Source organism: Vombatus ursinus, unplaced genomic scaffold (genome assembly GCF_900497805.2).
Source record: "Vombatus ursinus unplaced genomic scaffold, bare-nosed wombat genome assembly UNPS02012602.1, whole genome shotgun sequence".
NCBI lineage: Eukaryota > Metazoa > Chordata > Mammalia > Diprotodontia > Vombatidae > Vombatus > Vombatus ursinus.
The window spans coordinates 2355181-2499359 of NW_020952380.1; the positions used below are offsets into that span (position 1 = coordinate 2355181).

General features: G+C 38.8%; 1 protein-coding gene across 1 annotated transcript; it reads right to left on the bottom strand.

Annotated features, from left to right (window-relative positions):
- Window positions 1-77234: 77234 nt before the first annotated feature.
- Window positions 77235-110219, bottom strand: IYD (iodotyrosine deiodinase). Its single transcript, XM_027858002.1, has 5 exons — window positions 109890-110219; window positions 87569-87760; window positions 84029-84188; window positions 80639-80795; window positions 77235-78050 (listed from the first exon to the last, which is right to left on the bottom strand). The coding sequence occupies exons 1-5, from the start codon at window positions 110062-110064 to the stop codon at window positions 77868-77870; spliced, it is 867 nt and encodes a 288-aa protein (XP_027713803.1). The 5' UTR covers window positions 110065-110219; the 3' UTR covers window positions 77235-77867.
- Window positions 110220-144179: the final 33960 nt, after the last annotated feature.

The window sequence follows — 144179 nt, forward strand, 5'->3', positions numbered from 1 at the left end:
TTTGAGCTTCTTTAGCCAAGGAATTGATGTAAAAGGTAGAGGCATCTCAGCTGCCTAGGAAACATGGCTAGATGTGATGGTTAAGATTAGGAGACTGGGCTCTCTCCCTGATTGTGCTTCCTTTCTTCCTTCCTTTCTTCCTTCTTTCCTTGCTTTCTTCCCTTCCTTCCTTCCTTCCTTTCTTTTTTGCTGACTTTTAATCTAGTCCCACCATGTTTTTGTGAGGATGACTTACCTCCATTTCCTTGAAATATTTACACGATAAGGAGAGAGAGGAGTAGTAGTGGGAGGGGGGAGGGGGAGAGCTGATGATAATTCCTGAGCAGGATCATATATTTAGAGCTGAAAGCTCTGTGTATTTTGTTTCTACACTTCACAAAGAAATGATTTGCCAGGGTCACACAGTGAAGTGTCTAAAGGTGGGATATGAACTCAATTCTTTCTAATTTCACATGAAGTGACCTGTCCCCTAAACTGTACTACCTCCATGCTGCCTTTGCAATCTCTTGAGCCAATTTGCAATATTTTGAGTGTTGACGTTAGTAAAAAAAAAAAAATCAGATGCAAATGCCAAAAATTTGAGGGAACCCAGCAACTACAGGAAATCCCATTGCTAAATCACAAGTTTCAGCAGTGGGTGTACCTTCCTGGGGTCAAAGCAGTATAGAGGAACCTTTCCGGACTTCTGTTGCCATTTGCTCCTGGTCCAGGCAATATGCAGCATGGGCAGAATTTCCCTTCCTGACATTTTCACTATTACTGAGTCACAAAAACTTAAAAGTCAAGGATAGAGGGGACCTCAGTGGCCACTGTATCCATTCTGTCCCTGAAGAGAAAGTCCTACAGCATACCTAACATCCACCTTCCGCTTGACAACATCTGGCAAATGGAAGCAAGGCCCTAAATGAAACAGGCCCTTCCCTCAAAGAACTTAATTATATTAAGAGGACAACATGTATCTATAGAAGTATGTTATAAACACACAAAATAAGTATAACATGTTGGGAGGGTAGGAGATGTTCTAATAGCTAGGGGCATCAGGAAAGAGTTCAACATCATGTTTTGTGACAATAGTTTTTTAAACATTCCCTCAACTTGTTTGAGTGTCATGGGAAAATCTAGCTGCAATTCGATGCTAGAAGACAGGTTGATTAATATATTCCAAATAGCTCACCTATCATCTGATGAGTGTATGTCAGGTATGCCTGGGGCTGAGGAGATGACCTTCAAATACTTACTTAATATGGGCCTATCCTGACACTTGAGTGTCAGGGTAAATTTGTCAGATTGAGCTGCTCTAAAGAATCCTGATTTCTTATGCGTGAACTGATGAACCCAAGACTGTGATGCTGGTGAGTAAGATGGGAAGGAAGCCAACCTTTTCCTACTTCAGAATACCTGCCAATCAGTCTTTTCCACTGTATCGTTGTTATTGTTGTTTGGATGTGTCAGACTCTTTGTGACCCCACTTGGGGTTTTCTTAGCAATGATACTGGTTTGCCCTTTCTTTCCCTAGTTCATTTTATAGATGAGGAAACTGAGGCAAACAAGGTGAAGTGACTTGTCCAAGGTCACACAGCTAGTAAGTGTCTGAGGCCAGATTTGAACTCAGGAAGATGAGTCTTCCTGACTCCAGGCCCAACACTCTATCCACTGTGCCACCTAGCTGTCTTGACTGCGTTATCAGTGTCAAAATTACCATCCTGTCCTCCTTCTTCCTTTCTTTCCTAAGTCTTTCCTCTGGAAGCTCTTTTCAAGTTGCCTCAAATCATACACATTCAGAAATAGTTCAATAAACTAAGAAAACGACATTATCTTCGCTTCTCATGTAGCAAAGCTTGGGTATCATTTCACTAAGGGATCATCAATTAGACCAAAGGGAAGAATATTAAATAAGGCTGCAGAAGTCCCTATTATTACTCTTGTACTAGCTAAGTTTGTGTCCTGGGATAAGTCTTCCAACCTTTTCTCCTCCCCTACTCTCAATGTATTATCACAATTAAGGAGCTGGGGCAGTTGAACCACTGAAGCAAGCAAGAGTCTTAAGAAGACAATGCCTTCACTTAACTCCAATTGCCTAAAAAAAAAAAAAAGAAGAAGAAGAAGGCAGTGCCTTGTCTTCAACTGTAAGACTGCCTGTAAGCATCATACCAAGAGAGATAAAGTCCAGGATTCTGGGCTGGTGTGATTAAATTAGGAATAATTATATTAGGAGGTAAATCCAGCAATCTATGTTTGAACTCTTTGATATAGAGCAGAGCAGATACAGTTTAGTAGTTCTGATTACATGTAATCAGGGGTGTGCTGATCAATGTTTAACAAATGGCTTTCTAGGGGGAAAATGTGTCTGAAAGACTGGTGTCTAAGTTTAATTTTCATTCTTTAATTAAAACATTAACATTTTCACCAACACTTTCTTAAGCCTAGACAATGACAAAACAATCTATCAAGCCATAATTTAGAGCATTTGCTGGTTTCCGAGGTGTAAATACTCAAGCTGAAAATTTAACAATTGGCTCTCAGGCAGTCCCAGCTGACTTCAACACATTACTCTTTACGGCATTCAGATGTTTTTGTTCCCTGTGTTATGTGCATATCCCTGGGGAAATCTTAGTGGACTGGGTTGTACTGTAAGCTGCCTGAGGTCTTTAGATACAGAGAACACCAAAGAGTTAAATGACGATGGCTATGTCAAAAGGTCAGTGGTAGCTCCATCTTTAAGCACACCTTGAACACACCCATTCTCTTGGTCCTACCTGTGTCAACTATTGTTGACCCTATGTTTTATTTCTCTATCATCATGTCTTATTTCCCCCTGTATTATATATAGTCAACTCAGTAATTGGCCCTTAGTTCACAAGGATTTTATAGAAATGACTTGTAGCATCTCTTCTTTGCTGTATACGAATCACCTCCTCGGTAAATGGAGGTGGTAGATGGCTTGTCCTACCCACTGGTATTTTTCTGTCTAGTTAATAAGCACTGTGAGAATTGGCCACAAGGTCACAATATCTCAAGAGTTAGAATGGGCAACAGAGTGGTCCATTTTGTACCAGGACAAAAATTCTGGACAAATGATTATCCAAATCTACCCAGTTCTCCTTGTTCTTCCATATGGGGCTAAGCAGAAATAGTTTCACATCTCTTCCTTTTATTAACACCTTGAAATACATATGCACATATGTGTACATACATACATATGTGTATACATGTATTTATGTGTGTATATAAATGCATGTGTATGATATCATGTCTTACCGAAATCTTTGCTTGTTCAGGCTAAACATCCTCAATTCCTTTGATAGCACCTCATAAAAAATTTTAATTTCCTTACCATTCCCAGAAGAGGGAACTCTTTTGGACAAACTCTGGCTTGTTAATGCCTTTCCTAAAATATGATATTTCACATTAAAGCCCTCGAAAGGGACACCCAACAGCCTGGCAATGCAGACCAAGGTCATTTGCCCTGCGAATGGAGAATAGGGAAGATGCCAAAACAATGATCTAATACTTATCATGGGGCAAGGCAAAGTACCTGGTACTTAATAAGTGTTTGTGGAATTGAAATCAAAAATGCTACTGGCCATGATTTCTAAACTTTGCCAACGTCCAGCATAAAAGCCAGTGTTCAGCCACCCAGTGAAGAAATAATTCACATGCCTTAACAAAAAGAAAAAAAAGTCTAGCAAGGCAGAATAGGTCTTGTATTACCCCAGCCCCAGCCAGGAGACAAGACTGCTGTTTGAGCTCATTAGTACTCTGATGACAGGTATATTGGCAGCTTTATGGCAAACAATGACAAATGCATTTCCATGACCAAACAGCCTTCATTCATAATTGACAAAGTCTTCTTAAAGTAATAAGGTGGTGAAATTTTCCTCCAGACAACTAACTCTGTGCTAGCAAGAGATTTTTTTTCCCCCAGAGCTGCCTCCCTCCTCATCATTCCACCTCCCCCACTAGCTTTAAGTTCCAAAGATAGAGAAATTGCTTTCCTGCTGCCCATATTACTATCCTTGGTTGTTTAAAGATGATGCCCCCGAGAACACAGTGGTTGCTCTCTCTGTGTGTGGCTGTGTCTGGAGAGACCAGAGAGTGATGAATTTTCTTTTCAGCTCTATGAACAACATGAAAATGATCCTGTGACTTGTGACAGGAGCACCTGCTTAAAAGCCTATTGCCATCGGCCTCTTAGGCTCCGAGCCAGCCCGAAGCCTGGAAAAAAAAAATGATGGCGGGTGCCTTGTTGCTCTGTTCAAGGGCCTGGTCTGTTGCTGCTGTTGTCAAAATGCAGAGCAAGTCCTGATGCTTGCTAGGATATAAATGGAGGAAAATGATGACATGCTAAATAACCAGATGCCTTAATTAGCCAGACATGTTTTCTGCCCAATACTATTAGGAGAAAAAAGGCAAAGAACAAAGGGCAAAAAAGAATGTTGGAGATTTAATAAAAATAGAAATTTTCAGCCTATGTCCTGGATACCTTGGCCTACATTTGTGGTAATATAATCCCCCTCAACTTCTCTATAGTATATAACCCTGTTGGCCACTCCTTCCTTGAAATGCATCCCTTTTCTGGGGTTTTCTGACATCACATTCTCTCTTTCTTCCTTCTACTTCTCTATTTTTCATTATGTTTCTGTCTTATTCCTCTTCATCTTCCTCTCCCCTCAGAAACAGGTGTTCACAAAGGGCTTGTCCTGTGATTTCTTCTCTTTCCTATATTTTTTCCTTGCGCAATATTGCTCGCTCCCGTGGTTTCAAATAGCACTCACTTCTGTGCTGGTGGTTCCTACACCAATATCAGTCATCCTGCCTTTTTCCTTCACTCCAGATTCACATTTCTAACTGACGAGTAAATATCAGAACTCTGATGTCTAATGAGAAACTAGAGCTCAACATGTCCCAAATCAAATGCATCATCTTCTCCCAGATCCCACTGCTGCTTCTGATTTCCCTCTTTCTGTTATTTGATCACACAGACTTGAAATCCTAGAGTCACACTTAACTGCTTTGCACCCTGTTCCCCTTCTCTCTCTCTCTCTCTCTCTCTCACACACACACACACGCACACACACACATCACTGTTTCTAATAAGTTGCAAAGTTCTACTGATTTAATCTGTGGTATACAATGCCTTTCCAATCAGCCACCTTTTTCCTATTCTGATTATCCTAGCAGATAGGTGGTATAGTGAATAAAGTAGCTGGTCTTAGAATCAGGAATCCTGCCTTAGATGTTTAGATGTATGACCCTGGACAAGTCGTTTAAGCATGCTCTGCCTCAGCGTCCCTTACATGTAAAAAGGTATCAAAGGTCCTTTCCAGTTCTAAATCTATGATCTAATCCAGGTCTCTATCATCCTGCATTTTGACTTTTGTAATAACATCCTAATTGGTCTCTTGATTCCAAACTGTTTCTCTTCCAGTCTACCCTATTTATTGCTGACAAAGTTGTCTTCCTAAAACACAGCTGAGTTCCAATCATGGCTCATCCCCTCTTCAGATGTATGACTTTGGGCAAGTTGTTTGACCTCTCTGGATGTTACTTTTCTCATCTGTAAACTGGGGTGTGCAGATTAGATCATCCCCGAGGAATCTAATCATTCTGAAGTCCTGATCAGCTCCTGATGATGTCATTCCAGGCTTAAAAACCATAAATAGTCCCATTCCTCCCTTTCCCCAGTCCCCATGGCTCTCCCCCTAAAAAAGATAAGATGTTGGCCCAGATAAAATTAAGACTTTGGCACAGAAGTCAAGACTTTCCATTCTTTTGCCTGAATCCATCTTTGTGGTCTTATTTCTCATTATTCTTTTTCGAGAAATCTGCACATCAAAAAAAGTTGACTTTACTTTCCCTGTTAGGTTTTCCTGATTCCAAACCTTTGCTTAGGTTGCTTCCTTTGCCTAGAATGCCCTTCCTACTTACTGAGATCCTTCCTGTTCTTTTAGGCCCAGTTCAGCTCTAACCTCTTCTATGAAATCTTTACTGATCCCTCTAGCCAAAAGCATTTTATTTCTCATTTGCATTCCCAGAGCACTTTTCTTATGGATCCCTTAATAATACCTATTGGTAGGTATGTATAACCAAGGCAGGAATTTATTAAAAAGAATCTAAGGATCCAACAGAAATCTCCACTAGCTTCCTCTAATCCTGCCATTCATGCCCCAGTTCTATCTGCATGGTAGCCACTATTATTAATGGTGTCTGGGTGAATCCTTATTGCTCATCTCTTAAGCAGCCCCTTTTAAAAATGTCAATGGCTAAAGTCCATAAAATTGTTTGAGGGCATTGACTCTGATAGTAATTTAACAGGAATAAAAATGAATTGCGTAAACCCAAATCACACAGTTGAGTGGTACCAGGAGAAAAGTTGGTCAAAAGGATAGTCTTAGGCTGAACACATCTACTGACTACCTTGCTGGGAGCAGTTGTCATAGCGTGTGAGACTATGCAGATCAAAAGAACTTCAACTCTACTTAGCAAAAGAGAGGCTTATTAGGGCTTGTGCTCCCAAGAGATGGTAGCCTGGAACAGCAGATGGTCCAGAGACTAAATAGATAAGGGCTAGCAGAAGGAAGCAAATAACAGCTCAGTGAACATCAGTGAACCCTATAGTGAGAGGCCACTGTATATACCCAGCCAAGACAATGTGACATTCAATGGAGAGTAGAGATAAGATGTCTAACAGCCAACAGTGAGATGACCTCCAAGCTCTGCAGTAGCAAAGGGTCAGTTGCTGTAGCCATATGTGTGCCCTAGTCATACATGTCTCTTCATGTGACACCTCCATGCATGTGTTCAGGCCAAAGTGTTCTCTATAATGCATACCCCTCCTTGCATATCTCTTGGATAAGTGTTTTCTGTGCATGCATATTTCCTCTATTTGTGATAGGGTAACCTGTAGAAGGACACATCCTTCTCAATTTTGCCATTCTTTTCCTGTAACTTAATTTACTAACCTGTTTTTATCAAATGTCTTTCTATGAGCTAAGGTCATTATTTTGTTGACTTAGTAAAAATAAATACATAGATGGAGGCTTATGAGAAAAGATTTTTAGTGAGTGATGGCCTCCAAAGTGCTTTTGTCAGATAGCTTTGTAGGCATCCATATGTGAGAGGAGGCCCAAATACTACAAAAGAATAACTAGTCCTTAAAATGTTCTGTCCTTTATAGATAAAACTCACTTTAAGAAAATCTTAATAATAATTATAATACTTAATAATAGTCACTTTATATCAATTTACAAAACATTGGCTGAGGTAACAACTTACCTTTTAGTCTAACAGAGACATTCAATTGTGAGCAATGAGCCAGATTCGTAAGAACTTACTCTAAACTATGCCTTCCAAAAGGTTGAAGTCTTTGTGGCTGCTTATTCACTAAAACCCTGATAAGAGGATAACACATTTTTCCCCTGGAAAAAGAGCTAGCATCTTGTCCACCTGGGACAATTTCATCCTAATCAGTTAACCATTCTATGTAGGCATGTGGATGTATGTGAACGGTGACACACCACAGAATGATAATAGTAACTTTAGGTTATATTGTGGGGGCTGTGATACCTGAGACACAATAAACACATGAGCAAGAAGTAAACTGCAATTATTATTCCAAGCAGATTACTGCTTTAGTGATAAAACCTAGTTTCTAAAAACTTTAATATCAGTTCAATGGCAGGTGCCAGGCAAGAGCTACTTCTGTGCTTAATTATCTAGCTAGAACTGGTGGCATTTCCCCCGATATCCCTAAACACCAACTCCTTTGTATTCAAGTATCAAACCAGGCACCACTTGGGGTCTGGAAGCAGTTTCCCCATAAGAGACACCATTGCATAGTTAAGGATTGGGGTCATCTTCTGAAGCACCTGGCATTGGCCCCTGTAGGAGGCCCACATGATGTACAAAAATGTCATTGTTTGTCTAGTCCCTGGAGTTCTTCCTTGAATATGCTTTTGTGCGTGAATAAAGGTGGGTATTGTTTGGACCTTTCCTTTACCAAAAAAAAAAAATAATGAATATGTTTTGGGGGTTTGAATCGTCAAGGAACCTAGAAAAAAATCCCATGAAGACTTGTCTCTCTCTGAAATTATCTTTGCAAAATTCCTTTTCACATACCAGGTATGTTGGATCTGACATTTCCTTTCCTTAGCTGATACTTAATATTAGTCCCATGCTTCCTAGCATGCAGGAGATTTGATCTGGCTATTACAGATGTAATAAGAATTAATTCTTTCTTTAGCTAATTGCTAATCTGTTGTAAACTGAAGCAAGGGAAGATAAACACGGACAGGGAGTACATCAAAGTGCTCATAAGGGCACTATGAAAGCATTTCTAGCAAACAGAGGCAGGGTGATGAGGTGGATTGGGGTGGTGGACCTGGAATCAGGAATTACTGGGTTTGATTTCCCTCTCCCGGTACTCACTCACTAGCTGTGTGATCCTAGGCAAGTCACTCAGAGCCTCTTCTTCCGTAAAATGGGGATAATAACTCCTACCTATGAGGATTATTGTGAAGAGCAAATGAGATAATATGTAAACCATTTTGCAAAATCTTAAAGTGTTATATGAATATCAACTATTATTAATAAATGGATTGGGGGGAACTAGATGGCATAGTGGATAGAGTGCTTGGCCTGGAGTGGGGGAGACCCAAGTTCAAATCTTGGTCTCAGATACTAGTTGTGTGACCCTGGGCAAGTCCCTTAATCCTGTTTGCCTCTGTTTCCTCTTCTGTGAAATTAGCTGGAAAAGGAAATGCCAAACCATTCTGTTACCTTTGCCAAGAAAACAGAGTCAGATATGACTGAAAATGACTGAACAACAACACATTAAATGGATATTAGCCTTTTGGTTATTGAAGTCCCATTTGGCTCAGTATGGTTGATTTATGGATAGATGTAAACTCAATAATCTGTGGGCAGACTACCAGTTTACTCCTTGATTCCTTTTCCTGAGGCCAATAGTAATCTAGTCAAGTTAGGAGGGGGACTTGTGAACTTCTGAGAGCACCCATATGAATGTGTGTGTGTTTACATATATATAAGTTTTGCCCGATTCATAAGCAGCTGACTAAATCACATAATTTGCAGGACATCAGGAAAATTTTCCTGGATCCAAAATGTTTCCCTTTCCTACTTACATTTGGTGCTTCAAGTGTCCATTAAGGTCACTCCCTTGGGTAAAGGAATTATGCCCAGGGAGATCCTATTTTTTCTCACTTAACAGTATTTTAGTTTTTTCCCTACATGTAAAGATAGTTTTCAACATTTAATTTTAGAAGATTTTTGAGTTCCAAATTTTTTTCTTCCTCCCTTCCCTCCCCCCTCTCCAAGATGTTATACAATTTGATATAGGCTATACATGTACAATAATATTAAACATATTTCCACATTAGTCATGTTGTGAAGGAAGAATCAGAACAAAAGGGAAAAGTCATGAGAAAGAAAAAACAACAGAAAAAAGAAAATAATATGCTTCAATCTGCATTCATACTCCATAGTTCGTTCTCTGGATGTGGATAGCATTTTCTATCATGGGTCTTTTGGAATTGTCTTAGATCGTTGCATTGCTGAGAAGAGCTAAGTCTATCAAAGCTGGTCATCACACAATGTTGTTGTTACTGTGTAAATGTTAGGAGGACCCTATTAAGAGGCAGATGTGCTATGGGGCAATGAATGCACATCTATGCACTAGATGGTCCAGTGAGGAGAGCAATGACCCTGAAGTCACGATGACCTGAATTCAAATTCAGCCTCAGATACTTTCTAGTTGTGTGACCCTGAGCAAGTCATTTAACCCTGATTGTCACCCTGCCCCCCCCAAGGCAGATATATTATACATGGCAATACACTAACCCTTGAGTACCCATTAGCACATTATCAAGTATTGGTTTCTTAAAATTAGTTAGCTAGCACCTAGAAGAAAGTAGGGAATAGGGGATGGGAAAGATGAGCCTTTGTATTGGGTGACGAGATCAAGAAAAATATAAAACAAGAAAGAATGGTGAGGGGTAGGGCAGGCCCAGATGAGGGTGCCACAGTGGAGGACCCTAAGTAGCCTGAAACAAACAGTCAGCTTTGCAATTTTTCTTAGGTCTGGCCCTATATGTTAAATAGTAGGGAGAAGTAATAAGAAAGATGATTGAACTGACTCCTTTCCAAAGTCGAATAGAAATTATTTTTAAAATTAGCCCCTTAGTGACAGCCATATAACTTTCTAACTCCCTTAGCATTAAAAAGCAAGAATTGATTCAAGGATCATGATGTATTTTAAAGGCTTTATATATTATTTTTTTAAAATATAATTAAATTTTTTTCAAGTATGTAATTATAATGGATGGCCCAATAACCCTCACCCTCTGGGGTAATACAAAGTTCAACCTGGAGGACTGCTCATATATCACTTTTATTTATTTATTTATTTATTTATTTTGATTTTTAGGCAATTGGGGTTAAGTGACTTGCCCAGGGTCACACAGCTAGTAAGTGTCAAGTGTTTGGTCTGAGGTTGGATTTGAACTCAGGTCCTCCTGACTTCAGAGCCAGTGCTCTATCCACTGCGCCACCTAGCTGCCCCTCATATATCACTTTTAAAGGCTCAGTCCCCTACCCAGGACTTCTCCTGGAAAACTCAGAATAGAACTTGTGTCTAGATCTCCAGAAATGTAGGGGAAAGGGTCCCCCAAGTCTTATGCAAGCACTAATACCAGATAGAAGTTTGTTTCTTCCACAGAATGAATGCAAAAAAAAACAAAAAGAAACCACACAATACTGAAAAGGGGGCCATAAACCATGAAGCCAACATTCCATTCCTTTTCAACGAGGCCCACTTGCCACTCAGAGACCCGTACAGTGATTGAGAGTCATAGTACTACCCAGGCATTGAGACTCCTCAGGAAGGAAAATGTACTTGTGCCCAATAGGCACATGTGAATTTCACCCAATAAATTTTGCCCAATAAATAACATTAAGCATATTTTAATGACATATTGTCTCCATCTTATGTTTCCTCATCTACACGTGGAATCATAGAATTAAATAATATAGCATGTTAGTGGTTACAGTGATCTTAGAAAACACATAGTCCAATCTCTTAATTATAGATAAGGAAAATGAGTGTCATAATGGGGAAATGACCTACCCAAGGTTGATGCTTCATTGAAACTGATCATATGAAAATGAATACATCTCAATTTACAATAACATTAAGGTTGGTTTGTTTTTTTTGAGGTGGGGTGGGTACCTTCCTGTGGCTTAAATAGAATGGATTTCTATGAAATGTTAGATCTATTTTTGGAAGGAGAAAGAGTTGGCTGTTAGATTATGAGGCTGAGAAATGTACCTTAAGCTTTTTCCACATTTTAATCAATATTTAGAACTCATCTTTAAAGAGAATAATGGAATAACTACCCCTCGTGTGTGTTAAATAATCAGTTAGGTTTCAATGATAATCATTTCCAAAACAAGAGCAAAAAACCATTTGACTTACTGAAGACTTATTTTCGATATTTTAAAAGCCATTTCATGATAAATGTTAGGGTATGGTATATAAAGTCTAACTGGTATAACTGATCCATCAAGATCCTTGATTAATCAATTGCCATCCTTAGGAGAACCACAATTGAATCCTGAAAAAAAGATAAACCTCAGTTTTCACATCTGTAAGATGGTTGGAGTAATTTCTGCTTGCTGCTCCCCATCCACAGGAATTTTGTGAGAACTGGTTAAACAAAAGCTGCTGTTCTAGAAATTCATTCCTCCTTAGGAATAAAGGAGATTATCAGCCAGCTCCTTCCTCCTCTTACATAAATACCAGAAAGGGTGTCATTGGCTCCTCAAAGATTGGGAGATGTAAGAAATGATTTACTTGTTCCATAAAAGAATCCCAGAAGGATTTCACTGCCTATTACTTGGCCATTTACTTTGTCAAAAATCTGACCAGATTCAGATGCCAAACAAATACTAGACTTTGTATTTTAAGTATGATTCATTTGGTGGTTAACCTTTCACTTGTCTAAGAAATTAGCATATGTGGAAATAGAGGAGGGAAAATCCCTGTACAAATACACAATGATATTTAACCTGGAGAAAACAGCATTCCAAAACATAAAAGAGAAGATGAAAATGAAATTGAAAGCATGTAATATGTGTGTGTTTATGTTTGTGTGTGTGTGTGTGTGTGTGTTCAAAATGAGTGCATTGGACTAGATGGCCCTTCCATTCCTTTCCAGTACTATTATCTGTGATTCTACCATCTTAAATGTCTTCTTTTCATGGCTTGTTCCTTTTATACCTCTTTCACTTTCTAGTGACGGACGAACTTAGCTTTCTTCTAAAGGCACCGCACCTCTTGTTACCTCCTCCAAGACTAACTGTTCCTTTTCTCACATGCCCTGCCTGATGCACAGAGCCAGGAGGAGGAGTTGGCATAATCCTTACTCTTCATTACCATTTTCAGACCTTCCCTCTGCTAAGGCATTCATTCAGCAAGTAACTCTCTTCCTTTAAAATTCACTCCATTCTGCCCCAAAGTTTCCTTGATGGACTTAGAGACAGATTTTAATTGGCTCCTCAAAGATCAGCTTCTTCACTAGTAGCTCTGAAAAAGCAAAACTTGCCAGCCTTAGCAGTCAAAAGTTATGATACAGTTTAAGACAGGAAGTAGCTTTTGGAAGTATGACCCTTCCCTTCTATGCCCTGTCATCCATGACACTTCACATCAGTGCTACTTGTCCAGTAGGAGACACTTCACCCAGTGGGGAGCAGTGTGAGGATGGGACAGAGAAGAGAAGGGACATCAGGACTCCACAGTACCAGAGGCCTGAGTTCCATGGCCACATGTGTCCACTGTATAAGAGTTTGCGCCCATTCTTCCCAGGATGATGGACCCTTTGCTTTTCTCCCCCTATATGCTTCACTTGGTGAGCCCATCAGCTACCATGAATTTAACTATCACCTCTATGCTGATGATTCTCAAATCTACCTCTCTGCTGATACACACACATACACATACATACACTCTCTGGATACACACATACATACATATAATATATATATATATATATATATATGCATATCTATGTATTATATATATTTGTTCGTTTCTTGTATCCCGTATTAGATTGTGAGTTCTTCAAGAGCAGGGTCTCTCTTTTGCCTTTTTTTGTGTCTCCAGCATTTAGCACAGTGCCTGGTATATTGTAAGTGTTAAAAAAATGTTTGTTAACTCAATTGATTGGCAGGCGGTCTCTGGTAGAATATCCTAGGGATCTGTGTTTGGTCCTGTGCTATTTAATATTTTTATCAATGACTTGGATAAAGGCGTAGATGGCGTGCCTATCACATTTTGAGGTGACAGTAAAATGGGAGAATTATCTGATACATTGAATTATGGAGTCAGGATCCAAAAGGATTTTGATAGGTTTGAGTATTAGGCTGAGTTTAATAAGATGAAGTACAATATAGGGGTAAATGTAAAGTCTTACACTTGAGAAAAGAAATCAATTTAGTAACTACACAATGGGGAAGCATGGTTACATAGCAACTGTTCTGAAAAAGATCTGGTGCTTGTAGTAAACTGCAAGTTCAATATAAGCCATCAGACTGGGGTAGCAGCCCCCCAAAAGTTGATGTAGTCAGGCCGCATTGAAAGGCCTAGCTTCCATGAATAAGGAGGTGACCATCCAATTGTATTCTGCTGTCAGACCTCATTTGAATACTATGTTCCTCCTGGGCAGTGAAGTTTAAGGAAGAAGGCAACGATCTGTAGCATGAACAGCAGATGTAAACCATCTTGGCAGATGGACTAAACCAGGTTGAGGGTAACTAACTGACAGGCCTCAAACCCACTGAGGAGTTAGGGGAGTGTCTACTCCAAGCATGTGAAGACTTCCCCAGGTGGAATGAGCAGCCAAGAACAATTTGTTCCAATGGGCCATGAAGTCAGCTGAAGCAGGCACTGTGCAGCATCTCGAGTTTGGTTAGACATTGAAGGCACAAAGGTCATCCTCTGCATCCCAGGCCATCACTAGTCATCTTGACTTTTGTCTTGCCTTTTGACTTCAGTGACTCTGGAAGAGAGAGGGAGGTGGATGACTTTGTGCAACTGTGCCTCACTTAAATCCAGTTCATACACAGTCAAGATATCACCCTGTTATGTCATTGGTTCTCATCAAAAATGAAGAACGAACAATAGCAAAAACAACGTTAAACTGGAGAGTGTCTAGAGGAAAGGGAGACACCTTCTCAGTCATAGCAGGCAGGGCAAAGGAGGGTGTACGTCAGTTGGGCGTAGGTAAATCAGGGACTTGTATCCATTGTCTGTTCCTAGCCTCTCCCCATCAGGTTCTGACCTGTCATCACCTTTCTATTAGTCACAGGTCATGTGAAGTGAGGCAGACACTTTGACATCCTCTCTAGGGACTATCAACAGAGCATGACTCATGAGCACTCCACATTTCTCATTGTCATCCTACAAAGGAGTCTAGAATATTCAGCGAGAGTTTTTGTTGATGGAAAAAGATTTTCATCTTCAGTAGTCTCAGACTACTTGTTAACTACTCTGTTAGTTTCCATTGTGGTTTTTGTTGTTGGTTTTTTTTTTTGTTTTTTTTTGTTTTTTTACCACACCTCTGAAATTTGGATCTGCTTGGGGCTTTTTAAAGTCTATTTCTATAAGGAAAGGTGATGTAGATGAACAAAGGGCCCCAGTACAGAACAGTGGCAGACAGGAACGGCAAATGGCTATCTTTTCTGGCCAGAATGCACTTATTTATTGGACAAGTTTATCTTCCAGCAATGACCTTCCCTTGTTCACATACCTTTTTTTTTAGGGAAAAGCAGAATATATGTAATGCCTGTTCATCTTTAAATCCAAAAGAGGAATTTAAATCTACAAGACTTATTCTTGGATGGAAACTATCAGTGACCTGGTATTTTCAACTTAACCTACTGAGCAGCTACCAGGGGTAGGGAGCCTGTGACCCTGAGGACACATACGGCCTTCTAGGACCTTGGGTGCGGCCTTTTGACTGAGTCAAGGTTTTACAGAACAAATCCTTTTATTATGGCGATTTGTTCTGTGAAGTTTGGATTCAGTCAAAGGGCCAAAGTGGAGAACCTAGAGGGCCACATATGGCCTTGAGGCCACAGGTTCCTCGCCCCGATAGACCAACTATTCAGTTATGGGAAGCGAATGGGCTAAGACTTTCACAGGCTTTGGTCATGTGCTTAGTTCAGGGAGTAAGGTGCAATCCAATGGTGGGAAAAGAGCCAAAGGAGAGACATTTTAGTAGTCTTGCTTCTCCACAGTCACGGATACTCATTGCTTAATTTATTGTCATAGTACTCACTATGTGCCAGGCACTGTGCTAAGCTCTGGAGATACAAAGAAAGGCAAAAGATAGTCCCAGCCCTCAAAGAGCTCTTAATCCACAGGGAGAGATGTCCTTTAAAATATCTCACTATTCTGGTCAGCGCCATTATCCCACATAGAAGATGCATACCTGGTGACTATTTTAATGCCTTAGAATGTTAGAGTTGAGACCTTAGAGATTATCTAGTAGCTCAATACCATCATTTTAGAGCTAAGGAAACAGCATCAGAAAAGTTAAGTGACTAGTCCAAGGTCACACAGCTAATTAGGGAGAGAGCTGGAACCAGCATCAAAGCCTTCTGATTCCTAAACTGGTTATTTCCACTACAAAGTCTCACTAGTCTATATTCTCCTCTGAATGTCTCTGCATTCATTTGATGGAAATTTGGGGCTCTAAGATGTTTCAGTAGTATGTGAACTCCTGATATGAAAACACTTCTAACCCCTACACGTTAACAAGTCATCTGTAATTTAATCTTTGAGAGATGCCTAGGGGGCCCTGAGAGGCTAAGTTACTTGTCTATGATCATACAGTCAGTGTGTGTCAGGGGTATGACTGGAATACAGGTCTTCCTAAATTCACGACCAATCTCTACTTCATACTGTCTCTGCTGACTAAATTAGTCTTTTTTTTTAAACATTTTTATTTAAAGTTTTGAGTTTCAAATTCTATCCCTCCCTTCCTCCCTCCCCCCACTCTGAGATGGCAAGCAGATTTAGGATTTACATGTGCAATTATGTAAAACATTTCCATATTAATCATTTTGTATAAGAAGACTTGAATAGAAGAAAAAAATGAAAGAAAAAGTGAAAAATAGCACGCTTCAGTCTATATTCAAACCCCATCAGTTGTTTCTCTGGAGGCAGATAGTAAACTTCATCATTAGTTCTTTGGGATTATCTTGGATCATTGTATTGCTGGGAATAGACAAGTCATTCACAGTTCTTCATCAAACAATATCACAGTGTACAACATTCTCCTGGTTCCGTTCACTTCACTTTGCATCAGTTCATGTAAGTCTTTCCAGGTTTTTCTGAAATCATCTTGCCTGTCATTTCTTACAGTACAATAATATTCCATCACTATCATATACCATAGCCTGTTTAATTATTCCCTGATTGATGGGCATCCCTTCAATTTCCATTTCTTGTCACCACAAAAAGATCTGCTATAAATATTTTGGTCCAAATAGATCCTTTCCCCACTTTTTTGGATGTCTTTAAATTTGTCCTTTCTAAATGCAGCAAGTCAATTTGCTTCACTTTTTCTGCTTACTTACACTTAAGTTTAGACAAATATCTATTAATAGTCTCTTGAGTTTAAAAGCCATTAGTATTTGCCAATACACTCATTTCCAAGCTCAAAAAGGAGATAACATATGGGTTGAATTTGAGAGGGTATTTATCATTTTTTCATTAACCTATCAGTATTTAAAAAAAAACACAACCTGGAGATTTTATTTCATCTACTGATTGTATGTGAAGATAATCTACACATTTTGTGTCCTTCAGAGGTAGAAAATTGGGAAGATTCACTGTATTACATGCCTGTTAAACTATTGAGTTAAATATTTACTGAAATTGTTTCTATCAACAGAATCAGAAGCCAGGGAGATATCCAGGTTTATGAAAAGGTTTTTGTGTTAGGGCTGTGCTTAAGCCAGCTCATACTGGTTAGAGAGAGCTGGTTGTTAAATTTTCAGGGTATGCATACACACTTTGGAAATTGGCAAAAGCTGCAAATCAGAACTTGATTTATTGTTTTGTTGGTTGTCTAGATTTCAGAAAGTGATGGAGAAAATGTTAAATAATGCAGATTGAATTTAAAAGTATGTCCTGTATGCATTTTTGGGGGAGAACCCTGTATAATATTTACTGGCATACCCCTCCTTATGTGTAAACCTGGCCATAATGACACCTGGACAATTTAGAGAAGAATGAAACTAGAATCCCTCTCTTAGTGCTCCCATGCTATGTTGTTTCTTTGGAAACTACTTCCTTAGAGAAGGCTAAAAGCCAAGATTTTTTGTTTTGGCTTGTTTCTTTATTTGAGTTATTGATCTTCACCCACACTAATCATGCACCCAAGCATTTTTCAGAAATGAAATAAACATTCACCTGGGAAGGGATAAGCACCTCAGTGGAAGAAGGAGTTGGGGGTGGGGATAGAATATGTATTCATAGAGCTGGAAAGGACCTCTTATAAATCGCCTTGTCCAACCTCCTCTGAAACTGAGGCCCAGGGAGAAGTGATTTGGCCAAGGGTGCATCGTTAGTTTCAGAGTCAAGAACAGAAAGTAGGCCTCAAAGATCAGTGCCCTTTCCTTTTCCTGTTCCTTTTCCATTGCCCACAACAAAAGTATCATTTCCTGGAATAAAAATCTTCCAGAAGGGACCCAACGGGATGTTTCCCTTCTTTCTATCTTTTTCATCTCTTTATTAAACCTTATCTATTTCCCAGGATTCAGATGGTGAGCTTTTCTCTTCTTTCCCAGAAGGGAAAAGAAGAGGAAAAAAAGGAAAGGGAAAAGAAAGGAAAGGAGGAAAATAAGGTGAAATAAGGTGAGGTCAGGTAAGGTAATATCTGTGTTATAGGGCATTGTTGTAGGATAATCACATCAGAATTGTAGACTAGCTTATCTCTTCTCAGCAGATATCTAAAGTTTCTGAGCAGTCCTGGAAACCAGAAAGATTGTGAATTTGTTATTGCTCAAGCCTACCCCCCTCAGTGGGTTCAGAATCAAGCACGACTGGCTGCAAATGTAGCAGCCACAGTGGCCAAAACAGTTGCAGCTGCATTTTCCCTGGTCATTGTTATCAATGGAAACTCTTCCTGCGAGGTCTCCTACAAGGTCACCTTCTGCACAGATGACTGCTAATCTATGTGCCAGACGCTGTGCTAAGTATTTTACAAATATCTTATTTGGTCCTCACGAGAACTTTGGGAGGTAGGTGTTTTTATTATCTCTATTTACTGTTGAAGAAACTGAGTCAGACAGAGATTAAGAAATTTGCTTAGGGTTACACAGCTACTAAGTGTCTGAAGCCATATTTGAACTCACAACTTCCTGACTCCAGGCTAAGTGCTCTATCCTAGTTGTCCCTGCATTGTATGAATTAATTATTCTGTTATCTACAAAGCCAGATCATCTTGAAAGCGCTTAGTACATGGTGGATTCACTATTAATATCCATCACTAACTTCAAGTATTAGGGAACTGATCCCTAAAATATATACAGGTTTAGAGCTGGGAGGCCTCAGTAACCATCGAGTTAGATTCCCCTCATTTTACAGGTAAAGAGACTGAAGCCAAGAGGCATGAAGCAATTTTTCCAAGGTCACATGAGCAGTTAGGTGAGAGGGAGATACAGAAAAATAATATTGTATTTCTACCCCTTTTTCATTTTTATTGAACATTATTCGAGTTAGAGACATGGCTAGGGTGAGGTGATATGGATTTTCACCCAGGATACCAAAAATTTAGAGGGGGCAAAAAATTAAATAATGATTTTTTAAAATTACAAAGATTTGTAATTTTTAATATATTTATTCCTTCAGCAAAATAGACACACTTATGTTTAATCCCTATTTAGCAAGGATAATTAAATAGCTTAACTAGGAAAACTCCAGATGTTTGGTTCCTCCCAGGCGTCTAAACAAATCCTCCTCCCTAGCAGAAGCCTTACAGTATCCTGAGTTCTATCCTTAGGTCTCTCCCTACTCAGCTGGTTTTCCAGAAGCTCCACTCACATTCAACTGAAGTTTTCTTAGCTATTTGTTTTATTCCTTTCACATTATGAATTACAAAGTTAGTTTAAGGGTGTGTTTTCTGTTGATTGTCCTAGGAGTCAAGTTGCTAGATAAAGGTCCAATAAGCTATAATTTTTTTTAATTATTATTTTTCTAATTAACAGAAATCTATTTCATCTCCCTCCCACTGTCTACCCCATTAAAAAAAAAGAAAAGAAAAACAGATGCCTTGTAACAAATATGCATAATGAAAAGCTGTAAGGGGATGCCCATCAAACCATGAAGTTTTAATTAGTACAATTCAATTAAGTGATTACCTCACTGAACTATCTTCTTGTGGCTCAAAGAACAAATGCAACTTCTTTTTAAAATGGTTATGTATATTACATTATATAATTAAGAATGGAAGAAAAAGAAAACTGTTACAAACATGCGGTCAAGCAAAACAAGTTTCTTCATTGCCCATATCCAAAAAAATATATCGCATTCTGCACTCTTAGTTCTTCAGATTTCTACCAGAAGGTGGGGAGCAGTTTCTTCTGGAATCATTGTTGGTCATTACATTTCACAGAGTTCCTACTTCTTTCAAAGTTGCTTGTCTTTACCCTATTGTTGTCTTCATATAAGTTCTCCTGGTTCTGTTCATTTCACTCTGCATCAGTTCATACAAGTCTTCCAGGTTTCTCTGAAGCTACCCCCTTCATTTCTTACAACACAATAAATCCCTCTTTGTTTGTATAGAAGTCTATTTGGGCACCCTGATTATGTGAGATAAATTTCCCTAACCTTCTTTTCCTTTTCTCCTCTCCTGCCCCACCTTTTCTCTTCTTTTACCATTCTTCTCTTAAGATCATGAAGTCATAACCAAACCTTATCTAATTAGACTCTATGATCCCTAATGAATTCTTAGAGTGGACACATACATAATCATTTCATATTAAAATATAAGCAACATATCTTTGTTTAGTCTTTTATAATTCTTCATTCATGTTTATCTTTTTACATTTCTCTTAACTCCTGTGTTTGAGTGAGTTGGGATATTACAAGGTATCCTTTCAGTGGGAGTTCCTTTCGCCAATAAAATTACAGGTCCAAATCTCCTCTCTCTCCCCTAACTCCATCCCAGCCCCCATCATCTACCTCACTGGATTGTTGTGAGTATCAAATGATATTGACTTACTTGTTGATATATTTCTATAGGAAAACATTATAATAATGTGAACTATTATGTTTCTCTATGCATAAACAAGGAGATGGACATAATGAGCCGTTTCCAGCACTGTTTCTATGAGCCTTTGGCTAATTCTTTGGTAATTGCTAAACTTGGAATCTAGGTAGCTGTGTTGGTAGACCATCAGACTTTTAATCAGAAGGTCCAGCATTCAAGCCCCTGTTCAGACACACATTTTTAAAGAACCACATCTAATTTTTTTTTTAAAAAAAGTATACCTTTACAAAGAAGGATTTATAAGTAACTAGAGATTATGGGAACACTAACTCACATTTCTATAGCATTTTAATGTTTACAAAGTATCCACCCTCCCAACAAGCCTGTGAGATAATATTATTAGCCCATTTTACAGATCAGAAAACCAAGGCTCAGAGAGGTTTTTGAGTGACTTGTCTAACATATACACACCTTTTCAAGTTTAAAGAAAAAGATTTGTGGTACATTTTGAAGTTACTCTGTTTCTACTGCTTCAATTCTCATTATGTGAATTATTTGATGGAAATGAATTAGATGCTTATGTGACTCAGGTCATTAGAACATCTCAATGAACCGGAAGAGGAAATTGACTAAATAGTGATTGAACCAGGTACTGTCATTCCTTTCTCCCTTCAATTTCCTGTCCCTCATCCCCCACATACACAAACCCTCTTTCCCAATCCCTGAAGAATTCACTGGAACCCTTAGAAGCTGCATCGGTTACTGTGCCCTTTCCAAATTAGATTGAAGTCCATTTTTGTTTTCGCTTTCCTTTCAGTGTGGAAGGGAAGGGTCAAGGTAATTAATCTGATGTCTGCATTTTTCTGCCTCCTCTCCCCTCCCCCTCCCATCCTCATCTCCCCATTAATTAAGAAAACCAAAGGAGAAAGCACAAGCTATTTGTCTCTGACCCCACATTCCAGGTCTATTCCCCATCACCGGGCATTTTGATTAGAAATGAAATTTTGTGAAGTTACAAGTTACAAGTTACTTTTTTGGTGGGAAACCAAAAGCTCTGCCATGCCTTTTGCCTGCTTATAGTGAGTATTTTAAAAAAGATAAAACCCACTAAATAAAGCAAATACAAATAGAGTAGAGAGCTGACAAGATATATATGTGGCACAGTCTAGGGGTCTAGTAAGAGGGTGATCTTGCTCATGTGGTCAACATTTTCAAAGCCATGTCAGCCAGTGGTCATGGCTGTTCTCAAGGTTAATGCCCCCTGTCTGGGAAAAGGAAGACAAATGCTGCCTTGCATGGACCATATCGGAGCTGGAAGGATGTGGGTTTGTCTCCATAAATATTTAAGTAACAGTTTTTGCGTGTGCTTACTATATTTCTTATTTAAGAACCATTCTGGAAACTTAATTGCAAACAAAATAGCACCGAGAAAGCATAAGATGTGACAGCCAAAACTATTTGTTTCTTTTAATGCACCAAATTCAATTCTCCTTGGCTATGCTTGAGGTTAAAAAGATTTTTCTAAAGTGCTTAGTCCCTCTTTCCCTCACATTTCCTGTCTTTTTTTTTCTGTACTTATGGCTCCTTTCCTGGAATAACATTTAAATGATTAATCAGCAAATAAGGACAAGATTTGGTCAAATACCATTAGTATTCTGCTCTCATTGTCCCCATTCTCCCCTTCCACTCCCAAAGACTGGTCCATGAAGAATATAATAGAAGTGTTATTATTGTATTATTTTTACAATGCTGATCCTTGGATTTGTAAAGTGAGTCATTGGTTATATTAATCACAAGGTTTAAGTGAAAAACCATTGGACTGAGTTTGCACAGGTTATCTGTCCCTTGTATCTGCAATATACTCCCTTTCACTTCCCTTTCTTAGTATTCCTAGCTCCCTTCAAGATCCGTTTTAAGTAAGATCTCATTTAAGATGACTTCCCTAAATCCAGAAGTTGTTAATGCCCAGTGTGCCCCCTTCCAAATTCCTTAGTATTTATTCTGTCCATATATTGTATTTACTTCTCTGTTTACATGTTATTCTCTCCAGTGGAATGTACAGCCAAACACAGAGGCTGTTTCCTCTTTTTTTTTTTTGGTATTTGTACATACCCAGTGCCTCCTATAATGTTTGGTAGATAGTAATCAGTTCAATTAAACGGAATTTTAGAGAGAAGTTGTGTGATGTAGTAGATAGAGGGCAGGCCTTGGAAAAAGAAAGACCTGGGTTCAAACCCTGTCTGTGACTGATAATGGTTGTGTGATCACTGAGAACAAGATGCTTAATATCTCAATCCCTCCAGACAACTATCGGCAACAGTAAGATGAATTACTGATAGATGAAGTTTCCACTGTGGGAATTTCTTATGCCAACAAAATCACAAGTCTGAACATACGTACATACATATATACATACATACATGAGAAGGGTAGCATTTTAGGGCTGGGAAGGGACTTTAGATATCTTATCTTCTAATCCTCCCAACCCACCTTTTAATAAATGAGAATACTGAGACCCAGGGAAATGAAGTTAGTAGCCCAAGTTTTATAAGTAGAGCCCAGATTCAAATTCAAGTCTTTTCTCTCTAAACGTAGTGCTCTTTCCACTAAACCCAGATGTCTTTTTGCAGTATTGTGCCTTAGGCACATGACATTGAAAGTGACCCAAGGAAAAACAGAATACCTGACTTAGACTTGGATTTTTGGAAGTTCACATCTGAATGAAGAGCAGAGTTAGATCCATATACCATGCCTACAAAGAAATGGGTACAGAGATACTCCTTCTTTCCCAATCCCTATAAATCCTTATAAATAAAACAAACAATTGATGTACTGATACACACTGCAGAAATTAGAGTAGACATTTTGCCTTTAAAAAAACAAACAAACCTCTGCCTCCCACATTAAAATAAATTGAATGGCACTAACTCTCGACTGTGTGTAACAACGCCCAGGTTCAAGTCTCACTCTCTGACTCCTACTAGCTGCTTGACCCTGAGCTAAACCTCTTTAACCTTGTCAATTCAACTTTAAAATGGGGATAGTATTTTCAATGGTTCCCTCAAAAGCCTGTTTTGAAGAAAGTGCTTTTGTAAAACACAAAGCATCAGAGAAATGTAAGCTGTTATTATTGATAGCAATTTTTTGAAGTCTTCTCATGCTGAGACAACATAAAAGGGTAAATGGAAGAGCCATTAAGAAGACAAAGAAAATACCTTGATTCAGAATAAGCAGATTCCTCCAACCTTCAGGAGAAAGTTATCATAGTAATGATTTTCAGTCACACCAGTGGCCCTGGTTGCTGTCTAATTCAAAAATAGGCAATTTCTCCTCTTTCTTCCCGACCTCTTCTATACTTCCAGGGATGGGGAACCTGCGGTCTCGAGGCCACATGTGGCCCTCTAGGTCCTCAAGTGCGGCCCTTTGATGGAATCCAAACTTCACAGAATATTCACATTCAAATATTAAAATTAAGAATATTAATCAAATTTTAATATAAATATAATTTAAAATAATATAAATAAAATATTAATCAAAATTAAAATTAAGAATATTAAAAATATTCTGTGAAGTTTGGAGTCTGTCAAAGGGCCACACTTGAGGACCTAGAGGGCCACATGTGGCCTTGAGGCCGCAGGTTCCCCATTCCTATTAGGCACTGATATAGCTTTATGTTGCCTCCAGGGTCCAAATACTCTACCCTACAAAATAACTCCATCCTCTCCTCTGACCTCAATGGGGAAAACTTCAACTATGTTTTAAGAGAAAAGAGTAATCTATCCCAAAGGGAAATAAATGACTCATAGGCACAAGCCCCAATACCTAAACAATTTCTAGTCTTTAGAAGATTAGATGGAAATGTTCTTTGTTTCTATTTGCATTTTAAAGTCATTGTAACACTATGTTATAGGGAGTAAACTCATATTTTCCTCTGTGTGTGTGTGTGTGTGTGCATGTGTGTATCCATGAAAAAGTAAGATTCTATAGGGCAGCGAATGTTTTGCTCTTGTCTCTGTGTCTACAGTGCCAGACAAATAGTAGGCACTTGATAATGTTATTAATGATTGATTTGTCTAGAACTGAAACTTTGTGGGGGAACATACCTAAATACCAAACCCTAACCCATGTTGTAGAGTGAATTGATTGCAGATCCCCTGGCTGCAGGAAGCATGAAACTAATTTACCTTGTTCATATTGATATTCTATTGTGTTTATCCAATCTCATAATTTTCAGCTCAGGCAAATCAGCCCGTACTATTTCTTTATCATCTTCTATTCTTACCAGTATTTCTTCTCCCCAGGCCCTCTTCAATACAGTTCACTCGTCACCCAGCCCCAAACCAAAATGCTTTCCACCTTCTTACATCGACAGATACACCATTGGCCACTTCTTTCAACTGTCTATTCAATGACTCACAGGGCCAGGAAGAGTGTTCATATATGTTCCCCATTGTTGCTTTCAAACCATCCCACTATGAGAGCCAGAGAAACGTGTCAGCTTGCAGGGCAGGTCCCACAGAGAAGACTACCCCAGGTTCAATGTACTCTAGGCTCATACAACCTAAAAACACAGCTCCCAAGCACTCATTAATGCATTTACCTTTAACAGTCATCCAAAGGACACAATTAGGTCAAAGCAAAGGCATTCCATGAAATAATATGCTAAGAAAAGAATTTTTAAAATATTTCCCAAAAAAACCTGGAAAATAGATCTTATATGGTAGAGTAGAAACAAAAACATAGCTGTGTTACTTTCTTTGTGGGTCACAACTAAATTCTAGGGAAAAAAGTAATGGTTATAGCTACATCACAGATTTTATTGTTTCTCCTGATCTTCAGACCAATATCTCCAGTTGACTAAAGGGCAACTTGACCTGGTCTTCTTTTTGAGATCTTATGCTCAACACATCCAAAACAAAGAGTACTAACTTTTCCCCCAAAATTTTCTCTAAATCCTGATTTATAACCCACAACACTAGTCTCCCATGTCTGCCACCTTGGAATTATCTTTAAAAAATACTTTAATTTGACCCTTCCAATTCTTCAAGCTATCATCTTCTATCTTTCTCTGCCAATGTCCTAGAAAGAAGAGTCTATATTTGCTGCCTCCGTATCTTCATACTTCTTTCACTACCCAATCCCTTGTGATCTGGCTAATGATCTCAACCTCCTATTAAAATTGCTTTCTTAAATGTCACCAATGAGGGGCAGCTAGGTGGGGCAGTGGATAGAGCACCGGCCCTGAAGTCAGGAGTACATGAGTTCAAATCCCGCCTCAGACCAAACACTTGACACTTACTAGATGTGTGACCCTGGGCAAGTCACTTAACCCCAAGTGCCTCACCCCCCCCCCCCCCAAAAATGTCACCAATGGATTCTTAATGGCTAAATCCTATGGCATTTTCTAGTGTTCATCCTTCTTGACCTTTCTGCATCATTCAACAGTGTTGAACATTTATTTCTATTACTTATAGGTAAGCACACATGGGTCTCTATACTAGAAGAGACTGGAAGGCTAGAGCTTTGAACCTTTTATGGAGTTCTGATCCTTTTTCTGTGCCATGGACTCTACTTTGGTAGTTTGGTAAAGTCTATGGACTCCTTATTAGATAATATTTATAAAGTATTAAGTAAAATGCCTATCTTATAGTAGGTGACACATAAATATTCAATATTATTGTTATTCTCAGAATAATTTAAAATGCATAAAATGAAATATGTACGATTACAACAGAAACCAATCATATTGAATGCAGTTATTGAAATAAGCAGTTCAGAACCAAGCACACATCTCTGAGGCATTCTACTGGAGACCTTTCAAGTCAACACCAAACCATTAATGATTGCTCCTGGATCTGGCCAGTCAATTCTCAATCCATCCAAACATGATATTGCCTTTCATACATTTCTCCATAAAAATATCATGAAAGGTTTTCTAATATCTACTAAAACTAAGCCAATTACACCTATATCATCTTAGTCTCTTTTGCTGGTTCATCATCTTACTTTTGTCCAATAACATTGGGCACATTCCAAGCCCCTCTCTTTTCTCTATTTTCTTTTCTCTTTTAATTCTCTTCTTTGGTAATCTCAAATGCTTAGAATGGATCATTTATTAACTCTACATATATGACTCTGGATCTATATATCTAGTGCATATATACTTTGGACTCTAGTGCAGCATTTCTTGCTACTTACTGGACCTCTCCACTTGGATGATCTATTGACAATCCAAACTTAATATGTATAAAACATAAGTTATCTTCCCCCTTAGACCTCTGGCATTTCTTCCTACTTCCCTATTTATGCTAATAGAACCTCCCTACTCAGTGCACTAAGGCTTGAAATTTGTCATGTTTGATTCTTCCCTTTCCTACCCTTCCCACATTTAATTAGTTTCTACCCCTACAATAGCTTTCACATTTGTCTCCCTCTCTATTCATTAGGGGCATCTAGGTGGTAGAATAGAAAGAGTACCAAACCTGGCTTCAGGAAAACCCATCTCTCTAAATTCAAATCTGGTCTCAAACACTTACTAGCTATGTGACCCTGGGCAGTTCACTTAACCCCATTTGCCTAAGTTTCTTCATTTTTAAAATAAGCTGGAGAAGGAAATGGCAATTATTCCAGTACCTCTGCCAAGAAAACCCAAAAAAGGGGTGAGAAAGAGTTGAACACAATTGAAACAACTGAACAGCAACAAAAATTCTACAACTCCATTCATTAAAACAGCCGATTTCATAGCCGTAAATTACAAGTAGTCAAAGCCGGAGGAGCTGTGTGAAGACTAACTAATATATACAGTTGGTAGAAATGTGAATTCAACTATTCTGAAAAGTAATTTGGAATTACATCAGAAATTGTTTTTACTCTTTGATCCAATGATCTCATTACTGAATTTATACCCCAAGGAAGTTAACGACAGACATACTTGCTAAGGTATTCATAGCAACACTAGTTGTAATAGCAAAACACTTGAGGTCTTCTTTAATTATGAGCCTAGGGACTGGGGAAGTGGTGGTGACTGAACAAACTGTGGCATATGACAAAGGTGAAGAATTTAGAGAAACCAAGGAAGACTTATATGAACTGATTCAGAGACAAGAAACCAAATATCAACATACACAATGACTAAAACAATGTAAATGAAGACAACACTAAAAGAAAATAGAATTCATGTCAAATACTATAGTCAATGTTGGTGCCAGATGGTTGAGGTTAAAACAACTTTACTTTCTTTAAAAAAATCATCGATTATGAAAATAGAAATTCACATGTGTTTTTGATTATGTTCACTCTATTAAATGGTCATGCTTAACTCTTCTTTAATAGGTTCTGTACAAAGTATGTTTATTTGGAAGTGGTCAATATATCAAAATTGACCAATATGTCAATTAATCAATAAATATTTATGAAGCACCAACTAAATGCCAGGCACTGTTTGTCAAAGCTGAATGAGACCCTAAAAGTCATCTAGTTCAGCCCCTTCATTTATAGCTATGAAAACAGAGGTCCAGAAAGATTTCATAACTTGTTAAACATGCTAGAGACAGAGACTTGGATTCAAATCTTATCTGCCATTTATTACCTGTGTGACCATGAGCAAGTCACCTAACCTCTCTGGGTCTCAGTTCCTCATTTATAAAATGAATAAAGGGGGTGGAGCCAAGATGGTACAGTAAAAGCAGCGACTTGATTGAGCTCTCCCCCAAATCCCTCCAAATACCATAAAAAAATAAAATGAATAAGGGGGACTAACTGTCCCTTAAGGTCTTTTTCAGCTCTAGATCTATGATTTAATGACCCTGTGATCTTATGATCCCACCATTATACAGATAGTAAGGAGAAGAGATGGGATTCAAACCAAGGTCTTCTGATCCTCTCTGGTCCCTCCTCTGGTTCCAGTGTACATCACGTCTACATTACCTAAAATGTGAGGTTCCCCCAAAGTGTAAAATAATACTAGTGACTTCTAGTACTGCTGAGAGATGTTATATATTGTACTGGGATTTTCCCCATCTTAAAGTATTTTTTTTTCTTTTAATAGTCAAAGATTCAAATGGGTATGTGATCTCATCAGTTTGAATATTCACTACAATGATGCGGATTATAACCCATCTATATTACTCCATCCTATGAGACTCTTATCCACGCTCTCCCATAAACTTTCCAATGGGAGAACCACCCGATATGCTGGAAGCTTTCCTCACTTTCTTCTGGCATCATAAGGATGCCAATAGAATACTTAGCCTGCCATCCATCATCCTTGTCATATGACTGACCCGTCTTTTTTCACTGTCATGAATTTCCCTGATAACATTTTTGGCTCCTGTTCTTTGAGGTTGGGTATTTATTATATGTTGCAGCCTGCTCATACCTACCGTGCATCTCTCCACTGCCCTCTGTGTGAGGCTCTTTCAATTCTTTAGTGACTATGGTCCTTTCAGTGTCCTATGTGCTTCAATCATATGATGATACTGTGCAAAAGTATAGACACAAGTTTGTAAAAAAGTGGCCCCTGATACAACTAAATAATAAAATAAAATAAAATAAAATAAAAGGAGTTTATGGCAGCAGATTAGTCAAATAGCTCTTGAACTGAATACGAGGGGAAATAATCATGTTTATATTTTAGCTTTAGTCACTAAATGATTGGGATGACTAAGCTAAAACACATCTGTACTTACACAATCTATAAAGCACCAATTAGCAACACATCTCAAAGTTCCCTGATAAAACACAAACCTCCTAGTTATTTCAGTGTTCTAGCAAAGCTATCTCCCAAGTGTGGTTCCTGGACTCATCCCTTCCCTTCTATGCTAGGAAGTTAAGCTAACATCTGGCACAACTCTGCCATCTAGTGGTACTGTAGCAATAATAAATTACAGTGCTGGACCACGCTTTGAATTTTCCTGCTGGAATTAAGAACAAGTGGGTGGCACTCAATGCAGCTGTTTTCTGCATTACAGGAAGTAACATGGGAGTGAAAGGCCAAGGATAAATCAAATCCACATCATACAAAAGCCCAATTTCAAATCACTAATTTCAAAAACATCATCAAGTATTTATTAATACCTGCTGTGCATCAGGCACTATGCTAAGCACTGGGGATAAAAAGAAAGGCGAACCAGAACAATATAAATGAGCAACAACAGTCCTTGTTCTCAGGATGCTCATAGTCTAAAGTGGGAGACAACCCAACCATCTACAAACAAGATATAGACAGGATAAAATGGAGATTTATCAACAGAGGGAAGGCTCTAAGGTAAAGGAGGATCAGGAAAGTCTAAAAGCTTTTATTAAATATATATTTGTGTATCATGGCCATGTACAAAGACCACTATCTAAAATGGTCCTTGGCCTCTAGATGTATGTCATCTGGCACAGCAGTTACAGTTTATGTCCTAGCAGAACAATTGGAATCATCCCTACCCAGCAATAAAGCTGACTGATCTGAGTCTGTTTCTGCCTCCCCTTTCTTTTCACTCTTGTCCTTTTCTAAGGGGGCACCTAGAAGGAAGGAGGCTACAGGAGAAGAAGCTGGGAAGCCTAGATAACACTGGATAACCAGCCTCTGATTCTGGGAGTGCATCACATTTTAAGCACAAATTGAAATGGTCATTCATTCAGTCAACAGGCATTTATTAAGTGCTTACTAAGTTCCAAGAACTATGCTGAGGGCTAGAAATACAAAGAAAGTCTAAAACAATTTCTGTCTTCCAGGAATTCTAGTGTGGGAAATAACATGGAAAAAAATGTTTATAAAAGATAGACAGTATAAATGGAAAGCAATCTTAGAAGGAATTGGAGAGAAACAAGAAAAGGCTTCCTGCTGAAGTAATATTAGAGGTGGATCGTGAAGAGTGAAAGAAACAAGGAGGCAAAGGAGAGAAGGGAGAATATTCCAGGCATAAGACAGAGTGTTATGTGTGAGGAAGAGCATGATGACCAGTGCTGATGGATCATAGAGAAATTCCGATTGCAGCCTGGCATTTGAGAGGTCCTTGGTACCTTCCACTTCAAGACTGTAACAAATAGCCTAGTCAACCCAACTCCTGGTCTTATCCTCATTCGCTCGGCAGCTCTGTATTCCAAAGCGTTGTGTAGATGGATCTACAACCTTGCATGGCCTGGCTAAGGTTTCTAGTAGCCATTATCATTTCCCCCTCACACTTCTTATAGCTGGGTAGGTGGTGAACTTTTGTTTCATTTTGTCATTTGAGACTTTGTCTCTTTATCTTGCCCAGGCTGGAAAGACACTGGCTACTCATAATCCCAATCCCAAAGGTGATAGGCATGGGAGCTTTGACCTATTCTGTTTCTGATTAGGGCTAGTTTGCCCCTCCTTGGGCAGTCTGGCCCCAATCCCAAAGGCCCACCATGTTAGTGTCAGATTTAGTGTGGACATTCAATCAGCTTTAACCCAACTGTAGCTTAGAATTCCTGAGTTTTACCGATCCACCAGTCTTGGCCTCCCCAACAGGGACTACAGGACTGCAATACAACCATGTCCAGTCATGGTATCCTTTTTGGACGAATCTCTTCTACCAGTAGAGCTTTATGTCAATCGCAAACAATAGGCAAGCCAAAAAGCAACATTTTTAAAAAATAGTCTTTCGGGAGGGAATAATCATAGTTTTAACTGAAGAGTGGCTTGAAAATAAGACTAAACAATCCATTGCTGACATACTGAATGCACACACACTTGTAAACAAGATTGTTCCTAGAGTCTAGAAATTTAGGTTGGTGGAAAGGAACAAGATCAACCTGAGCCCTAGCTTGGGGGCCCCTCTGAACTGCCAGAGCAGAAGGGAGGGAGCAAGGCTCTCCCTGAGGCCACAGGAGGTTTGAAAGGAATGATTATTTTGAAGTTACAATGTTGCTGTCAGGTTAGAGGTCTAAGACATTTGAGTAGCCTGTCAGTGAAAAACAGCACTGAATTTGGGGGTGGGGTAGGGGAAGATCTAAGTTCAAGTTCCAGATTTGACATTTACTTATCATATGCCTCTGGGTTAATTACATAGCTTCTCTGAGGCTTGCTTTCCTCAATTTTAAAATGGGGAGAATAATACTTTATTGGTCCACATACATTCTATGTCTTTTCCTTAAACTTGGACTATGTAATACTTTACAGCAGCCTATGAGCTATGTTATTGTTCATTGTAAACATAAACATTTGCACATGCATATACACTCAGTCAATAAGCATTTATTAAGCATTTCCTATGTGCCAGGCACTTAGCTAGGGACTGAGAATACAAAGAAAGGTCCCAAACAGAAAGAAAAACAAAAACTACACCACAGTCCCTGCTCTCAGGGAGTTCACAGTATAACGCATGGATATAGATATATGCATATATTTCTTTTTAAAGAATCAAATTTTCAGGGTACAATTTATACTTGGGTATAGCCCATAGTGAACCAATATGGGCTACATTTGAGCCTCTTGTAACATAATATTTCCAGTATTCCAATATGTTTAACACTCAAATGGAAGTTGACCTTGGCTGGGATACAGGGATTTAAGACCATGTAGATGAAGATTATAACAAATGTGGAGGAGACATCCATATTTACTTTGACCAAAAAAGTTCCCTTTTGTCTTCTGTAATAATGGCAGAATGGAAGAAAATGGGTCAAAGGGTGCTGATCACAAAGTTTTTGGAACATTTATAAACTTTAAAGCAGTTATTAGTACTCTAAGTGTGAACTCTTTGTTAAACATCCAGTAACAGGATAAACTCCCAGAAGAACTGAATCATGTCAATCCTGACATTCTTCCTATACATGAAACCAGAAGTCAGGAGAAAATAGCAGCTAGATGGAAGGATGGTTCATTGATTCTCTTTGTAGAGATAAATAAAAGAGGTGGAAGAGTTGGTTTCATTGTGTGTACAATGCCAATAAGAAACATCATTAAATGTCATCTCATTTTGCATTGCTTATGATACAAATTTGCAAAAAGATCATCATGGAAGTAATTGCCACTCATGCAGCAATATCTTTTGCAGAGGATAAAGTCATAAAGAAATTCTAACAAAATCTCAGTAAGATCCTTCACATTAGACTGAGGTGCACTTTGCTGTCCAGTGGCTTCAATCAGTACAAAGATGGTATTGGGTAAAGAGGGCAAGAAATGTATTGGAAAATATAGACTCGGAATAAGGAATGAGAGCCGCCCCCAAAGCATACTCTCATGCCTACATATCTTGAGTGCTTTTTTTTCAGAAAATATAACAAAACTAGAAAGTGCTGAACATGGCAAGAAATGAATGACATCACAAAAAATAAAATTGACTCAACTGATGTGGAAATTATTCTTGAATCAGCTGTCTGTGTAGAGGCAGTGAATTCACTTGTTAGTGTAAAGGTAAAAACTAAAACAAAGCTAGAAGAAAGATTAGAAATGAGAAAAACATATGGCATGAAGTTAAAACAATTCCATCTTGACCTACTTAAACAAGTTATGATTTATAATGGAAAAAATGAGATATAGATGAAAGACAAGGCATATATATTGACTACAATAATTTTGTTTCGAAGTGTCAACTGCCTAAAAGACCTAAAAGGTGCCTTAGGCCATAAACACTTGGATTATTTGCCAAGTGAGGAGATATAACAGCCAACAATTACAACAACCATTATAACAATGGTTATAATCTAGATTGTAAAGTGTTAAAGAGAAGGATGGTGGAAGATTACAAGTGGTATCACCTCATAATAGAGAAATGGGAAGATAAAACCAGTTTAAATAAAGATTACCAAGAGACTCAACTAAGCAGAGTCATTCTGAGAGCATTTATGGATGAAATTGAAGGAAGGAGTAAGGAATAAGCATATATTAAATGCCAGACTATGCGCCAGACACTGTGTTAACATCTTGACAAATATTATCTCATTTAGATAATAAGGAGGACAACAGAAGAGACATAGAGAAAAATGTGCAAAGACTTTTGTAACCCTTTTCATCATCAAGGACAGGGGAGCCTCTGCACTTGGACTCTAACATCCCAGTACTAGATAGGCTTATAGAAGAGACAGAAAAGTTACTAAATAGAATAAAGATGGGAAAAGATCAGTTGGATTAGCTGTAAAGGAGACAACAAAGTTCTCAGGTCATAGAGGGATTAATTTACAGTATATATAAAGAAGATGCAAATACCTCCAATAACATAGACATTATTAGCTCTCAAGCCTATGGCCTGAGAAGTCCATTTCATTTTAGTCATTTTACCCCTTCCTAAATACTTTAAGTGACAATGAAATCACTACTTCACAAGTCAGCTTGTTTCAGTGTCAAAGAAGTCCGGTTGTAAGGGTTTCCTTATATTGAAAAGAAATCTGCTTCAATGTAATTTCTATTCACTAGTCCTCTGTACTCTAGACCTACATCAAATACATCTAGTCCCTGTTCCACACGACCAGACAATCCTTCGAATGCTTCAAGAGAGTTATTATGTTGGCCTACAACCTCTCTTCACCAGGACAAATAACTGTTGGCTCCTCGAACTAGTTCTTGTGCCTTCTAGTTTTAAACTATCCTTTACCATGGTCCTTTGGGCACTCTCATAATTATCAATATCCCTTTTAAAATGTAGCTCCCAGAAATGAACTTAAGAATGCAAGCGTGCTTGACCAGCTTGCATATTCCTTTAAAGAAGCATGTTTGACATTTCTTCATAGTTAATTCAGTGCCTAACCCAGGATGCATTGCCCCAATTATTTGATTGGTTGATCGCTGTCTGTTCTTTAAAAGGACCAAAATGATGTCACTATGTTGAAGTCAAGACTCAGTGTGTTCAACTTGAATAATCTAGACCAATACGAACTCAGAAGACTCTACCACTCAGGCACTAACAGTTGATATCAAAATTTGGAGTGGAGATGTCTCTAGGCACCTAATAAATATGAATGAATGAATGATCAGGGCAGATCACAGTGAGATTATTGTTTCACTTGTTTGGAAAGCTATTCTTTTAGTAATGCAAACTAAGCCAAGGGTATGCTGGTAAATGTTTAACAATAAATTTGGGGGGGATGTATGTACTACTTCTAAATGAATCTGAGTTACTAAAATTTCTCTGTCATTTTCTTAAATCTAGATCAGTAGTGTCAAACTAAAATACAAACAGATCCCTGTGGTTATCATATTGACTTAGAAAACCACAACTTAACATTACCTATGTTGTATTGTATTTTACTTTGTTTAACATTTTCCAATTACATTTCAATCTGGTTCAGGCCAGTGAATATCCAGTTTGACACCTCTGGCCTAGATAATCGATAAGATAATAATCTAGTCTTGATTTATAGCATTTGTTAGTTTCCAAGGTGTAAATGCTCATGCTGAAAATTTAACAATCTGCTCTCATGAGCTGGTTCAAGCTGGCTCCAGCACATCTCTGATCTAAGTTTATACTAGCTTTTTAACAACCACATCATGCTTTTGATTGATATTTAGCTTGCCATTAACTAAACCCCACAAATCTTCTCTACGTGACCTGATACGGGTCAATCAATGTCTCTCTCAACATGCATCTCTGCTGCTTATTTTTAAAAATGTGTGAATAAGATAATAAGGTACATGAAGTGTTTCCCTAACACTGAAGTTCTATAGAAATATTAATTATTATTATTTTCATAGAATTTTACCTAAGAGGTAAAGGTGAAGAGGCAACGTATTCCATTCATGGGGACAGCCAAGTGCAAAGATGAGACAGAGATGGAATGTCATGTTTACGAAACTTCATTATAGTTGGATCATAGAATGTGAGGTGGGTAGTGTAGTATATGGAGCCTGGAAAGTTAGAAAGGGCAAGATTATGTAGAGCTTTAAACACCAAACGGAGGACTTCATATTTGGTTGTGGAGGTAATAGGAAGTCACTTGAGTTCGCTGCATAAAGTTAGAAGAATCACTTTGGCAGCTGAGTGGAGAATGGATTTGGAGTGGGGAGAGACTTAAGGCAGGGAAACCAGTTCAAAATATTGCAACAGACTAGGCAAGAGGGGTAAGGGCCTGAAATAGGATTGTAGCTGTATGAGTGGAGGTAAGAGGACATATCAAAGACATTGTGAAGGTAATAACGGGAAGATTTGGCAATGGACTTGATATGTTGGGTGAGAGGATGAGGTGTCAAAGATGACATGAAACTTATGAGTTTCAGAGACTGAGAGGATGGTAGAGACCTTGATAATGAAGTTGAGAAGAGGGAAAGGTTTTGGGAAATATGATGAGTTCTATTTTGGACATGTTGGGTTTGAGATGTCTAAGGGACTAGTTGTAAGAAACAGTAGGAGATGCATGACTAGCTCAGCAGAGAGACTAGAGCTAAAAATATAAATCTGGGAATCATCCTAATAAAAATGGTAATTGAACCCATGGGAGTTAACGAAATCACCAAGTGAGATAGCATAAAGTGAAAGAAGAAGTTTCACCTCTGAAACTTTTTGGCGTTCTCTTTTTCCTCCTGAATTAATGTTACTTTGTTACTTTCTAGGAAGTTTTGATTATATATATATGTATGTATGTATGTGTGTGTATACATAATACATATTATACATATGTATATACTATATATATATATATATATATATCAGTGTAACAAATGTTTTGTATCAAGTAGATAAACATGTAATTGACCTACATTTAGAGGGGTTGTTGGTGTTCTCATTTCGTAATCCATACAGGATCAAGCTTGTATCAGAGAGGAAGCCAGTAAGATACCTTGCTAGTCATTTATGCCACTGCAAAACCATAGTAAATTATGTGAGCTAACGATTATGGGTTTTATTCACATGGAGCAATTTCCAATTTTATATAGAGGTAAGAGTTTCAAACACCTCATTTCTCACCTGGCTGCACTCTTTTGGATTTCTTTGGAATTCACCATTTTCTTTCTCCTCTCCACACCTTTTTCAGCTTTCTTTTCTGTGTTGTCTCTTCCGCCCCCTCATTAGATTGTAAGCTCCTTGAGGGCAGAAACTGTCTTTTTCTTTTTTTGTATCCATAGCACTTAGCTCAATGCCTGACACATCATAGGTGCTTAATGTTTAGGGCAGCTAGGTGGTAAAGTAGATAGAGCACTGGGCTTAGAATCTGGGAGATTCATCCTCATGAGTGCAAATCTGGCCTCAGGCAGTGACTAGCTATGTGACCCTGGGACAATCACTTAACCCTGTTTGCCTCAGTTTCCTCATCTTTAAAATGAGCTGGAGAAGGAAATGGCAAACCAATCCTGTGTCTTTGCCAAGAAAACCCAAATTCAGTCACAAAGAGTAATACACAACTGAAACAACTCAACAACAAATACATGTTTATTGACTGGAACATTTTCCTTGATGTCATTACTTGGTCCTTCATCACATTGACTAGGAGTAAGATTTCTCTTTTTCATATGATCCAACTTGCATTTTTATTATGTTGAATGTCTTGCAACCATATAATTGGCCAGAAATTTTCCGCTTCCTTCTTCTTCAGGGATTCTCCCTCACCTCTGGTTTTTTTTTTTTTTTTGCTTCTCAAGCATCTGCAATAAAGTGTTTGATTGATGTTGAACTGTTTTTTTTCCTTTGAGCTGCTTTAATTCTTTCTATCATCTCAACCTTTTGACTTTTATTTTCAAATCTAATTAAAGGAATCTAAAATTTCTGATATGCTTTTGTTTTCTGAATTCCTTTCCCCATTTCTTTTTTCATTGCCTTTAACGGGGCAATATGGCATTCAAGTTTTTTACTGAGCAAATCAGATAATTTTTTTTGTTCTCTTCCAACACCTTTCCAGAGATATTTAATAGTTCTCTCAAGTCAATTCTATCATGGTGGTGTTTGATGCCCATCTTTAGGATTATTCATTCATAGTTCTATTTTATATTTCTCATTATGGCAATGATTACTGTATATACTGAAATGTCTTTAAACTTTCTGTCAAATGTTATGGGAAAAGTGCTCTGGCATAATTGGTCCACTGCCTGGATTCATGTCATCAAGCTCCAAAAAATCACTTGAGACTTTGGTGCTGGTTTTCTCTTCTATTTGGTCATGAATTAAAATTTTTGGAGGACAGCAAGTGAAGACTTTCAATAATCTCAGGGTCCTCAACTTTTACCTCTTCAGACTTAGTAGCTCCTTGATTTAATCTAGTTCAACTAATCTATACTTAGGAATGTGAGGTGTGTGTGATTGCTCAAAACTGATCAGCAATATGTTGTATGACTTGGAGTGGAGAATATCATTGATTAAAAAGCAGAGTGAACAACAAAAGGACAGATTTGTATTGTATGGTACTGTATTCAAGGAGTGGGATAAAAGGATCATCCACAAAATTTATGATTAGAAAAAGAGTAAGGCTAGTCATATAGTGGGAGTAGAAGATGTTCAGTGGTCAATCTGTGGCTACAATGATGGAGAAAAAGGGAGGGGAAGAGAGGAAATATTCAAATAACACCTACTATGTGTCATTGATGTTGTCCAGTCATTTCAGTCATGTCCGACTCTGACCTATTTGGGATTTTCTTGGCAAAGATACCTGAGTGGTTTGCCATTTCCTTCTCCAATTCATTTTACAGTTGAGGAAACTGAGGCAAACAGGGTGAAGTGACTTGCCCAAGGTCACACAGCTAGTAAGTGTCTGAGGCCAGATTTGAACAGAGTAAACCTGGCACTCTATCTACCCAGCCACCTAGCTGCCCACTATGTGTTAAGCACTCTCCTGACCTGTGATCTTCTAGGTGTAGGAAGCTCCACAGAGAGGAAACTGTCTCCATCAAGACAAATCAGCAATTGTTCTGCAACTTACAGTCTTGCAGGAGGCTTTCTTCATGTCCCACCTTCTACAGGAAACCTTTTTCAATCCTTTGTAATGCTAAAGCCTTCTCCTATTGATCTTTTCCAATTTGTCCTGTATATAGCTTGTTTGTACACAGTTGTTTGCATGTTGTCTCCCCCAGCTTCTTGAGAATAAGATCTACCCTTTACCTTCCTTTGTATACTCAGACTTGCTGGGCCCATGGTAGGCACTTAATAAATGCTTATTGACTGACTAACATCAACAGTGTGTGTCAGAGGCAGCTCTCCAAACCAGGTTATCTGAAGCCTGTCTTTTGTCCACCATGCTGCTTCTTACTGAAATTTAATCCTGCTATATTCTGCCCATTTTCCCAGTCTGTGCAGGTATTTCACCATCTTACTTCTCCTATCCTAAGAATTAGTTACACCCTTCAACATGGTATCATCCATGAATTTAATCAGCACAATGCCTGTTTCTCTCTTTTCTCCCAGTTCATTACTACTGATCTGGCCTCACTTTCCTCCCTTCATAATCTTGGCCCTACAGACACCAAGTTCAACTATTTACTGTCATCCACCCTTGAATTCTCTGCCCTCTTCTTGTCATGCTGCCATTTACACTCTGCCAGTCTTTTATCATGGGTCACTACCACTTTCCATCTGCTTTGTTCTTACTCTTGTGCTGCTAGATGTAACTGAAAGAATTAGTCTTGTCTATAATACATGCCTAATAAATATTGACTGACTCAAATTGCTGCTGATTTATTTCTTGGGCCCATTCTTATGTCCTGTCTAGGAATTCTTTATCCCCTCTAATGAGCTAGAATATGTAAGATTCTTTAGATCTTTTCTCATCTTCTATCAGGGAGGCCAATTTGGAATTTTTAGATCCTAGTTGATGAATGCTTATGGTAGGAAAGCTAATATAACCCTATATATGACTGGAAGTTGCCTTAACTTATATGCCCTGAAAATTCCCATTGCTAAATGCTCTAACTAGGCCTGTTTGCTGCTACCAGGCATCAATTAACTTAAGACACCTACTTCCAGTTCCTGGAATAGGACACTATCTCCCATTTCAGTACCTTTACATTGCCTGCCCCTTGTGCTTGGTTGCCCTACTCCCCTCACCTCCATCTCTTAGTTTTTTCTGGCTTCCTTATGAGCCAGCTTAAATACTACCTTCTGCAGGAGGCCTTTCCTGGTTACCCCAGTTATTACTGCATTTCCCACCAGATTACCTTCATATGCTCTGTACATATCTTGTATGTATCTAAATATTTACACATTGCTCTCCCCTTTGGAATATATACTCTTTGAGAAAAAGGACTATGGACTGTTTTGTTTTGGTTGTTTATTTTTGCCTTTATTTGTATTCCCAGGGCTTAGCATAGTACTTGGAACATAGTCTTCCAGTAAAAAAAAAATCACATTGACTATTGTTGTTGCCTAACTTCCAGGACAAAACTCTTATAACTAGTCCTTTAATACGTTTCCATGTTATCTGGAATTAATTTTGCTGGGTAATAATAATAATGATAATAATAAGCATTTAGATACTGCATTAAGGTATATAAAGCACTTTGCAAATAATAATTGCATTTTATCCTTACAACAAGTGTAGGAGATCAGTGTACTTATTAGTCACATTTTACAGATGAGGAAACTGAGGCAGAAAGCAGTTAAGTGACTTGACCAGAGTCACCTATCTAGTAAGGGTCTTTAGGCTAGATTTTAACTATAGCCTTCTTGACTTCAGCACTCTATTCACTGTGCCAACTAGCTAGGTAGGAGCAATTAGTAATGCTTTGCTAATGTATTAAATGAAAATATTAATCAGAGAGACTATTATGAGAATATATGAAAGTCATTCCACATTTTCTGCTCCTTTTCATCTCCTCTGTGGCTTTCTGTCAAAACTATCTTTTTTTTCTTTCTAGTCTTTGTGAGATGATTTCCACCCCTTGTCAAGAGCCTGCCATTCTGTTATCATAAGTCATAGTGCAGGAAATAAAATCAAATTCTTCAACACCATTTATGTAGCCAGCTGTTAACGTCCCATGTCCTCCCTTCTCTTCCAAAGTCATGACCTTCAGCTTGAAGGACTGATGAAAACACCATCTGTACTTCCAAGTTTTTTCAATAACCTTCCTGGGACTTCAAAGTTGCTAGAGGAGGATTCCAAGTTTCTTTTAGTTATATATTCCAGTCTTATGTGAATTAGTAGAAGTGCACTGAAGTTTCAAAGCAGAATAACAATCTTTGACTAAGCAAAAATTAAATAGACTAGGAGGTATGTAATTAACACTACAAATTCAATATAAGGCAGCTGAAAGTGAATGAAAAATCATATGTCATGGTGGTTTGAAATAGCCTCAAAAATATAAATAAGGAACTGGGTGTCTGATCTGATTTCAATAAGGTTATCAACTCAGTTTACAAACCAAGGGGAAAAATAACGTAGAACCATTTTGGCTCTGGTGACACCAACATGGCTCCGTATTGGACAATGGGCCTTTATTCAAGAAGACAAACAAGACTGCAGGTGGATGAATGGGTCACATTTTTTTTTTTGTTTATTTGTTCATTCATTCATTCTTTTATTTGGAGGCAATTGGGGTTAAGTGACTTGCCCAAGGTAACACAGCTAGTAAGTGTCTGGGGCCAGATTTGAACTCAGGTCCTCTGGACTTCAGGTCCAGTGCTATATCCACTGCACTACCCAGCTGCCCCCACTTTTTTTTTTCCATTTTTGTTAAAGTCTTCTTTTAGCTTTCTGCAAACTTTTGTATTGATATCTTTTGTCTTTACCCATACTAATTTCTGAAAAGGTCACCTCCTCCTCTACCTGGTGAGCTTTCCCTCACATCCAAGATTAAAAAAGAAAAAATCAGTTCAGCAAAGTTAATGAACACTTTGACAGCATTTAACATCATATGTAACACTCCACACCCATGAATCCCAATGAAGGGAAGAAGGTTTGTTTTCTTATGTCTTCTTTGGAGCTAATTTGGTTTTCATAATAATACAACGTAGAGTCAGGAAGACTCATCTTCCTGAGGTCAAATCTGGCCTCAGACACTTACTAGCTGAGAGACCCTGGGCAAGTCACTTAACCCTATTTACCTCAGTTCCTGATCTGTAAAATGATCTAGAGAAGGAAATAGCAAGCCACTCCAATATCTCTGCCAAGAAAACCCTAAATGGGGTCACAAAAAGTCAGACATGACTGAAAACAACAAAATCACAACCCATGACCAAACAACAAAATTAAAATTTGTTTAATCATTACTCAATTGAAAGGCACTTACTTTATTTCTGAACTGCTCACATTTAGAACATTTATCTTTCATCATTGGGGGATGAAGTAGTCCACATCTGTGAATTTTCCAGATAACTAAAACATACTATTTCAAGTGCTAACATTTTTAAAAATCTATAATAAAAATTTTCTAAAATAAAATTCAACTCAATAAATATTTAATCAAATATCTTCTATATACAAGATATCTGAGACTGTAACACAAGTTTGTATGAGGCACTTAAGAAGAATACTTCTCTGCCTTTTTAGAAGAAGATTCAACATAGGTGATGAGTTGGAAGGAAGTCAAGATGCCATTTGGTTCAACTACCTCATTTGACAGATAAAGAAAGCGAGGTCCAGAAAGGTCAACTTTCCCAGACAGAGCCAAGATTCCAATTCTCAAATCTTCAAACCCAGCATTCTTTCCACTGAACCATGATGATAATCTACTATTTCTTTGGTGAATTATTCATTATTGCATTGTGCTCTATTAAAGTTAAGCAAAAAAATGTAATAGGATGAGTGCTAGCATAGGGTTCAAATTCTGGATTTGCTTCCTGCGTGACATTGGGCAAAATACCTCACCTCTCACAACTTCCATTTTCTTATCTGTAAAATGACAAGGTAGGACAAGACCAGTAAAGCTTCCTTTGAGCTCTGAAATTTTATGATCCTAAGGTGATTAGGGAGAATTCAATAGGATGTTTCAAGATGAAACCTTCAAGATAAACTATATCTCAATAGGGTCACTCACCAAAGATCCAGAGTCTGGTATTTAACTTTGTAGGGTCAGAAAACCAATTTTTCAGCCCATCTAGGGAGGTCAAATTATTGGGGAAGGAGATGACTTATGCTAAACCAGGGGTTCATAACCTGAGGTCTGTGATTATGAGGTCTTTTTTAATATTTTGATAACTATATTTGGATGGAATTTGTTTCTCTTATAATCCTACATACTTTATTTTATGCACTTAAAAACATTCTGAGAAGGGATTCATAGGCTTCCCCTGACTGCCACTGGTGTCCATGACACAAAAACGTAAAGAAAATTCATTAAACAAACTCTTGAGGTACTATCTGATAAATCATAATGCAATAACTAATTGACAATTTATCTAGTCGAAGGCCCAGGACCAATTATTTTCACAGGGCTCTTCCTCCAGATGTTAGAAAAAAATCAAACCGGAAAACCAAATGCAAAATCAGAAGATTGCCGGGTTAGCAGAGACTTGGAGGAAAGGGAAATGGAACTAGAGAGAGTACACTCAAGTGAATTTAGATGGATGAATTCCTCCACATTAGGGATAGTTCTGTTTATAGGCCAGGAAGCAGTGTTCTAGAAACAAAAGATTGTCTCTAACCCGCTGTACCAGAGATCCTGATACTCAAATGGATCTGGGATACAATTAATCAATCAATATTTATTAATCCCCTATTAGCACCTATGACATCTAGGTAGCACAGTGGATGCTCTTCTTTTCACAAAATAATTGTCAGGCCTGTTTGACTGTAGAAATATTACCCTGATTCTAGGGCTAATTCTCTCCAATTGCCTACCCAGAAGAGAAAGATGTCATGTGCTTACCTCTTCATTAATGGACATGAACAGTGGGCTCGTTCCCTATCTTATCCCCAGACACAGCATCATGTTTTATGTGAAGCTACTCAAACATGACTAGAAGCTCAGCCTTAACTAAGCTAGGTGGTTCAGCGGATAGAGCACTGGGCCTGGAGTCAAGAAGACTCCTCTTCCCGAGTTCAAATCTGGCCTCAGACACGTACTAACTGTATGACCCTGGGTAAGTCACTTAACCCTGTTTGCCTCAGTTTCCTCATCTGTAAAATGAGCTAGAGAAGGAAATGGAAAACCAGTATCTTTGCCAACCAAACCTCAAATGGGATCACAAAGAATCTGATACAACTGAAAGGACCTAACAACAAAATCTCTTACCACATGCCAAGCCTTGTACTAAGCACTGAGGATACAAAAGAAGGCAAAAGACACACCTTGCCCTTGAGGAGCTTACAATCTAATGGAATTAATGATAGCATCAATTTGGAAATTCCCTCCAACGATGCTGAATTTCTTTTTTTTTTTTTACTTTATTTTTCTTTACTTTTTTGGTATGTTTTCTTTGACAACATGACTAATATGGAAATGTTTTGCATAGCTACACATGTATAACCTATATCAAATTGCTTGCCTTCTCAATGATGGGGGGGAAGGCAGAGAATTTGGAGCTCAAAGTTTTTTAAATGAATATTAAAATTGTTTTTACATAAAACTGGGGAAGATAAAATACTGAAGAAATTTCTAAAAAGAATTAAGGAAAAAAGAGAAGCAAAATTTTAAAAAACTAAAAAAAATTAGCTTTGAGCTCCTTGGGGAAAGGGGGCCATCGTCATCTGAGACTGGTACTCTAATAATCACAGCAAGAGATATAGAGAAATAAAATTATAGTTATAATGGCTAAGAAGGGGATAATCTTAATACTATCATTAAAAATAATATAATGGTACTGTTGAAAGAAGACCAGGTTAGAAGTCAGAAGATCCAAATTCTTAGTCCAGACTCCCTATGCTTAGGTAACTATGGGCAATATCCCTAGATTTGTTTAAGATGAAAGAATCATGTATTTAGGGCTGGATATGACCCTAGAGATCATTTAGTTTAGCCCCCATCATTTTACAGATTATGAAACTGAGAACTAGAAAAGTTAAGTGACTTGCCCAAGGCCACAAAAGCAGCAAGTAGAAGAGTTGAAATTTGATCCCAGGTCTTATTACAATAAATATAGCGCTCTTTCTACTGAAACCAAACTGGAAAAGAACAGAAATCACTCCTTTTTACAAATGAGTAAACTGAGGCCTCTGGATATTAAATGACTTGCCCAAGGTCTTTCACACATAATAACTAGCATTGATATAGTGTTTTGAATTGATGCTGAATTTCAACCTCTTCCTGCCTAACCATTCTATTAGACTCTTGTCTGTGCCCACCATCAATTTCTTCACTTTCAATAAAGCCACTGTTTTGTTGTTGTTCTTTTCTTTTTTTTTTCTCTATACTTGTAATTGCATTGGTATAGGGAACTTTGAATGAGGAATCTCATTCTACTAATGCAGCTCTACAACCATGTGTACCTTGTCATCTTAGAAAGGAGTTTGGGGCACTGAGGCATTAAGTGATCTACCCAGAATCACACAGCCAGTAAGTGTCAGAGGTGGAACATGAACCTAGGTCTTCCTGGCTCAGAGGTCAGCCCTCTCTACTTCCACACCTTGCCTCTCAGGTGTCTGTTAGTAGTTGTTTTGCTATTGATGGGTTTGCAATGACCCTTCAATATGCCTACCCTGCTTATGACTGCCATCATTCACTTTCCAGATGCTTCTCCAGACTAAAGGATTCAATCTCTGGCCAAAGAGCAGATTTTTCCCTCTGTGGAATAAGAATTGTCCAATAACTGTCCATAACTAATTGCCTATAAGCAAATAATAATAGTTGATTTTTTCAGTCATGTATATTTACAAAAATGACTCTTTGTTATATTATTTTATATTCAATTATTCTAAAATTATTTATTGGACAGTTAGGTGGCACAGCCCTAGAGTCAGGAAGAGTTCATGAGTTCAAATACAGCCTCAGGCAGTGACTAGCTGTGTGACTGGGAAAGTTACTTAACCCTCTTTGCTTCAGTTCTTCATCTGTAAAATAAGCTGGAGAAGAAAATGGCAAACCACTCCAGTATCTTTGCCAATAAAACCCCAAATAGGGTCATGAAGAGTCAGAATAACTAAATCAAAACAACAAGAGTATTTATTAGATACCTATTATCACTAGGCACTGTGCTAGATACTAGTGACACAAAGACAAAAATAAAAGTTGCCCCTTCGCTCAAGGAACTCACATTTTCTGGGGTGGGGGGGGAGGGAGGAGAACAACATGGATGCAAATAAGTATACAAAATGTATTTAACGTAAATACAAATTAAATGCAAATGGGGCATGTGTGTTGCCCACATATTTATGTTTGTGTCCACCCGTGATGTCTATATGAAGTTCATAGGGAGGTTTTGATAGTTATTTCTGGATCTTGTCCACACTTCTTCAAGAGAGAATTTGATTCCAGCTTTAAGAAAAGTAGAAGTGACCATGAGGTTGGCCCACTTTGCTCTCCACAAGGAGGAAGGTGCCAGATTAGAATATCTATCTGTTCCCCTAAATATTGCTAATCTAATGAAATGATTTTTTTTTCCTCCTTAGGTCTGAGCTGCTTTCCTGGCTAATATCCCTTAAAGAGGAAAGGATGCGGCTGGTTTATAACTGAAGACTTCAACCCTTCCCACCAAATGCTAATTACACACACACACACACACACACACACACACACACACACACACCCCACAAATAGTTAATATTATGTAAACCCATTTATCTAAGTAGATAGAAAATAGGAGAAGTTATACGAAGAATATTTCAGAAAATAAAATAAATGAGCTCTCCCACTAGGAGTGAGATATCTCAGTTTAACCAAGAGGGTCCTTGATCTTAGCCATAGGGAAATTCTCCCAAAGGTTCTAGAGAGGCTGTTCTCTGGCTATTTAGGGTAGTAGCCATTGCTGAATCAAGTTAGAAATCAGGGACATGTTGAGGAACAAATTTTCCCCTATATGTCCACTTTCCAAAGTCTCTTCTCTAGCTGCTTGTAGTCTCTCCCCAAGCATCTGACTCCTCTCTCTCAAAACAGGAAGGAAGAAAGAATATGTCCTCTCTGAAGATCTAATGGCACCTCCAAACCTCAGGCAGACCTGCATTATTGAATCACCCCTCTCTCCAATAAAGAAAGTCTTATACAAATATTCCAGGCTTGAGGCCTGGGTTACACAAAAAACACAGGCCAGGTGGGGGTGGGGAGTGGGAGAAAACAACCAGGGACAGGGGCAAGAAATGTCTCATGTAAGTGATAGCACTCGAAATAAATGGAGTTAGAAGCTAATAGGCAAATGAGAAGAAAGAGTGGGCTTAATCAACACCTGAACTGAATTGAAGTGAATTGATTTCATTCTAGGCATAGGGGACAGATGGCCTATGCCAAGGCACAGAGAGAGAAGATAGAATATTATGTATGGGAAAAAGATAAGTAGGCCAGGGGGTCTAAAATGTAGACTGTGAAATAATACAAATTCAAAAAAAAATCCACAATATGTAAAATGCACTATATATAAATTTGCTGCCAAAAATGTACTTTTCGATAAACTTTGCTTTAAAAATGGTCAGGCTGATAAGTAACTAGACTATATTACAGCTTATTTTTTCCCCAAGATCTGTCAAAGAAGTCCTAATGGTAAAGGAAAAATATGACATTTAAAATCACTTTTTTTCTTCTACATAGGACCTGGAATCATTTTCATATCTCATAATGATTTATCCCTTTGAAACAGAGCTATTTCTCTACATGGCTATATTGCTTTTATAGCTGTTACTATAAAAGCTAGTGCCCACCCCATCTTTTAAAAGCTGAGCCTGCAGCAAAATGTAGGGGCTCAGCAGGTATTCCAGCATCTCCTAGAAAAACATTTTAAGATCCATCTTGTTTTCAAAAGGTCTGACATATAGAATGAGTGCAGCTTCACACCCATCTCTTAGGACAGTTTTCTACAATCAACCATTGAATCCATGGACATTTCTTAAGTATTTACTCTATTCCATCTATCTGTTCACGAGTTATCTAGGAGCCTCTATCACACCTCCATGTCATGGTAAATTGAAGTAAGAGAAAGCCTAATGTAATTAAATTGAACCCAACAAGCATTTATTAAATGCCTATTATGTGTCAGGCTCTGGGAATTTGAGTCAGGACCTATGCAAGGCACTAGGGGTTTAAAGACAAAAATAATAATGTCCCTGCCATCAGGGAATTTACATTCTACTAGGTGAAGGATGTGAAATAAGAGAAGAAAACAAATATTTATTAAGCACCACTATAGGCCACACACTGTGCAAAGTGCTTTGCAAATATTTTATTTGATTCCCCACAACAAGGTAAGGCATTATTATTATCCCTATTTTATAGATGAGAAAACTGAGGCAGACACGGACTGGTCCAAGGTCACAGAGCTAGTGTCTGAGATTTGAACTTGTCTTTCTGACTCCAAGCCCAGTGCTCTATCTACTGCAATTTCCAAATCCTTTACAAATATAATCTCTTGTGATTCTTGCAGTAATCCTAGGAAGTAGGTGCTGTTATTATCCCCTTTTATAAATGAGGAAATTGGGGCATATAATGACTGGTTCAGGGTCACATAGCTAGTAAGTGTCTGAGGCCAGATTTGAACTTGACTTCCTGACTCCAGGTCCAGTGCTCTATCCACTGCGCCACCTAGCTGCCAACAGACAAACAAATGTAATACATATATATGTATATATATAATTTATTTATAACAATTTAATATATTACATATAACTTAATATATTATATATAATTTAATATAGTATAATAAATTATATTATATTAAATTTTATATCACACACATTACATTTATATATAATTATTAAATTATATATTATTTATATTATATGCTACACACACACACACATTTGTCTGTAAACAAATGATAAAGTCCTTGCTTTCAAGTACATTCTACAAGATTGAGGAACTAGGGAAGGGAACAACCATTTATTAAGTATCTACTTTGTCTCAGGCACTTATATGTGTGTACATACATATATAACATACATGTGTGTATTTATCTAGATATAGATATAAATAAACTGGCATACACATATATATATATGCATACATACGTACATACATACAAGAAACATAATTTCCAAAATCCACAGTTTAGGGAAGAGACCCTAACAACTGGGGACTCAAGAAAGGCTCCTTACTAAAGTAGCATCATTGGAAGAGCTAGAGATTCCAAGAGGAAGAAAAGGGAAAGCATATTAGACATGGGGTACAGCCTCTGTAAGAGCATGGAGGCTAGAGATAGAATATTATACACAGGTGAAAGGAAGAAGTCCACATTGGCTAGAATGTACAGTGAACGAAAGGGAACAAAGCAACCTGGAAAGAGAAGTAGGAGCCAGATTTTCCCATGGCAACAACACCAGCTTTGCTGTAGTCCCCAGCAAAGTGTGATATTCAATCTGTTTCTAAGCTCTCTGAAGAAAATAGTTCGAATGACTGCCATCTGGTGATGGTTTCCATTGTGAGACTCTACGTAAAGCATAGTATTTTGCAGGATTTACTCAGAGGAATCTTTTCATCAGGTTTTGTTTTAGTGACTGTCCACTATAAATGTTCAATGAGTGACCTGAGCCCACATACTAATGATTCAAAATAATGGCAGACACCCACTAGAGAAATAATAAAAAAAAAATTTTAAGCATCTACTAAATAAGCCTTTAATTTTCCAGTTTTAACGAATTAAAGCTACCATCTCTTTGCTTTGATTGTCATGTACAGAGTTAACTTTAATTCTTATTTGCAGTACTTTAATTGAACTTTCTGTTTTCTTTTCGGCTCCATGTCTCTCATTACCCCTCCCTTGCTCCCCACATGCTCAAAGGCTTCCCTTTAGAGGTCAGTGCCAGGATTTATTTTAGCTCTGCCTAAGATTGAGTTTCTGCCTCTAAGCTAGGAAACTCTATAAGTCTTTCCTTCTCTCTGGAAAAAAATATTTCATGGGTGCTAATTGGCAGAAGTTAAGTCATTTCATTCCCTTAGATCATAATTATATGAATTGCAGAAGGGTTCGTTTAATTACTTTTAAACACTTAACTGAAATACAGTATGCCTCTAGTTTCTAGGGTCACAAACCTGCACTTCAGTGTCAGTGATCACAAAGTATCTTCTGGTTATTGCCGGCATTTGTAAACTGCTCTGCTGCTAGGATGGCAGTCACTGATGGAGCAAGGATTATATATGCTTTCAAGTGTTACCTGAATCAAGGAGGCAGCACAGGTGCGCAGTGGCGGAGTAGAGGTGGGAGGTGGAGTGGGGAGAGCGGCAGCTATTGTCAATTGCCCAAACGAGGAGTCTGGTCCGCTTTCCACTCTGGGGCTATCAGCAAGGTAATAATTGCCAGCAGCCGAATTTCTATCTGATGTTTCTAAATTGGCCCTTATATTGTAACTGAAAGTCTGATGGTCTTCAGACAGTGAGTTTTAGCAGAGAGGGCTAGATTTAGAATCAGGAGACATGAGTTGAAGTTCTAGCTTGATCAAGAACAAGAGCATGTTACAGCTCATTCTGGAAGCCTCCATTTTCTCACATGTAGATTGGGGATTGTAATACTTGTCCTATTATCTTACTATTGTTGTGAGAAAAAATGTCTTATGAGTCTGAAAGCACTATATAAATGTGTTCCCTGATGATGTGTTATTTCAGTTCATAAACATTCACTCAACTCACATTCTGGAAGGTTGGATCCCCAGAAAAACTACAGGCTACATTTCCCCTCAGGGTGCTAGGGATAACCTAGGGCAGGGGAGGGCAACCTGTAGCTTCCTTTTGTTCTGTGAAGTTTGGATTCAGTCAAAGGGCTGCACTTGAAGACCTAGAGGGTCACAGGTAGCCTTGAGGCTGCAGGTTCCCCACCCTTGATCTAGGGATGGTACTACTGCTCATAAGCCCCCAGCTGACATATTCCCCCAATATAATCAATCACTTATTTAGCCAATTATTGCTAATTACCTTTTTACAAAGGGACATTTTCTGAGAGGATACAGTAAAGACCAAAACACAGCTACATCCCAAGGGAGGAACACGCTATTCTTTACCATCCTGGTCCTTGAGAAGAGCAAACTAAAATGTAGAGTGGTCTCACTAATAGCCTCACAAAATAGTCTCACTACCAAGTTCACTTCAGGGTGTGGCATAGCAAACGAATGCTCCCTTGCTTTCAGGACCCAGAACCTTAGAAGCTAGGCCAACTCATTTCTGGGTGGTGTAAAGCAGGTAACTCCTCAAGGCTGGCTCCTCACTGGATACAGCTACTGCTGCTATCAGCTCCCATTGCTACAGGGACTTTGGATGACTCTTCTGCCCTTATGAAGCTCTCGAGGCTATACCCTGGTTCATTATGACTCCAACACTCATCAACTTGAGATCCAGAAAGAATGAAACACAATAGATGGGAAAAAGATGGTGGTATGCATACAACAATAAGAAGCTATTGCTTCGAGTAACTCTACCTCCTATGTGGAGGTCAATAGGATTTCTTCTTCTTCCTCCTCACTTGCAGTTATCAAGAAAAAGACTCCCTCTGTTCACACCTTTTGCATGCAATTTAGTTCTAGCTCAGTAGCCAATTAAAAAACTTTTCACCACACAGTAAGCAGACAGGGGTTCTTAGGCTGGGGTCTGTAAATTTTTTAAAAATTATAATTGTATTTCAATATAATAGTTTTCTTTATAATTCTATGCATTTAAAAACATTATTATGAGAAGGGGTCCATAGGCTTCATAAGACTACCTAAGGGAGTGATAACACAAAACAATGTTAAGAATTATTGAATTAGAGAGTACCTTGCATACTTTAAAGCAGAGAGGAAAAGGGTTCTTCTATCACGTACCTCTGGAAGCAGGTTCACCAAACTTTTTTACATGCTGGGCCCCCAGTGGCCATACCTCCCATTCAGTAGTTCAGTTGTTTTTCGGTCATGTCTGACTCTTCATGGCCCCATTTGAGGTTTTCTTGACAAAGAAACTGGGTGGTTTGCCATTTCTTTGTCCAGCTCATTTTACAGATAAGGAAACTGAGGCAAACAGGGTGAAGTGACTTGCCCAGCGACACACAGCTAGTAAGTGTCTGATACCAGGTTTGAACTCAGGAAGAGGAGTCTTACTAACCCCAGCCCCAGAACTCTACCCACTGCGCCACCCAGCTGCCCAGACTTCCCATTACATTATGGTTATTTTTGAAGAGAGAGCAAGAAAGCCAGTTGAAACCTCTCCTTGGCAAAACAATGTCTCTCTTGGGAGACAAGCAGAATTATGCTGGTATTCTTGGGTAGTTTTCTCTGTGCCTTTATGTTCTCCTATCATGTACTATTCACCAACGACATAAAACATTACTTTGTGTTAATTCTCCGGTTGATACCACCCATTTTGAACCATTAATATTCTATTTACATACAAGATGTACATCCAATACACCAACATAAAGACAAACTAACAGCAAGTATCAAAATAACCTGGAGAAACAGGAGGCAAAACATGGACCAAACCACCGCCATCACTTTGACCTCTACTTCATAAGCTGGTGGAAGCAGCAGCTGGGACCGTGTGCTCAAGAGCTGGAGGACCATCAGTACACTGCTTCCCTAGCCCCAAACCATTGACCTGCTTCTATCCCAGCCCCCACTGTCCAGGAGAGCAACTCCCAACTCCCTAGTTGGGAGAGACCCAACTATGCTTCCGTATGTGCTATAACCATCACATGATCAGCAGCCACAGCTACTGAAGACCCAGGAAAAGACAAAAAAAGTTTTCTTCACTGAAGTCCTTAGCTGTTGTTGTTGTTCGTCCTTAGTTCTTGAAGAAGACCAGAAGTCCTTGGCTTGGCACTGTCAAATGGTTCGACATCAGGAACAGACACCATTTTATCAATGAAAATGACATTTAAGAGCATTGCTAAGGACCACTGGTTATTTCCACCTGACTCACAGCTGAAACCTCCTCCTGTAAATGTTGTCTCCTCCATTTGAATGAGAACCCTTCTGGAAGGGACCTTGTGGATTATTTTGCCTGATACTCATATTTTTACAGATGAAAATGAAGCCCAGCGATATTAAGTAAGTTCCCCCAAGGTCACACAAATAGTGTCAGAATCCAATTTTGTACTCAGACCCTCAAACTCCAAGCCCATGCTATTTCCACTATACTATGCAGCCTCCCCTTCATTAACAGTTTGTGGCATATAGTAAGTGCCTAATAAATGCTTTTCCATTCACTTCTTCAAAGACTCAAATCAGAAATTGAACATTTACATTGGACAGTCAGTAAAGAAAAACATGACTGAAACAGATTCCTCTGGGGATTATCCTAGTAAAGACCATATTTTGCAAGAAACACCACAAAGAGATTGCTGGATAGCAGCTCCTGAATCATTCCCTGTATTGTACAGAAACAGATTGAATATCAGAGTTTGTGCGTGCATTTAGGGAAGTCTTGGGCATTGGGCTGTGAGGCAAGTTGGGGGAGTTCTTGGGCACAAGAAGTCCTGAAGGGCAATGCGGATGACCCTGTTGTTACAAGGTCAGGGTCACCTGCATCTCTGACCATACTTTGAGTTGGTTCCTTTTCTCTTCGCAGTACCTGGCAGAGGCCTGCCTGGAAGAGTGTTGCAGTTAGAGATCACAGGACCCTCATAACCAGCAGTTCTGGGAAATACACTCTTCCTAGGGCTATAATTTGAGAGGTGAAGGGGAAAAAATGCCCATTATAGAATGTGGGAGGATGGAAGAATCAATATTGAGAAACCTGTTTTGACCGGTTAGCCTGACAAACAAATGACTAGATAATCAGATTCTAAAAGCGTCATTCATTTCAGGAGGGCTGGGGACAGCTGCTAGGGGGCTAATTGCTGACTAGTCTTAACTTCACTCTCCCCTGGATTTGCCAAATGTAGAATCCGGTCATTTTTATGTTTGTGTATGCCTGAGTGACCATGTTGTAAACCAGACCTTCATTGACCTAATTCTGCAGGTGCAGCATATCAACCTTGATCAATGCTGGGCATGGCAGCTGGGCTTTGAGTGACTCGTAAGCGCTTCTGTAGCCTTTGAAATCCCATGTGGAGACAAAGGGAGGGCTTATTTTTATCCTTCCCATTTCCTGCTGCTAGTTTAATTTTGTCCCAACAGGATGACATTTGGGAGGCTGCCAAAGCTGCAGTAGACAGCTCTTGACTGCTGTGGGTGGAAACCCTGTGTTTGATTAAATGCTGAAAAATAATTATATTTGATCTGCACATCCAAATATTTACATGGGAGTAGGCTGAGGACTAGGACTGATGAAACAGCCCTCCCAGCTTTGTTTTGCCTTGTTGAGGGGTGGATGGGTGTGTCCATCCTACAAAGGAGTGTTTTCAGTTACCCAAGGGACGGGATCATATGGAATCCAGTTGTTTGCAGTGTAAGGACATTGAGGTCCTGGGGGCAGAATCAATCTGATTTACTTCAGTTCTCTTCAATTCAGTTCAGTTGGATTTACCTAATTTTACATAGGATCATAGGCACTTAGTAAGTGCCAAATAAATACTTTTCCCTTTCTTCTTTGGTTCAGATCAGGAAGTAAAATTTTACACTGGACACAATTTAAAAAAAAACACACCAAAAAACCATTTATTAAATGCATAGTATGTGCTAAGTACTGTGAATACAAAGAAAAGCAAAAGACAGTCCCTACTCTCAAGGAGTTCACGTGTAATGGATATTCAGTAAAGGAAAAAAGGAGATAATCCTATGGCCAGTGAACCATCCATTTTTAACTTGAGCTATCATACTAAAGGTTCATTAAGTGCCTACATGTATTAAGTGCTTAATTCATACCAGGTACTGTGTTAGGCACTAGATATAGAAAGATAAAAAAATGAAACTATTCTTAGACTCAAAGAATATATGTTCTATTGAGTGGCTAGAACCCCTACCCAAATAAGATAAGAAATAAAGTTGGAAGGCAAGTGAGAAGCAGACTATAGAGAATCTTAAATGCATGGCTAAGGACTTTATTTTATCCTTTAGGCAATGGGGAGATCACTGATCTGGAGCCATAAGTGACTGTCTAGGTTATCTGAATTGTCCTCCTGTTTGGATAGACAAAGAAACTGACACAGTAGTATACTGATAAATGTCCAACAAAAGGCCATCTGAAAAAAAAAGTATGCACAATACAATTTTAAGTTTATTCTAAATTACTAAAATTTTCTCCATCACTTTCTTAATTCTAGAAATTTCAAAAGAAATGGTAAGTTAGTCCTAATTTGTAGCATTTGCAGATTTCTGAGGGATGAATGCTCACACAGAAAATTTAGCAATCAGTTCAAGACCCCTGAAATTCAAACCCGTGTAAGCTAAATGAGTTGTACAAGATTACATAGTTAATTGTGAAAGGAAGTAATATGGTCAGATCTTTGCATTAGGACGCTTATTTTGGGAGTTGTGTGAAGGGTGGACTACAGAGTGAAGAGACTGAAAGCAGAGACATTAATCAGAAAGTTCTCAGCATTACTGATCATTTCCAACTGGGTTATATGATGGTCACCACACAGAGGGACAGGGTTCCTATGTGCCTTCTTCCCTCACCTAGAAAGAAATATAAATTATACGACGCTTTTTGTAAAATCCCATTCCTAAAAAAAAAGTATTTTGACAAATAACTAATTTGTTTAGGCCGAGACAATAGATTTCCTCTCATTTTTTTAGGTAAACACGGCTTCCTATATAACCACTCAAACCCCCAACTCAACATTCTGCACTCTGCATCATGGTAGCATCAAAGGAAGTTGTGTTAGGAAACCTCTTGTCCTACCACCCGAGGTAGCACCTGTGCTGAGCCTTAAAGTAAAACAAAGATTCTGAAAGCTAGAGATGAGAGAGTGAGTGCATGCCAGCCATAGGTCAGAGATGGAATGGCTAGTCTGGGGAATATTAGAAGTCCAGTTTGAGTGGAACATGAGGTTCATAAAGGTAATGAGTAGGAAATAAGGTTGGAAGGCAAGTGAGAGGCAAATAACTAATTTGACAAATAACTAATACTCAATAAGCATGTGGCAAAACCAAAAACAAAATCCAAGCAGCAAAAGTCTTATATTTGGAGTCAGAAGAACTGTGTTTCCTGACTGTGTCTTTTATTGCCTATGTAACCTTGGACAAATCTCTTAACTTCACTGGGCCTCAGTTTCTTACTATACTTTTTTTTTATTTTACTTAATATAAAATGAAGGGGTTTATCAGATGACTTCTATGGTCCCTTCCAGTTCTAAATCTATGACCCTGTGATCCAGCAATGACAAAAGCCACCCCCTGCCCCCAATCATTTATGAATTGAGAATAATTCTCAGTCCAGCGGAGGCTGGAATAATTAGTATGCGACTGGATTTTTAGTCATGCAGTAGCTTATGCTAATATTTTTATTCTGAAGATGATGTTGTCTGGAAAGGTAAACAGGAGATCTAAGTCACTCTGATGGGCCGGTTATAACAGATGTGAGAGGGCTCAAAAAGAGAAAGGATTATGAGGAAGCCCTCAGAGAAACCCCGGACAGAAAATATGAATAATGATTAAACAAAAGAGAGGATCCTCTCTTGGCCTTTTGTTCCTAGTTCTGTGCAAGAAAAGAATTCCAATCAGAAATTTTGTAGACAGAGTCTAGGAGAATACTGAGTTGGGGGTTTGAGTGGTTATGTAGGAAACCATCTTCACCTAAAAAATAAGGGGGAAATCTATTGCCTGGGCCTAAAAAAAATCTGATTTTATTAATAATAATACTAACAAATATATACATTTAGACATATACATATATATGTGTGTATAGTATTTTAACATTTGCAAAACAATTTGCATCTATTATCTCATTTGAGCTTTACCACAAAGTTGTGAGGTAGGTACCATCATTATCTCTTTTTTGCAAATGAAGAAAGACAGAGGAGGGGAAGTGACTTTCCCTTAGCTCATACAGCTAAAAAGTAGCAATGGTAGGATTTGAGATTTTTAGTAGTAGAAGTCTGTTCACTACACCAATGAGAGTAATTCCATATCTACAGCAGAACACAAGCAGAAGATCACATATGAAATTGTAAATGTGTATTCTATGCCTCTTGCTTTTATTTTAAAAAGTATATAATAAATTCAATCCATTGCTTTCAAAATTGTCCTGTTTGTGCTTCCTTTTGAATGTCTATATGTGTATTTATATGCATGCATGTATATGTATGTATGTGTGTCTATGTATGCACACACATACAAATTCTGTGCACTTTAAAAAATGATTCAATGGTCCTCCTTCCTGTTGTGCATTACCATTACTATCTTTTCTTCACAACTAAAAAAAGGGGATGGGGGAATATCCTATAACAAATAGTTACACAAAACCAGCCTGTGCAGTGGCCCTGTCCAAAATCTATAGCCCTCTGCACTTGAATCTATCACCTGTCTGGAGGTAGGGTGGGTAACATGCTTCATCATAGGTCTTTTTGGAGATTGTGGTGGGTCATTGCTTTCATCAGACGTCTTAAGTCTTCCAAAGTGGGTTTTCCTTTATATTGTTGTTGTCTTTGGGTAAACTATTTTCCTGGCTCTACACACTTCATGTTGTATCAGTTCCTACTGCTTTGCTTGTTGTTCAGTCGTTTCAGTTGTATCTGACTCTTCGTGACTCCTTTTTGGAGTTTTCTTGGCAGAGATACTGGAGTGGTTTGCCATTTCTTTCTCTAGCTCATTTTACAGATGAGGAAACTGAGGCAAATAGGATTAAGTGACTTGCCTAGGGTTACACACCTAGTAAGTGTCTGAGGCTGGATTTGAGCTCAGGTCTTCCTGACTCCAGACTCAGTGCTCTAGCCTCTGTGCCACCTAGCTGTCCCTCCTACCACCTAGGATTCTTTGAAATTGTTCCTCTGAGATTGCGTGTAACCCAATGATATTCCATTGCTTTCATAGACTTGTTCATCCATTTCCCAATTGATGGCACTTTTTTAGTTTCCGGTAGTTTTCTTCTCCTTCTTTAACCCTTGTTTCCCTTTTCTTAGGATAACCTTTTAGAAAATTAGATGATTCAAGGCTTTTTTTCCCACTCTCTGAAGAAATTGGATCCCTGGGCATGGCTGTAGCATGGGGTGGTAGTTGAATGAGTGAAATGAGCCCAGGTGTTCCATGTTGTGGTCCAGTTAATCCAATTGGTTAGGCAACTCAAATATTAGTGAACCCAATTGTCCTGGAAATAAGATTGTTTGTTGTGAGTCAGTATGAAGAAGAGTGAATGGATACAAGACAGAAGGAGCTGGTATAAAATGTGGTGGCTTGGGAGGCTCTTAAGTAAGTGGCTTCCACCTGGACTAAGAGAGCGTGGAAAGAGTAAATACTGGGGCTGGGTCTTTGAGCCCTCAAAGTATATATAGCTTTCAAACCATGCACTTTCTCAACTAGTCATATCAGCATTTGGGGAACAATTAAGAGAGAGTCCTAGCAAATATAGATTTCTTCTTGGCACAGGTCTGAGCTCCAGGAGTCTTCAAATAGGAGAAGAGTGTGCCACTGGACACAAAATTTGGACATGAGTCTTTGTGTGTAGAAGTGTGTGTGCATGTGGGTGTATGTGTGTGTCCATATCATTCCAGTGCAGAATGATGGTGTGTTGGCAGACTGTAAGGAGCTTCGGTTTCAATAGTTCACACTGCATAGACCTTTACTGACTACAAACCCCAGGAGGGAGGCAGAATTATAAGTAGGATGGGGCAACTGGGACTTCTCCCCTGGGTACCAAAATTTAAAGGGTATTGACAATACTCACATGCCTTCAACGGCATAGACACAATTAAGTCTAACACCAAGTAATTCATTCAAATGGAAAACTGTCAAATGGTGTGCATTTCCTCTCTTCTGCTGATGCACCCTAGGGGAATTCTACACTATCTACCCCAATGGGGTAGCTTCTTCTCATCTTGGGGTCTGAGTCTTCCTCCACCCTCTCAAATGAATTTGTCTTAAAAGCTGATTTGAGGGCACTCTAAGATGCTTGTTTCAGTCATGTTTTGTAAAGTTTGTTTTAGGTGTAAAAAAAAAAGTTATGGCTCTGAAGACAAGTATTGTTTCCATCTTCATTTTGTAAATGAGGTTCAAAGATGTTAGTGACTTGTTCAAGATCACAGAGCAAATGACAAAGCCAGGTCTAGGATCTTGAACTTCTGATTTTACATCCAATAGGCTTTCTCTCATGCCGCACTGTCCCTCACCTCTCTTGCTCCTTAGTGACAGTTCTGGCCAATGTAGTACCTCCTTATGAAACAGAAAAAGCACATTGCATTTGCCTGATATTCTCTTAAACTAAATTGTATTGATTTTTTAATTAATATTTCCCAATGTATTGCTTCTCTCTCCTCTCCTAGAAAACCAACGCTGTAACAAAAAAGTGGTTCAGTAAAACTAGCCAATATATAAAAAAGTCTGACATTAAATACAGTCTTCTACACCCATAGTCTCCCATCTCTGCAAAGGAGTGGGGAGAAATCTGTCTATTGTTTTTAAGAGCAAAGGTTGAACTTGACTTTAATAAAGCTCCCTTGTACCTTTTCCAACCAAAACACATATAAAAATATTTTATATGCTTGGCTTAGTCAATTCAGTTCTTGGCCAGAATGACAATTATAAAATTGAAGTGCCGGAGGAGATCTACAAGGGTCATTCAGTGTCATTCTGCTCCCAGCACTTACCCTCTTTTAATTATATGTGTCTAACTGCAGCTGGCCACCATGGATTCTTATCTAGCTATTATATCAGGTCTTGGAGCATCTCATTTTATGTTGGGTTTTGCAGTGATGATGCAAAAAAAAAAAAAAAGATATTTCAGTGAGGTCTTCCAGACATCAGCTCAAAGACTCAGATATTTTAAACTAGAAGGGACTTCCATTTGATAGTTGAGGAAACTGAGGCCCACAGAGATTGTGACATGGTCCAGCTCACATCAATATTAAGTAAAAGAGACAAGATCTGAACCCAGGTCCTACTCTGATTCCAAAGCCAGAACATCTTCCATTGTAAGAACCTGCCTCCAGGGCCCATTGTCTAGCATCTGTCTTTAGAAGCAGAGCCATTGACAGTATGGTGTTCATGCATTCTGGTTGGGAGACCTCTTCTGGTTATATCATTCATAGTTATGTCTCCTATTCAGAGGTGGAGTTAGTTCTTATCCCATTTTCTTCTTCTTCTTTTTTCTTTCTTTCTTTCTTTCTTTCTTTCTTTCTTTCTTTCTTTCTTTCTTCTTTCTTTTTTTTTTTTTGCTTTTTGGTGAGGCAATTGGGGTTGAGTGACTTGCCCATGGTCACACAGCTATTAAGTGTCAAGTGTCTGAGGTCAGATTTGAACTCAAGTCCTCCTGACTCCAAGGCCGGAGCTCTATCCACTGTGTCACCTAGCTGCTCTTATCCCATTTTCTCCACACAATGAACTCTGTAGCCCTTAGAGAACTGGGAGATTAAGAGCTGCTTAGCTCCTTAAGGGAGGTCCTCAGCTCATATCCTTGCCCTTGGATGGCCTTCCAGGCTGGGCATTTTTCCAGGCTCTGAATTAATGAACCTCCCCAGCTTCTCTTAGCCTTCCCTTTGGTGGTCTTTCTCTTTTCCTTTCCTCTTCTTCCCCTCTCTGCATCCCTCACTTCAACCCTACTTTATAAAATATATATTCACTAATTCCTGTTAAATCTTCACTGTTTCACTCAATTGTTTTTTCATCCTATTTATGGGCCCTGCTCTTTTCTGTCTCTCCTGGTCTAGTTCACATTCTAATCTGGATCCAGGAAAGTTTGGGATGGAAACCAAATGCAAATCAGTACAAAAGAGCAGCCAGAATAAACATGACCTGGAAGGAGTCACATTTTTAAATCTGTGAATATATTTGAGGGGTCCCCATCTCAGCTCCAAGTGAATTCTGGGGTCTGCCATCGGAGACACAATAGGAGGAAAAATGATCCTTGTTCTCTTCCTTTGAAGTTAAAAACTGAATGTTGGCTGAGGCCTCCCTCCCCCATCTTGAGTCTCTGCTTTGTCAGCACTGCCTTTGCCAGGCCAGAAGGCTTTTCCTTCCATTCTACCCTCCTTCCCCCTGCCTTCATCCCTCCTGGTCCCTTCTGTCCCTACCCCCAACATCCTGTAGCAATACCCTCAGCATTCCAACACCTGGCCCACCAGAACCACTTCAACAAGTTCTCAGGGGTCTTGGGAAGGTATTAGCTTCCATTTCACTTTAGCAATAGATATAAAAACTGCCCAAGGGGAACCCAGGCCATCATGAGAAAGCCCACTTTGATAGCCAAGATGAATTGATATTGAAGTTTTCTATCAGAAGGATAAGACTTTCCAAACCACTTAGTCTCATCCTTGCGACCCATTCCTGGGCAGTTCATACAGTTCAGTGATGAAAACAATGTTTTTCTAACAGTAACAGCTCATACTTTTATAGCACATCATATAATAACAATAATGATAGCTGATCCATATAGTGTTTTAAAGTTGGGTTGTTTTTTTTTTGGCTAGGCAGTAGGGTTAAGTGACTTGCCTAGGGTCACACAGCTAGTAAGTGTTATGTGTCTGAGGCTGGATTTGAACTCAGGTTCTTCTGAATCCAGAGCCAGTGCTCTATCCACTACACCACCTAGCTACCCCCTTGCTTTAAAATTTTTACACACTTCATACAGATTAGTCCTTGTAATCCTCATAACAACCCCAGGAGGTAGGTGCTATTCTTTTCCCAATTGTAGAGATGAATATTTTCTTCACAGCAATTCCCTTGAGATAAATAGTAAAAGTATCATTATCTCAATCAATCAACCAACATTTATTAAGCATCTACTTTGTGTCAGGCTGTATGCTAAGTGCTAGGGATACAAAAAAAGGCAAAAGTCCCTCACCTCAAGGAGCTCACCTTCTAATGCAGAACTATTAAGGAAGAGAACTCTAGGAATATCTGCCCCAGCCAGGGGGAATAAGAACCAAGATTTAAGATGAGTTTTTTTTTAATCATAAATACGACAAGAGTTAAACTAAAGCCAGAGGATACAATAGAAGATAAAGTAATTCAAAGAACTATTCAAAGAGCTGAGGTGTTGAGGAACCCCCAGCATTGAGAGGTGAGTGGTGTGCTCAAGGTCAAGTGACTGGCAAGTGTTGAAGCTAAGAGTAGATCTCAAGTCTTTTAAGACCATATCCAGATCTTTTTCTTCTACAATATGTTGTCTCAAAATGCAAATGAAATCAATTCTGAGATTCTACCTCATAAAATCGGAGTGTTAAAGATGACAAAAAAAGCAAATAAATGTGGAGGGGCTATGGGAAAATAGGCATATTGATGCACTACTGGGGGACCTGTGAATGAGTAAAATCATTCTAGAAAGCATTTTGGTATTAAACACAAAAAGTTACTACATGACCTTTGATCCATTACAGAGAGGTGTTCTTTTCGTGGTGCAGAATTTTACACACACACACACACACATACATATGTATATATACACATGTGTATATATACATATATAATTTTGATAAATACACACATATGTATATATAACCATTGAGAAAATTTGTTTTGCTTGGCTATACATATTTATTACAAGAAATTTTTTTTCAACACTTCAATATAGTAGAGGGTGAGAAGGAAAGAATATGTGAGTTCAGTCATTTTTCAGTCATGTTCAACTCTTCATGACCCCATTTTGGGTTTTCTTGGCAAGACACTGGAGTGGTTTGCCTGAAGAGGGTTATAACTGTACTCTGAAAGGGAGAAGTTTATTAACAACAACTCTATCCACTGAGTGCAGGGTGAATGTAGTAGTAGGTGGCCCTGAAAATAGGCCTTCCTTTGAAGACTGTAGTTGAGGTCTAGGAGGAGTCTAAAAGATGTAGCTAAAACTGTTATTGAAAGGGTTCTCCAAATCCACATGCATGGCAAACGTTGTCCTACAACAGATAATAAATGTTGACAAAAGAGCTGTAAGCCCTCCTATTAAGGGAGAAGCTTACTAGACATAACACCATGAATGGATGGTGGACAGAGTATTAAATCACCCCAAAGACAACTGGATAGATGAAAACCAACTAAAGCCAAGCATAATTCCTGAAAGGGACCAACAAAGCAACTGAGGTCTGATTCCATCAGGAAGCACCTGAGATATGACAGCTGGTAGAGAGCAGATCCAGAAGACAGCAGCGCTAAGGTATCGTCAGAAGACACTGAAGGCTCTATAACATTAGAGGTATAAGTCAATCCTCATGTGTGCACCCTGGTCACATATATTCCTTTTGTAGGTACCCTTCATGTGGGCACCCTAACCAAACATATTTCCCATGCATATATGCTTATTGTGTGGTCCTTATGCAGAATTACTCTTCCCAATGTGTGTGTGTGTATGGATATATATGTGTGTGTGTGTGTGTGTGTGTGTGTGTGTATGTGTGTATTTGTAGAAGAGTGAACTCAAAGTTTATGGGTGAAATGTTCTGTTATTTTTTTATTATGCTAGATAGAGCATTTATTAAGTGCTTATTTTAAGCTAGATATGATGTTAAAGGCTAGACACACAAATACAAACAAGCAAGACAGTCTCTGCTCTCAAGAGGCTTATATTCTAATTGGAGAAGACATAAAGGGGAGCTAGAAAGGGGAAAGATGGAAACAGTAGCCACAAAGGGGCAAGGTGATTTGCAAGAAGAAGAAGAAAAATGCAGAGAATTGAGCTGTAGGTGAGGTGAAGCATGGCTGGAGCCATACCTGAAATAGTTGTTAGGTTAAAGGAGTTACCAGTCAGAAGAACAGGACCTCAAAACAGAGATTTCTCCAGGGTGGGAAGGTAATTGGCAAAAGAAGAGGAGGAGAAACCTGGAGAGATGAGTTGTAAATACCACTTCACTAATATCTTTACTTTAAACTGGATATCCTTTGACTTAAAAGTAAAATTACATACATTACTTGGGGTGTGTGAGTTATCATTTGGAGGATATTCTGTCCCACAAAGTACCTTGATCCTGGAGTATTTTCAGGGAAAGTCAATGTTGGGGTGGGGGTACTATATGTAATTTTATTACTTTACACTCCTCCCACTGATGCAGATTATAACCTCTCTAATTAGATGGTCTTTAAGAGTTGCCTTAGCTGAAAAATAATAATTATTATAACAACAATAGCTAGAGTTCATTACAGCACTTTAAGGTTTGCAAAGGGCTTTACAAATATTATCTCATTTGCTTTTCACAAAAATTCTTGGGGTAGGTGCTATATTATCCCCGTTTTACAGATGAGAAAACTGAAGCAAATGGAAATTAAGTTATTTGTCCTGGATCACAAAGCTAGTATGAGTCGGAGACCAGTTATAAACTCAAGTCTTCTTGACTGTAGGCCCATCGCTCTGTCTGCTGCTCCATGTAGCTGTCTTTATCAGCCTGCAGTCAAAGTTTAGAAGACTGAACCTAAGACAGAAGACATACCGTTGGATATTGGCCTGGACTTTTCCAGCTTAGTAGGTTCTTCCAGAGCTTGTGCTACACTGGGTTAGTCTTTGGGAACCCTGAGTCAGCTCCACACTACAACGAGGTATTGGAAGATGACATAAGTGTAAGTACAGATTGATAATGTTATTACTTAATAGTTAAGTTGGAAGGAGGGGTAATATAGTGACAGGATTATAACTTTAGAGCTAAAAGGGATCATATAATCCAACCCTCTCATTTTACGGATAGAGAAACAGGCACCCAGAGAGGTTAAGTGACTCTCATGAAAGGATATTGAAATCTTCAACTATTAGACCCTTCCTGAAGTACTGAAGAGTTCAAGAGAAGATGTAATGATCCTTACTACATAGAGAAAGATCCTTTCATGTAATTAGTGCATGATGGTAATTGTGCTATTTGTTATTTGTTGATTGAGAAAACATATAATGACAAAGTGACAATGCTTGCCATGCATGTGGATTTGGAGAACCCTTTCAATAATTCCACAGCCCCCTGAAGGTCCATGGTCCACAGGCTGGGAGCCACTATTCTGATAGTAAGCGTTGACAAGTTATAGTTTCAAAATGGATCCTAACTCATGAGTTCCAATTTCTAGTTATTGAGGTAGTCTTATGCTTAAAATATAGTTCAAATTCTTAAGCAAAGTCTATCTTCTGCAATCTTTTAGTTGTTTTTTGTAGTCCCTCCTCCCCTTAACATATTCCTTTCCATTTTCTCTTTCCCCTCCAGGGTCTCAATTATTTTGTTCCACTCAAGCTTGCTTTTTTGAGCAATACCCACTGCCTTGGATATTTCCAAATACTTCCTCCTTTCCTACCCCAAACTTGCCAGTCTGGGATCTCATTCTCCCAAAGCCCCATTAAGTGATTGGATAGCAAATCCGATAAACAAATTTGAGCTAACAAGTTAATGGCTTTTTGCATCATTGGTCCTCTGGAGACATACATGGCTGATCAGATCACTGTGTTGACTGGAATTCTTTTGTTTTTCAAAATCCTTCATTTCTACAATATTGTTATTATTGTATAAATTGTTCAGATTCAACTCACTTCATTGTGTATTTTGGTTTGTTTGACTCTGCATATTCATTACAAGGGTTTCCTTTTTCTTTTTCCTTTTTTTTCCAGTGGGGGGATAGGAGATGAAAAGGAGAGAAAATAAATACTTGTTGAATGAAAAAAATAATTTAAAAAGAGTTAATAGCTAATAAGGGTTTAACGTGTTACCATTGCCAGTTTGCAATTGCATTTTAACTGAGACCTCCCATTATATTCTGGGTTTCCTCATGACAATGCCTTAACTCTAAAGAGACAAGAAGAAACATTTTTGGTAAGGGGAAGGTGCCTTTAGTGATTCTCAGATCTCCATACAGATGTAGCATGAGTTGCTCCATTTTTTAAAGAAAGTTATATTTTTAATTTCTCTAGTTATCTGTGTGAATTCAGAGTATCCCATTACTAGCTCCATTATAGTCCCATGAGTGAGGTAGAGGAGAGCTGAGGAAGCAACAATTACAGATTGGTGTAATTGAAAGAACATTGGATTTGGAGTTAGAGGACCCAGGTCCAAGTACTAGTTTTGCTACTTACTATCTGTGCAACCTCTTTAGGCATCAATAACTTCATCTATAAAATAAAGGAATTGGACTAGCTCAAGAGTTCTTAACTTGGGATCCATAGAATTCTGGATGGGAAAAGAAATTACGACGTTTATTTTAACTAATGTGCAACTGAAATTTAGCCATTTCTTCAATTAGGGATTATTTTTAGCATTCTTCTGAAAAGGGATCCATAGACCTCACTAGATTGCCAAGAGTCCATGACCCTAAAGATTAAGAACTCCTGGACTAGAAGATCTCTAAATTCCTTTCAGTTCCTACCATGGGAACTCAAATGTGCGGGTCTCACCAGAGACTATCTAATCTAACTTGTACCATACTTGAAGAGTGCAACATCACCGACAAATGGTAATCAAGCCTTTGTTTGAAGACCCCAGGTCAAAGGGAAACCACGATCATCCAAGGCACCCCCTTCCGTCTGGGGATAGCTCTGCTGGGAAGTTTCCTTTTCCAATAAACCTGAGTTTGCCACTTAGTAACTTTCACCCATTGCTCCTAAGGTGGCTCTCTAGGCCCAAGAAGAACCTCTTGCTTCCCTCTTCCACATAACAACTTTTAAAATACTTGAATACTGCTATCATGCATCTCCCACTCCAAGTCTGCTCTTCTCCAGGTTAAACAGGCAAAGCTTCTTTAATGAACCCAAACTTCTCCTGGAAAAAAAAAGCCCACTTGTTTAATACTAATATTCTACCAGTATTGTTGAGGAGCTTTATCGTGGAACATTATGATCTCTGAGTAATTAAAAATATAAATCCCCCAAAGGGCAGTGTTAAGGCACATGGGCATGAGGAGATAAGACATATTACCAACAAGGAGTTATTCAGCTGAATCAGAGAAAATGATGTCATAAAAAAACAGATGAACAACGAAGTAAAAGGCTGGTTGCAAGGGATAACAGAAATATAATTGATAGACAGCCTGGTATCTACTCAAGTTCAAGTGAATTCAAGGATGGATGGACCCTTTATGCTGAACTTATGGGAAGATATGTTTCTCACAGGATGGATAGGAATAGACGATTTATGATGGCATATAACTAAGTTCACAGATCCATTGGCATATCCCAGTATCTTGTTTCATATATTCAATGTATTTTTAAAAATTAGTTATTTAATATGGATTTTTTAAAATTAAATTTTATTTTTTCAATTATCTTTTCTTTCCTTCCTCTCACTTGGGAAAAAGAAAAATATGTCACAAATATATGTCTTATTGTGTGCCCTGAATCCAGCACCTTTCTGTCAAGTGGTAAGTAGTAGGCTTTATTTGTTCCTCTGATATCATGGTCAGTCATTGTATTGATCAGAGTTCTTAAGTCTTTCAAAGTTATAACTTTTTTTGTAAATCTCCAAAGATTTGTTGTTTTTGTGGTACAGTCACTCTTTCCACTGAGACAGTTCACAAACCCATTAACAACTGGTCTTCAGGAATAGCTGTGGCCAGAAAAATCCATGAGGTGCTAAGCCAACCATTGTGAGCCTCTCAGAAACTAGTCAGGCTGGTCCTTAGATGTACTACAAAGTCAATCCCTGGCCCATAATTGAAGCCATTTCAGTTTGTTGGCCCTGTCAGGGCTTGTATTAGGCAGGCATAGCATTTAAAAATCCAATATCACCCCTGGGTCATGATAAGGCATTGGAAGATGACCTCATTGAGACCATTAATTGTTATCACATTTTAAATGTAATTGTTTAAGAGGTTATTATTGAAGCAGTAGTTCCAAGCCCAGGCACAAAGGATTTGGGAAGAGAGGAATGGAGTTTATAAGGGGTCTCCAAATCCTTATAAATGCTAACCATTGTTATGTATTCAAAACATTTTCTTAATTAATGGATACTACAAAAATAACTACTATCAAAGGAGTGGGTCTACAAAATGTTTTTCTATTTAAAAATAGGTTCTAGTGTTTTAAAAGGTTGGGAACCACTGATTTGGAGCATTCTATTGGTGAGTCCTATTGCAAAGTTAATAACCATTCCCTGACTTAAGAACTTATCAGTTTTAATTAAAGTAGAGGTAGGCCTACATATTAATTTTCCATATTATTAGGCAACACCATAATGAAGTCACATCAGATGAATCAGTACTTCTCAAACTGTGGTCCAGAGACCTTGGGAGTCTGTGAAACCCATGTAGGGAGTCTACAAGGCCAAAACTATTTTTTTATTTGATATGAGCTGAAAATGGGTTGAATTCAAAAGATGCTATCTAGCCAAAGTGAGTCTCTGGCTACTATTTGAAATAGCAATATATATATATATATATAAATATATATAAATATATATATATAAAATTATATATAAAAATATATAATAATATATATAATTATATATATATAATATAAACTAAGATGATTTAATTTCTAATATGGTTAATTTCAATACATATAACCCACATAAACAAAATCTCATTGGGAATTCTCAATAATTTTTAAGAATATAAAAGGAGTACTAGTATCAAAAAGTCTGAGAACCATTGAGATGGATAATAACCTAATCAGCATTGGGATGACCTATGATTCCATTGGCAGAGAGGGTGTGGACGCTGTCCATGTTATAACTTCCTGGAGCCACAGTGGGAGTTGGGTGACAGGTGGACACCAAAGATGGATGAGCAACCTTGAGAAGGTCTTAGCAAGCCCTTACACCAGAGGAATCCTCCCTGACACTGAGGAGTTAAATGACTCTCCTAAAGTCACATAGCCAGTATTTGTGAAAAGCAAGATTTGAATCCTGATCTCCTGGCTTCATGGTTGACTCTCAAGAGTCAGCTGTGTGGTACAGTGGAAAGAACTTTTCCTTTGCAATAAAAGAACCAGGGTTCAAATCTGGCCTCTGATGTTTACTGACTATTGGTTATTTCTCATAACTAAAAGACAAAAGGCCAAGGTGCCCTGCTGCATCTGGGGCCATCTCTAGCCGTCCTGATCTGTATCTCAACACTGGACCCAAATGGCTCCAGAAGAGAGAGTGGGGCTGGTAACTTTGCACAGCCTTCCCTCACTTAAATCCAATTCATTTGCAGGTCATGGCATCACTTTCCTGATGTCATAGTCCTCTTCCAGAATGAAGGACAAACAAAACAATGACAATTAAAAGAAGAAAACTTCCTGAGAAAGATAGTTAGAACCCCATCCAAGTTTACTAAACTTTCATTGGAATGAAATGGGAGAAAATTTATTAAATGCCAGTCATTGGGAAAACAAATTTTTGACAAGATTTTTAAAAGTAGATTTATTTAAGTAGACTAATTTTTAATTAAGTAGACTCATTTTCTTTGCCAAATTCAGTGCAAATTATGCACCCCTAACTAATTTTTCCTTTTCTTCCTGTCATCTGCACACTTCAATTGAGTCCCAGCATTTCAACACAAATTGTTTCCAGTGCTTTTAATTAATTATTCCCTTCAGTTATGAAACTACTCAATTGTTTCCCTTGTTTTCAGGGCACTGAAACTGCATGAGGATATATCTTCAAGGCCCCAGACTATCTCTAACCTCAAAGGCATCAGATTAACAGCTGTGTTTTTTAAATACTCCAGTAAGACATGAAAGTAAGTTAATTGGAGCTCGAGTCTGCAGAGAAGAGCAAAAGACTTCCCTTTAGTTTACCTGGCATAGGTGCTGCCTGGGGACTGCCAGGGTCTGCCCAGATCATGCATTAGCTACAGCAGTAAGTCTGACACATGCCTAAGGGGGCAAGAACTATCGGGAATTTACCAAGTTACACGAAAGGACTGTCCTTTGAGCCTCGGGAATAATTTTGTTTATATTTATTGTCAGAGCTCCCCCTGCCTCGTTTATGTAGAAATACACAGCCGGCTCTGTCAGTAAGGGGCTCTCTGTTCATGTGCCTTCTGAAGACTTCATAGGATGTTATGAGATCATAGTTCTCGAGCTGGAAGGCACCTTGGAAAACATCTAGTCTAATTCTCTAATTTTACAGATGAGGTCACTGATGCCAGGAGAGATTAATTGACTTTTTTCAATTATATACCAGTAGCAAACCACAATTTGATTTCAGATCCATTGACTCCAAGCTCTATACTCTTTCCAAAGGACAATACTGGCTCGCATAAGAACTGAAAGGAACCTAGGAAATAACCAGTCTATCTCTCCTAATTAATCGTTCCCCTTCAGTGATGAAGAGGTCTATGATAATTTGGGTCATAGATGTAGAGCTGGAATCAATTAATCAATCAATCAACAAACAGTTCTTAAAATGCCTGCTACATGCCAGGCACTGTGCCAAGTACTGGGAATACAAAAAGAGGCAAAAGAGTCCCTGCCCTCATGGAGCTTACAATCTAATGGTGGAGACAAGATTTAAACAAATATGTACAAAGCCAAACGATTTTCAGGATAAATTGGAAATAACAGAGGGAAGGCACTGAAATTGAGAAGTTGGGGAAGGCTTCGAGTAGAAGGTGGGATTTTAGTTGGAACTTAAAGGACGGCAAGGAGGTCAGTGGTTGATGGGGGGGAAGGAGAGTGTTCTAGGCATGGGTGAGAGCCAGAGAAAATGCCCTGGAAGGGATTTTAGAGACCATCTAGTCTAATTTCTTTAATTCATAGATGAGGAAACTGAGACTCGGAAAGAGAAAGTGACTTGCCCATCATCCCTAAACTAAGTAGTGTTCAAACTGAGGTTGGAAAAGAGGGTTCCTCACTCCTAACCCAATACTCAGTTCTCCGTGCATGCTGCTTCCAAACTATAAACAGGCCTATTTCATAACCTTGGATGCTTCCGAGCTCAATTCAAGCCTGTCTAAACCCAATGAATTTGGTCATTGGCCCCTTCAGCTCCCAGGCACCAGTACTAAACTTAAGTGAAATGTTGCCAGTCAACATTATTCCATCACTGGAAGTGAGCAGAACCAGAGAATATTGTATACAGTACAGCAATATTGTTTTAAGAATGACTTTGAGAGACAAAGTCATTTTGATTATTATAAATACACAAATTAAAGATAAGGGACATAAAGAGCGATGCTATCTGTATCCAGAGAAAGAACTGATAAATAGAAGTTCGTATAGGATAATTTTACATATACATAACTATTTGTGTCTAATGGTTGCCATTTCTAGGGCAGGGCAGGGGGAGGGAAGAAAAAAAGAAAAAAAGACACTTACATGAAAACTTTGTTGTAAATTTGGAGGAAATAGCAAGTTGTACATGGTAGATTTGCAGTTTCATGTGCAATCATCTTTTTTATTGTACTGCTATGGAAACGCTTGTTTTGTTCCCTGATTTGAAAATAAAATAAATTTTAAAAAGACATTACTCCATCACTGGAAGAAACATTTTTTTGTCCATGTAATGAGGGACTAACCAAGACCAGCCCTTGTGAGCATGCATTCTTGGCTTATGCAGTCCACATGTGGAAGAGGCTGGGGAGCTTGCTTCAATAAAGGCTTGATGAGATGGAACAGATGAGCTGTGTTACATGATTCAACCTATGCATAGACATTCCGTAATGATGAAGAGATGGGCTTTTGGTTGAGTGCTGAGCTGAAAACAGGTTGAATTCAAAAGATGCTATCTAGCCAAAGTGAGTCTCTGGCTACGATTTGAGTGATAGAGATAAGCAATAAACCTCTGGAGGGGGAAAGACTTCAGGCCTTCACACCTGGAGACAACAGGTAGATCATAAATGTGGGTTTCTGTTCTCAGTCTCTTTAAATTGGTTCTTTCTAGTTTATAAGCAAAGAAATACTGGAGATGGATAAACCTTATGAGCTTCAAAAAGTAAGAATAATAAATGTCAGAAGTATGGGATTTATGGCCAAATACAATGGTTTAGAACAACATTGTGAGCAACTTGTTTGACCCATCATAGATGTGGGATTCAGGGTATTTCATGACAGCAATTCATCTATTGTCTAATGACTTTAAACCAAATTTTGAAGTGGGCAAATGCTATAAAAACACCTTTAAGTGTGAGCCTACTGTCCCCAAGGACTGAGTTGTTATAGGGGAGAGAGTGCCCTAAGTGATGGAAGGAAACATTTGTACATAACTTCATAGCAAATATACTTTTGTATAGTTTATGTCACTGTTAAATTAGGATGCTACTAACTGGTAACTGACATTGAGGATAACACACCAGAATGGAGGGGCTCAAACCAATAGCATTAGGGAGTCACCCAAACCCTTCAGGATCAACCTAAAACCCTGCAGTGTAAATAGCAATTGTTTTCTGTTCTGGCCAGAAACTCTGAGGGCCTTCCCCTCCCAGACTGATATCTTTGTGATGGTAAATTGAACCATCTGTTGTCTCAGTCCCTACCCAGTCCTTAGTCATTGAATGAGTGTGGTCTCAGGCAAACTGAGAACTGGGAAAGACCTTAATTTAGAAAGGCCAGGGTCAACCACGCATCTTGGGCCATCTCCCCAGTCATCTTGATCTTTGTTTTGCCACTGGACATCAATGACTCTGGAGAAGAGAATGAGGCCGATGACTTTGCAGCAGCTCTGCCCCAATCATATACAATTCACGTACAAGTCAAGACATCACCCTGTTGATGTCATTGGTTCTCTCTGAGAAGGAAGAAACAGTAACAACAGCAGCAGCAATCCCTCTGAGATTATCTCCAATTTATCCTGGGTGTGTATGTGCATAATTGTCTGAATGTCATTTCCCCATTAGAATGTAATCTCCTTAAGGAGTGGTTGTCTTTCTTGGTAGCCCTAGCATTTAGCACAGTGCCTAGCACACAGTAGGTACTCAATAAATACTAGTTGACTTGATGAGGAATGCATGATCCTCACTTTTCCCCAAATGAATTTGGGTGCCTACTTCTAGAGGGGATTGATGATGAGACTAGCTGAAGCCTTTCTGGAGATGATGAGATTAACATTTGCCCTCTGCCCTGGGCAAATGGCTTGACAATGGAATCAAAACTCTGAGCTACCTCCCCTTTCCTGCATCCCTGATTACCTCATCTCCCTGCCCACAGGGCACCTTTCCTTAGTCTCCCTTAGCAGTCCTTTAAGGATCTACCTCCCTTAAGCTTCTGCCTCCATTAAGGGGCTGATGGGGCATGTTACCCCAAATAAATGCCTTTACTTGATTTGGAAACAGCCTGAATGAATTCTTTTGAGAGCAATGCGACACACACACTCTTTCCATAACCTACTGACTGCTACTTACTACCTGTGTAACCTTTGAGAAGTCATTCCCTTACCTCTCTTGTCCTCAAATTCCTCAGCTGTGGAGCTGGGCAGGACCTCAGAGGTTATCTAGTCAAACCTCCTCATTTAACAAATGAGAAAACCTATGCCAAGGAAGGAGGTTACTTGACTTGCCCAGAGGCAGGAAACATATTTAAATGCAAGATCTCTGACTTAAGAGACAACACTTGTTTCTACTGTACCTCACTGGCACTTTAGGACCAGATGATCTCCAAGGTCCTGGTTAACTGAGTGGTGCAATGGATAAAGTGTAGGGCATAGAATTAGGAAGACCTCAGTTCAAATCTGGATTTACACACTAGCTGTTGGAACCTGGGCAAGTCACTTAACCTCCGTCTGCTTCACTTTCCTCAGTTGTAAAATGAGGATAATAATAGCACCTGCCTCTCATGGTTGCTCTCATGGATCAAATGAGATAATATTTTTAAAAGTCCTGTGCTTGATACACAGTAGACACTTAATAAGTGATTGTTCCCTCCCTCTCCCCGCTGTCGAACTCTACGTCTATGATCCCAGACACCTCCACCCCCCATGCTAGCCAATGACAACACTTTTGAAGCGGGGAACAAGCCGGGACACTGTCCCAAACTGTGGCCCACAAAAGTGGCCCTGGAATAAGGGCACCCAGAAGGCAAGGTGGGAAGGGGGAGTGCTGGATATTTCACTGTATCTTGTTTGTGTGTACCCATGTCAGATCTAGAGGTTCCTATAAGCTGCTATAGAAGTCCCAGAAACACCATAAGCAGCCAGATCCCTCCACTCACCAGTTCTATTCCAAACCTTTTAACTTAGCAAATGACTCACTTTGAGAACATGGAAAGCGATGGAGAAGCAGGAAGGATTTTTTCATGTTTTCCTACCATTTACATGATGTTCCAACTAGTAAAATATCTTATGCCAAAAATCTAAAAGCCAATTTTTTGGAATTCAAGGCACATTTTCTATTCCATTTTATTCAAGAGGTAGTATAGAACAGTGGAAAGATCATAAGAGATTGAATCACATGGTATTTACTGTGTGATTTTTGAGCCAATCACTCAACCACCCCAGGTCTCAGTTTTGGTTTTTTTGGCTTTCTTTTCTTTGTACAATAAGGGGACCGGGTTCCAAGATCTCCAAGAACTTTTTAGCTCTAAATTCTATGATAATTCAACTTAAGAATTATTGAGTACCTAATTATATTTAAGTGTTTTATATGGATGGTGGTTAGGTTCCTATTAACATGATTAAAGCAAGATAGAACCTCATCTTGTGTATTTTTGTAATAAAAGACTGTAAGTACAGTACTGTTAATATCAACTGATCTGCGAGCTGCCTGAGGTGTATATTCCCTCCAAGGATGCAAATCACATCCCACCCACACCTTCTTACCATGTGCACTCCTTGTATCTTCCTATATATATTCCTTAACGTGTCCAGAATGTTAGAGGAGCTGGAGGCCTTCTAGACCTATTACCATTTCTTGGGTACCCACATAGCACTTGGACTATCTGTCATCCCTAGCTCTCAGTACATGCCAGGTCAATCTCCTTTTTCCAATCATACATTTCCTAGGTGACATCTTTATGCTACTTCTTGTACACAAATCATCACTGGGAATATGATCCAACCTTCTTAGGGCCACCATAACTCTTCCTATTGTCCTTTGGGTGACCCGCAATTTTGATTCATTGGAGATAGTGATGTTTCATGATTTGCAGCCAAGAGAATACGGGTGTTAAAAATGTGGGGTTTTATTTCATGAAGCAGCTTGGGATCCATGAAAGCACCATGCAATTTCTCAAATGCAATCCAACCTTCTCTCTTCTTTTTATTCATGTATGGATCAAGCTCCTTGCTCACTTTCAGTTCTTGTATAGAGTATGCATGGGGCAGCTAGGTGGTGCAGTAGACAGAGTGTCAGACCTGGAGTCAGGAAGATTCATCTTCCTGAGTTCAAATGTGGCCTCAAACACTTACTAGCTGTGTGACCCTGGGCAGGTCACTTAACCCTGTTTGCCTCAGTTTCCTCATCTGTAAAATGAGCTGGAGAAGGAAATGGCAAACCACCCCAGTATCTTTGTCTTGATAACCCCAAATGGGGTCACAAAGAGTCAGACATGATTGAAAAACTACTGAACAACATAAAGTATGCATACTGATGGATAACTTGATGGGTTGTCCATTTACCTTGAAATAGTCTTCACCGTAAGTATTCTTCATTGCCTTGGATTTTACCTGTGAGAATTGTTAAGCTAAAATTTTCTGAGTTGTCATAGAATTCATTAATGAGGCTTGAGGCACTGTAGAATTTTACCTGCAAACAGTCACATCCTGAGGCCTTCCTCACTTATGGAGAATACCTCCTATATTTGGACTTCAAACTGGACCTTCTCCATGATAGTGGTAAGTATTTTTGTGGAAAACTGGATTTGGGGTCCATGTTTTATGCTTCACCCATTAGAATATAAGCGTTTTGGGGGCAGAGACTATTTCTCTTTTGTATCTCTAGCACCAAACAAAGTACCTGGCATGTGATAGGCCCTCAATAAAGGCTTATTGATTATTGACAGTCTGATAATCATCCAACAAAATTATTTCTATTGTTGTCTCTACTAAGGAATCTCATATGATTGTAACACAAGCATGAGACATTTTGTTGAAGAACTTTTAAACTTGCCTTTTACTCTGTCATATCAAATACTTTTTTATAATCTGCAAGTAAATAAACACAGAAGATGGCAGCTAGGAGGTTTGCAAAGCCCTAGATACATCTTCACATTTGATCCTCCCAACCACCCTGTGAGGTAAATACTACAGATATTATCCTCATTTTACAGATGAGGAAACTAAGGTTCAGAGAGATATGAACATCTCATATTCTTGCTATGGAGAACTGATTTACTTTGATTTTCTTATTCAGAGTTCAATTGTCCCTATATATTAGGATCTGCCCAGTTTTTTCCCATTCTACCATAATGTATAAGTCATAGAGACTATGTAATAACACCATTCATTTCCTTCAAGATTCCTAAGATCCTCTGTTTCTGCAAGGGCAATTTTCTGAGACCATCCTCAAAAAGGACAGTCGTTGCTTAAATGGATTTTGTGCACTTCTCCTTCTGTACATCCCACATCCCACTCATGCTGTGAGATCACTTGGCTCTTATACTGAATTTCTTCCTCAGACAATCCTCCCACTCTTCAGTCTCTAGAAAGCCTCCAAAGCCAAACTTCTCAGCATCCATTCTAGAGGTGGAGGGTTGGGTGTGTCTTTAATTCTCCCTGCCAACACTCTCCTTCTTCTTCCCTAAACTTCTACATGGAAGGCTTGGACTGTCAGGGTGTTCAGACATCGCCTGCAATTCTCTTACCAGTGATTTGAACAGGCTAGAATTAGTCCCAATCAGAAACAAGACTTTGGAGATGTTTGAGGGTCTATGTTAAGGCTAGTCTATCTTGTCATACCTCTTCCCTGAGGCTGCCTTATTGATCCTGTGCCTGCTAATGAAATCTCTACATCCAGGAATCACTGAATTCTGACATCCTGGGGCTTCCCCTATGAAAGGTAGACCCTTTGTTTCAGCCATTATGGGCAGGAAGTGGAATGGGAGCCAGCCATCATGGGCAACTAATATCACACATGGAAGGCATTTTTCTATTGTAAATCTGTACTGGATGGGTCTCCTTAGGAAAGGGATCATAAGCTACAAAGAATCTAAAGCTAGGAGAGACCTCGGAATTCATATAGACCAACCTCTTGAAACTGAAGCCCAGAAAGGTTAAGCAACTAGCCCAAGGTCACAGAAGAAGTGTTAGAAGAGAGATGTCCTCTGACTCCACGGTCAGTATTTGCTGTATTGCACCACACAGATTCCCAAGAACATGGGCAAATACTCATGCCTAAGACAACAGATTTAGAGGTAGGAAGGACCTTAGAGGTCATCTAGCTCAACCTCTTTATTTTACAAATAAGGAAACTGAGGCCCAAGAAAGTTAAGTGACTTGCCCAAGGACATATAGGGAGTGTCAGAAGTGAGATTTCAACCAAGGTTCTCTGACTTCATGGTCAGCGTTTGCTTGATAGTACCATACGGATTGGGCAGCTTGGTAGCACGGTGGATAGAGTGGCTGGCCTGGAGGCAGGAAGATGAGTCTTCCTGAGTTCAAAGATGGCCTCAGACACTTATAGCTGTGTGACCCTGGGCAAGTCATTTAACCCTGATTGCCTCAGTGTCCTCATCTGTCAAATGAACTGGAAAGGGAAATTGCAAACCGCTCCAGCATCATTGCCAAGAAAACCCCAAATGGGGTCACAAAAACTCAGACACAATCCAACAACAACAATAACAACAAAAGTTCTTTTCCAGCTCTAAATTCTATGATCTCATTCTATCTATTAAAATACAACCTCCTTGGGAGCAAAGACTGTGTATTATTATCTTTATAACACTCTAAGCACCTGGAACTATTTTTTGCATGTAGTAGACAATTAAGAAATCTTAATGAACTGAATTAGACGTCATACAAGTCCAGTGTCCGGACAGGTGTCACAGTGAATAGAGCACTGGACCTGGAGTCAGGAAGACTTGAGATCCCATCTGGCCTTGGACACTAGTAGCTGTATGACCCTGGGCAAATCATTTAATCCCTGTTTGCCTCCATTTCTTCATGTATAAAACAGGAATAATAATAACATGTACTTTCCTCGTTGTTGTGAGGATCAAATGAGAAAATAGTTGTAAATCACTTAGCACAGTGCCTGGCACATACTAAATGCTATATAAATGTTAGCCGTTAGCTATTATTACTTGTTAAATAGATATTTCTACCTCACTGAATACCTGTGTCCTATTTTTATGTGCAGTCATCAAGAAAAGAATGGATGAAAAATGCTACCAACTCCATAGAGCACATTAAAAACTGTGTATCCCAGAGGTACCATTTCCTAATAGCAAAGCTCTGAATGGCATGTGGCAAGAATAGAAAAGAAAAGAAAAACCTCCACGTAAATAAAAGCTATGGGAATTTGAGGGGAAAGGCTGCGTGACTAGTCTGAATTTATTTCAGTTTGAAAGCTAAATTTCCTAGAAACTCATTGAATTATCTGGTATTTCTTTGCTTTCTCTCTAGCCAACAAAACTGCTGGTGATTTCATAAAATAAACAGGGAAATTTAAGGCAGACTTGAATTCCATTCTGAAGCAGGGATGGGAAATGTGACAGCCAACGGCTGTTTAAATGGAATGTTGTCTGTTCACCTCATCAGACTGTCCATTGCCTTAGGAGTCATCAGATCCAAAATGCTGGGGAGGTTAGGACCATTTATTATCCCTTGGGGCTATCACCCCTGAGAAACGGAGTGCTATGGGGCCTCTCAGCATCTGCAGTGAGTGACTGCTGAGCTTAGGGGAAAGGGAGGAAAGAAAGAGCAGGAAAGACAGGGAGGCAACGGAGAAGCTCCCAGTCTACACAACCACCATGATCTCCTCCAGGGTTTTTCGCTTTAAGTCGGGAACTGTGGCATCCTTCCTGGGATACCCAACAGGGAGGAGCATCAGCAACTTTTCGTTGGCAGGGCGGTCCAGCAGTGTCCTCAGGCGAGGCCCACAGTTGAGAGGGGTAGTTGTGACAGTCACAAGGCCTGTGTTCTAAAAGAAGAGAAGCCATATGCTCAAGTCAGCAGGGAAAGTCTCTCTTCTGGGGTCCTCTCAAATCTTGACTTTGGGGGGCAGCTAGGTGGCCAGTGGATAGAGCACTGGCCCTGGATTCAGGGAACCTGAGTTCAAATCTGTCCTCAGATACATAATACTTACTAGCCGTGTGACCCTGGGCAAGTCGCTTAACCCCCATTGCCCAAAAACAACAACAACAAAAAATCTTGACTTCAGATCTTCAAGTCTTGGATTTTTGAATCTAGTGTTTATCATTCCCCAGAAGTTACATGGCAAAAAAAAAAAAAAAAAAAAAAAAGAACAAAAGTTGCCAGCTGTAGATAATTAGCCCCTTCTCTATCCCCAGATCCCAGCTACACGCTTCCTACACATGACAGGCTCAAAAATGTAGAACTTTAGAGATGGAAGGACCTTGGAAGCCAATGAGTCTAATACCTCATTTTATGGACGGGGAAACTGAGGTACAAAGAGGTTAAATGACTTACCCCTAGGATTACACGGTTAATAACTATCTGAGGTGGTATTTGAACCCAGCTGTTCCCAATTTATATTTTGTAGGAATGGAAAAGCTAGTTTTATTTGATATTTTTGCCTAAGAAAAAGAAAGGTATAATTTTCCAAGGTTGGATGTTTGGGAAGTCCAACTCAGGCGAAAGAAATGATGACAATGCCATATGGCTAAAATCATATGTTTGTCTAAAATTATCTGCTCTCAACTATATATCCAACAGGATCAAATAGACCTCATGGCCACCTGAAAATGCTTAAGTCCAATGACAGATGGAGTCACTGAGATGCTATTATCCCATGCGGCTCCAAAGCCTATAGGCAGTAAATACACAGTTTGTCCAGGTGGGGGCTGTATGGAACCATTTTTTCTTTCTTCCCTTCCTCATAAACCCTGGTTGTCATGTGTAGAAAAGGGTGAGAGTAGGACCATTCATAACGTGGCTTGTTGAAAGCTAGAGGGCAGCAAATTCAACAGCAAAATAAAATGGGGAGAGGAAGAACGTGTCTGTGGTTGCTGGGTTCTTCATTGGTCTGTGCAAGGACTGGTGACTAAAGGTCTACCTGTAGACCGAGAAAGCAGAATAATTCTTATATTGCTCTATTAGAGTCAGGCGTGGGGTGCAAAGCTATGTTAGAACACATGGAAATGGCTAATTTGGAACTTTTTTAAAAAGAATAAAATATACAAGTTTCTCTTGTATTATCATGGTATAGTAGGAAGGGTCCTAGATTAGAGTTTGAATCCCAGCTCTGAGATTCATTACCTGGATGACATTAAGTAAGGCACTTAATTCTCTGGGCCTCAGTTTCCTCATTTTTAAAATGAAGGATTGGATTAGATGACTTCCATCCAAGGTCCATTACAGCTTGAAATGTTATGAAGGAAAATTTTATGAACATATTTTTATTTCTAAATCATCTACATTTTGCAACATATGTCCTCCCTGCCCTCCCAGAGAGCCAATTTAAGCTTATAACAAAGAATAAAAAAGAGGGTTTGAAAAGCAGTTCAGCAAAACTAACTAACATGTCAACCAAGTTTGGCATTAATGCAATGTCAATGCAATAGTCCTCCTCCTCAAAGAATAGAGGAAGGTTCATTCTTATGTGTCTTCTTTGAGGCCAGCCAGTTTGAAAGCTTTGATGATGATATTAGAGGAAATACTGGGGAAGGATGAAGAGGGAAATGGTAGATGGGCTCGTTGGGTTGGCTGGTATAACAAAGTACCACAGTGAGAAAATCCCAGCTAGATTTCTGATCCATTCTGCTCCAAGAATTACCAAGTTCTACTGTGCATATGATTTAAAAAACATCCTTCTAATTGAAATGTAACTCAAACTAATCTCTCCAGCTATGATCTCTTACAGAACCCCTTTACTGTGATCTCTCAAAAACATCCATCCAATCATTTAGTCTGATCCAATGGCAATAATGAATCCAGGTACGAGGGGAAGGAAGAACTTCAATTAAAACTCCAACATTCTTCAGGCGTGTCTATCAGAGAGGTTGAAGGATTTGTTTGGGTCCCCCCTGATGCTAGTGTTCCTCCTTCCTGAGATGACCACCAATTTACCCTGAATATACTTTGTATGTACACAGTCATTTGAATGTCATTTCCCCATCAAAATGTCCTCCCTGAGGACTGGAACTGTGTATTATCTTTCTTTGCATCCTCAGCTCAGGACAGCATTCAATACATAGTAAATACCTAATAAATGTTTATTGACTGACACAAAATGCTATAATTTCTCTGATCCAGTAACTAATCTGGAAATGACTTACTACCAAAAATTCCCAGCTATGTTTTTGAGTCATAACAATCACCAAAGCAATTTTTCTGAATATATTTTCTACTTGAGCTACCTTGCTTAGAAATGCAGAGACAGGTTTTTTTTTTTTTTTAATGAATAAAACACTTGCAAATCTCTATAGAGTTTGAAGTTCAGTAGGAATTTTTAAGTAAAGCCTTCAATTGTATCCTCAGAAGACCTCTTCGTTTCCACCACCAAATACCGTATCTCCCCTTTATTGGCCTACTGGGTTAGTAACATACCTGCAAGGCAGCAAGGAGAATGCCACATGCAATGGAAACACTGATCTCATTGTAGTAATGAGTCTTTTTCCTGCCACTCGAAGTTATGCCATAGATTTTTTTGAAAATGAGAATCAGAAAAGGGGCTGTGTCCAGGTATTCTTTGATCCAGTTGGTTCTAAAAGAAAAAAAAAGTGGTTTTTCTTTTATTCTTTTATTGCCCTCAAAAGATCAGATAATTAAAATTTTAGAAATAAATTTACTAGGGGCAGCTAGGTGGTGCAGCAGATAGAGCTCCGGCCTTGGAGTCAGGAGGACCTGAGTTCAAATCTGGCCTCAGACACTTGACACTTACTAGCTGTGTGACCCTGGGCAAGTCACTTAACCCCATTGCCTAGCCAAAAAAAGCAAAAGAAAGAAAGAAATTTACCTTTTGTTTTGTCTGTTCAGGTATGAAAGGATAAAAGAAATAAAGGCCCTAGATTATTGTTTTTCTATTTCTCATATTATAATAATATAAATACTCTATTTCTTAGATACCCCCTTCTTTGGTTACTACCACCACTCTTTATGTTCTTTTACCTCTGCCCAATGTTAATAATATAGCAGATTGTTCAAAGGAAAATTGTCCAGTGTAATCTTAGTGCTTTTGAGGATTTTCTATTACAGAATATTATACAGTCTCTGCCTATCAAAACCTTAACCATCCTTCACAATCTAGCCCCCAAATCACCTCCTCCATAGAGCCTTAACTGATAATCTCAGCCAGAAACATTCCTTCCTAATCCCATTCTGCTAAGTCAGTATCAAAAGCAAGCAAGAGGCAAGCAAGCCTTATTTAGTTAGTTTGGCTAGTTTGGTTAGCCATTTTTCAGTGATGTCTGATTCTTTGTGACCCCATTTGGGGTATTTTCTTAGCAAAGTGCTTTGCCATTTCCTTCCTCATTTTACAGATGAGGAAACTGAGGCAAACAGGGTTAAGTGACTTGCCCAGGGTCACACAGCTAGGAAGTGTCTGAGGCCAAATTTGAACTCAGGAATTGAGTCTTCCTGACTTCAAGCCTGGCACTCTACCCATTTTGCCACCTAACTGCCCACTGTGCTAAATGCTTTACAAATAGTATCTTTTGATCCTTACAAAAACCCTGAAAAGTAGGTGCTGTTATTATACCCATTTTATAGTTAAGGAAACCCAGGCCAAAGAGGTTAAGTAACTTGGCCAAGATCATACAGTTACTAAGTTTCTGAAGCTAGATTTTGTAGGTGCTGTTATTATACCCATTTATTATATTATCATGGACCATTATTATACTCATGTACCCATTATGTACCCATTATTATCCTGACTCCAGGTCCAATAGTCTATCCATTGTACCACCTAGCTGCCGAGGTACAATTTTGTGTTCCTTGCATGGTTATTTTCTAGACCAAGAAGGCAGTGGTGAGAGATAATGTTCTAGAAATGGAGAAGAGTCCAGTTGAATGCTCAGAGGTAAGAGAATTAGGAGAGCAGCTAGCAGCCTAGATTGGCTAGAAGGTAGAGTACATGAAAGGGAGAAATGGAAGGAAATAAGGCTAGAAAAGAGCATGGATGTGGGATCTCTGCCTTTAGGAAGTTTGTGGGCGTCAACAACTTAGGTTAAAAACCAGACTACTGCATTCAACTCTGTAACTCAAAAGGTATAAAACATGGGAGAAAATATGAGGTTTTCTCTTCTGTGCCTATGCTAAACTTGGCCAGGATGTCAGATCTCTTCACTGGGACTGGAAAAAAAAAATATTACACTTGATTTTCAGCATGTTTTTCACAAATAGTCCAATAATGATGCACACTATTAGCACACTCACCAACTCATTTCAGAATCTCATAACACAGTACAGTTTTGTAAGCCTTATGTTTTTAGAGAGTATTTTGATGTCTTTAGAGAATAAAGCAAAAGTAGACCCAACTGAGTCAACATGGGCCTCTGACCTCTGCAGTACTCTGAGAGCTGAGGGAGGAAAGGCCGGAAGTACTTTGTTTCTAAGCATGGAGAAAGTGAGAAGGTCCCAGTACTTCAAATATTTGTTTCTTGTTCTTATTTCTACTTTCCATTTGGGGAGAAGTAGTTCATTTAAGTCTGTGGTAAGGAATGTATATGGACTCATTAGTGGAGGAAACGTACTTGTAAATGGGTAAGAATCATAGTAACTTCTGGTATGAGGTCAATGTTTAAGGATCTCTGTACGGAAGAACAAAGCAATTAATTCCCCTGCCAGACACTGTTAAGTGCTTCACATACTTCTGCTCAAGATCCAAAGAAAAGAGAAGTTTAATTGCCCTGAATCATATCACTGGTTCAAAGGTAGAAAGGAAAATTCCCTAATTCCCTCCCTGAATTACAGGAAGGGAGCACACACTAATTACCACCAATGAAAAGGAAAAGTGAATTAGAATAAATGAACCAAAGAATTCTGAGGGGGACCTAAAGGGAGTGACTGAAAAATGATAATACTTTATGCATTGAAATTAATTTAAATGTAAACATTACTAAATAAGTTTAATTCTTTATATTGATATTTAATGTTCAATTTTCCCCAAACTTTTAATTTTATCACCTTTATTTTCTATATGTCTCTCCTTTCTCCCCCATCCAATGAATTATCTTTTGTTACAGTAAAAGAAGAAAGGTAGAAAAGAAGGAAGGAAGGAGGAGAGGAACAGAGGTAAGAAGTGAGGAAGAGAGGAGAGGAAGGGAGGGAATAAGGAAGGGAGGTAAGGAGGTGAAGGATGAATGGAAGGAAGGAAGGAAGAAAGGAAAGGAGGGGGAAGAAGGGAGGGAACAAGATTGGAGAGGGAGGGAGGAGGGAAGGAAGAAAGGAAAGAAGGGAGGAAGGAAGAAAGGAAAGGGGGGAGGGAAAAGGGAAAGGAAGTGAAGAGAGAGCGAAAGAGAGAGAGAAAGAAGGAGAAAAGAAAGGCAATTTAGCAACACTAACCAACACACCAGCCAAGTGTACAGTATATACGATGTTCCATATCCATGGACACCAAGCACTACAAAAAAGGGAAGGAGTAGCATTTTCTCACTTTACCTTCTGTAACAGTCAATGTTAAGCTGGGTCTATGTTAAATTCTCAGTAATGCACTTGAAAGACAGACAGAGAGAAATAAAGACAGAGACAGACAGAGACATAGAGACAGAGATACACAGAAATGGACAGAAAGACCAAGGCAGAGAGACAGAGACCAATAGGAATAGAGAGACAGAGAGTTCCCTGACCTGATGCTCACAATTCTTTCCCAAATCAGACTCAAACAATTTTTATAAAGTAAACTCACTTTTGTAAACTCACTCAGCATCCTCAGGAATCCTATGGTTACCATCGTCTTAAGTTTTAAAAACCTAATATTGATTCTACTGGATTTCTTACCTTAGTTTCTTTAGGTCATTAACCCATCTGTCTCCCATTCTTTTCTTGTAATTTATTTCCTCTTCATCCTCAATGATCACTCGAATCTTGTGTTTCACTTCTTCATCTTGCACAACCACAAAGGACCAAGGCTCTGTGTGTGCCCCACTTGGTGCTGTTCCTTTGAACCAGTAAATTAAAATAAATTAATTAAAACCAGAAGAGGAATGTGAAGGGAGATTAGAGAGGAATTTTGTTGTTCAGTCACACTGTCATGTCCAACTCTTCATGACTCCATTTGGGGTTTTATTGGCAAGACACTAGAGTGGTTTGCCATTTCCTTCTCCAACTCATTTTATAGATAAGGAAACTGAGGCAAACTTGCCCAAGGTCACACAGCCAGCAAGTGTCTGAGGCCAGATTTGAACTCAGGAAGATGAGTCTTCCTCACTTCAGGCCCAGCACTCTACCCATTTCATCACCTAGCTGCCCCAAATACACTTTCCTGACTAGGAATTGAACCTGGGCAGAGGGAGTGAAAGTGCTAGATCCTAACCATTAGATCACCAGAGAGGAAAGAAGGTAATAAAATCATGTTCTGAAAACCCAAACCAAGCACTATGACCTGAAATACAAAGTGGCAGGACAAATTTATGCCTTTGCCTGCTTCTTCAGTCCATTTTACTCAGCACCATTTTCTTTAATTTAACTTCATGTTTAAAGTTTTATTGATGCTTTTTAAAATTGGATGCTTTATTTTTTTTTTATTGATGCTTTTGCATCATGGTCATTTTTAGATATCTTGCTTCTCACTTCCACACCCACGTGAACTTTCCATTGGAACAAAGAAAGCACATTAAGCAAAACCCAACCATCTGACAGCATATATTAACATTCCATACACCAGTTTCTCATCTTTCAAATAAATGGAGAAAGATGTAAACCCTCATCTCTTCTCTGAAGCTGATTTATCATTTTAATTACCTGAGTTTGTCTTCTTATGGAGGTTCTTTTCACTTAACATTATTGAAGTCATTGTGTATATTGTTTTCCTGGTTCTGCTTACTTCACTCTGTATCAGTTCATAAAAGGCTTCCCATGTGTTCTGAATGTCTAAAATCAGTCTCATTTTAAGTACCTCTACAATAACCAGTTGGAAACAATACCACTGCTTCTAGAGATTGCAATGATTCACCACCACCTTTCTAATTATTTAGGGCAAGGCTGCCTGATTTGCTGATATTATCACAGCTCCAAAAGTCCCTTCATTTTGACAACCAATAAAAAAAATAATAAAGTTATGAAGTTCACCAGAGAGGTATAAATTCAATTCAAAGGCAGAGTCAAAAAAAAGTGTCCCTCTAAGACATTGAAGCACATGAAAATCAAGCCAATAGCTCAGTAAATTTTTATAGATTTCCTCCTATGTGCAAAGCACTGGGCTATGTGCTGTATGGTATAGGACCCTTTCCTTTAGGGAAATTATAATCTAGTTAGGGAGATGACATCAACACAGGAAAGACTAAATAACTGTTACTGCTTTGTGCTGGTGCATGAGATGCAGTAGGTTGGTTGTCTACGGTGCCTTAGTATCCAGCATTGATGGGCTTCAATAGGTCACTGGCTCATGACCTTAACCAGCTTGGGAGTTCCACAGTTACTCTGAAGACTTAAGGTCAGGCCAGAAGACTGCAGGAGTGTCCCCATCTCCTCCTATTCCAAGAGTTAATAAGTATTTGCTGAATGAGTAAATACTGAAGAACGGGTAGGGACTCCTGTTAAGAACCTGTCTCATAGATGTTCAGACAGGAGATAGGTAATTTTACTCTTGGTAAGAGTGCTTAGCTTGGGCAAGAGTTTTACGTTGGAAATGCATATTAGTACAAACACCATGAATTTCAGGTCATCCCAGCTTTGAATTCCCTTTGTTTCTAAAGCTCTTCACTTTTCTTTTTTTTCCCAAATATAGAAAGAAAACTATTTTTCTTTTCATTTCTTTTCATTTCATTTCAGCCCAATTTCCCTCAAATTTGAAAGACAATTGCATCTGTAACAAAGAGAAACTCAACATGTGTGATTTCAAAGAGATATGTTTCATATTATGGAGAAAAATGCACTTGGAGTCAAAAAATTAAGGTTTCGGCTTCTGGATCTGCTGCTTCCTGTGCAGCTGTAGACAAGTCTCCGGGCCTCAGTTTCCTTAGCTATAAATTGGGCATAACAATACTGACACTACCTACCTCAGAACAACACCATGAAAATCAATGAGATAATGTAACAGAAAGAATTTTGAAAGTATAAAAACCTCTGTGGATATGTTTTATAACTTTTAGATTGAAAGACCATCAAGGGCAGGGATTATATTATTTCATCTTTAGCCTTGCACATAGTAAGTACTTAATACTCCTTTTTGAATTTAATTTAATTCAAACCAAGCATTTGGCTGGCAGGCCCAGCAGCCTGCAGTACAGCTAGGGTAAGGCAACTGTGTGCCCTCAGTAAGGTTTGAAAATTACACCAGATATCTATGACCATTCAGAAAACTCTTTGAGCCACTACATAATTTTTTTTTTTTTGGCTAGGCAATTAGGGTTAAGTGACTTGCCCATAGTCATACAGCTAGTAAGTGTTGTATGTCTGAGGTCAGATTTGAACTCAGGTCCTCCTGATTCCAGGGCTGGGGTTCTATCCACTGTGTCACCTAGCTGCCCCTACTATACAATTATATTGAAGGACTCTGACTCCAGGCAAAATAAAAACCTATGTGAAAGATCCGTCCATTTTAAACTGAAACTAAATTTATTCTTTCTCGTTTGTTTTTTCTTAGAGAGACAATGAATCCAGATATGTACTACATTAATCTCTCTTTAATCTTTAAATGAGAGATTATATAGTACATATAATTATATATTATATAATACTTATTATATTTTATATATATATAATATATATTATATATATTATATCTATATAGTTCATATAGGAACAAAACACCATCAGATGAAAAAATAAAAGAAGGACTATTAGTAATCTTCCTCTTTCTGTAATTCAAATCATTTTCTTCTTTGGACAGACTTTCACACTAAAAATTAGTTTTCTGATTTTTTAAAAAATTATTATTTGTTCATTCATATAGGCATGCTAACTAATCAGTGTTTGTAACAGAGAATCATGGCATATAGCTGGATAACATTAATTCCAGGAGGAGAAAAGAGGAAAAAATGACTCCCTGTGTGTCTGGGTCTTTTGGCATTTTTCTTTTTTAACAAGCACTTGTTGGCTAGGATACTTTGGATTTATCAGAAGTCTATGAGTTGTTGCTCCATCTGTGTTCAAGCCACATGAAAGATGTGTGTCACTTCTTCAGAGATAGTCAAGTGGTTGACAATAGAAAGCACAGAATTCCAGAAACGGTGCTTCAATGGCAGAAAAGGATCTATGCAGCCTTAAAGACAGAGTGTTATGCTTCACAAGCCAAGCTTGAAAATCATCAGTTCTTCAATAAGTCGCATCAGTCATGCAGCTGACAGCCTCAAGAGACCCAGCTGCATAGTCTCATACCTGCTGTTTTGATGACATTGTCAATAACCTGCCTTGGGACAGGCTCATCACTAATGAACCTGACAGACCGCCTCTGATTGAGAAGCTCATAAAATTCCTGGGACCTCCTAATCATTTCATGCTCAGGAAAGCGTGGGCTGGAGAATGGGACATGTTCAAGGTTTTCTTCTGATTCATGGAACTCATCCACATCTGCAAATAAAGGTAGTGACAACAGTAATGAGAATTACAATTATATCATGTCTTACAGCTTATGGAGCTGGTCCACATATAGGATCTTATTTTATCTTCACAAAGGTAGAAAGGCAAGCACTGTTTTTCCCGTATCATAGCTGAAAAAACTGAAGCTGGGAAAAGTTAAATGACTCATCCTAGGTCATATAGCTAGTATTGGCCTAGGTGATATTACCTGAATTTGGCATTCCATTTCCTGATTCTGGTTTTTATTTTTGTTTTGTTTTGTTTTTTTTTGCATGAACTCATGTCTAGAATGTATTCTCTCAGTTCTTTTTCTTAAAGGCTTCCTTCAAGGCTCAACTCAAATGTCACCTCCTACAGGAAGCCTTCACTGAAGCTCCCTAGTTGCTAGTGCCTTTTTCCTCAAATTATGCGGTGTAAAGGATATTGGATTTTGTGCCGGTCGCGCCGTGCACTCTCCTTCTAACAGGAGCAGGCTGCCAAGGTCATACTTACCAGTCTTCGGAGCCCACCCAGATAAACACAGAGACAAGCCGATCAGGAGGTGCAAGCACTCGAACTTTATTCAGAGACCATCACAGCAAGGCCAAGCAGGAAAGCAAGAGCAGGAGCAAGAGAGCGAGCTCCGATCCCTATCGCCCCTTATATACCTTCCTAGCCCCTCCTCCTCAGCCTGCCTACCAGTGAATGATTGTAGGATCAGATACTGGAAGGGGATGTCTGGGGTTAGCACTGCACCAAGGGAGAGGACGTGACAAAGGAAGCTAGGCTCGGATACCAGAAGGAGGCGTCTGGGGTTAGCGCTGCACAAAGGGAGAGTACATGACACAGGAAGCTAGGCCTGGATACAGGAAGGAGACGTCTGGGGTTAGCGCTGCACAAAAGGAGAGTATGTGACACAGGAAGCTAGGCCCGGATACCGGAAGGAGACGTCTGGGGTTAGCGCTGCACCTAGGGAGAGGACTAGACAAAGGGAGCTCGTTCTCTGCCGTCCCACTCCCACGTGGCACAGCCCCCTGCCTCAGGAGCACATGCTCCGGCTACTTCCCCGTATCCTGTTCCTACCCCAGTTCACCACAACTCCACATGGCACAGCCCCCTGCCTCGGGAGCATAAGCTCCAGTTACTTCCTAATATCTTGTCCCTGCCCCATCTTGCCTCAACCCCCACGTGGCAGGTAGCCAACCTCAGACAATCCCTCACAGGATTTGATGTCAAAGGACCGGCTATCATGACCACCCTGAGTCTTCTCTTAGCAAAGCTAAAGTTTGGAGTTCTTTCAACCAATCATATAATATGGACTCAAGCCTCTTCACCATCCTAGTGGTCTTCCCCTTCCTCCCCACTTCTTCCTTTCTGTCTCTCTGACTCTCTGTCTCTATCTCTCTCTGTCTCTCTCTCTCTGTCTCTCTCTCTCTTATTATCTTTCATTTTGAACTATTTTTATTACTCTTGCTGTCCCCCACACCTGGAATGGACTCCCTCCTCATCTCTGCCTGCTGGCTTCCTTCAAGTCTCAGCTAAAAGCCCACCCTCTACAGAAAGCCTTTTCCAACCCCTCTTTAATTCTGATGCCTTCCCTCTGTTGTCTATTTCCAATTTATCCTGTCTATAGTTTGTTTGTACATAACTGTCTGCATGTTGTCTCTTCCATTAGACTGTAGGCTTCTTGAGGGCAGGTACTGTCTTCTGTCCTTTTTAATATCCTCAGTACTTAGCACAGTGCTTGGCACATAGAAGGTAGTTAAATAATATTTATTAACTGAGTTATTGACTTAAACTGTGGTGTTCACAACTGAACACAACACTCCAGATATAGTCTTACCAGAGGAGAGTACAGAGAAACTAGTGCCTTATCATACCTAGAAGTTATGACTTCTAGGAATAATAATATAGCCCACTAACATTATTTCTGTCTTCACCATTCCTCTTCTAGCTTATCTCTGAGAAGGTGAGACTTGGACCCCAAGTGTAAGACTCCATTTATCTCTATTGAAATTCCTCTTCCTGGATTTAGCTCAATGTCATAGTCTGCTGACGATTGCTTAGTTCCTGACTCTGTCTAATTTAGAGCCAGTGTGTTAACCATCCCTCCCAGTTTTGTGTCATTTGCAAATTTGATAAACATGCCATCTGTGCCTTATGCCAACCTTTTGCCACTAAGCCCTTCTTGTATGCCAAAGGAATAGCTGATTTTAACTGTAAAGTAATGAAAGAGAATCTACAAAATCTTCCTTCCTGCAAAACCAAGGGGATCAAAGTAGAAATTCAAATCTGTAGTACTAGACAAAAAAACTTCTGAAAGAGTTGATAAGACCCTTAGTTTTGGTAAAACAAGCAAACAAAAGAAAGCAAAAATCCAAACAAAATCAGTCATATCATAACATGTCCATGAGGCAATTAACTGACTTCTGTGATGAAATGGAAGCCAAGCCTGTCAAATACTGGCAGGCTGGCAATTGTAAGTATTTTTTAAAATATAATAAAGCTTCTAATAAGCAAAGTCCAAATGGAATGGGACTTTAATCCTTTAGAGATGGGTGACTACCTTGTTTTCCTAGCTCTCCCAACTTTGATTGCAAAATCAATTAAAAAAACAGTCCTGTTTCTTCCTAATAAGTAATCCATATAGTGATAAGCATAATAATTTGAAAGAGTTGTGGATAAAATGAGATTGAATTAGTTGGACTCACATGGACACCTAAAGATTTCAGGAAAGAGATTTACTATTTGGAAAAAAAAAGAGGCAAATTACTTGTTTCAGGCATTACATATTAACCAGTTATCATGCAGCAGGGAAAAAATAAGGAAAAAAAAATCTTAAATTAGCTCTTATTTTGGAGGGACATTGTATGATAGCTACAGACTCTCCATTTTAAAGATTCCTCTATGGGAATATAGCTTTCCCTTTCTTAAGCTTCAACTCTCTAACTAAGGAACCTGAAATGTTATTGGGGCAGCAGACTCTGCTAACTTATGTGAAAAAGAAAGCACTTATTTTACATTTGGATGCCAATGGAACCCTTGGCATGGACCCTTCACATTCAATTTCAAGATAGATTACTAAATTACAAGGGTATATAGGTGTGATAGGGGAATGCTAATGAGAACCTATTCCCTTTCCAGCTACTAATTTTGAGCCAGCCTTGGGTCAACAATAGACTTGTAAACAGAAAACCCCTGACCCTTGTCAGCTATGTAAACAGATTTTCAGTATCTAGAGAAAGCAACACTAGAGACCTTCCTTATTTTTTTAGGGTTGAAGGACTGTCTGAAAATCAAATGTATGTAACAAGAGATACATTAACAAACCCACCAAATACTTTCTTAAGTGAGTTTTGACATATACATGTCTATAAATGACACTAACCTGTAGAATAGTTGTACAGTGTAAGGAAGTCATACACCTAACTAAAACAGGTAGACACATGTGACTTCCACATTATATATGTCTGTTATAAAGGAAAACTTAAGGACTTGGTGTTGGATCCTGGTTTTGTAGCTCAAAGGAATGTTAGAGGCCATTGTCTGGAAGCAGTCTGAGTGATGTTTGAGACTCTAAAGCATAGTACAAGGAAGCATAGAACACAAGACAGAATCTGCAGAAAGTGAAGCAAATCAATGTGATTGAGGGGAAATATTAAAAAATAAGAAGGGCCAGTAAGGGAAGATGGACACAGGTCAGGTCCACTGGGATCCCTGGTGGAATCAAGCACCCAAACTGGTCAAATCCAGTGGGTTTTTTTACAGTGTTCTTGTGTGGGTCAGGTAGGACCAGGCATTGAGGAGAGGGAGCACAGAGCCTGCACCTAGTGGGCAGGTCAAGGTTAGTGCCCTGGTACTCATTCATGAAAGGGAGTAAGGGAAGGAGATAATTGAGGAATTAGTAGCTAGCTTTTTTCTCCAGTATATTTTTATTTATTTCATTAAATATTTCTCAATTCAATGTAAAAAGACTTTTTAATATTCTTTTTTAAATTTTGAGTTCCAACTTCTCTCCCTCCCATCCATCTCCCCTCCTTGAGAAGGCAAGCAATTTAATTTCAATTATACACGTGAAATCACGCAAAACATATTTCTGTATTAGCCGTATTGCAAAAGAAAGCACAGATGAAGGAAAGAAAGAAAGAGAGAAAGAAATGGAAAGAAAGAAAGAGAGAAAGGAAGGAAGGAAGAGAAGGGAAGGGAAGGAAAGAAAGAAAGTTTAAAAAAAGGAGGCTTTGAACTGCATTCAAATTCCATAGTTCTTTTTCTGGAGGTGGATAGCATTTTTCATCATAAGTCCTTCAGATTTGTCATGGATCATGTTGTATTGCTAAGTCATTCATCATACAATATTGTTGTGACTGTGTACGATGTTCTCCTGGTTCTGCTCACTTTACTTTATATCAATTCATATAATTCTTCCCAGGTTTTTTGGGGAGGGGAAAATCATCCTGCTCAACATGTCTTATAGCATAAAAGTGTTCCGTCACAATCATATACCATAACTTGTTCAGCCATTCCCCGCCCCCCCATGGACATTCCTTCAATTTCCATCACAAAAAGAGTTGCTATAAATATTTTTGTACATATAGATCCTTTTCCTTTATCTTTGATCTCTTTGGGATACACAGACCTAGTAGTGGTTAGTAGCTAGTTGATATTCAAACTTTCAGCCCAAGGGTTTTTTTGGCTATTATTATAAGACTTACTTTAATAGTGTAACTTGAGGGATTTAAACTTTGTCTAATAGGGTGCAGAGGCTACTGAATTACTTATAGTCATCTAGTCATAGAACCATAAAGATGGACCTGGAAGTAATTTTAGAGGCTACCTAAGCCAACCCCTTCATTTTACAGATAAGGAAACTGAGTCCCAAAGAGGTTAAGTAATTTGCCCAAGGTTATACAAGTAGTAAAGAAGAGGCTAAATGGTTCAGTGGATAAAGTGCTGGACCTGGAGTCAAGAAGACCTGAGTTCAAATCCACCCTCAGACATGTACTAGTTGTGTGACCTTGGGCAAGTCACTTAAATTCTGTTTGCCTTAATCTGGAGGAGGAAATGGCGAACCACTCCAGTATCTTTGCCAAGAAAACTCCACAGACATTATGGTCCAAGAGTCACAAAGAGTCAAACACAACTGAACAACAACATACAAGCAGCAAGCAGAAGTCAGAATTTGAACCCAGGTCCTCTGACTCAAACCTAACACTGTCCCATACCTTTTCTTGCATGACTAGGACAAGGTAGTGCCAAAAGCTTGCAGTATTAGGAGTCACACATTACTAAGATATTCCCAAAGGGGAGAGTAAAGACAGAGAGTGGATTTATAGACGTTTTTGACTGACAAATTTGAGCCTTCCTCTGAAGTGATAGCTCACCTCTATATGGTGTTTTAGAGCTCATAAACTTGACATCAACCTGAGTTCATTTCCTTGACAAGAGGCAGGCTGGTATAGCGGCTACAGTGCTGGGCTACAAGTCAAGAGACCTAGATTCAAATCACAATGGGACGCTTATGAGCCGTGATTAAAGGCAAGTGGCTTAATCAGTCAAGAAGCATCGATGCTTCTGCTATGTGCCAGTCAATGTACTAAGCACTAGAGATACAAAGAAAGTCAAAAGACAAAACAAAACGAAAAACATGGTCCCTCACCTCAAAGAGCTCACATTCTCATAGTGAAGACAACACGCTAACGACGATGCACGTACAAGATATATGCTATGTAAATATAAGATAATCTCAGAGGTAGGCCTCAGTGGGGGAACCTGGAAAGGCCACCAGCAGAAAGTGGGATTTTAGGTGAGGTACGGTTGAAGAGGAAGAGCATTTCGGGAGGCAAAGGGGAAAGCAACCACTCCCAGAGCCCGTTTCCTTATTGTAAAGCAAGGATCAATAATGCTTGTATGACTGCCTTGGAGGTTTGCTGTGACAAAATCACTTTGCAAGCCTTAAAATTCAATGTAAATGTAAAACATTATCCCTGTTTTACAGATGAGGGAACAAGACTCACAGGGGTTAAGCTACTTGCCAACAGTCACACGGCTAGGTAAGTTTCCAAGGAAGGAAGTGAATCCTGGTCTCTGGTTTCAAGACCAATCCTCTTTCTATTTACTGCTCCTTGCTGCAACAACACTTTGGGTAGGGGCTGCCCACTTAAAGGCTGCCTACCCAGCACATTGCCTGGGGACTCATCATTGCTGCCTGGAGAATGGTGTTCAGGTTTAAAATAGCAATGCAACCGGGGCAAAGAAGGCAACTCCCAGGCAAAAACTGCAGGGCAGGGGGGAACCAAGACAAAAGGTGTCCCACTATTGGGCTCCTGAGAGCAACAAAGCTCAGCTCTATTCCGGGAGGAAAGCTCAGGAATTTCATTGTTTCCCAGTCTTCAGATCCCATTGGTTATGCCAATATGCCACTGGGATGGGGGGTCAGAGGTGGGAGAAATCATTAAGGTAGCAAAGACTATTCGATCCAAAGTCATTGTGCATAACCGTGCCTCTTTTTCCGTGTGATACCAGTCCTGTAGGTGTAAGCATGACAGTTTGCTTTTAATATAAAGAGCAAAGCTCCTTTCATCAAGGTTTTAATTCTAAGGAATCCTAACTTCTCTGTTTCCAGGGGTGATTGGTGTTCAACCACACCTACTCAAATGTTTCTCCTTCAGTAATTCAAGCATCCATGATTCCATTGATTTGGAATGTCCCATCCTGATCATTAGTCAGAATTAAGCTATTCTGGTTACGGTATTTTTCTCATTTTTTGGCATTTTCCCATTCCCCAGTTCTACTTTAAAGGTCTTATTGTGCTCTTGGAGTAATAAAGTACTTCTCCCCACTCCCATCTCCTTTATGGCAGCAACCTTTGACTAAGACAGAGGGACAATCTTCTTCCCTTCAAAGCTAGCAGCACAGATCTGGAACCAGAAAAGACTTCAGAAACCAACTAATACAGTTTCCTTCAATTTACAGATGAGAAAGCTGAGGTCAAGGGAAATTAAGTGACTTTCCCAAAATCACACATACAGCAAGCACCAAAGGCAGGATCTGAACCTGGATTCTCTGGCAATAAAGAGATTTCTATTTCAACTGCACCAAAAAAAGCCTATTTGTTGTTGTTCAGTCATTTTAGTCATGTCCATTTGGGGTTTTCTTTCCTTCCTTCTCCAGCTCATTTTACAGATGAGGAAAAACTGAGGCAATAGCACTTGGTATTCTCTAGCATTCTCCTGCCTAGATCAGATGAATTCAGTCATATTCAGGGTGAACAAAACCCAGCCCCTTCTAGTGCCCATGCACATATATACAAATGTACATATATACACATATACACATGTATAAACACACCACTCATATAGCATAATACTCACTAATCACACACAATGCATGCATGATACATACAGCAATACACTTGAAGTTCATACTCATTTCTTTGCCTCATTCTGCAGTCAAGTCCTAAGATAAGTTGCTGACTCCCTTTTCTCCCTCCTCATTTTTCTTTATTCCCTGTGCCTCCTGCACCAAGGCTCAAAAAGTACTTTATTTCACATTGTTGGATTGCACCTTGAGCTCGTCCCCCCTCCCATATTTGCACAGACATTGAGAACTTTTTTGACTCAGCCACAGCCTCTTAGTAAGCCTACAAGAGAAACAGCTCAGATCCTTGACCCTTTGCCTCAGAGGCTACTTTTCTGATTGCCTGAGACCTTGATTTCATTATTCTGAAGCCTCAGTTCTTCCCTCCCCTTCCCCCCCACCCCGGGCTGATCTGTCAAAGCCAGACTCCTCAACCTGGTATTCAAAAACTGCTACATTCTAGGTTCAGCCCAGATTTTCTGTCTTTATCTTGCCTGACATTCCTTCATATACTCTTTTATATCAAAGTGATTTATGAAGCTATCATATCCAACCCAAGCTTTCAATGCATCAATTCAACAAACATTAAGTACCTACTTTTTATAAGGGGCTATGCCTAGTTGCAGGGTTACAACTCTAAAACTGAATCTTCCTTCACTCAAGGAGGTTACATTCTATGGGGAGATACAACACAAACACAGAAAAGTAAACTGAGGCAACTTCAAGAAGGAGGAAGCACTCACTGGTGGGAAGCAGGAAAGACATCACATAGAAGATGGCACCTTGCCTCCTTTAGTGCAGAGTGTCAAAGCTATCTCTCTTAGTACCTAATAGATCGCAGTGCCTATAGTAAGCATTGAATAGCTATTGGCTGAATACTTTGCAGCCAAACTAAATTATTCACTCATTTTGGAATATGCCCTCTGCTTCGTCCTCCATATCTTTGTTCACATATTTCACTATACCTGGAATGTCCTCTTCTGCCATGTCTGCCTGTTGAAATTCTATCTAGACTTTGAGGTAATATGCACCACCAACTTCAACAGCTTCTCCTGAAGAAACTATAGATAGCATTATTGCATCTTAAAGAGCCAGTGAAATCTTGGAGTTTAAGTATACTCATCCTTCTTTGAGGAGTCTGTGAGGAAACTAAGTTTAATTGTTGTATAGGAGAAACTGTCAACTACAATTGCTGAAGAGAGGACAGAGAAAAAAGAAAAAAGTAATTTCCTAAGAGAGCTAGGTTTGAATCTTATCTTGCAAAGCAACATGAAACAAATTCTTGAGGAAAGATTTTAATTAGTATCCTGAGAAAACTAATTGGCGAAACTGTGCTTCCAGAATGGAGAAGTCAACAGTTACAGTAAAATTTAAAGATGATTTAGGCTATACTCTTAATCATCCCATCTGGCTTATTGTAAATATCTTCCTTTTATTATTGATTGCACTGTCAATAGATAGTATACCTATAGCTTTGATATTTATTTACACCTAGAAGATTAGAGAGGTTTACAGAGAGATAGAGAGATGAACAAAAGCTTATGGGAAAAGAGGCTTTACCAGTTTCTTAAATAAGTAGTATTTAATATACTGGGCTGGGAACCTAGTGCTAATTGAAAGAGAGATGTTGACATTTTAGTAACTTATAAGGAAATAGTAAAACACATTCCTTGAATGCCTTGAATCTGGGATAAGACTGAAGGAAAATGAGTTAGTAGCAGGTAGAAAAAGAGGAGATCACCTCTTTCCCTGCCCCCTACCATGCACACAAAAACAGAGGCTACACACGAGGATGATTGGCTTCAAAATGTTCTTTAGCTGAAAGATCTTGGGACTTGTGTCTAGGTGACCTAAGTTCAAATCACGGCCATGGCACTTTTTTCCTGTGTAATAATGGTAATTGCTTATTATTTCCTCATCTCTGAAATAGAGATAATAACACTTACACTGCTGCCCCACAGGTTTTGTATGAGAAAAACGCTTTGTAAGCTTAAAGCACCATAAAGACATGAATTATAATTAACTTCTCTGAGCCTCAATTTACTCATAACATCTCAGGAGCTCAGTTTTCTCATCTGGATAAGATAAAGTCTCTATCCGTTTTAAGTTCCAAGATCCTCTGATTATCCCCTTCCCTCAATCCTCATCTTTTTCTGGACTGGTGCCAACCATCAAGAGTGATGCTTATATGTGGCATCTTGAATCACACAGCAATTTCTATGGGGCCAACAGAGTCTCAAAGTCACCACATAACTGAGGATCTGGCTTAATAACTCATTCATTTTCCAGTGACACCCTACAATGCTATGCCTCAAATTCTTGTCAGGGCCTGTTTCCAGCTCTCCCTAGGGTGTCCTCTCCTTGTCACACTAATTATGCCATTTTAAGCAAATGAAAACAGAGGGGAAGAAGACAATCCTGTTTGAGGAAGGAACCCTTCCATCCTCTTTCAGCACACTCTTTCTTGGCCATGTTGTCCCTAGCTTTCTCAAGCCATCTTCTGGTCTGAGAAAACCAAAGGACTTAACACTAATTTAATTCATAAACTGTGCGAAAAGATTAACTAAATAAAAACATAAGATCATAGAAAGAGAGGTATGTAGGACCTTAGAAACTATCTAGAACTACCCCCCTCATTTTATAGATGAGGAATCTTAGTACCAAGATCACATAGGTAGTAAGGGCCCTCTGCTGTGGCACCCTACCCATGCCTTTGATACCTAGGTAGGATTCCATATTTTATGCTTCATAAAGTTTGGACTAAATGATCCCCAATGTCTCTTTAAAGTCTTCAATTCTATTGTGACTCCGCTGAACTTCTTACCTTCTTTATTAATTTACTTTTCCATTGTCCTGTACCTAGGGAACCAGCTAGCTAATCTGATAAAACTCATTGGGCTATTCGATCCATAGATCAAATGGATGCCAATAGCTTAAATGTTACTCCTACTAGGTATCATAGGTGACATTTAACAAGAGCTCTCATTGGCATAGGTTGTATAACTGTCCATGGAACGGTGACTTCAAGGATGTGGTTACTTCCTTTAATGGTATAGACCACAACCTCTCCATGCCTTTCATCCCTTCCATGCCTTTCTGTAAATACTTCACAAGGGATCCATCCAACATCCTGGAAGCCTTACTCTAGACCTCTTGAAATGTCATAGATACCAGTGGGATACTCAGTCTATCCAATGGTTATCCCTCATTCTCACCACAAGACTGACCCACTTCCGTTTTCATTTGATCGTCTCTCTGACGACATCCTTTACACCATTTCTCCTGCACAATTTCTCATTGGCAATGAGTTTCAGAATACATTCACTCAGAGTGCACTTCTCCATTGACCTTTGAGTGACCTGCAATTTTAATTCTTTGGAGATTGCAGTATTCTATCACTCATAACCATACATCACCACTGGAAGAATATTGATGTTAGAAAAATGATCCTTTGTTTCAAGAAGATTGAGATCATTAAAAGCCTGGCACAGTTTCCAAAAAGTAAGTCAACCCTGTCCAACTCTGAGCCCAGTTCATTGTCCATTCACAGTATTTATCCAACATACATGTACTGATGAACTATTTCTTTTTTTTTTTTAAGGCAATTGGGGTTGAGTGACTTGCCCAGGGTCACACAGCTAGTAAGTGGTCTGAGGCCAGATTTGAACTCAGGTCCTCCTAACTTCAGGGCCAGTGTTCTATCCACTGCACCACCTAGCTGCCCTGAAATTCTAGGTTTGTTTTTTTTTTGTTGTTGTTGTTGTTTTTGCTTTTTTTTTTTTGGTGAGGCAATCAGGTTAAGTGACTTGCCCAGGGTCACACAGCTAGTGTCAAGTGTCTGAGGTTAGATTTGAACTCAGGTCCTCCTGACTCCAAGGCTGGAGCTCTATCCACTGAGCCACCTAGCTGTCCCTGATGGACTATTTCTATGGGTTGACCACCCAACTATATATTATAGTCTGGGCAATAGGCATTCTTCATTCTCTTTATTTTTTCCTGAATGTATAGTTAGAGCAACCTCTTTGGAGTGATTTTGGATCTCAACTAGGAGGCTCTGCAATGTTCCGTGGCTTATTGCAATCAGCACAGTGCCATAAAGAGGAGAATCTAGGGGACATCAAATCTTGAGAATCCATCATCCATAGGAAATTCCTTCTTCCATTTGGACTTGGAGCTGAACATCTTTGGTGATAATAAGTAATATCTTTGGCAAAATTATCTCTCACTGTTTTATGGCTTGTTATATATTAATAATCAGAGTCATCTAACAAAATTATTCCTGTTGCTACAACTTTCAAGGAATTATATGGTTTTCATATACAGGAAACACTGGATGAGATTAAGGAAATGCTTTGCTATAATGGGTCAAATTTTTTTATCCTAGTCAACAAATTAGCACAGTGGGATTTTGTATTCACAAAAACACAAATACAATCAGTCATGTAACTATAAATGTATTATCTGCTGCAGAGTATCATTTGAAAAAGTCTATCTGTTCCCTTCTTCAAAACTTCACCATCAAATATTCCCAAATATTCCATTAATACATATTTAGATTGTCTTCAAAAAGATTTTGTAGTGATAGGAAAATAGTTACATGGAATCTCAATTAGTCAACAAGTATTTATTAAGCATTTTGCTATATGCCAGGTATTGTGCAGGGTTCTGGTGACACAAGGAAAAGCAAAACTGTTCCTGCCCTCAAGGAGTTTACATTCTATAGGGCAATAGGCAATATATAAATATAAAAAGAATTTTATGCAAAATAAACACAAAGTAATTTGGAGACCAAGGCACTAGCAACTAAGGGAATCAGGAAAGACTCATTTAGGGGGTGACATTTGACCTGAGCTTTGAAAAATCTTAAGGAGTCTAAGAGATGATGGAGTATATCCAAGCATGGGAGACAGCTTGCACAAGGGCACAGGGGTGAGAGATTATGAAATGGTATGCATGAAGAGCTGCAAAAAAGTCCAGTTTTGTTGGATTCAAGAGTATGTGAAGGAGAATAACACATTTTAAGGCTGGAAATCAGGCTATAAAGGACTTTAAATGCCAAAGAGAGGAGATGGTATTTGACCTGTGGTCAATAGGGAGCCACTGGAGTTTACCGAGCAGAGAGATTACCTGTTCAGACATTTACTTCAGGTATATCACTTTGGCACCTTGTTTGGAGGATGGTTTAGAGAAGGGATGCTGGAACTAGATTATGAAGGCCTTTAAATGGGAAACTGAAGAACTTGTATTTGATCCTAGAAGCAAATGGAAATTCACTGGAACTTTTGGGACAAGGTGTAAAATTGTTAGGCCTGTGCTTTAAGAATATCAGTTTGGCAGCTATATGGAAGATGGATTGGAGGGGAGCATCAGGGACACCAATTAGAATTCTATTACAATAGTCCAGGTGAGAGTTAATGAGAACATTAAATAGGGATAATGACTATGTGACTGGAGAGAAGGTCCAAGGAACGTTGGGGAGGTAGAATCAATAAGACCTGGCAACTGATTGGATATATGGGCTGAGAGAAAGTGAAGAGTTAAAAATCCCTCTGAGGACAAGAATCTGCATTAACAGACTGAAAGTGGTTCCTTCTGCAGGAATAGGGAATTTTGGAGGAAAAGTGAGTTTTGAGGGAAAAGATAATGAGTTCTGTTTGAGGCATGTTATATTTGAGATGCCTATGAGACATCATAGAAAATGTCCAATAGGCAATTGGAGATAGATAACTGGAGCTCAAGAGACAGACTACGGCTAAATATACAGATCTGGGAGTCCTCCAAATAGAGATGACAACAGAACCCACCAGAGCTATATCTAGAGATAGCACAGAGAGAGAATAAAAAGGGGCCCAGGACTGGGCTTTGGAATAAACTCACCTCTAGAATGCAGGAATGAAAGCAAAGAAACCAGTAGGAGAGAGGTGACAGAGAGCATTCCAGGTATGGAGCATAGCCATGGTACAGACTCAGGAGATGGAGTGTTGGTAGGTATTGCCTGGATCATAAAGCACATGGAGGGAAGTAAAGTGTAAGAAAACTGGAAAGATAGGAATGGGACATATTATGAAGGATTTTAAAGACCAAAAAGATCATCTTATATTTGATCCTGGAGGTGATAGGGAGCTGGTGGAATTTGAGTGGTGGGTGGGGTGACATGTTTAGATCTTGCTTTAGGAAGTTAATTTTGGCAGCTGAGTAGAGGATATAGTGGAATGGAGAAACACTAGAGGGAAGGAGACCATCCAGAAGAAAGGCTACTGTAATAGTCCAGACAAGAGGCAATGAGAGCCTGAATCAAAGTGATGACTGTGTAAGTGGAAAGAAAGGGATCATATGAGAAATGTTGTAAAAATCCAAAGGATTCTGGGAAAAAAGAACCCCCACTATATCACACCCAACAGATCCAAAGTTTGTTCAATATGTCCAATAAAAGGAATCCTAAGGCAGTCCATTCCACTTTGAGAGAGCTTTGCTAGGCAAGTTTCCCTGATGTCAAGCCTAAATTGTCTTTGAAAATTCCACCCATTGCTTCTGGTTCTACCCACTAGGGCCACATAGAACAAATCAAGTACCACTGACAGTCCTTCAAATATTTGAACATAGCTTTCATGTCCTCCCATGAGGCTTCTCTCCTCTAGGCTAAAACATCCTCAGTTCTTTCCACCTATGCCCATATAGCAAGGACTCATGGATCTTCATAATCCTGTTTGCCTGTGGAAAAATCTCTATTTTGTCAATGTTCTTCCTTAATTCTGGCACTCAGAACCAGGAATGACCAGAGTTGGAGTCTGTGAAAATATCCTATCTTTTATCCATTTTCTATTATTCAAGACTATTGTTAAAATAGGTCAAGTAGGAGTTGGCTCATTTGTTTTCCATATTTTTTTTAAAATTTTCTTTCTTCCACTTTGCTCTTGATTTTGACCTTTCTTCAAGCTAATCACCACTCTGACTTTTCACAGATGGCTGAATTGGAAATAGTTCCCACATCAGTAAACAATCATTCCTGTTGACTAATTTCACTTTTATAAAGGCATTTAATACTCACCATATCAGCACCTCTGTCTGACTTTCTTCTTGAGGAAGATATGTGTGATGTATAATCACGAATCTTATACATATTCTGTAAGCCTTTGGTATCTCCTGTTTCTTACTTCTAAACTGTGTTTCTTAACATATTTTTAACATCCTCTGCTATGCTCATTTTGATATTGAAGGGGCTAAGTATTAAAGTGCATCTTAATTCTATTTGGAGGCCTGTTAAGTTCATTGCAGAATTTCTACATCCCTGCCCCATCTTCTGCAACAGATGTTGGTGCAGAAGCTGCAGTTATTTCATGGTAGTCTTTTTGCAGATGTTCTTCATAAGCATTGAACATGCAATGGCCAAGAGTCCTAATAATGTGATATTTCTTATCCCCTTTGAATGCACTGGAAAACCAACACTCACAACTCCTTTATTTGCTTCTCCAAAGAGAACCTGTGAGCCATATTTCCATTTAGCTGCAATATCCTTCTGTTTTCACTTAAGAATGTCAAGATAGATATAATTCAGTTTCTCCAATAGTGTGCCAACTTGTTGATCACTGGTCAAGGATCTCCCACTTCAAGTACCAACATGTAAGGTAATATTTATAGATGTCCTGAAACTGTGTGAATCTTTAGTACCCTTGCTCTCTGTTTTAACCACCCTGCCAGAATCACTGTGGGAATAGGAGCACATACAAGACTTAAGGCCATTTTGTGCTTTTCTTTGTTTCACTGGTTGCCATAGGCAAAGAATTGATCATCAAGTCTCTAACATCCTGATTCTGAGTATCTTTGTACTTACTGTTTTGCGTTGTTATTTAGCTTTAGCCAGTATGATCATATTCTAAGACTTTCCATCATGGTAGAGCCTGCCAAACACTATGCTTACCTGCCGCAAGCTTAGAGAACACAGGATCACCTCCATACCACGATGAAACATAATGATGCATCAAAGTGGAACTTTGTTGAGGATATGTATATCCATGTGTGTATCTATCTATGCATCTATCTACCTATATACATTGATACAGGAATATATATATATATATATTTCTCCCAGACTTATGATCTCACTGGTACAGGCAGTTCTCAATGAGGAACTTCCTGCATCAATGCAGATTGGCACCTTCTTTGAAACTTTTAATCTTAGAAAATTTCCCAGAACACTGAAAGATTAAGTGAGTTGCTCAGGATCATATCACCCAGATATGTCAGAGTTGGGAGCTGAATCCAGTAAATTGCTTTCTATACACTATGTCATATTTTTCCTTATATATGTGTATATATGAATATGTGTATATATGTATATATTCTGATAGATATACTATTATATCAAATAAGACCAAAAAAGGCATTTATTAAGCACCTATGACGCGCCAGGCACTGTGCTAAGCACTGGGGATACAAAGAAAGGCAAAAAACAAACCCTACTCTTAAGGAGCTCACAGTCTAATGGGGAAGACAAGCAGACTACCACCTGCCAACAAGCTATATACAGAACACATTAGAGATAACCTTAGAGGGAAGGCCCTAGCACTAAGAGGGATCAGGAGCATTTTCTTGTAGAAGATGGGATTTTAGCTGGAACTTGAGGGAAACCAGAAGGTAGAGATGAGAAGAGAGACAAATCCAGGCATGTGGAATAGCCAGTGAAAACACACAATATGGAGATGGGGTATTATATTTAAAGAACAACAAGGAGGCTGATATTGCTGTATCAATGAGTACATAGAAGAGAGGAATATGTAAGTACCCTGGAGAGGTAGGAAGGGGCCATGTTGGGCTTTAAAGGGGCTTTAAAAGTCAAAGAGAGGATTTTATACATGATCCTTAAGCTGAAAGGGAGTTGAATGGCAGAGGAGCAAGGGAAGGGGTGATACAGACAGCTTGTGCTTCAGGAAAATCACTTTGGCGGCTGAGTGGAAGATTGACTGGATTGAGATTTGAGGTGGAGAGAGCCACTGAAAGGTTATGCAATAGTCCAGGTGAGAGGTGATTAGGGTCTGACCCAGGATAGCGGCAGTATCAGAGAAGAGAAGGGGACATATTGAAGAGATGTTGCAAAGGTAAAATCAAAAAGACTTGGCAACTGAATGTATATGGAGTATGACAAAGAGTCAGGAGTTGAAGATGGCACCTAGATTATGAGCCTGGGTGACTGGGAAGATGGTAGTGCTCTCCATAGTAACAGGGACGTTTGGAAGAGGGGAAGGTTTGGGAGAAAAGGTAATGAGTTTTCTAGACCAATGATAAAAAATATTTTATACAACAGGAAAGAAGGTCCTTAAAGCTGCCTCCTTTACCCTAAATCATTCCACAGAGATATGCCTCACCCATCTCAGTCTATTTATTCTAAGTCAGTCTTCATCGTGATACAATCAGCATTGGTACAGGGTAGAAAATCACCTAATACTGACATATCCTGTAAATGTAAAGTTGCATATGAACTAGGAATCTTTAGGCTATCCAATATTGCCTACATTTCTAGGGCACAAAGGTACCAGAGAATATCCAGGAGATCTGTAGTAGCACTGCTCTCAAAGCTTGTTCTAACCACCTTCTCTTAAATAAAGTTTAGTTATATAGGAATCAGTGGCTATCTGATCATTTGTGGCCCTGAGGACTAGAGCTTTCCACTTCACTACATCCTTCTAATTACAAGCATTGGGAAGCTATAAATGAGAGGCAGTGTGGCTCAGTGGAAAGATCAATGAACTAAGATTACAAAGACATTGATTTCAAGTCCTGGTTTTCCCACTTATCACATACATGACCCTGGGCAAATCACTTAAATCTCAAAAAGCCTGAAATTCTTTATCTGTAAAATATGAATAATAATATTTGTTCTTGAGTGCTGACGATCAAAGTGGTGAGGAGATAATGTGTATGAAAGTGCTTAGCAAAAATTATACCCACAGAAGTCAGCTATAGTAAATGGTTAAATGCTAACTTTCCCACCAACTATTTTGTAACTCGATAAAAGTAATTTTGAAATTAACTATGATTATTTGGTTGTCTTTTAAAATTTTCTGGTTCCTAACTCACAGTTCTCAGCTGCCAAACAGTCTCATGTAAATAAAATGAACTAGAGACTTCAGTGGACTTGGAAACCTAATGATCACTTCAGTCAAGACTGGAGGAGTTGAGGTGGTGGGGCTGGGAGGCAAAGTTCATTCATTCCCATGGAAACAATGAGAACTCTGTGAGGGGGATTGTGAAACTTCTGACGTTCAAAACAAACATGCCTTTGGCTGTTGAGACTATTCAGTTTAGACTGCCAGGTGATGAGAGAGGTGGGGCCTATGGAGGGTGGGAGAAAGAGAGACAGGGTTGTGGGGGAGAGAGAGAGAGAGACAGAGACAGAGACAGAGAGACAGAGACAAAGACAAGAGGAGACAGACACTGACAAAATTAGAGAAAGAGATAGAAAGAGACCATAGAGAGAGTCAGAGAGAGGAGGCAAAAATGTTCTGTAAAAATGGTTGAAAGTGTAAAGAGCCAGGAAAAAGACAAGGGTCCAGGAGAAAACTAATCGACACTGAAGGAAGCATAAATTACCTCATGGATGAATTTTTCCCTACCTTAGTTTCATTCTTAATCCCCAAAGTAAATCTCTCTACCTGCCTGGCCCTCCCTCCTTACTATTTCCTCAGCCATCCCACAGAAACAAGTGTTTGTAAATCCAATGAGCTTTTCTTTTCTTTTATTACCCTTAACCACTTTTCAGTTTTTGATACCATTGATCAGTTTTTTAAAGTTTCAATAGAGGAAGCTTCTTCTGTCCACTAAAATTGAATGGGGAACTGCAAACCCACTGAGTCCATAGTGTGATGCTTCAGTCAAAGAAACATGTAATTTTGGGCTCCATTAAGAGAATCATAATGTCTAGGGTTGGAGAACTGGTGGTCCTGCTGTCCTATGCCCTAGCCAGACTGAATCTGAAGTACTGGGCTGAGCCCTTGGTGCCAAATCTTAGGAAGGATCTTCATAGGCTGGAAAGTATTCAAAGGAGGGTGACTGGTGTGCTGAAGGGCCTTGAGTTCACGTGGTATAAGATACAAGATACATTTTTTAGGAGGAGAGAGACATCATTGAGGAGGTAGTATTTAAACTGCACTGGGAAAGAAGCTAGGTATTCCAAGAGGCAGTGGTGAGCAGGGAATGAATCCTAGGCACAAAGGAGAGCCTGTGCAAAGGTACGAAGACAGAAGAATATAATGGGTAAGGAAGAGCAAGAACACAAGCTTATCTGCACCATAGAGTGCAGAAATCAGGCTGGAAAAGTAGATGTGTAGCTAGACTGGAAAGGATAATTAAGGAAGAGAACAGAACAGGGAACTAGTCCCATTTGACTGCAACATGCTGTAATATACATAGTGCTCTTGGGAGCCATAATGTGTAAAGTCATAAATGCAAGGCTAAAAAGTTTATATTTTGTTCTCAAGGCAATAGGGAGCCATCGAAGGTTTTCACAAAGACAAATGACATGGTCAGATCTGCTCCCTCTTTAGGCTTCATTACATACAGGCTCTGCCTTTGCACTGGTTTGTGTACTCCCATCCTTCCTCAGTTTAGTAGACTGTCATTGAGAGTTGCTGTGATCAAAAAGTCATCATACTATAACCAACCTGGTGATGAACTTAGCTAGACTAATGTTTTTGGAAAAAAGACTTGGAGTCTTTCATTGAACTTGTATTCAAAGTCTTTCCTGCCTGATAGGACACACCAAACTCCTTCACACCTCTAAGAGGCCTCCAGGTAGGAGTTAAGTTGGGCAGCTACATCAAGAGTAGATTGGGGAGAGAAGAGGCTGAAGGCAAAGAGAATGAAAGACTATGATAAATAGGCAAGAGGTGACAAAGGCTTAAACTAAGATGGAGACGTAGTGGGAAGGAGGGGTGAGGGACATGGAGAAATCATGGAGTTAGGAACGTATGGATGGTAAGGGTGGAAGCGAGAGGTAAGAGTCAAAGATGACTGAGATTCTGAGTCCGAGTAATCTGGACCTTCAATAGAAACTGGAGAGTTTGGCAGAGGCACAGTGTTGTTGGACAAAATGAGTTCAGTTTTATATATGCTGAGTTTGAGATGCTAATAGGATATCAGCATGCAAATAACTAATGACCGTTTTTAAATGTGGGACTGAAATTCAGGGAAAGAAAAGAGGAAGAGCATAGCTAGGTGGTTTCAGTGGATAGAGTGCCCGGCCTGGAGTCAAGAATATTCATCTCCTTGAATTCAAATTTGGCTTCTGACACTTACTAGCTATGTGACCCTAGACAAGTCACTTAACCCTGTTTGCCTCAGTTTTCTCATCTGTAAAATGAGCTGGAAAAAGAAATGGCAAACCAGTCTGGTATCTTTGCCAAGAAAACTCCAAATGGGGTCACAAAGAGTTGGACACAACTGAAACGACTGAACAACAACAAAATAGGAAGATACATAGATTTGGGAGTTGTATACAAAAGACCATTGAAACCATGGACATGGTCCAGATTGCCAGGGGAGAGAACATAGAGATAGGAGAAAAGAGAGCTAAGGACAGGGACTTTTGAGAGAATTCACTCATTTTCCTCTTCTGGTCCCTCAACTTGGGTAGTTTTCTTTTTAAGCTTTATCTTTAATCCTTTACTTTTTTTTTTTTTTTACTCTCCTCTCATGGTTTCAACTTCATCTCCAAGGAGATGACTCTCAACTCATCATCTCTAGTCCTATTCTCTCATCTGTTCTCTGATCCAAAATTTCAACTACCTTCAAGGCATATATACTTATATATCTCATTCTTCCAGTTACCCTGGTTCACAAGACAGGAGTCATCTTATACTCTTGATTCTCACTTATGCCTCTACAATCTTATTGATTCTTCCTCTCATCCCCCTCCTCTCCATTTATACAGACACCACCCTAGTTCAGGCCCTGATTATCTTTCTCTAATGCATCTTAATTGTACAACCTACAGCTAGTCTCTTCTCTCTCCAACCCATTCCCTACAAATTGGCATTACTAAAATTCAGATCATATCATGTCACTCTCCTCTTCCAGTGTTTTCCTATTGCCTCCTGGATAAAATACAAACTCTTTTGTTTGGCATTTGAATGCCAAATTTTTCCAATCTGGCTTCTCAGGCCATTACTCATCCTCACTTATTTTGGTTGTTCAATCTTTTTTTAGTCGTGTCTGTTTCTTCATGACTCCATTTGGAGTTTTCTTGGCAAAGATACTGCAATGTTTTGCCATTTCCTTCTCCAGCTCATTTTACAGATGAGGAAACTGAGGCAAACAAGGTTAAGTGACTTGCCCAGGGTCACACAGGTAATAAGTGTCTGAAGCCAGATTTGAACTCAGGAAGAGGAGTTTTCCTGACTCCAGGTCCCACACTCTATCCACTGCGCCACCCAGTTGCTCTACTCATGGACTTTACCTTCTAGTTAAATTGGTCTCTTTGCTGCTCCATGTATACAATATCCCATCACCTTCCTCCATACCTTATTACTGTTTCTCTTCATACCTCTCACTCTTGAAAGACCTACTTCCCTTCAAGGCTCAGTTCAAGTCTCACTTCCTTCAAGAAATTGTTTCGGATCCCCCCTCTCCAGCCTTAACACTCTCCACTTCCCAAAATTGCTTTATAGTGATTCTGTAATATGCCCTTTAAACTCATTTGCAGCCATGTTGCATCCATCTAGGAGAATTTAAGCTCCTTGAGTTAAAAGACTGCCTCATGCTTGTATTTGCATCCCTTGTACAGTGACGGACACATGGTAGGTGCTTAATAAAGACTTGTAAATTGACTGTTTACCACTCCAAACTCAACAAGTTTGAACTTATCATACTTTCTCCTGAATTATATCTCCTTCCCAACTATAGGGCCTACTGGGGAGGAGAAGTAGAGCCAGCAGGAATAGGGATATCTGTTTATAGGAAGAACAAACCTACTGATACACACACGGTCTATCCTGACTGTACATGATCTTAGATTTAGGTATAAATCTGGAAGAAATCTTAGAGATTTCAATTCTTACTCATGCCACCACATGCAATAAGATGCTAAGTCTTATTGATTTTTCCTGTCATCCCCCTCCTCTCTATTTATGCAGATACCACCCTAGTCAGACCCTGATTATCTTTCTCCAATGTATCCTAATTGTACACCCTACAGCTCCTCTCTTCTCTCTCCAATCCATTCCCTAGAAACTGACAATACTAAAACTAAGATCTGATCATGTTGCTCGCCTCTCCCACTTCCCCCTCACCCTACAGATGAGGAAACAGTCCTAGCAAAGTTAATTGACCTGCCCAAAGTTGAGAGCAGCCAGGTGGTGCAGTGGGTAGAGTGCTGGGCCTGGAGTCAGGAAGATTCATCTTCTTGAGTTCAAAACTGGTCACAGATACCTACTAGCTGGGTGATCCAAGACAATTCACTTAACCCTGTTTGTTTCAGTTCCTCATCGGTAAAACAAGCTGAAGAAGGAAATGTCAAACCAGTCGAGTATCTTTGCCAAGAAAACCCCAAAATGGGATCACAAACAGTCAGACACAGCTGAAATGACTGAACAATAACCAAGATCAAACAATTGGTAAACGACAGTGCTCGGAGGCCAACCTAGGTCCTTTGACTCCAATAAAAAAATTGCTTGAAATTCATTTGAACAAGAAAGAAAACTAATTAATTTCTATTAATTTGTGTCATCAACATAGATCAATATGATTAAAACTGCTAAATGCTAAAGTTAAGCAATATTCCTGTTTTCTTTACCTTCTGTTTGGTGGTTCTCCGTGCTGTCTTTTAAATCTTCATCTACCCACGGATGGTACTCTGGCTTGGTTTTAGACTCATCATCTGTTTTCTTGCCAGGGCGTTCACTTTTGAAGATCCACCCAAGCAAGACTAAGATAAACGCTATCGAGACTGGAGTCAGGAAGAAAGACATGACTCTGAGGCTTGGCCCAGAACAGTACCCAGCTCTCCGCCCTCCACTGCTCCCTTTAAATGACAGTGGTAAGAATAGGAATGGAGGGAGAGAGGGAGAAGGAGGAGGGAGAAAAGCACAGGCAAAAATATGCCCAAGTGAGTAAGTGAGTATAACAGGTTTCAGAACTTTCAAGGTCTGTCCCCTAAGTGCAAAGATCACTGGTGTGTGCTTGTGAGTGTGTGTGTGTGTGTATACACACTCATAGTCTTATTTAAACTTTTGCTGTTGCTCAGCAATAAACAGGTAGCATATTATTGCCAAGATCTGAGCAAGCATTTTTACTGCACTGGAATTTGACAGGAGTAAAAGAAAGCATTTAATTTTCTTTATAAGCATATACATTTCCCTCTGGGGTTTTGTGTTTTGTTCAATTGTTTTTTTTTTAAAAACAAGTTTTAACTAACCCTTGGAAACAGTAAATACACCCTCCTATAATTGATACCAGATGATATTTTTTTTATTTTGTTTTCACAGATAAACCACAGTGTGGCAAAGAAGCTAACAAGATAGTGAGATTAATTAGCTAACTAACACCTTTAAATAGTACTTCTACATGGGCAGGTCATAGAAAATTCAATTAAATTGAAGAAATATTTATTTTTTTAATTTCTTTTTTAATTAACAAAAATTTATTTTCTCTGTTTCCTGTATCCCCTCAGTGACAATGAACAAAAAGAAGGAAGAAAGAAAAGAAAATAAAAACAAAACCCTTGTAACAAATATGCATGGTCAAGCAAAACTAATTCCTGCATTGACTACAACTAAAAATGTATGTTTCATTCTGCACTTTGTGCCTTTCTGTCAGGAGGTGGGCAGTCTGCTTCATTATCAATCCTCTACAATCCAAAGATTATATAAGGGATGGTTCTCTGCCCCCATACTCTTGTAGAGGGATATGACACACACAAAATGATACTAATGCAAAATAATATAGGATAAATACATCAGAAAGTGTAAAGAGCTATATAGATTAAAGTGGAGAAACATCATAACTGATGAGGGGAAATAGGAAAGCTTCCTGAAGAAGGTAGTATTAGAAGGTGGGCTTTAAATGAAGGCTAGGAAATCAATAGGCAGAGGAATGGGGAGATAATTTAGGCATAAAAAAAAACAGCTTGAGCAAAGGTACGGAAGTAGTAAAGCATGAGATGTACAAAGGGACACAGTGAGTGGTCCATTTTGCCTGAAATTTGCCACTGGAGACAAGTAGCATGGTTAATAGCAGAGCCAGCAGTAGGAATCAAAGAACCACAAAATCTTAGAAGGGACTTTAGAAATAATCTAGTTCTATCATTTTACAGATAAGGAAACTGAGGCCCAAAGAGGGTAAGTGACTTGTATAAGAAGAACAGATCTCTTCCTAAGGATTCTACCAGTTCCATCCAATATTTTGACTAAACTGGCTCTCATTGGTGCAGGCACTCCCTTCAACAGTGCAGCCCAAAATCCATCCGTAGCTTCTCATTCTGTGCCACTCTTGACAACGTCATCTCATAAACCCTTCACAGGGCTTCTATTCAAGATTCTGGGGACCCTCCTCTAGATCTTTTGATATTTCTAGGATAAGAAGGTAAGACTCCAAAGCAAAGGCTTAATGGTTAGTTATTGTGAAGATGTTATAAATTAGGTTCCTGTTAGAGGTGGAGTTTGGACCTCAGAGGTCCCACCTATTTCTGAGGTCCTGTGAATTCCAAACCATTGGCTTTCTCAGTTCTCTACAGTATTTCCTTCACTTTGACTCCATCAGTCATATGTCTTATTTCTTATTTGATAAGGAAAACCAAAACAACTTCCTCTTAAATCCTCCTAAACAAAGCATTTGAGTGCTTTATCTCAATACATAAAATATTCTAATCTATTACAATTCTGGAATTTTAAGAGCAGTTTGTTAAGGATTTCCCTCACTTAAGAATAATGTCATAGTTTGAGGGAAGCACTAGAGAACATGTTATAAGCAAGGGAGACAAAAGTATAACTGAATCCTTACTCTATCCATATCAAGGTTTTAGTCAACACCCAAGTCTTTAACTTTAATGTCTTTTGCCTGAGAATGAAGTTCTTGATTACTTGTGATTTTCCATTATGGACAACATGGTCCACGGAGCATGAAGCTCTTGGGTAGAGAGCCCTTAAATCAAAACCTTGAGGGAAAGTGTTGGATAAGGTACATTTGAGTTTGCTTAAGGATGTGATGCATCAAGTGAGGTTCACTTTGCTCTACTGAACCATGAGAAATGGGATTTTAAGGATTTCTTAGATTGGTCTTGTCCTTTAGCTGTGGAGCTCCCCAAAAATGCTACTTAGTTCAGTGGTTTGGTGACCAAAGAAAGAAAAGAAAGTGAAAATCGATGTGTCACATTTTGAAAGTAATATAATTCTATGAAAAAGTTAAGTTATAGGCCAAATCTATTCAAAGTTCCTCTTAATTTGGAAGAAAGGAAGGAAGAAAGAAAAAGAAAGGAAGGAAAGAAGGAAGGAAGGCATTTCTTATTTTGTTGATTGCCTATATATAAGAAAGTGATAAATGGTAATGCAGATTAAACTTTAAAACATGTTTTGCATGCTTACCCCTAAATATTGTTAGGCTTGGAGAAATAATTTTTAGGTTCAAGCTGCACTCCTGATTGTTATTCTTCATGAAGAAGGAATGTCCCAAGCTATATATCTAAGATTTGACTCATTTCCCACTAAATGCCAGTTACACAAAAACCACACCCAACAAATAGTAAATAAACCCACTTGTCCAAATTGATGGCAAACAGAAATCAGGGAAATTACACAGATGAGAAAATATCAGACAATACATAGAATGACCTCTCCCACTAAAAGTCAGATATCCCAGCTCAAGAGAGAAGGTCCCAGATCTCTCCCAAGGGGAAATTTCCCAAAGTTTCTATCTAGTATGGGAAACTAGGATTAATGACATGATTGAGGTGCTGGCTTTTCTAAATGTCACCTTTTTTCCAGAGACTTTCTCTCCCTTCAGGAATCTTTCCCTGAAGAGAATGTAGAACCTGCTGTCTTCTGTCTTAAAGCTTTACTAAGATATCTCTTCTCCCAATCTCTTACCCAGGAGTGGGAGCATTGAGTAATCTATCTTCACCAATAAAAGAGTCTTATACAAATGGTTTTTGAACCCCTGGTTACATATATTTATCATAAATTGCCCAGCTCAATCACTTAGTAGCTGCCTAGGCAAGTTGTTTAAGTTGTCTGAGCCTCAGTTGTTTTCATCTTTTAAATGGGGATAATATTTAATCTATTTATCTTATAGGATTCTTATGAAGAGATCTTTGTAAAACTTACATGCATATGAGGGTGTTTTTTTTATTGTTGTTCACTGTCCTTTTATGTCTTATATTCCTCAGAATTCTTAGCCCAATACTTTTACATTACCAGCTCATGCTCCTTCCAATTTTATTGTCTGTATATCTAGTGCTGGGAAGCTAAGTGGCATGGTGGATAGAGTGCTGGACTTGCAGTCAGGAAGACTCATCTTCCTCAGTTCAAATCTGGCCTCAGACACTTACTAGCTGTGTGATCCTGGGCAAGCCACTTAACCCTGATTGCCTTAGTGTCCTCATCTGTCAAATGAACTAGAGAAGGAAATGGTAAACCACTCCATTATCTTTGCCAAGAAAACCCCAAATGGGGTCACAAAAAGTCAGACATGACTGAAAAACAACTAAACAACAAATATCTAGTACTTATCATAGGGAACCTTGTAGGGCTATTTTTCCTCTTGAGTATATATCCTACCATCTCAACTAGATTGTAAGCTCATCACCACCCTTGTAGTGTCTAGTAGCATAATACCATATAGTAGATTTTGAAAAAAGATTTATTACTCTTGATAAGGATAGTAAGAAATAAATAAATACTTCTTGGTTGATTTTTTGATTTTTTTGTTATTTCCCATTAAGATTGATACCAACACTATCTCTTTACAGGTGGGTCAGACTGGTTCTAGTCAAGTGTTCCAATTTAGCTCTGGGACTTTGGCCAAGTCATTCAGCTACAAAATGAGAGATCTGGGCTAGACAATACCTAAAGTCCTTTCCAGCTCTCTCTCTCTCTTTCTCTCTCTCTCCATATATAAATAGATAGATAGATACATTTATTACTAATTAGGTGATCCAAAGGTCGTAGGGTCAGTGAATTGAGCACAAGAGGACCTAAAAGACCATCTGGTCCAATCCCTCCTTTTTACAGATGAAAAAAAAATGAGAGATAAAAAGTCTTGCCCAAGGTCATATAGATAGTAAGTGGCAGAACTATAGTCCAAACCCAAGTCTTCTGACTCCAAATCCAACTTTTTTCCCACTGCAGCAAAGGCATAATTATTCATAGAGACTCTTAGTAGCCAGGATCTGATAGGCCAACAGCCAAAGGTTTTTTAATTTTTTCAGCACTCAACTATTAATACTTTTAATTCTCATGTGCTACTATAAATATGCACTATTATACCAGGCCCGCTATTGAGCACTGACTCACCCTTTATATACTGTCTTCTCTTGGAATGATTAGCGTTAGAAAGTATTTCTGGAGGCAAAGAAAAGTGATCTGTGCTTTCCTGCTAAAATGGCTTTTTTAAAAGTTCTCTTTAATAATACATGCTACAGATGAGTGCATGTAGATATCACTCCACCTACTTCATATGCTAAATGAATTATGATGCTCCTTTTTATGAATAATTAATCTAATCATTTTTACCAAATTAACCTCAAGCTGACTGCACACAATTCTTCAAATGCTGGCAGACAAAGATGTCTTCTAGGAGAAAGGCAAAAGCCCCAGGGTTTAAGCTAGATCTTAAGGTAAAATAATGCTGAATAAAAATGTGAAGTGTTCAACATAAGTAACTGGTTTACCTGAGAGTTGGGTTATTTAAAATGAATATCCCAATGCCCTTCGAATCCTGATATTCCTTTACCAATGTCTTTTTTTTTTCCAGAATTCATTTACATATTTGTGTATTTTTCTATCAGGTTAGAAACCAAACTTGAATTAATGTCAGAAAACAGGGCACAAATGTTAACCAATTCGTTTATTAGGTCTCTGTTTTAAGTATGAAAGACTTAAGATTTCTGATGAATGCTATGACCAACCATTGTTCCAGAGAATCAACAAAGAAACTACTTCCTGAATGACTAGGAGGTGATGGCTCAGAGAAAAAAATGAGGTACACACACACACACACACACATATGTATATATACACATACATATAAAATATATGTATATATTTATACATGTATAATATATTATGCATATGTATATATGTGTGGACATATATCTATAAATATTTATAAATCTATTTCCTATCAATATTCATAAATATATAATATAAACATATTTTATATAAAATATTTATATATTTATGAATATATACATATATATTTAGAAATTGACAATGTGGGAACTCATTTTGCCTAAAGATGAATGTCTGTTACAAGGGTTTCTTTGTCTATTTTTCCCCAATTGGAGGAGGTAGGATAGAAATAAAATAGGTTTTTGTTCATTGAAATAATTAAATTTAAAATAAAAATAATAAAATCTATGGTGAAGAAGAATTCTTATCATCAGTATGTTTTCTGAAGAATTGTCATCAGACCAAACTATTGATGAGACTAGGAAAAGTAAGGCAGGAGTAGTTCTTAGGCATTTTTGTAATTTAGTACTGATAATAATAAATTGAGGAGTATTAACAAAGAATCTTGAACTTACTGAATCTTGGACTTGGAAAGTACCTTTAAGGTCACCTTAGGCTTGCCTCTTAATCACTCAGAAATCCCTTTTTTGACATCCCCAACTTAAGTTAGCCAGCCCTTCTTTAAATGCTTCCCAGGAAAGAGAGCTCACTGATCATGAAGGCCATCTGTTCCATTGTTGGATAAATCAGATTGCTAAAAGTTTCTTTCTTAAGTCAAAAGCTGCCTGGCTATGCCTTCCATCCACTTACTCTACTTTGGCCCCCGAAACATGTAAAGCAAGTAAAACCTTTGATCCACCATATCACAAGACAACCAAAATATTATCCAGTCTTTGGACCAAATATTCCTAATTCATTTGACCTTTCCTCATGCGACAAAGTTTCCAGGACCTCCGTTATCCAGAGTCTACCTACTCTAAACTGAGGCAGCCAGCGGCACAGTGGATTGAGCACTAGGCCTGGAGTCAGGAAAACCTGAGGTCAAAATCTGACTTCAGACACTATTAGCTATGTGATTCTGGTCATTTCACCTCTGTTTGTCTCAATTTCTTCAACTATAAAATGGGGATAATAGTAGCACCTACCTGTCAGGATTGTTCTCAGGATCAAATGCAATAATATTTGGGGTTTTTTTTAAGTGCTTAGCACAGTGTCTGGTACCTAATAGGCACTATATAAAGGCTTCTTCTCTTCCCTTCCCCTCTAAAGACACTCCAGCTTGCTAATATGCTCTCTAAACTCTGCCTCCCAAGATTGAACACACTACTTTAAGTGTGATCTAATTAGCAAAGAATACAGAGGAATTCTTACCTCCCTCATTCTGAACATTATATCATAACATATTTCTTTTAATGCAGCCTAAGATAATATAACCTTTCTTCTTGGAAGCCATATTACACCGTTAATTCATATTGTGTTTACAGTGAACTAAAATTCCTAAATCTCTTTTCACATGAACTATTCTTGAGTTTGATCAAATATTACCTCATCAAATGTGATAATATTTATAAAGTACTCAGTACAGCACCTGACACATAGTAGGCACTATGCAAGTGCTTATTCCTTCCTTCCCTCAACCTGTACTTTCAGTATGATTATTGCTTAACCCAGGGGCAGGATTTTACAGTTATCCCTATTAAACTACAATTTGCTAAATTCTGGTCTTTATTTTATTCTGTCAAGACCTTTTTTGGAGCTCACTTCAGTCCTCCAAATGTAGTATATTAATTAGGGAGCTCATTGATGAACTTGATGAGCTTACAAGGTAGTGAGGAGGACTTTGAACGGATGGTATAGACATGCCCGTTGGCTTCTCATTGAGAGAGGTAAGGACATTTCCTGATTAAATGTCATTGACTGGGGATGACTTAGACTTAGCTGGCTTAGACTAGTGTGTAACAGATGTTGTGGGATGGGTTACCATTTGTACTGGCCTATAAAAGGGAGATTTTTCGCTGGGGATTTGGATTTTTTTATTTTACCTTTTTGTTTGAATAGATCTTGAGAGAGCAGCAGATGTAGGAGTCATTAATGGTTACCTAGGGTCAAAGACACATATGAATGAATGAATGAATGAATGAATGAATGAATGAATGAATGAAGAACCATTTTTTAAGTTCTTAGCATATACCAAGCACTAGGCAAGGAATGTGGGGATGGGGGAGAGGATACAAATGCAAAAGAAAAACAGTAGTAGATCAAAGAGCTTACATTTTAATAAAGACAACACATTTAAGGGAATGGGGCCTGGGAAAGGGGTTTACTCTTGAAAGTCATAGGGATGGTGAATGTAGCTATAGGCTAATCAGTTGACATGCCCTTTTTCAGAAGCAATGACAGTGTTGACTTGATTACTGTTCCCAAAAAAGGAGATCGAATAGGAGTGGGCAAAGTAGCAGGAAGAATATAGTAAAGTACGGTTAGGTGGTACCAGATATAGTAAGGTTTCGGCAGCCAGGACAGTATAGTGCCAAGGTAGTTCCTAGAAGGCCACTTCGAATGGCACATTTTTAGTGCAACATGTCAGGAAGATGGTGGTGAAACAGGGATGGATGTCTGTGTGGGCCTGCAAAGGGAGGCTAAATAGATTCTTGATAATGACTCAAGGGGAGAGTTACTTGACCTCAAGTTCCTGATCGCAACTTTAGAGAAACAGTAGCATAAGCCCTTATCCCTAGATATGACATTCATGGAGAGATAAATCGTGTGGTCCAAGAAGAGCAATCCCTTGCCTCCAAAACAAAGGAAAGGGAGATTTTCCAGGCAGCATAGTCCCAGAATTCAATAGACTAGTGAAAAAAAGAGATTTACTAGTCAATGCCAGCCTCAGGTGTTACCTCACTAGCAACCCCAGGTTTAAAAGTTCTAGAATCCAGCTTCCTATCAAGAGAAAAGAGAGTTCCTGGGCATTACCATCTTCCTGGGGAAAATAGGATTGAGCATGAGGCCCCAGAAACTGGAAGGCCAGCAAAGGACTAAAGTCATTGGTTAAGGGAGTAAGTTATTCACATGTATCCCTATGGAAGAAATAAGTTACCAGAATGTCAGGGTGTTGTCTGACCAGTAATACAAAGTTAATTTCTCTTCCAAGGATAATCCAAACCACAGGGTAGTAGCATGAGTCTAAGGAAACTGCATGAGTCCCTATGGAAAGTGGGATTCACTGATGGTGAAGAATTATGTCAATTATATTTGTTGCTATTGTTTAGTCATAACAGCCATGTCCCACTGTCTTCATAACCTCATTTGGGGTTTTCCTGGAGTAGTTTGCCATTTCCTTCTCTAGATCATTTTACAGATGAGGAAACTGAGGTAAACAGGGTTAAATGACTTGTCCAGGGTCACAAAGCTAGTAAGGGTCTGAGGCTAGATTTGAAATCAGGTCTTCCTGTCTCCAGACCTGGCTCTCTATCCACTTTGCCACCTAGTTGCCATCAATTATATGGGGCCTGCTATAGGTACTTAAAGTACATTCTTACTGTTTATGGTCTCTTGTAATTACTTTTTTGTGTTTTTGCATTTTTTAAGGATGAAATAAAAGCTGTCCTGTGCCTGCTGTATCCATTGCTACATTGAGTCCCAGCAAAAGATCTGGAGAACTCTTTGCCCACATCTGTAGAGACCCAGATAATTTGGGTTAGGTGATTGGATTTAATTTATGTAGGCTCAGAGACCAGAGTCACAACTTTTTCTAGCTAATTCTCTCAGCTGTGTCATTCACAAATTTTATAAATATTTTATGCTTAAAGTTTCATCTTAATTAAAAATACAAAGCATTTTAAAAATACTAAACAGGGAAGGGATGATTCACACCACTGGAGTTCTCTTTCTAGATTCACATTAATCCATTAATCAATATTCTTTGCATAAAATCAATCAGACACATCAGAAGACAAAAATGACCAAAAAAACCCACATAATAAGTGTTGTAGGAGCTGTAGGAAAACAAGTTCATTGATGAACATGTTGGTGAACATGTGAATGTGTACAACCATTTTGAAAAACAACAATTTGAAATTATATATAAAAAGTTACTAAATAGTGCATGTCCTTTGACCCAGCCATATACTACTGCTAGTCCTATACCCAAAGAATATTAAAAAATAGAGGGAAAAATCCTATATGTACAAAAATATGTATAGCACCTCTTTTTATAGCAGCAAAGAAAATTGTAAACTAAAGGGATGCATATCAGTTGAGGAATGGCTGGATAACTGGTACGTGTATGCAACGGAATATTATTTTGCTATACAAAATGAGGAAATAGATTATTTCAAACAAACAAGGAAAGACTTAAATGAATTCATGCAAATCAAAGTAAGCAGAATCAGATCAATTATATCACAGCATCCACATTCTAAAAATGAGCTATTTTAAAGACATACAAACTGATAAAGAATAGAATGAGCAAAATCAGGAGAAAAAGTAATAACACTATAAAGACAACTTTTAAAACTATAAGAACTAGGATGACCAATCATGATTCTAGATGATGAAACATACTATCTGCTGCCTGACAGAAAGGTGATAGATTGAAATGTACAGCATAAGACATATATTTTTGTATACAGTCAATGAGAGAATTTGTTTTCCTCAAGTATGCATATTTATTATAGGGAATTTGTTTATCTTTTCTGTTCCAATGGGGTGGGAAATGGGAGGGAGAAAAATAGTTTTCTGTTAGTTAAAAAAAAAAAAGATAGAGGAGGGGCAGCTAGGTGGCATAATGGATAGAATACTGGTCCTGGAGTCAGGAGGACCTGAGTTCAAATTCGGCCTCACTAGCTGTATGACTCTGCACAAGTCACTTAATCCCAACTGCCTCACCAAAAAAAAAAAAAAAAAAAAGATGGGGGGATGTTATAGATATGGAATATTGCATGCATTTTCAGATGAAGCCACTGTACTGTTAATTTTGCTTAATTGTTTTACTCTGTTATAAGAGTATTCTCATGGAGTTGGGAGTGATCTGGAATGTTTATAACAAAAACAAAGCCTGTCAATAAATTCTTTTTAAAGAAAGAAAGAAGGGGAAGCTAGGTGGCTCAGTGGATAGAGCTCTGGCCTTGGAGTCAGGAAGACCTGAGTTCAAATCTGGCCTCAGACACACGACACTTACTAACTGTGTGACCCTGGGCAAGTCACCTAACCCTGATTGCCTCACCAAAAAAAAAGGCAAAAAAAAAAAAAAGAAAGAAAGAAAGAAGGAAAAGAAGAGTGGAAAAAAGAATTAAAAGGGGTATATAGCTAAAATGAGAGGTAGTTTGGAATAGTGAATAGAGAGTCACCTTTAGAACTCGGGAAGACTTGAGCCCAAAGCTCACTTTTTACGCACCAGCCATGAGACTTTGAGAAAGTCACTTACCTTCTCAGCATTCTAGGCAATCTAACACTAAGTTCTAGAGAAAATACTGACCTGCATTGGATCAAGGAGTTTCTTTATTGGGTAACTCTCTATAACACTGAAATCACAGGTCTAGTCTCTATCCCTATATAACTAAAAAGGATATTATGAATAAAGAAAACACAAGAGAATAAGGGGAGGAGATCAGAACAGAGTAGGTTAATTCCAGGGTAAAACTCCTTTCTTTGACAAGGAAAGGGTGGGGAAAGACAAAATACAAGGAGAAGGATCAAATTATAATGATTCTTATAAGGTCAATAATATAAAATGTAATTTTGTATAGTGTTATAAGTTCAGTTAAAGAATAAATGTAGTAAAATGAGGAAAATGATGATCATTCAACCAGCTTTAAACACACCCAATTATATTACTATCCAACCCACATTTCTCCATCTTGTCCTTAAGGATACCATGAAAGAATTTGACAGATGCGTTACTGAGATCCTGACATGTTATACCTACACTATTTCCCTGGCCCATATGTCTAGTAACCCGGTTTAAAAACAAAAAAGTAAATAAGAAAATTTAGCTTGATTTGTTTTTAGTGAGGCCATTTTGGCTCCTTAGTTCTCATTACTTCTGTTTCTATGGGGCTAGAAAATATATGCTTAACTATCCACTTAAGATAGCAAATGCATGATTATATAGTATCTGAAAAACGGAGAAAATGGAGAAAATTCTGTCAATCTTCAGTTTTTCAATATCTTTCTCACTTTCCTTTAGGGAAGATGGAACATATCTCCCACAAATAGGCTTTTATTGTTCCATCGATTCTGCCGAGAAAGAAGCCAGGGATATTCACTGTCTTCTGTAGGTACATTTCCATGCCCATTTTAAACACTAGAGATGGCAAACACACACAGGATTATACTCATTTGAGTCAACTTAAAAATGACATTCCTCTATTCTACTTTAATAATTTCACTAGCTATATGATACCAATGAAATAAATTCCTATTTTCCTTGCCTTTTCCTTAAAAATAGCCTGTCTCATACCTTTACCCTAAGATTCACAGTGCCATCTGCTGGCAATAAGAGATTTGAACAGGAAATTGTTCATGGGATTGTAGCTTTAGATCTGGAAAGGACCATAAAGAGTCTAACAATTTCACTATGCAGTTAAGGAAACTGAGGCCCAAAAGAAAAAAGTGTGGCTAACCTAAGCTTGTATAGGTAGTAACTGGCAGAGCTGAGATTCGACCTACTGCCTCTTATTCCAAATCACTACCATCACCATCTCATTTTATACATGAAAAAGAGTCCTAGAGATGAGTGATTTTTCCAAGGTCACACCGAAAATTAGTGGGAGACCCAGTACCAGATCATAAGAGCATGGAATTTAGAGATGAAACTGACAATAGAGAGCCCTAGTCCAACCTCTTCATCTTACAGATGAGGACACTAAAAACCAAGACATAGAAGTGATTTGTCCAAAGTCTGCTAGTAAGTATTAGAGCCTAAATTAAGACTCGTATCCTCTGACTAAATCCAACTCTCTTTCTTCTGTTCTATCCTGTCACAGAAGTCCAACTCTAATCAAGTTAAAGGCCATCCACCGCATTCCAGGTCATTGTCAGTCATCTTGATTTTTGTCTTGCCACTGGACTTTGATGACTCTGGAGGAGAGAGTGAGGCTGACTACTTTGCACAGCTCAGCCTCACTTAAGTCCAATTCACATGCAAGTCAAGACATCAGCCTCATGATGTCATTAGTCCTTCTCATGAATGAAGGACTAACAACATACCACACCCAAACAAGACCAATTCAATTCATCCTTCTAGTAAAGTCATGCTAATATGGGCAAACCTTACAAAGGGCACAGAATACTTACTAGTAATTCTTCTAAGGGAAAATAATTACAATCACTACCTTTCTTTCCTTGGCCCCAAGTGCAGAAATTCTTGGGAGTTTTATTTCAGGCTGGATTCCGTGGAGCCACCAAATGGTTGAGACAGCAAGAGGCTCAAATCTCAGCTGGATGGCCAACAATCCATCTGTTTGGAAAGAAATATAAATACTATGCTTTAGAGGAGTAGTCTCCAAAGTGGGGCCGGGGCCCTCAGAGAGGGTGACTTGACCCCCGATGGCTTTATAATCAACTAATTGGAAGATGGAAAGATGAGTCACAACCCACCTTCCTGGCAGTAGTCAATAGTGGGGCTTGTCCCCAACACAACAGCTACCCTTATTCCTCCAATGGTTACTCACTCCTATCTCTCATTCTACAAGCTTCTAACCTTTCTCCTGAGCCTTGTGCAGGTCTCTCAATTATATCCTAGACCCTGCTGGAATACTCATATCAAAAACTGTACAGATACCAATGGAAAATGCCTCTCCTTCCTACCAGCATGCCTATTCTTTGTCCCTCAGAGGGTTGACTCTGCATTCTGAGGCAGTCACTCATAAGTAAGGGCTCCACTCAACTCTTTTCATTTTTGGCAGCTAGGTAGCACAGTGCTGGATTTGGGAGGCAAGAAGACCTGAGTTCAAATCTAGTCTCAGACACTAATGGTGTGACCCTGAAGAAGTCACTTTATCTATGTGAGCCTCATTTTCCTCATCTGTAAAATGGGGATGAAAATAATAGCACACATCTCACAGAGTTGTTGTGAGGGTAAAATGAGATAAAATTTGCAAAGATTTTTGCAAACCTTAGAGTAGTGTATAAATGCTACCTACCCTCCATCATCATCATCATTATTAGGAGAGTGAGTAACTTAGGAGGGGTAGGAATGAATGAGTTGTGATCTTCATCAAGGATCTCATTACATTCTCTTCCCACCCTGCCCTTCCCCAAACCTATCCATCTTCCAAACTCCATTATGATCAAGAGCACCACCATCCTACTAGTTACCTGGCTCATGAGCTTATGTTGCCATCTTCATTCCTCCTCACTCTCCCTCACCCCATAATCCATTAACTTGCCAAGTCTTGCCATTCCTATCTCCACATTATCTTTCCCACTTCTTTCCCCCTGCCAGTTCACATAGCCACCATCCTAAATCAGGCCTCCATCCCCATATCCTGAGGTAGCCTCTTATTGATCTCTCTGCTTCCAGTCTCTTCCTCCTTAATCCTTCCTCCATAGAGTTGAAAAAGCAATTTTTCTAAAGTATTGATGTTATCATGTCACTTCCCTACTCAATAGACTCCAGTGGATTCATATTGACTCTAGATTGAATGTTATTTCATCTTGATCTCAACTTTTAAAAATTATTGTTTTTTGTTTTATAGTGAACATAATAATTAGTACAGTATTACATTATATGATTTATTAATAAATAAATATACACATATGGGGGATATGCTCAAAAACTTTTTGATTGATGAGGTATACAAACAAAACAATTTGAAGACCTCTGCTTTAACTGGGGCCTTCATTTCAGACTTTAGTGGACTGGCTCGTCTCATTTACTTGAGATGTTTCCAAATGAATTAAGTTCATCATTATTCTGTTTTTCCACTAGAAAGGAGGTAAAGTATGGGGGGGAATTCTATTTATTTGAGGGGAAATGGCATAAATCAGAAATGTTCAGAGTTACTACACCATATCAAGTTTCCATCTTATTCTGAGGTAGATAGGATCAAAGACTTAGAGCAGACAGGGCCCTCAGAAGCCACTCAGTCCAAACCCTTCATTTTACAGATGAGTAAATTGAGGCCCAAAGAAGTTAAGTGACTAGCTAAAGGTCAGAGTCAGAATTCAAATTCAAGAAGGTCCTTTGGATCCAAAACCTGTGCTCTAACCACCACACCCACTCAAAGTGGTTGTGGAAGTTGTAAAGAACTGGGGAAATCAACAGAAGGATAAGAAGGTTACTCTGCTGGTGTCATACATGCCTTAAACTTATGGAAAGTATTTGTCTCTTTTCAAGAGAGTGACCTCAAGAAGTCTAGATCTGAGAAATCCATGATGGTTCTAACACAGGACAATTCTAACACACGACAACATTCACTAATAAGTCTTCAGAGATTCAAGTTTTTTATGAAGTCACTCCAAACTCTTCCCTCTCTCTGAAAAGGACACTAACTCTTCTCACCCATATGTTGTGCTAAAAGAAGAAACAGAAACGAAGGGGGAGGCAGGTCAGTCCCAAGATAGAAGAAGAGTGTTACTCAACACCCAAGGAGACACTGGGGCCCCACTGACTGGAAGGCATAGATTACTCACTTAAATCAAGCTACTTTCTGACAGTGCGCGTGATATTTAGCTTATATTTCTTTGGGGCTCTCTTTCCTTACCACAGAAATCATGTAAACATGGGGGAAGATGGGATCCCATTTCAGATGAGGAAAAGATCAGTTTTCAAGAGCAGAATCACGGACAGGGAGACTACTTAGAAGAGGAGGTGACATAGAATAGGTGCTACTTATAGTCACAGTTTCAAGGTTTCATGTTCCATTGCTTTTTCTCAACTCACACAATAATACAGTTTCTCAAAGAGAGGATTGTAGGAAAGATTAATTGTTATTTCTGCAAGAAAAGACAGAGAGTTTTTACCATTTTGTAATTAAATAGGCAACCTGCCAGAAACTTTTCTCTTTATGTCAGAGGAAGAAGTTTACTTTTGCCTTTTGGGCAGTTTAAGAAATGTAATTAAGTTCATCCTGATTTTCTACTTTAAAAGTTAAAATATACCAAGAGAACTTATCTAAGGAGAAATCTGATTAAGCAGACAGGTTAAGAGGTGCTGGACTGGGAGTCGGAACGCCTAGCTCTAGCATTTAATAGTTGTGTGGGACTAGGCAATTCACTTAAATTCTGAGCCTCAGTTTCCTCATCAATCAAAAAGAAAGGATAATTCTTTATCTCTCTTACCTCATAGGATTGTTGTGAGAAAAATACTTTGTTAGCCATAAAGTGTTATTCGTAATATAAACTGTCAATATCATCATCCTCATTGCCATCTTCCAGGATTGTACTAACTGTCCAGGGTTTGGTTTTTTGTTTTTGTTTTTATTTTTGTTTTTTAATTACCATCATGGTCAGACTGTATAGGGAAAATTGGTGATTGTGGAAATTACCAACCTATATTTGGTTAGATACTGGAAAATACTTCCGTAAGATGAGGAAAAAGATGGTCCTATTACCTACCCTTCCTGCACTGACAAGCCTGCTTTCTTTCCCTATACCTTCTCTAACTTCCCAATTAGTGTTCTAAACTACCTTCAATCCAGTTCTTAACAAGTATTTATTAAATGATTACTATTGCCAGGCATTGCGCTAGGCACTGAGGTCACAGACACTGAAACAAGGGAAGCAATCTCTGCCCTCAAGGAGCTTACATTCTACTGGTGGTGAGGGTAAGGGAGAGAGGAGCATATATAAAAAGAAGTACAAATATATACAAAGTAATTTCAGGACTAGGAAGAGCAGTAACAACTGGGGTATCATGCAGGATGTGGAATTTGAGCTGAAGTTTGAAGAGAGCTAGGGATTCCAAGAGGTGGAGATGAGGAAGGAAAACATTCCAGGAATGGGAGACAGTCTGTGCAATAGTGATGAGACAGGAGTCAGAACATGTTGTACAGAGAAATGCAATTAAGCCAGTTCAGCTGGAACATAGAATATGAGAGGGGAAAGTAATAGGAAATCAGCTTGAAAGGAGTTGGAGCCCAATTGCAAAGGTCTTTAAATACAAAACAGAAGAGTTTGTACTGGATCCTGAAGGCAATAGGAAGCCATTCCCTGAGCAGAAAAGATACATGGTCAGATCAGCACTTTGAACAATGGATTAGAGAAGGCAGAAACCAGAGGCACAGAGGCCAATTATGAGGCTACTGAAAAGATTCGGGAAGAGGTGATGAGAGATTGAACAAAGTGGGGACTGTGTGAGTAAGGAAAGGTGACAGAAAAGTTGGCAAAACTTAGGAATAACAATAATTGGCGTTTATAAAGTGCTTTAAGGTTTGTATAGCACTTCACACCCATTACCTCTTTTGATCCTCACAAACCTGTGAGATAGATACTACAGTTATGATTATCCCTATTTTACATTTTTTTTTTTTTTTTTTTGGTGAGGCAATTGGGGTTAAGCGACTTGTCCAGAGTCACACAGCTAGTGAGTATTATGTGTCTGAGGCCAGATTTGAACTCAGGTCCTCCTGACTCCAGGGCCAGTGCTCTATCCACTTTGCCACCTAGCTGCCCCTAATTATCCTCATTTTACAAATGAGGAAACTGAGACCGAGAAAGGCCAAGTGACTTGCCCAAGATCACACAGGTAGCATGTAACTGAGGCAGAATTCAAATTCAGGTCCTCCTCACCTAAAATTCAGCATTCTATCCACTATTTTAACCAGGATTAGCTATGGGAGACGAGGGAGAGTAAAAAGTTGAAGATAACACTGAAGTTATGAATGGAAATGGCTAGAAAAATGGTGATGCCCCTAAAAGAAATAGGTCAGTTAGGAAAAGGGGGAAATTTGGGGGATTTGGAGTAGCTGGATGGTACAATGGACAGAGTGCCAGGTCTGAAGTTGGGAAGACTCATCTTTGTGAGTTTAAATTTGGCCTCAGACACTTAAAAGCTGAGTGGTCCTGGGCAAGTCATTTAACCTCTGTTTGCCTCAGTTTCCTCATTTGTAAAATGGGAATTATAATAGCACCTGCCTCCCAGGGTTGTTGTGAGAATTAAATAAGATAATAATTGTAAAGCACTTAGCATAGCACCTGGCACATAGTAAGTTTATTAAAAATAATTTGTGTGTCATGGTAGCCATCTCTAGGGGGAGAGGAAAGAAAAAAGTAAGAAAATTATGTGATAACTTTATTATATATTTAAAAGGAATAGCAAGTTGTACATAATAGATTTGTAGTTTCATGAACAATCAATCATCTTTTTAAAACATTATACTGTTATAGAAATGCTTGTTTAATTCCACATATTAAAAATAAGAAAAATAAAAATTTTTAAAAGAGCAAAAAAATGATAATAAATACTTTTTCAGATATGTTGAGATTGAGATGCCTGTGATATGAGATGCCAAAGTCCATGAGGCTATTGGTGAGTAGGTATACATCCACAAATAGGGAATAAGACATAGATTATGGTCCAACAAAGGAGACTGAGAGTCATCTTACAGGTAGGAGAAGATACAGGAGAGAAAAGAATCATGAAATCTAAGGAAGAAAGTATCTATGGAGAGGCTGTCCTCATCACCGGGAAGTGTTTCAGAGAGGTTAAGGAAGGCAAGTGAGAAAAAACTTTGCTTGGGCCAGTTACCTCCTTGTCTCTCCCCACATGTGCACATAACATACCTTTGATATTACTTTTCAGTGTTAGTGAGTGATAAGACAGTAGGCTGTCAGCATTTCCCTGGTCATGCCCAGTAGACAAATGATGATACAGCTAAACCAAAAAATGGAGGAGAATTATTCAGTACCTACGGTGAAAGTGGGAATGTCAGTTCATTCACAGTAGTGAACAATCTAGGATGGTCTTAGTCCATTAGGAGATATCATCAGGGCCTTTCGCAGATTCAAGATGTTATCCCATCCATCCTATCCTAACTTAAAGACTGTTGCCAGTACCTCCCATTGCCCTATTACCACTAGCACCTGAAGCCACAGCAGAATGGTCAATAGTAATGAAAGAATGATAACCAATTAAAGTGATAAATAAGGTATTTTATTTATTTATTTATTTAGGTATTATTATAACTCCACTTATTACATGGCCATTCCATTAATTGACAATCCCATCCTAGCCCTGTTGGGTCAAAAGGAAGACACTCTATTATGGGCTATCCCATAACTTCCTCTTTGATCTCAAGCATTCTGGCTTTAAAATGGGGTTGTAGCAGTTTTATAGAATGCCAAAGATGCCACGGGAAAATAAATAAACAAACTCTTATTATTTATAGTATCTCTTTATGCTTCTGAGTCTGCAGTTATTTGTGATGATAAGTAATCTAATTATGTAAGTTAGATAACATGCTTTTAGTTCCTTTTAAATTTTTAGTACCATCATCATTGAGATTACTAGTCTTGTAAATATTCTACTTTCCTTTGCATTGAGTGCTCTGTTTTTTTTTTTTTCTGAAGAATTGAAAACCCATAAATGTAGTATGGTGAGTTTTATTTTATTCACATACCCCATGCACCTCCATGCAATTATCTTCTTCTAAGTTCCCTAATAAGAATTACCATCCAATTACACACATATCACATTTTCTGCCTAACATTCCTTAAAGCATTCATTATGTTTATTGGAACTGCTCTTACGGAGAGATTGCCAGCAAAGATAGAACGCAAAAGGCTCTTAGGACATACCTGACTTCACCCAAAATTCTGCTATATCAGAATGACTCAGATTAGTACAAATTATACTTTTCTTTTTTAATATGGCTTCTAGCCACAACTGTAACTCTCAAGAGGAAAGAGCAGTGAAGTGGGCCAAGCCAAGAGAATTGGATTCTTATTGTGACTTCACCACTAACTAGCTGTGTAACCTAGGGCAAGTCATTCTGGGTCTTGGTTTTTTCAGCAGCTGGACTATGATCCGTGTTATCTAGTGGAAATAAAGCTACGTATGGAGTTCAAGTGTGAACTGGGTTTGAAACATAGCTCTTCTGCTTACTCTCTTGTGTGACCTTAACCTCTCTGGTTTTCAGTTTTCTTATCTATAAAATGAAGGGGTTAGACTAGATGGCCTCTAAAATCTTTTCCAGAACTCATTCAATGCTCTTGAGTTCCATGGTGATATAGAGACATATGTTTGGAGTTGGAGTTCTTGAGTTTGAGCTGGGATTCTACTGTTTATTCTTCAGGTGACGTTGAATAAGCCACTTAACTTCTCTAACATTCAGTTTCCTCGTGTCTAAAATGAGGGGATTGGACCCAATGATGTCTAAGATCCTTTCCATTCTATATCTATGACCCCATGATTGCTAAGGTCTCTTCTAGCTCTGACATTCCACTCTTAGTAGGGTTTCTTAGATGGGCTGAAAAGACTTGAATATTTTTATGCTAAGGTAAAAGAAAAATCACACTTTCAGAAGTGTCCTAGTTGTTCTTTACAAAAGCATAGCTGTTCAGGATTCTGAACAATGAAGCAAGAGTACCCCTAGAACAAAAATGCAATATTCATTGCCAAGTAGAATTCATGGAATTCTAGAGTCTCAAAGTTGAAAAAGATCTTAGAGGTCATTGAGTACAGTCTTCCAGTCAATTCAGTGAGAATATTAGAAACAGAAGTGGCAAACATTTGATTAATTTTTTCAGTGGGATGAAAAGTGGGAGGGAAAGAAAATAGATTTATGTTAATTAAAGAAAAAATACAGAGGTGGGAAGCGTACTACAGATGTGGAATATTCCATGTGCTTTCAAATGAGGTCACTGCATTGTTAGTTTTGTTTAATTGTTTCACTTTGTTACTGGAGACCTCTTACAAAGTAGGGATAATCTGTAAATGTAATGTAAAAACAGAGCACCTCAATAAAATTTTTAAACTAAAAAAAGAAATAAATAATGGAAGTAAAAGGTGGTTTAAATATTACCTATGGTTATAGAAATGCTTGTTTTAGTCCATAAATTAAAAATAAAATAAATCAAAATTTTTAAAAAATTACCTATGTAAATGAGGAGACTGGACAACAAAGGCCCAGTCCCTGGAGGAACTCAGTATGCTTTGCCTCGTTCCAACCCACAGGGAGGCTTGGTAAGTCTACTCCTAGAAATTCATGATGACTAAGAAGGTATGCTCACTTTGCTGTCAGCTTACTGTGTGGTTTTAATTGGCTGATAAGATGGAACTAAATGCGTATTCAGGGGTTGCTTTACTTTGTGGTTTTAATTAGCTGATGAGGTGGAACTGAATGTGCATTCAGAGGTTTGGAGTGACGAAATCTCTTCCTCGGAAGCCTTTGAGCAAAGAAGAAGAAAAAATGTTTTGACATTAATGGTGGGAGGAGGGGTAGTGGCTATGGTAGCAGAGACCTGCTTCTATCAGTAGCCTGCTCTCCTCACCAGGCCACCATGTGGTCATGAATGCCTGTTGCTATCTCTGTCTCTGTCACTGATGTATTTATTCTTTTTTATCTTAGGGGAAGGAGCATCAGAAATAGAAGACCAAGTTATGTGCTTGTGAGCTTTGAAAAGTTGGAAGAACTATGAGAGGCCCAGTCATTGGAATCCATAGAAGACTGCCAGTAGCAACAGTAATTAAACTGGGCAAAGAGCCAGTCTTGATCCATTTCAACAGTTTATTGACTCAATAGCTGAGTCACTGTGTCCTGCAAAGAAAGAACTCATCCATCAGCTACACAACATACAGAAATGAACTTGGTAAAGGGAATGTTTGGTAGTCACCACTTTAAATTTGAGTTTTGAGGGACCAAGGGGGTGGATGAGAGTTAGCTTCCAGCTTTGTAAGTCTGATCCTTGCTATACCATCTCAAAAGTTAATTGATTTTGAATGAAGAATAACTGATTATAGGTTATACTGGGGACATGTTAACTGGCAATTGATACTGGAAATACACTGGATGGGGGTTTGTGAATTGGAAAGACCCAACCTGCAACCCATGGAACCCAAAGAGGAGGTGTAGCCAGTCTTGCTTTACAGAGCCACTGAGAAGAGGTCAATAGGCTTCATCAGATTGCCAAAGGGGTCTATGATACAAAAAAAGGTGAAGAACCCTTGGTGTGGTTGCTTCAAGTTTGCAAAAGGTTTTCAAGGTGGGATATGGGGTGTCTTTTTTACATTATCAAATTCCCCTTGGTTCTCAGGGCCCTAAATAGTGATAAACATTTTCCATAAAGGGTGCTTTTTCCTTGCTTGTTGAATACATTTAAAATTGTCATTCAACCAATTGAGAAGATTAACATTGATCCCATACTATTTTCTTACTAATCCTATTTATAATTAATTGATTTTGGCCTGTAATTGCTTTTTTTTTTCCCCTGGAGGCAAGCGGGTTAAGTGACTCGCTCAGAGTCATACAATTATTAAGTGTCTGAGGCCAAATTTGAACTCAGGTCTTCCTGACTCCAGGACTGGTGCTCTATCCACTACACCACCCTGCTACCCCAAACCTGTAACTGCTTTTGTCCTGTAACCCTGTAACCGCTTAAGTCATGGTTCTTTGTCTCTGAACTTAGTTCAGAGTTCAGATAGTCTCTAATGGGTTACATTTAAAAATCTACCTTTCTTGTCTCAAGGAATTTTGCTAAACTTGGGAAATGTGTATGAACAGAAAGGGAGTTAGGCTTGCTATCTTTACACCACCAAGTTATCCTTCAAAGATGTCTGGTTTGCTGTCCAAAAGTCTGGTCCATTACCAGATTCAAACAAAGAACACTTTTTAAAAAAATATTTATTTATTTATTTTTAGTTTTCAGCATTCACTTCCATGAGATTTTGAGTTTTAAATTTTCTCCCCCTTTCTCTCCTCCCCTACCCAAGACAGCATGAAATCTGATATAGGCTCTACTTATACATTCATATTAAGCATATTTTCACATTAGTCATGGTGTAAAGAAGAAATAGAACTAACCACAAAAAAGAAGGAACAAAACAACAAAAGAAAATAGGATGCTTCCATCTGCATTCAGACTCCAAGTTCTTTCTCTAGATGTGGATAACATTTTTCGTCATGAGTCTTTTGGAGTTGTCTTAGATTCTTGCATTGCTGAGAAGAGCTAAGTCTATCAAAGTCAGTCATCAAACAATGTAGCTGTTACTATGTACAATGTTCTCCTGGTTCTGCTCATTTCACTCAGCATCAGTTCATATAAGTCTTTCCAGGTTTTTCTGAAGTCAGCCTGTTCATCATTTCTTACAGCACAATAGTATTCCATTACATTCATATACCACAACTTGTTCAGACATTCCCCAATTGATGGACATCCCTTCAATTTCCAATCCTTTGCCACCACAAAAAGAGCTGCTATAAATATTTTTGTACATGTGGGTCTTTTTCCTATTTTTATCATCTCTTTGGGATAGAGACCTAGAAGTGGTATTGCTGTATCAAAGGGTATGTACAATTTTATAGCCCACAAAGAGCACTTCTAAGCCTCATGAGAGGGGGGGGTCATTGCTAGCCCCCATTACCAAACTTCCAATCAATCATTTTGTTCCCTGAACCTCAACTTTGTGACCAATCATGTTGCTCTTAATCCCATGATGTCACATACCTTGTTTTGTCCTTTATTCTGTATTCTCTAAAATCTATATAAAGGAAACTGTCCTTTTGATCAAGGTCTTTGGCATTAATGGAGGCAAACCATCAATCCATTTATTGACAGGTAGCATGCCCCTGCTAATAAATGTTATATTGCTCAGAGATCTGCCTCAGTTTACCCTTTTGTTAAAACCTCAATGGCAATACTTTCTGAGCTTCAGTTTCCTCTTCATAAATTGAAGATAAGATGATCCCTACCTCTCAGGGTTGTGGTGAGACTCAAATAAGGCAACATAAATAAAGCACTTTGAAAACCCTAAGGAGCTATATAACTATGAGTTAGTTATTATTATATATAGAAAGAGATGTTAATAAAAAACCATTACAATTTAGTGCAATGGATAAGGCACTGGACTGAGAATCATGAAGAATTGAATTAAAATCTTACCTTAGATACTAGTTGTATGACCTTGGGCAAGTCACTTAACTTCCTCTGTGCCTCCTTACTGATCTTTGCACATGATGTTCCATTTCCCAACTTTGTACATTTTCACTGGTTGTCCCCCATGTCTGGAATCCTCTCCTTTCTCAAACTGATTTCCCTGGTGTCCTTCAAGCCCCTAAAACCCCTCTTTCGACAAGCCACCTTTTCATCTCAAGGCTAGTGCCTTCACTTGTGACTATCCCTAATTCATCTGGTATATCAAGTGTCTAAACAGTCCCTGCCCTCAAGGAGCTTGCAGTCTAAGTCTGCATGTTCTCCCCCACAGAACTGGACTCCAATGTCCCTTCCAATTTGAAGTCTATCATCCTGTGATGATGTGAACCCCTTGAGAAGGGGATTTAGACAACTAACTTCAATCACTCAATTTGGCTATGTTTGCAGCATCAGTCAAAATACAGATACAATACAGTAATAGTTCAGGCTGGATTCACTGACTTGCAGTGACAGCACCAATTTTCCAACCTCTATGGCTCCAAAATTTACAAAAAATGAAAAAGATTCTCCTTGGAAAGCTTGAGCTGTGATATTCATTCAACAAATTCCAACCTTTAATTGATGCCTCAAGGTCTTCATTATGAATATCAATTATAGTGTTATGATGTAGACATAGCTGTGGGAAGAGAGAGACACTGGGATTTCCTGTTGAATTTATATTGATAAATGCCCTTAGAAATTTTAAAGAGTATTTGGCTCACCTGCCACTAACAATCCCCACATCTCCATATCTCTCTCTCTCTCTCTCCCTTCTCTCATTCTTTTTCTCTTTCTCTCTCCCATTCTTTTTCTCTTTCTTTCTCATTCTGTCTCTCTCTTTCTCTCTCTCATTCTCTCTCTCTTTCCCTCTCTTCCCCTTCTCCTTCCCTCCCTCCTTTTCCCTCCCTCCCTCTATGTCTTCATCTCTGTCTCTGTGTCCCTTTCTTTTTGTATGACTGTTTTTCTCCTCTTCTCTTCCCTCCCTTCCACTCCTCTCCTCTTCCCTCTTCTGTCCTTTCTCTTATTTCACTCTCCTCCCCCACTCCCTACTCCCCACAGCTCTTTCTGTTACCTAGACTTGGTCCTGCTGATTTTCCTCCTTACTATTTTATTAACATGGATCATAGGACACTGGAAAAGATCTGAAAGATCACCTATCTTGACTTCCTCATTTTACAGATGAGGAAATTGAGACACAGGGATGTTAAATGATTTGTCCAAGATTATGCATGGAGAGGACAGCCAGGTCTTCTGATCTAAATCCAGCATGTATGTTTCATTTCCCATAACCAGTTTCTCCATCCTACTCTCACCATTTCTGATCTCCATTGTCACATTCTTTACTTTTCTTCCTTCCATTTTGTCCTGCTTGTCTTTGTTTTGGCATGCATAGGCTTGACTTTTATGGTCGTTGCCAATTAATAAAAGCAGCCTTTGCTTCTGGCCAACAAACTTGCTGATAACATCACATCTGTAAAATTCATGTCTTTAGCTCTTTACAGTGGGGCCACACTCTGAGGCTTCTTTGTTAATAATAATAGCTAGTGTTTATGTAGCATTCTAAGGTTTGCAAAATACTTTACAAATATGATCTCATTTGATCCTCACAACAAACCCTGGGAGACAGGTGTTATTATTTTCCCATTTTACAAATGAGGAAGCTGAGACAGATAGCAGCTGAGTGACTTGCCCAGAGTCAAACAGCTAGTAAATATCTGAGGCTAGATTTGAACTCAGGTCTTCCTGACGCTAGGTTGTGAGATAAATCCACTGTACCAACTGCTAGATGCCTTTTGTTGCCTTCTGAATTTATTATTAGACTTGTCCAGGCCTAATATCCACCACCACAGGTTCAGTAGATCAACAGAACTGGGGAGGGGGTAGGAGGAGGCAGAGATGGTAGCTGGTCAAAAGAATGGACCAAATACCAATTAATATGGAAGAAATTCAAGGTAGTGAAATAAGAGGTAACCTAGATATACCCCTTCACCTCCTGCTTATCACTTCAAATCAAGAAGAAAGGTATCCAATGATGCCATTAAAAGAAGAGCAATAAGAAGAAGAGAAATGAAACAAGGCATCATCACACCATAATTCTTAATGAAAAACATGCTAAAGGACCACCTCACCAGGCCACAGATCTTGGCATTCTCCTCACACTGCTCTCTGCCTTCATGCTTGCCTAGCATTTAGAGCTCTGAATCCTTGTCAGCTGTTATAGGGCAAAGTTTGAGCTTTTGGAATTAACCTTTAGAGTATCCAGCCCAGGCTGGACTCTATGGATGGAACCTGTGAGTGGAGCTAGTCCTTTAGGGGTCAGTGTATAAGAAAGGCGGTGGCTGGAGATGAGAGAAAAGTCCAAAAGTGCATAGGTTTATCAAAGAGTCATCTTGACTCTTGTTTTGCTACTGGATTTCAATGACTCTGGAGAAGACAGTAAGGCTGCCAACTTTGTGCAGCTCTGCCTCAATTAAATCCAATTCACTTAAAAGTCAAGACATGACCCTTGTGATGTCATTCGTCCTTTTCGAGGAATCAAGTATGAACAACAACAAAAAATAAAGGAGGCAAGAGCTACCAATAAGAAGGTCAAACAAAAGGTGAAGAAAAAGGCCCAGGTGCAGAAGTTTTCCAGATTTTGCCCTTGGCAGTGTCCAAACCAGACCTTCCCCATATCCACTATGCCAGGGGTTGTTAACCTGGGGTCCTTAAACTTGGATGGGAAAATCTTTGTTTCAATATAATTTATTTCCTTTGTAATCTTATATATTTTATTATGTGAATTTTAAAAGGGGTTCATCAGATTAACAAAGGGGTCTAAGACACACAAATATTAGGAACCCATTCATGAGAAGATTGGGACATCTGAAGCCAACCAACCCTCAGGATTGGGAGGGAAAACAGGGGCCACCCTCCCCTCTCCAATAAAGTTGTGGGGAAAGTAACAGTGATAAGGCAACAGTTGTAGAACATTAATTTGTAGGAGAAAACAGCTAAAGAAGGATTTGATCAATGTTGTGCATGGAGAATGAGGAACTGGGAAGCCAGAATGTTTAAAAAGAAGTAGTGAGTGACAGGGGTCAGGTTAAGGTGAAAAAGAATATTGTGAGTCAGATACTAATTTATTGGAAAAGAGGGAAACTAAACTGAACACTTATATATGACATCCTACACAGGATGGAGTGGATATTTTTTAAAAAATATTATTTCTTTATTTTTAACATTCTTTGTAAAAAATTTTGAGTTCCAAATTCTCTTCTTCCCTCCAGCCCCTCCTCCACCCAGTGATAAGGCAAGAAATATATCAGTTATATATGTGAAATCATGCAAAAAATATTTCCATATTAGCCATGTCACAGAAAAGCAAGAAAAATTAAGAAAGTGAGAAAATTATTCTTCAACTTTTACTCAAAGTTCATCTATGGCATTTTTCATTCAGAATTGTCTTGGATCATCGTATTGATGAGAGTAGCTAAGTCTTTCACAGTTGATCATCTTTAGTGTTACTGTTATGGCGTACAATGTTCTCTTGATTCGGCTCACTTCACTTTGCATCAGTTTATATAAATCTTCCCAGGTTTTTCTGGAACCATTCTGTTCATCATTTCTTATACTGCAGTGGTACTCCATTACATTGTATACCACGACTTGTTCATCCATTCCCCTATCAATGAGCATCCCCTCAATTGGATGGAGTGGATTGTAAAGAAGAATTCATGAATGACCAAAGGCAAAGGGAGGTATTAAAGTAGCAGGGAGGAACAGGGATTATGCTAACTCCTCATTTTATAACTCAATCTGAGGGTGAGAGAGAGCCAGCCTTGAAGGAAGATTCAAGAAATACAGTGTCTTCAGGAGGAAGCAATGTGTCAGTAAGCAATGGAAAGCAAAACAAAGGAGAGAGAAAAGAGATCTAGGATGAAGGGATATTTGTTAACAGCCTAGAAGTATTACAGAGGGCAGAGCATAAGGCTCATATGAAGTATCAGAATGAGGGCAGGGGTGGTGCTAGTAAATGTTTAACAATCAGTTCTCCAGAAAACCCATGATTTAAGTTTAATTTATATAATCAACATTTTCTCCTTCACTTTCTTAAATATAGACAATCAACAAAAACAATAAAGCGAATCTTTATTTGTATCCCATTTCTGAAGTGTAAATGCTCACATCAAAAAAAAAAAAAACAAACTTAAATTGGTTAGTATGAGCTGGTTCTGACACCCCTGGATGGTAGTCTCTGGACTGCAAGCAGAAGGAAGAAATGCCTTTTGCCCAAGAAGTGGTACCTCCAGATGTTAGCACCTGAACAAAGCCCAAGCTGCCCTACCATAGTTACAGCTCTGATTCTAGATATTTAAGAAAATTAGATACTTAAACATCTCACAAGTAGTTGCTTGAGCTGAACAGTGATTCTTCCTCCCTGATACTCTTTCTAATTTTAATTTCTTTCTTATGTCTGTCATTGTTTTAAAAGGTGAATTATACATCCTCCACCTGTAATCTTAGATACTTAGTAACTTTGTTTTAGGATGTTGGTGTGGGAGAATGAGTCAAAAGGTCATGGGAAAAAAGAAATCTGGGCTATGTAATTTCCTATTAAAAGAAAAATTCATCTAAACAAGCTAGAGTTGGAAAGAGACTCGGAGTCTTGCAGATCATGCATTTCAGCTCCATGAATGGTCTTTTATATTTAACAACAGAAATGTCTGTGTGCTTGTTACTCTAACTGATTTCCAAACTTGGTGTAGCAATGCTTGGCTTCTTTATTTTAAAAAATGGCCATGTCCTCCCCCACTTTTCAGAAAACAACATATGCAAATAATTTTCTTAGCTTACTTATTTTAATAAAATTAAGAACTTAATATATATGTATGTATGTATGTATATATATTAACAAAAAAAACCAAGTCATAAACATAAGCTATATTTTTTTTCTTGGACTGGATCTTGATTTTATTAATGTAGGGAGAGCCCCATGAGGAAAATCCCTCCACCACTGCAGATCAGCAGCTGTTCGACAAATTATAGTCTTAGTTACTTGGTGGGACTAGGAGGTTAGCTGACTTGCACAAGGTCATGCAACCACTATGTGTCGGAGGCAAATCTTGCACCTAGGTCTTCCGATTCCATGGCTGGCTCTTTCTTTAATTACTACATGCTTTCCCTGTCACTGGTGATTTGGTCAAGGTCACACAGGGAGAAAGTAAGTGAGAAAACCAGCATTTCAATCTTAAACATGAATATTTTCTTTTTCTTCGTCTGGACCTATGATTTCATTCGTAGAATCTGATGCCAGCTTCAGTACCATCTCCCTGTACCATGTTTCTTCCCAAAGTGATGGGAAAAGCCTAAATGTAACTTAAATCTATCTTTGCGACAGCGAGGTGGCACAAATGGATGAAGCACTGGGCCTCGAGTCAGGAAGACTCATCTTCCTGAGTTCAAATCTGCCCTCAGACACTTACTGGCCATGTGACCTTGGGCAAGTCACTTAACCCTATTTGCCTCAGTTTCCTCATCTGTAAAATTAGCTGGAAAAGGATATGGCAAATCACTCAATATCTTTGCCAAGAAAACCCCAAAATGGGGACATAAAGAGTCGGACACAGCTGAAATGACAGAACAACAAAAACTTATCTTTACATCTCCAGAACAATTGGAACCAAAGGTAAGGAAACAGCATGGGGATTATCATCCTGCCCTGAGTGGTGAGTTCAAGTAGGAATTCAGCTTCCCTTTAGCCAAGAACAGTGCTTTTTTAAAATAATTTTTCAGAAAATTGATTCCCTTAAATAATGCTTTTATTTGGAGGATATAGATTAGGTCTGTTTAAATCAGTTTAATCGCAGAGATCACAGAGCAATACCTAGCACCTGGTGCAAAAAGGTACTTAATACTTCTCGGTGATAATTCATAGTTAATCATTTTATATATGAGTATATAAAAATATATGTAAGTCTTGCTGGAAAATTACTTAACTCTTGTGAAATCATTTTCTTATAGGTTCAAGACTCTCAAATATTAATTTTAATTTGCTTTTCTTGATTCTGTTATATATAATTGTTCATGGTATACAACAATTTTTTTAAAAAACAAAATAGTGCCAAAAAGTATAAAAAATAAGGTTAAACAGCATTGCCCATTTATCCTGAGAGAACAATGAAGTAGGAGAGTAGGCCCCAAACAATACTATTAATAATTGCAAAAAGAGTAGAGAGTGAAACTGTCATTGAGAAATTTCTGTGGGAGTGTTTGTGTGTATGTGTGTGTGTGTTTGTGTGCGTGTGTGTGTGTGTGTGTGAGTGAGAGACAGACAGACAAAGAGAGACAGAGAGGCAGACAGACACAGAACGAGACAGACAGAGACAGCAAGGCAAAGAGAGACAGAGATAAACAGAAAGAGACATACAGAAAGAGGCAGAGACAAAAGAGAAACACAGAAAGAGAGAACATGAGATATAGAGAATGACAGAGAGAGATGGAGAGAGACAGACACAGACAGACAGAGACAGAGAGAAGAAAGAGACATATGGAAAGAGGCAAAGATAGACACAGAGTTAGAGACAAGAGAAACTGAAAGAGAAACACAGAGAAAGAACGAGAGAGAGAAAGAGAGAAAGAGAGAGAGAGAGAGAGAGAGAGAGAGAGAGAGAGAGAGAGAATTCCTTAGAGACCATGTGTTTTCTAAAATTTTGTAGTTCTCTTGGTAGTCACTTAGAAGTGCTGAACTGAACTAGAATGTTTCTTTATGATTTACCTTGAATTCGGGTTCGGATTCAGACTTCTGTCAGTGCTATATTGTTGCCTGTATGCAAAGATACATAGATTTAGAGCCAGAGGTACCTCAGACTTCAACTCAACCCTCTCACTTTATAGATGATGAAGTTCTGGAGAGTTAAGGGACTTCCTCAAGGTTCTACAAGTGACTGAGCTGCTATTTTGTTTTGAGTCTTCTGATTCTATACCTGGCCCTCTTTTCACCGAAATGGATTTTCCTTACACCTCAGCCTTCCTTCAATACCCTACCTTTCTATGACCTCTTACTTTGTCTCCTCCAATGAAACATTTAAATGGAAAAACCCATGTTTTATTTACTGGTGTCTTAAAAAAATATTTTTACTTTAATACCTTTTTGCTAGTATGATAGAAACAAACTGCAAATGGCATTTAAGGACAAATTGGATTTCTCCCTATGATTCTGCTCTAGCACAGTATCTCCATGACTTCAGCTCTGGGGGTTTTGGCCAGTTTGCAGGCAAAAGTTCTTATCACAGCTTTCAAGTTCTTTCTCTATCACCTGGCTGGACTGTATAAACTCATTAAATACACAATCGTAGTTTCTCAGAATACTGGAATATCACAATGGAGTGGGACCTCAGTGGTTACTGAGCCCAAACTAACACCTGACCAAGAACCCCCTCTACAACTTTCCCAACATGTAACCATCTAAACTTTATATATTTATATACATAAATGTATACATATATGTGTGTGTATGTATACACATATAAAATTATGCATGTTCATCCAGACTTTCATGATATATAATTATTCATATATATTTCATCATATATACATATACACACATATGTGTGTATGTATGTAGTGGTATATATATGTATACTGTGTATCTATAGCATATATATATATAGACATGCCATATATACTGTGTACATATAGTGTATATGTGTAGATCACACATATGTAGATACACATGTATATTTGTATACGCATATATATACACATATATACATATTCATGCATATATATAATGGTGGGTCAGCCTGCCTCAAGTCTCCCCCCAATCCAATCCATCCTCCATTCAGCCACTATGGTGATTTTCCCAAAGTTTAGGTCTGACCACATCACTCCTCTACTCAGTAAACTCCAGTGGCTCACTATCAACTCCAGGATCAAATAGAAAATGCTCTAATTGCCACTCAAAGGCATTCATAACCTAGCACCCCTCCTACCTTTCCAATTTTTTTATACCTTACTCGCCAACACATATTCTTTGATCCAGTGACACTAGACGTGGAACTGGCTGTTCCATGAACAAGACACTCCATCTCTCAGCTCTGGGTATTTTTTCTGACTGTCCTCCATGGCTGGAATGCTCTTTCTCCTCAACCCCACTTAGTGACTTCTCTGGCTTCCTTTAAATCCCAACTAAAATCACATCTTTCACAGGAAGTCTTTTCCAATCCCTCTTAGTTCCAGTGTCTTCCCTCTGTTAATTATTTCCTATTTATCATGTATATGGTTTGCTATGTATAATATTTGTTTTCATGTTGTCTATCCCATTAGATTGTAAGCTCCTTGAGGGCAGGGATTTTCTTTTGTCTCTCTCTATATCCCCAATGCCTGGTACATAGTAGGTGTTTAATGACTGCTTATTGATTGATTGAAGTACTAGTTGTGTGACCCTGGGCAAGTCATTTAATCTCTGTCTGCTCTAGTTTCGTCATCTGTAAAATGGGGATAATAATGGCTTCTACCTTCCAAGATTGTTGTGAGGATCAAATGAGATAATAGCATTTGCAAAATCCTTTGCAAACTGCAAGATGCTATATAAAATCTAGTTACTATTGTTGTTGTTGTTATCCTTTCCACCAAGGCAGCCCGTTCCAATATTAGATAGCTGTTATTATTGGGAAATTTTGCTCTATGATGCTATGGACAGAGCACCTGGGAGAGGAACTTCTAGGGATTAAAAATTAATTAATATTAGGTCAGATCAGAAGGGTTTGAGGTAGAAATTGGTCAGAGAAAGAGCTTCAGTTGTAGCCTTTTGGGTAACAACAGAAAAGTCTAGGATTTAAACTCATTCTCCTGGAACAATGCTGATCAGGCATTCCAAGGAGAGCTCTCAAGTGAATATGAGGCCTGCAAAACTGGCACCTTTCCAGGATCTCTTAACCGGTGTATGAGTGCAGTGCAGGCACACTCTGCTTCACAGGAGTCTTAACCAATGTCATTTTGCAATAACGTCATAAATAAATCTGAACCAAACCTCACCATGAAGGCTTAAAACCCTGCTGTAGCATTGCTCGACTGATCACCTGTTCACATAATTGCTAGCATTTTACCTGGGAAGTTAAGTCCTCACTCCCTCTATAACCTTGTTCTTACCTATCATTAAATTGTACAATATGCCATCTACTCTTGTCTACCATCTACATAATAAGGTTTAGTACCATTTTTAAAGCAATGCTCATTGGTTGTCCTAAATATAGGCAAAAAAAGCAGGGATGCTATTTTTATAGAGAGCACAAATTTTCTTTGTGCTATATTTGTATTTCTTTCCTTCTCTGTATCTCTGAGGTCAAGGGGAAGAACAGAAATGTCTTAAGCTTGCTAATAGAGGTGTAAGATAGAGAGAATAAATGAAACAAAGAATCTACACAGATATACAGATATTAGTGTTGTCCATCGTTGTGGACTCTAATGTGGGCTCCCTCCCAGCAATAATTCTACCTTTTAAAAAATTTAATCTACTGGTCAAATTCTACCTTGGCATAATTTAATTCAATTCAATAAACATTTATTAAGCATCTACAATGTGTCAGTCACTGTGCTAAGTGCCGAGGATACAAAAAAAGAGGCAAAAGATGGTCCCTTGCCCTCAAGGAGCTTACAATTTAACGTTGTAATTATAGAACTAATTTTTAACCTCTGTACTTCTTTAAGAGGGTCGTGGAGTCAGGAAGACTCATCTTCCTTTGCTCAAATCTGGCCTCAGACACTTACAAACTGTGTGACCCTGGACAAGTCATTTAACCCTGTCTGTCTCAGTTTCCTCATTTGTAAAACAAGCTAGAGAAGGAAATGGCTAACCATTCCACTATCTTTGCCAAGAAAACCCCCAAAGGGGTCACAAAGTGCTGGACACAATTGAAAAATGACTAAACAACAACAAAATTCCTTAAGAAGGATTACTCTGCTTGAGATTTAGGTAGATTTGAGGTAATTTACATATGAGGTGATTTGATACCCAAAAGCACTCAGGAAGGAAAAGAGGAGTCATAGATTGCTAAAGTAAGAAAGGACCTTAGAGACTGTCTAATCCAACAATTCTCAATTTTTTGGTCACAAGACTCCTTTACAGTTAAAAATTATTGAAGACCCCCAAAGAGCTTTTATACAAGTTATATTTATCAATATTTGCCATATTAGAGATTAAAATATTTTTGTATGATTATGAAAATAGTTTTGACATCATAGACCCTCTGAAAAGGTTACCATACCACAATTTAAGATAGCTAGTGCAGCCCAACCCCTTTTATGAGGAACCATAGGCCCAGAGAGATTAAGAGACTTGGCCAAAGTCACATGACTAGCCAGAACCAGAGCCAGGACTCAAACCCAGGGTTCCTGTTACCTGTATCCATGTACAATGCTCTTTCTGCTATGCCATGCTGCCTAAACCCAGGTGGGCTTTTGGACCCTATAAACACTGTATATTGATTTTATTTGTATTCACCATTAAATATCTCCACAGTTTCATTGATGTGGGGAATTCCTTCACCAATGTAGATCTTAATCTCACTATGCTTTGGTGGATGAATTGTTTTATTATTTAAAAAAGAAATCCCTGGAAAACAATAATTACACTCTACCCTATGTGATATAGAGATAGAATTTCAACTCTTTTTGACCCATTTGGGGTTTTCTTGGCAAAGATACTGGAGTGGCTTAGCCATTTCTTTCTCCAGCTCATTAACCCTGAGGCAAACAGAGTTAGATGACTTGCCCAGGGTCATGCAGCTTGGACACTAGTCCAAGGGTGGATCTGAACTCAGGAAGACTCCAGTCCTGGAGTTATATCTATTGCACCACCTAACTGCCCA

Coding starts and splice junctions, on each gene's coding strand:
- IYD (XM_027858002.1), bottom strand. CDS start 110,064: ATGTCTTTCTTCCTGACTCCAGTCTCGATAGCGTTTATCTTAGTCTTG. Junction 84,189..87,568: donor CAATGTCATCAAAACAGCAG/GTATGAGACTAT, acceptor ACTGGTTCAAAG/GAACAGCACCAAGTGGGGCA. Junction 80,796..84,028: donor AATGACCTAAAGAAACTAAG/GTAAGAAATCCA, acceptor TTTTTCTTTTAG/AACCAACTGGATCAAAGAAT.